Source organism: Mercenaria mercenaria, chromosome 3, assembly GCF_021730395.1.
Source record: "Mercenaria mercenaria strain notata chromosome 3, MADL_Memer_1, whole genome shotgun sequence".
Taxonomy (NCBI): domain Eukaryota; kingdom Metazoa; phylum Mollusca; class Bivalvia; order Venerida; family Veneridae; genus Mercenaria; species Mercenaria mercenaria.
In genome coordinates this window covers 90,959,688-91,096,384 of record NC_069363.1, presented here as the reverse complement: position 1 = coordinate 91,096,384, position 136,697 = coordinate 90,959,688, and the positions used below count along the sequence as shown (strand labels likewise).

At 35.1% G+C, this 136,697-nt stretch overlaps 4 protein-coding genes across 6 annotated transcripts; 2 read left to right on the top strand and 2 right to left on the bottom strand.

The window, feature by feature from the left end:
* Positions 1-44,882: 44,882 nt before the first annotated feature.
* Positions 44,883-53,624, bottom strand: LOC123524071 (solute carrier family 35 member E1 homolog). Its single transcript, XM_053539832.1, has 7 exons — positions 53,096-53,624; positions 52,495-52,565; positions 51,365-51,502; positions 50,154-50,279; positions 47,866-48,111; positions 46,912-47,101; positions 44,883-44,944 (listed from the first exon to the last, which is right to left on the bottom strand). The coding sequence occupies exons 1-7, from the start codon at positions 53,415-53,417 to the stop codon at positions 44,883-44,885; spliced, it is 1,155 nt and encodes a 384-aa protein (XP_053395807.1). The 5' UTR covers positions 53,418-53,624.
* A 95-nt stretch (positions 53,625-53,719) lies between these two features.
* LOC123525602 (ribitol-5-phosphate transferase FKTN-like) lies at positions 53,720-112,933 on the top strand. Of its 3 annotated transcripts, XM_053539258.1 has the most exons (8): positions 53,720-53,918; positions 64,620-64,652; positions 87,272-87,445; positions 89,334-89,587; positions 89,946-90,196; positions 94,046-94,179; positions 97,379-97,503; positions 112,088-112,933. In XM_053539258.1, exons 1-8 carry the CDS (start codon positions 53,823-53,825, stop codon positions 112,299-112,301), a joined length of 1,281 nt encoding a protein of 426 aa, XP_053395233.1. In that variant the 5' UTR covers positions 53,720-53,822; the 3' UTR covers positions 112,302-112,933. The 3 variants fall into 3 exon arrangements, with proteins under 3 accessions (XP_053395233.1, XP_053395234.1, XP_053395235.1); XM_053539259.1 differs by lacking the exon at positions 64,620-64,652; XM_053539260.1 differs by lacking the exons at positions 53,720-53,918; positions 64,620-64,652 and adding an exon at positions 82,898-83,108.
* On the bottom strand, positions 100,808-103,808 carry LOC123524070 (uncharacterized). The gene is made up of 2 exons (XM_045301964.2): positions 103,745-103,808; positions 100,808-103,139 (listed from the first exon to the last, which is right to left on the bottom strand). The coding sequence occupies exon 2, from the start codon at positions 103,136-103,138 to the stop codon at positions 101,021-101,023; it is 2,118 nt and encodes a 705-aa protein (XP_045157899.2). The 5' UTR covers position 103,139; positions 103,745-103,808; the 3' UTR covers positions 100,808-101,020.
* Positions 112,934-119,306: 6,373 nt separating the features above from the next.
* Positions 119,307-129,767, top strand: LOC123524072 (uncharacterized). The gene is made up of 3 exons (XM_045301968.2): positions 119,307-121,440; positions 122,210-122,377; positions 124,459-129,767. The coding sequence occupies exons 1-3, from the start codon at positions 120,748-120,750 to the stop codon at positions 125,428-125,430; spliced, it is 1,833 nt and encodes a 610-aa protein (XP_045157903.2). The 5' UTR covers positions 119,307-120,747; the 3' UTR covers positions 125,431-129,767.
* Positions 129,768-136,697: the final 6,930 nt, after the last annotated feature.

Below are 136,697 nucleotides of genomic sequence, written 5' to 3'. Positions count from 1 at the left end.
AGGCACTTCAGGAGAAAATGTTCTATGGTAAGTGTTTTCAATTCTCAGCTCTTTTCGCAGTCTAGCGGAACCATTTGAATAGCCATGACAGAAAACCATATAAAAATAGTAAAAGCGGAAACTCTACAGATCGCTCAACACAACAAAAGCGAAAATGTTGCTGGGTCGGTTTGATTGAGCCCCTTTACGTGGGCGTAAATTTATGTTATCGCCCTAGCCCTCTAACCCCGGGTTGAGCAGAACTCAACATTTACACATTTTACAAGTACCAGAAATAATTTAGAGACAACCGCAGATGTGTTCAAACGGCGGTGCCCAGGAAACTTCAATGATACACTAAAGTCTTTAGTGTGAAATAAAGTCTTTAGTGTGTAATTCCATAAATAGTGATGTATGGTTTCCAGTTAAAATAATGGGCTTGCCCTAAACGATAAAACAATGGACAAAACTTAACAAACCGGAATTTTAAAAGGGGATCTGAGGTTACGGAGCTTGCACACACAGAAACTGCCAAAAGACAAAATTAAAAAGCAGGCACTATATCCATTATGTGATTTTACAATACATAAAAGCTATGAAAGCGGGGGCCGAAATGTTCAAGCTGGAAAACTTAACAGTACCTATACTGCAGAACGAACTGAAGTCCCCACTTAGTGTAATTATATTGTATAAATGGTTTCAGATATGTCTTTTGAAGAAGTAAATGACGGACGAACGGATAAACGGAAGGAAGCACTTTAAAAGGTCAGAAAATGTTTGTTATTTTTTAAAAGAATATTTAAGGGTCGTATATTGGAACAAAGAGAATGATGGCATCAACTGATTTCATTTATTGTTATTACTTATTACATTTGGCTTAATTTTAAAAAGTACCTTTTGTCATTTTAAAGACGTTGGATAAATTATCAAGTATTCCATAAGAAAAATTAATAAGTATAATCATTCAACGTTTTGTTGTGTGAACTAGTAAAATGAATGGTAATGATTGTCTTTTCAAATGAATATTATAATTTATTCAATACCAAAATTTAAGTGATTACGGTTTCTGAATTCAAATTCGAAATAAATCTTAAACCTACAGAGATTTCATAAACCAGTTACCTGGTTTTCCTTCTATATAGCCGATCTGTTTTTGATCCTTATGACGTATGGTGTCCGTTTTGTCTTCTTTACTCTCTAGAAATTCACGCTGAAAAATAATGGCAACGTGGCAATATCTAGCCATACTCAAGTTTAGTAAAATGCAAACGTTTCTCTAATCACATTGTCGTCATGATCTTCAAAAATGAAGTTACCTATCCAGTTTATTATTATAATTTTACAAGTACTTGAAGTAAAAAGAGTTAACTATAATGTTTTACAACTAATTATGTGCATTTGCTCAGCATTTTCTGAATTCTTCATGAATATTGAAGACATATTAAAGGAGTTGAAATTGATCAGTGTAATAAATGTAGACGTACTTGTTGTTTAAATTCTTGCAGAAGTTGTTCTATAGCTGCTGTCGTCATATTTTGAATGTTTATTATACTTTCTTCATAGTTGTGAGCAATGTTAAAAAATGTCTTGTATGTCGTTTGTTTAAGTTCTTCTATTTCACTGGGAATGGAGATTTTGGCCTTTTTAAATTCTTCTTTCTCGCTGTGTGTGGTAATGATGAAGTCCTCGTTCTTCAAATGATAAAGTGTTTAAATGATCACTACTAATGGATAAAGAATTTGAAACATTGCAAATAATTTTCACAATAACAAAGTAGTGCTCCAAAACGGCCCTCTGACGCTCATCCCACATTCAAAACTTTAACTTATATAAAACATACGGATCACCTGATGTGCAATTTATGAATTCAGATTTTAAGCTGTACCTGGGAAGATTGTTAATTGTTTCAAAAGAGTAGTAGATCAATTATCCCACCCTCTCCACAGCACGTTTTCTTCGATAAATTGAGTTAATTTAAATTTCAATGAGACCCTTCGTTCCTGTGATACAAATATTGAAGTAAAACCACAAACATTGGCAGTTGATGTCATTATGACAAAAAGGTTCACATATCGGTTAAAATGAATACATCCTTTCATGTTCTTTCTGCTTATCGGAATAACTTGTACACTCTTGGTTGAGGGTAAATCAAGAACTATTTACTTATATTGTATGTGAAATTGCACATCATCGTCGGGTGCTCCCTTGAAGAAATGAGTCCGATACTTAATATACATTTTGTAATTTAAACATCTCCCAACAAATCCAACAGCTTTCTTCCTGGATAAAAATGTTTTATAGGGTTCTTCTTTAAATTATCATTGGCATTTAACAATCATTTATCAGAATCCTTTCAACAAATGCATGTGTAAGTTAGCACCGGTGTTTTGTAAAACTAATGAACAAATAATATCTTTGAAATAATATATTCTCCGACGACCCCTATATATTTAATTTAAGCAGATATATAAATCTTAATTTATCACTTCTGGTAGAATATGCGATAACAAATCACAAGTGTGCTATCTATAGATAACTACTTCCAATGACCGTAGCAAATGCCTCATATATCGAACTATACAGGCGGAATAAGAAAATATGCCGATCCTTGACCTGCAAACAACTTTCATCAGTCTATAAAGTTCACTAGCGAGGTTTCAAATGGCACAGTATCGAAAATTAAATATAACAAAATTTTGGTTGACCTGTATTTAGTCTGGTGGTTTTAGCCCCTGAAAAAAGTTTATGAGGGCCGGAATGTTAATGCTTGGAAACAAAGACTTTATTAAAGTTTAAACATCCCTGGTTCCTCTGGGTGCTGTCTCCAAAATATATAGGACCATTATATGCAAAAATGTAAATGTCAAAAGGTCATACGTTAAAACTGATATTTTTACATTATTTTCGGCACTGATGCAATGATTCATGTATAATTTCACATTATACAGGATTTGATTTACAATTATAGGTTTAAGTTATCCATACACTTGTAATCAATTAATAAATTATGACTCGCGCTCGAAAACGCATTGTATGCTCATATATAAAGGTTAAAAGTCATGGGGTATGTGTAGAGAACAAACCAGCTAACCGCATTTGATAATTTTCCAATATCTTTGCAAATTCTGTAAATACAATTTTGAAATTTAGCATACTTTTAGAACAAAGAGTTGTTAATAATATAATAGAATTTCAAAAATATTAAGTGACGTCAACATATAATTTTATTCAATTTACTAACTCACCCCATTTGTAAAAAAGGCACAAAAACACATAAAAGCTGTGTTTTAGTTAACGAGTGAATACCATTTGTAAGAATAAGAACTGTTCATACTAATATTTTTTTTTCTAGCGAATGGTTAAACATAACGCGAATTATGAATGCTGTTTTTAGAAAAAGCAAGTTAACGAAGTTATTTTATTATCTTCCTTAAAGGGAATTCCTATAATTTTTATGCGCATCTTTCTGCGCAGCCGACACTTTCTATGGAAAACTAAAATGTAGTCAAAATTTGTTGAAACATGTGACAGACAACCTTAAATATGAGGAATATTGAATGAAATAACATTTTTGATAAGTTTTATCAATAATCAATTGTTGACACTGGTTTATGTTGTATTGACAAGTATCATGCCTGCCAGGTATCTTGCCATTTTTGTGGTTGTGTTTTCACATCGCATTTTAGTACAAAGACAGTGTTGTTCATATAATGTAAGATAATTGACTTAGTACTGATAAGACAATATCACCTTTCAGATTATTTAATATTCAATTATAGAAAGAATTAAGAATTTTTAAAACTTTTTTTTAACTTCTAGCAGATATACATGTAATCAATTTGGTCAGGTTCGCGTCATTTTTCGTCCGAAAAGGTGTTGTATACAAGCGGTCTTTACATAAAATTTAGCCCGGTGACCCATACATTTTTAGCCATTTTTATTCTCACAATACAATTATTCATACACAAAAAAAAAAATAGGAAAATATTCTATGAAACAGTTTTTTTCTAAATTTAAAATAATATTCTTCACTATGAATATTTTTCATTGAAAAAAGTTCACAAAAATGAATAGGAAACAAGATTTATTTTTCATTTGTACCCATTATTGTAAGGATATAGTATTACAAATATGACTATGATATCTAATAAGTATATAATAAAATCTGTAAAAAGAATCCACCTTATTGTGTTGTCTTGATGTATATTTTGTTTGGTATTTATCAAAAAGCAGAAAATTATGAAAATGTTGAAAAATCGTTGGAAGTTTCAGCAACAGTGGGTGTGTTCAAAACAATTTTTCACAAACACAAGCCTGGTGACCCATTGTTTTTATTTGTTCATTGTTTTCAGCACAAACTTTCCTATAATATATGTGGATTTGAAAAAATTCTATGAAAGGAAAAAAACTATAGGAATTCTCTTTAAATACGTTTTCGTTTTTAGTATGTACATGCACATTGTAAACATTTTTGTTTATTTTTTGTGACCTGTCAAAAATTGGTTGAAATCGTAAAATGAATGAATATTCTATCTGAACACATGTTTTGGTTTTGTTGAAAGTTCGGCATTTTATCGATAACACATTGTTCTGAGTGTACATTACATTTCAAGAAGTATTGTATGTTATTTTTTGAAGATATTGGCAAACAAATATGGGGGGTGGGCACTTAGTTATTTTGTTCAGTATATATTAGTGATATACAATTTTAGAAATTTTATTTTACAGATTAAAAACGTCCCAGTAAATCTTTATGCAATACTTGCATACATATTATCATGAAATACTGATAAAGCTCACCTTCTGGCAGAACATGTTGTAAAGTTTTAAATGTTTCTTTTTGTTGCTTTATTAACTCGACTTTTCGAAGAAAAAGTAGAGCTATTGCACTCGCCCAAGCGTCGGAGTCGGCATTGCCGTTGGTTAAAGTTTTTGATAAAGTCAAATAGCTATGTTACTATCAAAGCTATTGATTTGAAACTTAAAATAGTTATTGACTATGGAAGTCTACACCAGAAGAAACAATCCCGATAACTCTGATTTGAACTTTGATAAAGTTATGCCCCTTTTTGACTACGAATTTTGGTCTTTTTGATAAAGTCAAATATCTCTGTTACTATCAATGCTATTGACTTGAAACTTTAAATAGCTATTTACTATCAAAGTCTACACAAGGAGAAACAACCTCCCCTACTCTGATTTTTAGAGTTATGCCCCTTGTTAACTTAGACTTTTTGGTTAAAGTTTTATAAAGTTTTTACTGGCAAAACTCTAATTCAGAGTCAAGCAATGAGAAAAGTAGAGCACGCTGTCTTACGGACATTTCTGACTTGTTTAATTCGGGGTGAGACTACCTAACAAAATAATTCTGATTTCTTATTAAGATAATATCCTTTATCTAACTAATGCAATCAGATTACTCATACAGATGCTTCTCAGTTTCAATGTCACAAATATATGTCAAAGGTCGTAGTAAGTGCTATGAAATATAAATAAACATGATCATATTGCCTACTGAAAAGATACATAACCTTGATATAAAAAGGTATTATTTATCAACTACAACAATGCTTAGTTTTATTGATAAACAATTGAATCACATTAATATTTGAAAGAACAGAAAAAAATTGCCAATGAATTATTCTTTTCTCTTTTCAGAAGGGTAAGGTATTTCATTATTATGTCTCCCACCACACAGTGGTGTGGGAGACATTGATTTACTCCAGTGTGTGTGTGTGTGTGTGTCTGTCTGTCTGTCACAAAGCTTGTTTCTAAATCGAATATTTCTCATCCGATCTTCACCAAACTTCAACAAAATGCGTCTGCCAATAGGTGCTCGGCCAAGTTCGATAACTTGCCAAATCGGCCTAGGCACTTCGGAATTATGGCCCTTGATTTACCAAAAACACTCAGATTTCTTGCGCAGTTTTACCCCTAAACCGGCGCCTATAGTGCTAGTAATATAGGCGTCCTTTTGGTGTCAAGAAAGCGCATGCACATGCGGATTAAGTAAACAGTATATAAAGACTGACTTACTATTTAGATGATTAGGCAGTTGTGGGAGACATGCGCTTTTCTCAAAAGCATCTCTAGTTTCATTCTATGATTAAAAATCGTCATGTATCCGAAATAAGGCTTTAACACAAATAAACGCATATTCTTTAGAAAGATTCAGGATATAGGCTTGTTTAATTATGTAAGCTATATAAACTTTTACCCCGCAGAATAGAAACGATCTCAATGTACAATTTGTTGTTTAACCTTCTATTGAATTTAACGAAAGATATTTCTTAAAGTGGCAAAAACGTTCACTGTTAAGAGATTTGTTGGCTTGATATAACAAAAAGGGTATAAACTGGTATAGACAGTTTCCTGCACATTGTATCTCCTCTCATTATGCGAAATCAAATATCCACTGGATAACTTGAATTATTTTTCACTTATGTTCAGGACAAGCATAATTTAATATGATAAAAGAATGTGGTTTGTTGGTGCACTTGTTCTCTTAAGAAACAATCCCTTAAACCATTTATTGGAAAATTTTAAAATGTATTAAAAGGGGGTAATTTAAAAGAAACTATGAGAACCAATCGTGATTTCATTTTTGAATTAGTTCTAAAACTGATGAAAAACACATTTATTATACTATATGATATAAAAAGGAAGTAATTTCATCTAAACTAGATGCCCACGGGCAACAGGTCGAGCCCGTCAGCTGTCAAAAGGACTGGGAGTTGTACATGACACTCCTTGTCTCATTGAGGCAAACATTTATGCCAAATAAAAAAGAGATTGCAAAAAGTTACAATATAAGTTATTTAAAGTAACAACAAAGGAACGTAAATCTTAAAAAAAGATCTAAGTCCACACACAAATCTGCACCAGTAGAGATAGGTCAAAATACACCTGAAAATTGGATATAACATGCATGTTGTACTACAGAAAAGTAGTCTTGATTTTTCCCTACGACTAGTAATAAAAAAGTTACAAATATAAGCTATTTATAGTAACAACAAAGGGAAGTAATTCTAGGATCTTGCGCATGACACTCCGTCACATGATGATGAACAATTGTGCCAAGTTACATCAAAATCCCCCTATGCATCAAAAAAGAAATGCTCCAGACAAAGTCATTCTTGTATCTAACATTTGACCTCTTAAGTGTGACCTTGACCTTAGACCTAGGAACCTGGTTCTTGCGCATGACACTCCGTCTCATGGAGGTGAACATTTGTGCCAAGTTACATTAAAATCCCTCCATGCATGAAGAAGAAATGCTCCGGACAAAGTTGTCATTCTTGTATCCTTTGACCTCTAAGTGTGACATTGACCTTAGACCTAGGGACCTGGTTCTTGCGCATGACACTCCGTCTCATAATGTGAACAATTGTGTCAAGTTACATCAAAATCCCTCCGTGCATGAAGAAGAAATGCTCCGGACAAAGTCATTTTTGAATTTGACCTTTGACCTGTAAGTGTGACCTTGACCTTTGAGGTAGGAACCTGGGGTTTGCGCATGACACTCCGTCTAACTGAGCTTAACATTCATACTAAATATAAACAAGATTGCTCCATGCATGTTAAAGTTATGGTCCGGACAAACAAATCCGGACGGACGCACGCACGCACGCACGGACGCATGCACATACACCGAACAGCCATTTGGACGACCATGTCTTCGCTTCCGCAAGCGGTCTTGACAAAACTGAAAGGAAAATTAATTTGGGTGCATGTGACCTTGACCTTTGCACATATTGTTTATAATGGTGAATATTTTTAAGTGGCGTCGGTAGAGTATACCAACAAAAATTGCAATCCAACATATGTGTTATGTGAGGATTATGTCGGTTGTATGTGGGAGTCGCTAAACATTTACATGTACTTGTAAACTCATGATTACCGAACAATATTCAGTATTGTTAAATAATTCGTTTACATGAAGTTAGCAGAATAAGAGCACAGGGCAATGAGTTCATATAAACTTTTGGAACTATTTAACTGCGTTCCTATATGAAAACTCACCTATGTTATCGGTATATAACACAACATTTACTTGTTTCGATTTAAAAGTTTTAAGAAAGGTAAAGTTTCTTGTTTTAAGTGGGTAGTGGACGAAAGTTCCCACCTGTAATGGTTGGAACAACTTTTTTCCAGCGGAGCCCATGACAGGTGTGATATTTACCTTCCCAGCATCCAATCTAGGCCGATAGTGCTGGAAACAGTAACAGTAATAAACACTAGTCGGGATATCAGCAGCGACCTTGAATCGAACCCGGACCGCTGGAGTTGTAGCCCAGCCTGCTAACCACTTCGCTCACTCTCGATCAATAGAGAGTTTTAATGAACAAAAGACATAATCTAATTAAGTAACGTATGTACCAATAAGCTGTATCTGGCTAAAATGCACTTTAAAGTAATTTACATAAAGAATTATTCAAAAGTCATTTAAAGATGCTTGTTAACTAAGCACTAAAACTTAATGCTCATTGTGTAACTTTGAAAAGTTTGTCAATCTTAAGTGTTATGATGTTACTTAGATTTTGGTGAAATGAATGGTACGCTAAACAAAGTATGATATACTAGTACTTAGTGGTAGACAATCATTGCTCAATGTTAAATTGTGGGAGGGGGCATTTTATTCATTATAATTATGTAAAAGCGACTTGTAATAAGAACTCACAAATATAAAAAAATCGAATTATACCTGTGTTAAGCAGTACATTTTTACAAAAGTAAATATAAGTATCGGTACATACGTTGCCATGAAAGCATGCTGAAAAAACACATCTGATTTTTTTGTCTCTGTATAGTAGAAATATTGTCATACCCATGATATTTTAAGCCCAAAAGGGGTCGTAATTCTTGCAAAAATGTAGAGTTACTGTACTTGCTGTGCAGAGTCAGCTTTAAATGGCAAATAACTGCTCCAGGTTTTAAAGCAAAAGCTTTGACCGTTAATGTGAAAAGTTGACCTAAACGCAAAATTTAAGCAAGAAATCTGATACTTTCTAAGTTCAAAAGGGATCATAATTCTTGCAAAAAGCAGGATAGAGTTATGTTTCTTTGGTTTACAGAGTCAGCTTTTGATGGTCAATAAATGTTGCAAGTTTTTAAGCAATAGCTTTGATAGCTTAGGAGAAAAGCTGACCTAAACACAAAATTTAACCAAGAAATCTGATATTTTCTAAGTCCAAGATTGGCCATAATTCTTGCAAAGAGCAGGATGGAATTATGTTTCTCGCTTTACAGAGTCAACTTTTGATGGTTAACAGGTGTTGCCAGTATTAAAGTAATAACTTTGATAGTGTATGAGAAAAACTGATCTAAACACAAATCTTGAACAAGAAATCTGATATTTTCTATGTTCAGAAGGGGCCATAATTCTTGCTGTGCAGTCAGCTATTGATGGTGAACATGTGTTGCAAGTTTTAAAGTAATAGCTTTAATAGTTTAGGAGAAAACTTGACCTAAACATAAAACTTAACCAGCAACGACAACGCAGACGACGACACCGATGACGATCAAGTGAGGACAATAATTTTCAAAAAATCAGATGAGCTAATAAAGGAACCCCATATTCTATAACAATTTTTAACCGATTTCTTTCATTAAAAGCTTATGTTGTGGGTTGTTGCTGTCACTCAATAACAATAACATGCATATTAGCTTATGTATAGCTGAAATATTTACGTTCAGATTTATAGGGGTCTATAATTGATGCCTTTATGTTTGGTGTTTAACATGAAAATTGCATATTTCAGACGTTCTTTCAATATAATACAAAAAAACACGCTAGATATTACATTTGTTTCTAAAAGTAAGACGTAAATTTGAATAATGATTTACGATGTAATGGAGAAGTTGAGAAACAAACGGAAAAATTAGGAGGCAGGGTAATGATATAATGTCTTCTATTTAAAGTGAAAACAACTGGGTTTCGATATCGGCATTTTTTGTAATTTAAACATTCCGCAACAAATCCGACAGTATTGTTTCTAGAGAAAAATGTTTTATAGCGTTCTTCTTTAAAATTATCATTGGCATTTAACAATCATTTATCAGAATCCTTTCAACAAATGCATGTGTAAGTTAGCACCGGTGTTTTGTAAAACTAATGAACAAATGATATCTTTGAATGATACATTCTCAGACGGCCCCTATATATTTCATTTTAAGCAGATATATCAATCTTGATTTATCACTTCAGGTAATTGGACATAGTTTCTTATCAATATGAAATCATACATTTTCTTTTCCTGCTGCTTCCTCAGGAAAAACACAGGGTAACCAATATTTATAAAACCGCTATTTTCTACTTTTAAATAATACCACATTTTGCTCTTCTGGAAGAATATGCGATATAATCAAAAGTGTACTATTTTTAGATAAATACTTCCAATGACCGTAGCAGATGCCTGACATCTGTTATCAATTAACCAGATCTTATGGAATTCTGTTGATCAATATGTTCATTTAGCATGCATATTTTATCGAACTATAAAGGCGGAATTTACGAGTTACATTATTTCGAAAAAAGTTGAATGTCGTACAAAAAATCAACATTGGACATACGACATTTGAACTTTGACAAACAAAAATTGAATGTCGTTCAGTGCACGGCAAACAACATTCGACATTCGAAAATATGTTGAATGTCGTGCAAAAAACGACATTGGACATACGACATTCTACTTTTTTTCGAATGTCGTATGTCGCGCATCGAACAACATTCAAATTTTGTGTGTCAGAGTTCTAATGTCGTATGTCCGATGTCGTTTTGTGCAAGACATTGAACTTTTTTCGAATGTCGTACATGTATGTCGCGCACTGAACGACATTCATATTTTGTGTGTCAAAGTTCGAATGTCGTATGTCCAATGTCGTGTTTTTCACGATTGTTTTTTGCACAACATTCAACTTATTTCGAATGTCGAAAGTCGTATGTCGCGCACTGAACGACATACAAATTTTGTGTGTCAAAGTTCGAATGGAGTATGTTCGATGTTGTTTTTGGGCGATATTCAAAATATTTTGAATATCGTATGTCATTTGTTTAGCTAACTTCACAGCATCTTATTTATCTTTTTTCTGCTATTGAATATCCATACTGCCAATCAATACATTTTGATGATCACCTGCTTTGAATCGCTTGGTGTGTAAAATTTATGCATTGTCTGACATAATGCACGGAGGGACACCTAATGTCTTCCTCCATCAACAAAAGCTGAAAAGTCACCATATGACCTATGAGTGTGCCAATGTTACGTTAAAACCAACTAAACAAAACAAACAAACGTTATTAATTCTTCTCCCTGGATTTAATTGTTGGTTGTCGATATGATCAGTCTTGCAAACGCACAAGATACAAGATACAAGAATTTTTATTCTACGTCGGATACAGTACAACAAAAAACAACACTAGCTCGCGAGCTATTTCAAGACAAACAAAGAATTTACCCAAAAAAAAGCGGCTTAAAAGAAATATAAGCGAAATTTTAGGCATATTAAAACAGAAAATACATTGCAGCGGTTAAGAATGACATGGTTATATGATTAAGAAGAAACTTACATACATAGTACATATACACACAAACCTGTAAAAAAGTAAGTACATAAATAAAAGGAAAATGACATACATATAATACGCTACATAGTGAGTTTATTGCATAGAAGGTGTAATTATGGCAGCCACTAAATATAAAAGAAAAAAAAAAGGTAAAGGAAATTTTAGCACCTTCCTCTAGATCATATAAAAGAAAGCACATAAAAGATTAAGTTTAAAGCACATAAAAGACTAAGTTTAAAACATCAACAAACTAAGTTTAAAACATCAACAAACAAACAGTACACTGTCTCTACTGCAAACCAGATTACTTGGCTCTAACTGACGTTTGAATATCTAATCAGCCCAGTCAGTGTACTCGTCCAGCTGAGAACAAATAGGCTTCTCTATGGATAATAGAAAATAAGCACAAAGGGCATCAGTGTCTTGCAACAGGGAAAGAAGTCTTCAAGCAGACATGTACATAAAAGCAACAATAAAAGAAAATGCGAATGAACATTGCAACGAAAAATATACACTGTGAACTAAATCTTTAAAGAAAGAACAAAACAAGCACATGCACAGCAGGACTACAGATGGAACGGTGTTTAACTACTCACACATGGGACATTTACATTTTGGGCCTGTCCAGGTGCGGATCAGTCGGGAAAAATCCTTATACTGATCGACTGTACGTAAGTCATTTGGCAGACTCTTCCACACCCGGGCAGCCTCAAACCGGAATTAATTCTTGACATACCTGTTTGTCCTTACTTGTGGTGTTTTCAGGATGTTTGAGTACCTGAAATTATAATCAGAAGATTTAAAAGTTAAGTATAAGTTAAGTAATATAAGTGGGCAGAAATTGAAGTTTGACATACGGTAATGAAATATTTGAAAATGACTAGTCTGGTGCTTTCATTTAAGAATTCATTAAGTCTTTGAAGGGCATTTAGTTGTTTGGCTGCTTTCTGGCACAAGTATATCAAATTTAATTGAAGTCAAGCTCCACTCCCAGTAGTTAAACCTCATTTTCATAGACAATTTCATTTTGACCTATAAAGAAGAATTTAAACCTCTTTGTTGGATTTGTAGCCTATGCAGATTGACTGGATCTTTTCAGGATTTGCATGCATTTGATTAATACTGAACCAGGGTATAATTTACTTTTCCTTAACAGTGTTTAGATTGTAATGGCTAAAGGAAAGGGTATTGTCATCCGCATAGTTATACAGAGTCGATTTATTTATAAAATAGAAAATATCATTAATGGATGATACACATGATACAATGCAGGAGAAGCAACTTTCCTTTAATTTATAAAATAAATTAACGGTTTAGTTTCATGATTAAAATTTAATTGTAACATGAAGTAATTTTCTTATTGAGGAAAACATCAGTAAAAGAAATAGAACTTCAGATTGATATTAAAGAACTTTGCCGAAAAAAAGGATTGAGTGAATTATTTTACAAAGACGAGGAAGCACATACAATAGATAATATTCCTTAATACCCCAGTCACACATACGGCGCGGATAGCTACGTCTAGCCACGGATAGAAACGTAGTAGTCCGTTTCAATCCGTATCGATCCGTACCTGAGCCGTACCTTAAAGTAGTAGTCCGTATCAGTCCGTACCAATCCGTACGGCTCAGGTACGGATCGATACGGATTACTACGTTTCTATCCGTAGCTGAACGTAGCTATCCGCGCCGTATGTGTGATTGGGGTATTAGTCAGAAATAAAACTAGATGGTATCTTCCTAAAAGCAAATACAAGGTATTAGAAGAAGTGATTCAATCGTTAAAAAATACCCTACAGATATCAATGCTTCAATTAAAAGTGATTTATTAAAGCACAACAAAACTGCATTAAAACACTGCTAGATAATAAATCAATAATTATCAAGCAACAGATAAAGATGGAGCCGTGGTGTGTACGGATAAGAAATATTATAGAGACAAGATTTTAGAAATGTTGAGCGACACTAGTTATTATGAGAGTATAGATGAATATGCAGATTCCAAAATGCAACGGTTAATAAATAATACTATAAATGAATATGTAAAAGGTCTAATAAAAGAAAAAAGTCTATCTATTAAATTTTGAATGTACAGCTAGTTATTTCTCCGAAAACATAAATGTCCCAATCCCAGATGATGTTTCTTTCGGACCAATAGTAGGTGGACCTAATAGTGTAACACAGAGACTCAGCCATTTTCTCGGTATTATACTTAAACCATTGTGTAAAGAGGGTCCCAGATTCAGAAAAGAGACAACTAAGACTTTCTTAATTATTTGCCTAACTGGTAGAAGAAAATTTAACATTTGTAACTTTTGATGTAATAAGCTTATACACAAATATCCCACATGATCTTGGATTGGAAGCAGTTCGCTTTTGCGTAGAAAAAAAATACTCCGGAAAAATAGAGTCACGCCTTAAAATAACCTTCATCCTTAAATCCCTTCAGACAATATTACAGAAAAATGTGTTTTAATAATTTTGATGGTACATGTATATTCTACGTCCATAAAAAAGGCACAGACATGGGTACTAAGGTCGGTCCAACTTACTCAACATTAGTATTTGGATACTTAGAAGAAACGCTTTACAACAATATTATACATAGACACATTCTACTGAATTTTCCAGTTACTTATGTCTTAAGGTAGTTCTGCACGTTTGGATCAAACATTTTTCTACAGTGTAGAATTTGATTAAACTCTGATTTTTCAAAACTTCAGAATGTACCTTGAAAATTCAGCAAATAAAAAAGGTGGGGTCGTGTGCTTGACTTTTTGCTAGACTGATTAAAAAAATTTGGACCTCATGCAATATTTCATAATGGGAGTCTATGGGAAAATCATGACTTTCATAACATTTTCGCGAATAGAAATTTTTTCTACAATGTAGATTTTGATGAAACTTCTCACAGTTGTAAATAAACATATGGCCTAGAATTTAGTGAAATAAAATGTATAGGTCCATGCGCTTATTTTTGAAATATTTGACTAAGATGAAAGTGAACCGGATATTTTACGCTAATTTTAAGACATTTTTGAATGTTTTAACGTGTCATATGTTTTAATATCATTTTTTGACTTAAGAAATATAGCAACAGTGCCATTGTAATAAATTTACTCACAGGTTTCGATTAAATCATAATTTTTTTTTATTTCCGTACGCCGAATCCAGGCTTTATTCTACGTTTTCCGGATAAATGTCGTTACGCCATCACTTCTTTTATCAAATGTGCAGAACTACCTTAACTGGAAGCGATTTCTAGATGATTGTTTCCTAATTCCGAACAAGAAGATCAACGCACTAGAAATCTTACATGAACTAAATAAGTTACATTAGTGCTACATTAGTGTGGGTTATAAGCCGAAACTTTGTAGAAGAGGTTTTGTTTTGCATAATTCTTGCGTATTATATCATAATATTACAATTCTGATGTAGATCCCATCGCTGCATAAAGTATGTAAAATATAGGCCGATTTTTATGAAACTTTACCAATGTACTTGTAATAACATTTTCATTTTTTATCTAATTCTAAAACTATTTTGTACAAATATTTGTCGTTCAAATGTCAATGCTATACATCTAATTGTCTGGTGGTTATTTTACAAAATTACTGGAGCGTGTCGAACTTAATTGATTTAAGCAATTCTGCATGTAAAACATGTACACATTGACCTATTTTGTAAAAATACATGTAAAGAACTAGGCTGAAGCCCTGCTATCTAGAATTGATACAGAAGTGGATAAAATATCAGTGTAGACATACGTAGACTTTTCTGAAACTTTTAGTTGAAAGTTTCATTGCATTTTCTCATACAATGTTCTGAAACTTATGGCAAAATCCTCTGGACCGTGACAAATTATATTCATTTCTAATGTGCACGTATTCATTTGTAAATATTTAAAAATACTTTTTAACAAGAGGGTCGATGGCCCTAGGTCGCTCACATGAGAAACATACTATAACAGTGTAAACATGTTTGACCTAGTGCTTTCATGGAAACAAATATTCTGGCCAATTTTCATTAAGATTGGACCAAAAATATGGTCTCTTGTATTTAAACAAGTATTTTCTTAGATATGACCTAGAGACCTACTTTTTGAACCAAGATGACCCATATTCAAACTTGAACTAGATTTTATTAAGGCAATCATTCTGATTAAATTTCATGAAGATCAATTGATAAAAACAGCCTCTATCGCATACACAAGAGTTTTCTTCGATTTGACCTAATGACCTACTTTTTGATTCCAAATAACCCATATTCAAACTCGACCTAGATTTTATCACGGCAATCATTCTGACCAAATTTCATAAAGACCAATTGAAAAATACAGTCTCTATCGCATACACAAGGTTTTTCTTTGCTTTGACCTAGTGGCCTAGTTTTTGACCTCAAATGACCCATATTCAAACTCGACCTCGCTTTTATCAAGGCAACCATTCTGACTTAATTTTATGAAGATCAATTGAAAAATACAGTCTCTGTCGTATACAAAATGTTTTTCTTTGATTTGACATAGTGACCTAGTTTTCTACCCAGATGGGCCATATTCAAACTCGACCTAGATTTTATAAAAGAAATCATTCCGACCAAATTTTATGAAGATCAATTGAAAAATACAGCCTTTATCGCATGAAAAGGTTTTTCTTTGATTTGACCTAGTGACCTACTTTTTTACCCATGATGACCCATAATCAAACTCGACCTAGTCTTTATCAAGGCAATCATTCTGATTAATTTCATGAAAATCAATTGTAAAATACAGTCACTATCGCATACATAAGATTTTTCTATAATTTGACCTAGTGACCTAGTTTTTGACCTCAGATGACCTATATTCAAATTCAATCTAGATTTCATCAAGGGAATCATTCTGACCAAATTTCATGAAGATCAATTGCAAAATACAGCCTCTATCGCATACACAAAATTTTACTTTCATTTGACCTAGTGATCTAATTTTGACCCCAGATGACCCATATTCAAACTCGACCTTGATTTTATCAAGGCAAACATTCTGACCAAAGTTCATGAAATTTAATTGAAAAATATAGTCTCTATCGCATACACAAGTTTTTTCTGTAATTTGACCTAATGACCTAGCTTTTGACCTCAGAGAATCATATTCAAACTCAACCTAGATTTTATTAAGGGATTCTTTCCCATCAAGATCAATTGAAAAATACAGCCTCTATCGCATACACAATGTTTTTTTTTGTTGTTTTTTTAATTTGACCTAGTGACCTAGATTTTGACCGAAGATGACCTATTTTCAAACTTGGCCTAGATTTCATCAAGGCAATCATTCTGACCAAATGTCATGAAGATCAGTTGAAAACTACAGCCTCTATCGCATACAAAATGTGTTTTCTTTGATTTGAAGCTAGTGACCTAGTTTTTGACCCCAGATAACCATTTTTGAATTAGGCCTTAATTTCATCAAGGTAATCATTCTGACAAAAATTCATGAAGATCAATTGAAAAATACAGCCTCTATCGCAAACACAATGTTTTTCTTTGATTTGACCTAGTGACCTAGTTTTTTGACTTCAGATGACCCATTTTCAAACCTGGCCTAGATTTTATCAAGGTTATTTTTTTGACAAAATTTCATGAAGATCACTTGAAAAATACAGCCTCTATCGCATACACAAGCTAATTGTTGACAGACAGACTGACGGCAGACGACAGACGGACGACGGACGCTGGACATCGAGCGATCACAAAAACTCACCTGAGCAGTTCTCGGGTGAGCTAAAAACATGCAGATGTTAGCTAGTAACACGTTCATATGAAATAAGGCATGACGTCAAAGCCAAAATGACAACTTTGTTACAACGAAACTATTAACTACTCAAACGAAAGTGAAGATTTATGCGAAAATGTTCAATTAAGGAGCAAGATTCGCTGATTATGCCCCTGTGGTCACACCGAAACTAGTTCATATCAGTATAGAGTGCTTTTTTCCGCCCAGTAAAGGTAATTTTCATACCATATATAAGCTGTATTGATACTTTATTGTAAAGAAGAATGTTTGTGGATTATTTAAAGCTATGTAACGTTACATTGTTCCAAGTTTGTGTAGAACTAGCTGGGTAGAATCGAAGTGAATGTAGATACATGTACCTGCTGATGTCTTCCTACGCAATATTATCGTTTTTATCATGTATCTCAGTCATGTGACCATATTTCGCATAATGGAAACCCCATTATTTTTGTTATTTATTGATTGTCCAAGACAAGGACTGTCTCGCAAGAAGTAAAAGGCTAGAATGCTGACACTAAGATGTTATGCATTGTCATTTTACATTGAAAATAGTAGAGACACTCCGTACTGATCAGAATTTTATTATGAACACCATTTTAAGAAAACCATGGTATGTCATTTCACATTCGAAGCAAAAATTGATACTTTTTTTCCGACAATAAGTCTTAGTCCTGATTTTAAGTTGTTCCCCGTACCTTGGGTTCGCATTAACAGGTTGTAAATAAAAAGTAAACATCAGTTGACATTTTTGCGGCAATTTTTTCTCATGTATTAATCATGTTTTATAAATAACGATAAAATGTGAAGAACATAAAAATGTGAATAAATGCAAGGGCCATAACGCCCCTCTAATCACCTGACAACTCGTTTTGTAGATTCTTATTGACACTTGTTTTTAAATTTAGCTCAATATATGTATGCATGGAGACAAAATGTGGAATAATGCTTCGCATGTTGAGACAAACAGACAAAATATGTCTCATTTTCAAATGAGGCATATACAAGTTGGTTGAAACAATATGAAAACAAAGTAAGGTAATACCATGAGAACTTAACAAAGGATATAGATTTCTTTATATAAAAATAATAATAGGTTAAATACTTGTAAAAAGGGAATAAGAATGCCAAAATGCAATTCTTCTCAGATGGCACTGGCCTTTATTCTGTCGGCAAAAAGAGACACTAACATTGTGTCCATCTACAAAATTTATAGAAAATAAAAAGAGTTGATATAGAATTATTATATATGTAAGTATCTAATCTGTCATTTTTTCAAAATTGGCGACATGACCACGTGGAAACAACAAAAATGGGATTACGACGGCTCTAAGTAACCATGAAATCAGAATTCAAACGTAACAACACGATTACATTGTACGCATGTAGATCGGCAGAGAAAAGGTTTGACATCTTCTTTTATAATAAGACATTTTAGACTTTGTGTTTGCTGATACTACAACTGGACTCCTGATTAACTTGAATTTGAAACGTCACGTGCATAATATTGTTTTCTTTTATTGTTAAATCGTATTTAACTCATGTCCTGCTATAATCTATTGCCTTTTCTTCACATTTAACACAGAGCTGAAGGTTTAAACCTGTTCTTGCCTCAAAATTGTTAAATATATCTGTAAAATGAAATGATACTCACACAAATTTAAACAAAGTTGAAATAATAGTGCGAAAGGCAAGAATCTGATAATTGTGTTAGGACATTGACAGGTATAGAGACAGACAGACTGAAATATTGAACAAGAGCGTGTAGAACACGAAATGACCCCCCCCACCCCCACCCCCGATGCATTCAGTAACTGCAAAAGGAACAGAAACTATTTGTGCATTGTGCACTTGACGTTGGACGTAATGCCCTCAAATCAATAACTATGGGTCGTTTACCAGTCATAAGTGATAGACAAATGCATTCTCTAGTTTTTTGGCAAAATATGTTTCACAGTTCTGGGTCAATGTGACCTTTGACCTACTGACCTCAAAATCAATAAGGGTCATTTGCTGGTGATGATCAACCTCTCTATCAAGTTTCGTGATCCTAAGCCCAATCATTCTCAATTCATCTTCCAGAAACGTTTTAACTGTTCCGGGTCACTGTGACCTTGACCCTTGACCTACTGATCTCAATATCAATAGGGGTCATTTGCTGATCATGATCAACCACCCTACCAAGTTTTATGATCCTAGGCCTAAGCTTTCTCATGTTATCGTCCTGAAACCGTTTAATTGTACTAGGTCACTGTGACCTTGGCCTTTGACAAACTGACCTCAAAATTGATATGGGTCATTTGCTGGTCATGACCAATTTCCTTATCAACTTTCTTGACCCTAGATCCTAGCATTCTTGAGTTTTCATCTGGAAACCGTAGACCTGTTCTTGATCAATGTGAACTTGACCTTTAACCTAATGACCTCAAAATGACATCAAAATCAATAGAACTTAACCTCCATATCAAATTTTGTGATCCTAGGCCCAGGCGTTCTCAAATTATTGTCCGGAAACCGTTTAACTGGGGTTACTGTGACCTTGACCTTTGACCTACTAATCTAAAAATCAATATGGGTCATAGTTTTGTCATGGCCAACCTCCCTATCAACTTTCAAGAACCTAGGCTTAAGCGTTCTCGAGTTATCAAATGGAAACCGATTGGTCAACTTACCGGCCGACCGACAGACAGACCCATCGGCATCTGCAAAACCTCATTCTTCGAAGAGGGCATAATAGGATTTCACAACACATAAGCACGTCCTATACAACTTATAACAGCGTCTAGTTCTATACCGTGAATTTTTGCTTGTTAAATTTAGTAATGATATATCCTGTGGCCACTGCCGGGAACTTGAGATTTTCGTAAAAGATCATTAAGGTACTCATATCAGATATCCGTCCATTCGTATGTTTCAACGACCATGAACGAGCATGAATTTAGGATTTATGTCTGTTATTTATAGGTAAAATCTCGCAACACCTAAGCAGCGAAAGAAATACATTCTTAGATCATTAACACATTACCAGTTTGTCGAGGCCATGCAAGATTTACGCTGAATTGCTACTTATTTTCACACAGGGTGTTTAATTGACACAAAAAATAGAAATAAGATAAATAATTCGGTCGAAAAATTCCAGTGTAAATAGATCCTAATTTTCCCATTCCTTTGCGTAAACGCACATTTTTCTATTACTGAGCACCCAGACTGATTAATAATTTCCTCCGACATACATTTCGCATAAAATGATGGGTCATTTGTATTACATAAATAAGTATATGGTGAGTTTTGTATCAATGCCTTTTATAAATGATTTCAAGGGGCATGACCCTTATAATTTACCATAAGAGGGTGGGTAGAGATGGGTTCTACATCTAAAATGCCTTGTTATAGATAATAGTAATGTATCAGATAAAGATCCAAACTCTTCTTAAAAGTTCATAATTTTTTTCAGTCTTATAGTCTCCACTACATCCAAGTATACAATTCAGATGCTATTATGCCGTTCTAGATATCCTTGCTAAAAATCTGGAATTTATATAACGACGGACTTCTACTGACACACATAACTAATTGAACTTTAATTCCTGTCACCCGAAGCACACTAAGGTCAATATACCGTTTAACTTAGCTTCAAGAATAGTTACCATAGTAAAAGATAAACATTTACAAGAAAGACGACTTCCAGAATTAAAATTACAATTATCGAAACAAAACTACCCTGAATAATTATCAAGCACAGTCTATCAATGGTGAAATCAAAAGGACCTATTGTAACGAAGGATCGCGAAAATCAAATATCATTCCATTTGTAACAACTTTAATCCACATAATAAGAATATGTCACCAGCAATACATGCATGTAATGCTACAGAACTGCGACAGAATAAAGTGTTTTACAACAGAAAAAAATAATAAATAGTAAAAGGCAACCTTAAACCTTGAAACGCATTTTATCCAAATCGAAATTTGATATGGTGGAAAATATCGCGATTGTAGCCAAGTGTAACAGAAGGACAGTCAATGATCAGCAAATAAGAGACCCTTCAACAAGACAATTGCCTGTTAGTGAACATTTAGATCAAATGACCAGGAAATTACGGAATGAATCTCATTGGAGACCCAATTAGTTGTTGAAGATAAATTTATAATTATATAGAGATCCCTTATAAAGTGTTAGAATTTTAGTATATTTACGCTATATATAAAATGTCAAGCTCCTTTAATCAAAGTAATCATATTATAATATCATGAGAAACATTTGATACAAAAATGAGTCATTTTGATAAGTGTTTAATTGATTAAAACTTATCTGCCAAGTCATATTTTATATAGTGTTCTCGTGCTGGCTGAGTGTAAGGGTGCCTCATTTCTGTCATGTCGTGCTGTCGTGCTGGCGCCCTGCCAATACGACATTTTGTCTTATGTCGTGTTGGTCCTCCAATCATCATGCTGGCAGAACAACACACCATCACAAGGACACGGTAAATGTAGAGCGACGACACGACAAAGAGTAGAACTAACCTGTTTTCTGTAGTGATCTCGACCTATAGCATCGTGTTCTCATGCTGGTGGAAGTACCCCGCGACAACACGAGGACAGAACAAAACCATTTTGTAATTGTTTTGCCTTCAGGTTGGCATGCGCAGGTGAATTTCGTTTTTGCAATATTTTTGCATCACCATTATTACCGGTAGAGATGTAAGTTTGGATAAATAACACAGCACGTTGCTGAATAAATATATTTTTGTTAAATAGTGGAATAATACTGATTGTTGGGTACCAACTCGCAAACACAACGACAGTAGTTTATCGTGCTGTTGTGTTGTCATTTTTGCAGATGCGCCAACACGACAGCACGACACTGCAGGAACAAATTGCCATATATTTACTGAAACGGCGTCAAAGCAAAATGTTGTTGCCGATGTGTACTTTACCAAATCGTGTTGTGCTTACGCATCAGGTTATCGTGCTGTCGTATATTTGTTATCGTGGTGTCTGTCGCAGTCGACTATGCGACATAAATATCGCTCAATAGCAACGGTTCGAGATCGACAGTACGTAGGTTCGACATTAATATCGTGTTATGGCCTTCCTTTTAGATATGCGCAGAAGGGAATGCAAAATGGCCAAATATTATTTTGCCGATGGTAATACATTAACAAAACGGCAACCTTAATGTTTTTCTTATATTTTATTTTAATATTGGAAAATAATTATACCTATGCAGTCATTTTGACCATTCAACAGATCGAGCAAAAATAATGGCTTCAAAAGTTCCAAAGACAAACTTGACTGAACCGTTAACCTAAATCTACTATATTATTATAACTGCTCAGTCTAACCTAACGCAATAATACGATATTAACGTCGTACTGTCGACCGCGACATGATAATAGGATAGCACAAGAACACGATGCGATAGAACGAAAACACGATGCAACAATACGACACTACGATACGGAAATATTAATGTCGTGTTGTCGTATCGTGTTGTCGTGCTATCATGTCATGTTATCGTACTCGTGATTCGTGTTGTCGTAGTTTCGCATTTACGTCAACAGTATGGCAGTACGATGACCCTATTGGAACAACGTAAACTATTACATGAATGATATTATTTTGTTTTAGTGTAAGATAGAGATATTTTTCACCGAATAATCACCAGAGGCAATATTTTCACGAATGGCGCAGCCACCAGAAGAAATGTAAAATATGGTGTTCGCGAGTGAAAAGTATTTCCATCCTACTTGTACGAAAAACGAATTTTATTTTTATTTTCTGTACTTTCAATTGTTTAACAAAATCATACATATTCTACTAAAAAATGTCACGTGCATAGCGTCATTGAACCACAATATCATGATGACACAGTATCTGTTAGAAAAATAAATGTAGTTTCTAATATTTGTTGTATCTGACGCTATTAATTTGACGTCTGTTTGGCGTCATCAGCCACGTGATAATTCGCGGCGTTCATTGACGTCAACGTGATAGTTGTTTATACTTCGTTTCCGCACAGACTTTGAAACGTTAACTGAACTGTACATTAACTGTGGTCATTAATTATTCTGAAGAGACTTAATGAGTAAGAGACCAATTCGGTAACTAAATACTGTTAATTTATTCAAAGCGTAAAATTATTGAACTCGAAGTTACGATATTGAATTTGTTAAATAACAATATAGACTTTAAGTTTAATTTTCTGAATAATTGGATAGTGCAACCTTTGTTGATGTGAAATATGTTTCAAAGTGAACCTGTTGTTTATATGTTTCTATGTATATTAAGTGAACATTGTATGAATGTTGTTTGTATTTTTGTATTTGCAGAGAATCGCTATGACCAGATATTAAAAAGGGTAAAGGCACATATCTCGTTTAGTCACTGAGTTGATTTAAGTCCCAGAACAGTATCTATGTTGAAAATTTTTTATTAGTAAGTACGTCCTATGAGATTTATGATGATAAAATTGTTATTAGTTAATGGTTCTATAACATTTCTACGTTGTTATATAATTATTGTCTTTAAGTGTGGTGGTTATGAGGATTTTTTACATACTCCTTTATAAATTCCGTTAAGTTACAGTGGAACACGAAACGTCAATATTTTTCCATATTAACCCTCAAATATTATATCGGGTGGGTGCCGTCATTTGTGACGTCAGTTTAAAAGTTCTTTAACGACGATATTTACCAATTTTACTCAGGCTAAAAAAGAAATAATATTATTAATATAATAATCATAAGCGTAGTATGTTTATGTGGTAAAAAGATAATTAGATTTGCATCAAGAAATATGCACTCGTTTTTTGGGGGGAATGATATTACGCTCGTATAGTCGGGCAACATTTTCGCTGCAAGACTCGTGTGTATTTCTCGATATCAATCTAATAAGGTATAATTACTGACCCGGGAAAAGAATGATCCTAATACTGACCGAACCTTTAAAGCAACAATTGCATTGTTATTAAATCTAACAATTCGAAGTTACTTCGTTGCACTTATTAGTACCTTTTCATTAGTTACAGTGTGTGACATCATATTTTATTACGCCACGACTTTATGACGTCACTCTCGTAGATCAATATGTGTTATTGGTTTCGCCCTCGAGTCAGTTTGACTTTTTATCACTAACCATGCGACTGTGTATAGACCAGTGGTAATGACTATAGAAAGTGATTCAATAATGAACATCTATGACTTAAGTATAGACCAATGGTGGTCACTACAGAAAGAGATTCAATAAAGAACATTTATGACTGAAGTAAAGACCAAAGGTAATGACTATAGAAAGAGATTCAATAATGAACATCTATGACTGAAGTATAGACCAGTTGTAATGACTACAGAAAGAGATTCAATAATGAACATCATTGGCTGAAGTAAAGACCAATGATAATGAATACAGAAACAGATTCAATAGTGTATATCTATGGCTGAAGTAAAGACCAATGGTAATGAATACAGAACGAGATTCAATAATGAACATCTATGACTGAAGTAAAGACCAATAGTAATGACTACAGAAAGAGATTCAATAATGAATATCTTTGGCTGAAGTAAAGACCAATGGTAATGAATACAGAAAGAGATTCAATAATGAACATCTATGACTGAAGTATAGACCAATGGTAATGACTACAAAAACAGATTCAATAATGAACACCTATAATTGAAGTATAGACCAATTGTAATGACTACAGAAAGAGATTCAATAATGAATATCTATGGCTGAAGGCTGAAGTAAAGACAAATGGTAATGAATACAGAAAGATATTCAATAATGAACATCTATGACTGAAGTAAAGATCAATGGAAATGACTACAGAAACAGATTCAATAATGAACACCTATGATTGAAGTACAGACCAATTGTAATGACTTACAGAAAGAGATTTAATAATGAATATCTTTGGCTGAAGTAAAGACCAATGGTAATAAATACAGAAAGAGATTCAATAATGAACATCTATGACTGAAGTATAGACCAATGGTAATGACTACAAAAACAGATTCAATAACGAACACCTATAATTGAAGTATAGACCAATTGTAATGACTACAGAAAGAGATTCAATAATGAATATCTATGGCTGAAGGCTGAAGTAAAGACAAATGGTAATGAATACAGAAAGAGATTCAATAATGAACATCTATGACTGAAGTAAAGATCAATGGAAATGACTACAGAAACAGATTCAATAATGAACACCTATGATTAAGTACAGACCAATTGAAATGACTACAGAAAGAGATTCAAAAATAAATATCTATGGCTGAAATAAAGAACAATGGTAATGAATACAGAAAGAGATTCAATAATGAACATCTATGACTGAAGTATAGACCAATGGTAATGACTATAGACAAGGATTCAATAATGAACATCTATCATAATGACTGAAGTATAGCCCAATAGTAATGACTACAGAAAGAGATTCAATAATGAACATCTATCACTGAAGTAAAGACCAGTGGTAATGACTACAGAAAGAGATTCAATAATGAACATCTATGACTAAAGTAAAGACCAATGGTAATGACTACATTCAATAATGAACATCTATGCCTGAAGTACAGACCAGTGGTAATGATTTTATAATAAGATTCAATAATGAACATCTATGTCTGATGTGCAGACCAATGGTAATGACTATAGAATAAGACTCAATAATGAACATCTGTGACTGAAGTATAGACCAATGGTAATGACTATAGAAAGAGATTCAATAATGAACTTCTATGACTGAAATATAGACCTATGATAATGACTATAGAAATATATTCAACTGTGAACATCTACATCTGTCCCTACGGAAGTATCTTTTCGAAAGAATTATTTTTATTCACATTATTTTTCATTTTAACGTAGTTCCATAGCAGTGAAAAATAAATTGACATTTTCACTGTTTTAAATGACAAAGCCCTCTGCTGATTATTCAAAATGATGTTTAATTTTTAAATCATGTCGTTACTCGTAATCAAGACAAATGCGACTTGTACAAGATAACTATTAAATAACTGAATTTAAAATCAGAAAGCATCCGAATGTAGAAGTACTGAAAAGTACTAATAAAGAAATACTTAGAAGTAGATGTAATTAGAAGTACCAAGTATATGATTGTATATTCGATACCACAACAAAAAATACAAACTGATACCTTCGGTTTCACAGACATTAGAGATTCCAGTGCATATATTTTCTTTTTGAGATCCTCACATTCATCCTTAGTAGCCAGACCTTCTGTTGATTTCCTTACATTCCCAATTTCTTCTCTGATATCTCCAAGAACATTCTCCATATTTACGGTGCTTATAACACTTTCTTCTTTTTTCAGCTGTAAATGCATACATGTATGTAATTATATATCATTTGGAACTGTTTAAGATATTTATGAGAAAGAAACTTCTGCCAACGATGGGTTGTGTTTTTGATCGCACTTTCATTCACAACACTAAATAGCCAAATTGATAATCATAGCTCATCTCATTTACTGTTTTTTGCTACTCACGGTAGAATGGCAGGATACACAATTAGTTTTTACCTTTAAATCATCTCAAGCACTAAACATCAAATGTAAAAAGCTCGAGATTTGATGTCGTGTGTTTGACATAAGAATTCGTGCGCCCAAGATAAGATACCGATAAACGTCACACTAACACAATTATATGTCATGTGGTGGTGTTTTTAGCTTTTTGATTGAATCTGCTTCCGGAATAAAAGAGGATCTTCCGGTCTGTCCCTCTTTTTTGCCGCTATATGGAGTTTTTACCCGTGAAAATCACAGCAAAAATTGAAGAAATCGCAGACCACAGCAACAGAAAATCAGAATTCGTTCGTACGAACAAAATTCCAAATAAACTTTATTTACAAATTCTTGTTCATTTCTTACATTTTTAAATGCAATTTGGAATTCTGTTCATACGTACGAACAATAATCCATATTCCGTATTATTTTTCAGTCCTGACATTCTGTTCAAACAGCTCAGATTTGTTCGTACATCCGAACAAAATTCCAAATTGCTTTAAAAATTCTTTTTCATTTCTCACTATCATTTGTTCAAACGTACGAACAGCTTGGATTTGTTCGTACGTACGAACAAATGAGAGAACTGAAAAAGAATTAATTTTTAAATAAAATGCAATTTGGAATTTTGTTCGTACGTACGAACAAATCCTGGTTGTTCCTACGTACAAACAATAATCCGTATTCCGTATCATTTTTCAGCTCTGACATTCTGTTCGAACAGCACAGATTTGTTCGTACGTACGAACACATTTCCAAACTGCTTTAAAAATTCTTTTTCATTTCTCACAATCATTTGTTCGTACGTATGAACAGCCTGAATTTACGAACAAATGAGAGAACTGAAAAATAATTGATTTAAAAAAAATTCAATTTGGAATTTTGTTCATACGTACGAACAAATCCAGCGTCTGTATGCAAAAGATTTATTTTCAGTTCTGACATTTTGTTTTAACAGCTCAGATTTGTTCGTACGTACGAACAAATTTCCATATTGCATTTAAAATTCTTTTTCATTTCTCATAATCATTTGTTCGTACGTAAGAACAACATGAATTTGTTCGTATGTACGAACAAATGAGAGAACAGAAAAAGAATTAATTAAAAAAAATGCAATTTGGAATTTTCGTACGTCAGAACAAATCCAGGGTCTGTATGCAAGAGATAAATTTTCAGTTCTGACATTTTGTTTGAACAGCCCAAATTTGTTTGTACGTACGAACAAATTTCCAAATTGCATTTAAAGATTCTTTTTCATTTCTCACAATCATTTGTTCGTACGTACGAACAAATGAGAGAATAGAAAAAATAATTAATTAAAAAATTGCAATTTGGAATTTTGTTCATACGTACAAACAAATCCAGGGTCTGTATGCAAGATATTAATTTTCAGTTCTAACATTTTGTTTAAACAGCCCAGATTTGTTTGTACGTACGAACAAATTTCCAAATTGTAACAAATTCTTTTTCATTTCTCAAAATCATTTGTTCGTATGTATAAACAGTCTGGATTTGTTCGTACGTACGAACAAATGAGAGAACAGAAGAAGAATTTGAAAAAATGCTATTTGGAATCTGTGGACTGTATGCATTTGAAAAATACCCAAATATGAACAAATGTGAGAACTGATAAGAATCTGTATACATTTGGAATAAGAATCTGTATACATTAGGAATATTGTTCATACATACAAACAAACGCCACTTAATACCATTTTGAAAAAAAAAATACAACAATCACTGAAAATTTCAACACATATTTTAATCTATTTATTTAAAAAAATATCAAACAAATACTTATGAATATAATAAATATAACACAAAGTCTAACATAAATAAAACAAGAGTTGTTGGTGACAAATGCCCCGTCCCGCCCCGCCCCCACCCCAAGTATGCTAAAGTCGTATGCACAAAAATAAGAAAACGAAAGCTCCGCCAAGAGGGGCAATATACTCCTAAACGGTTCTCTCAGAGGAGGACGGGAGCAAAATTTAAAGAACTTAACTGCTGAAGCCAAAAGGACAAGAAGAACAAAGGGAAGAAATTAAAAATAATTTAAATGAGCAGAAAAAAATTTCTAAGGCCACAAAAAAATCCTTAACAGGTAGATATACAAAAATGTATGTGAAAATACACCTAAAAATTTGAAGTACCATCCATGTTGTACCACAGGAAAGTGGTCTTGTGTTTTCCCTACGATCAATCATAAAGAAGTTACAAAATAAGCTATTTATAGTAACATAAAAGGGAAGTAATTCAATTAAAAAGTTATTGTTGATGTACTAAGAGGAAAAAAGGATCTGCCAAAGAAAAACCAGAGCACCGCAATGCAGGGCAATATACATAGAAAACAAAGTCACATGACCTTTGACCCCAAAGTGTGACCTTGTGACCTTGACCTTAAAGCAAGCCATCCGAAACATGTGCTCTGTAACATCATCTCAATGTGGTGAACATTTGTGCAAAGTTTCTTTAAAATCCTTCGAGCAGTTCAAGAGTTACAGAGCAGAAACGAAACAAAGTCATCAATGACAGAGTAATGGACCAGATAAGAAACAGAGCATGTTAACATTTAACTTCTAATTGTAACTAGGAGTCTGGATCTTACGCATGACATATCGTCTCATTATGAGGAACATTCTTGCCAGGTATTTTTGGGGGGGGGGGGGGTGTGTGGGGGGGGGGGGGGGGGGGGGTCAGGATAGTGAAAGTGGGGACATTTGAGGAAACTGGAGCTGTCACTGGATTGTTTAATGATTCCAAGTGTGGAGGAAGATATTGCACAATAGCTTTAGACTGTGTCAAAAATATTAAGAAATACTCAATATATAGGGAACATGATAATTTGTTGTGACAATATTATGAAATTTACACATGAAATAAGTTAAAGATTAGAAAATTACATGAAACCATTACATACAAACAGAAATGTTTAAAACCTGTAAAAACCATCTTTAGTTAATTAAAGTAATTAAATTGAGTGACAACTTAGATAGTCTGAAAGTGCAACAAAACAGCTAAATCCCCCGCCACTGTTATGGATAGTGAAAGGGTAAACCTTTGACCTTTAGCTGTGACCTTGACCTTAAACTGATATGGCTGACTCATAAATTCTGCACATCTTTTTGATGAGGTGATTATTTGACCCAAGTTTCATGAAAATCCTTCAAGGGGTTTAAGAAATACAGAGCTCAAACCTTTGACCTTGAGTTGTGACATTGACCTTTAGTTGACATGGCTGACACATGAGCTCTTGATGAGGTGATCATTTGACCTAAGTTTGATGAAAATCCTTCAACGGTTTTAGGAGATACAGACTGGACACAAAATAGAAGGCTCAAACATTTGACGCTAAACTGTAACCTTGACCTTGAGCCAGCATGGCTGACTCGTAAGTTCTGCACATCGTTTTGATAAGGTGATCATTTGACCTATGTTTTATAAATTTCTTGAAGGGGTTTAGGAGATATAGAACGGACACGAAATGGAAAGCTTAAACCTTTGACCTTGAGTTGTGACCTTGGCCTTGACCTGGCATGGCTGACTCATGAGTTCTGCACTTCGCCTTGATGAAGTGATCATTTGACCCAAATTGATGAAAACCATTCAAGGGGTTTAGGAGATATAAAGCAAATACAAAATGGAAGGCTCAAACCTTTGACTCTTAGCTGTGACATTGACCTTGAGCCGGCATGGCTGACTTATGAGTTCTGCACATCGTCTTGATGAGGTGATCATTTGATCGTTTGATGAAAATCCTTCAAGGGGTTTAGGAGATATAGAGCGGACACAAAATGGAAGGCTCAAACATTTGACCTTCAGTTGTGACCTTGACCTTGAGCCGGCGTGGCTGACTCATTGGTTCTGCACATTGTCTTGATGAGGTGATCAATTGACCCAAATTCTATAAAATTCCTTCAAGGGGTTTAGGAGATACAGAGCGGACACATCATGGAAGGCTCAAACATTTGACCTTGAGATGTGACCTTGACCTTCAGCCGGCATGGCTGATTCATGAGTTATGCACATTGTCTTGGTAAGGTGATCATATGACCCAAGTTTAATGAAAATCCTTCAAGGCGTTTAGGAGATATGGAGCGGGCACGAAAGTGTTACGGACAGACGGACTGAAGGACGGACGGAGACCATTCCTATAACCCCACCACTTGTTGCGGGGGATTAAAAATGTGCCAGAGTTATGCAACTTATGTCATATGATATAGGGGATGAATGCTGAAAAATTACTTAAAGTTTGAATCAAATCCATTCTGTAATAACAGAGATGATGTGAATTTGCATCAGAACTCTCACCTGAAATTCAAAGTAGAAAGGGGGTATAATTCATGAAAAATTTGTGCTAGAGTTATGCACTTTGTGTCATATGATGGGAGTGGTGATTTTGAACAATTAGTTCAAGTTTGAATCAAATCCATTCATAAATACCAGATATAGTGTGAAAGTGCACCAAAACTTTAAACTGAAAATCTAAGTGGAAAGGGGGGATAAATCATAAAATATTGGTGCCAAAGTTATGACCCTTATGTCAGACGACAGGGTTTTTTCTAGCTAAATTGGGAACATAGCCTATACCCCCAAAATTGGGAATTTTGACGCATAAATCTTCCAAACTGGGAAATATTTAGTCCTATAGGATATAGTAAGGATGTGTTTAAGCACTTTCTCATACACTTGTTTCACGTTGTACAACCTCTTTAACATACTTCCATTACAAAATTGTCCATAATTTGGTCAATATTTGTGCTTTTTGGCATATGGAATATGGCCGAATAACGGCTATAAAAACGGCCGAAAAAAACCCTGGACGATGTGGGTGATGTTGAGAAAATAGCCATACAAATTAGTATGAATCAATCCATGAAGTAAATAAAGACTTAAGGTGAGTCGATCCCTTATTCGTCAAATATGACATTCCTTCCGATTTTGATGAAACTTGGTCCAACTATAGCGCTATGGTTCCTTTTTTTATTTTTCAGTCGTCTTGGCAACAATAAGTTATCAGTGATGACGTCACGAACGTCGCAACGTAGGGCGCTAAAATGCCCAAACTCCGCCGTAATAGGTCTTCTAAAATATCTAATTAAGATTTAAAATAAGCGAAACTTCACAAAATGATACTTTATCTAATTCACATATGGACTAGTGTGTTTTTAAGTGGTATCGCACCACATTACAACGGACATTTATAATTTTATTGAGCAACCCACTTCCTTCTGATATAAAATCTTGACAAAAAATCTGCAAATATACGTTAAAATGACATCTTTAAAAACCTACAAGCCCACTAAAAGTCTGATTTTCAGCACAAGTGATCAATTTGCAAATGAGATGTCAAATAAAAAAGGGAACTTTAAGTTTTCAGTTTTTCACAATATTGTGTTGAAGACAAACTGTCCTTTCGATTTTTGGACTTAAAACGCAACGTTTTATCGACATTGCTTATTGTTTGCATCGTTGCGCTTTGGACGCTTGCATTATATCTTAGGTCCATTTCAACTGTATTCATGAACCAACAACTTTGGGAAAGTATTATGCATCAGTCTTTCTAATATTGACGCACTACCAGTTATCTGGATTTCACGCAAGGACACATCCCTTCCTTTTCAACTACAAGTCGCTACTTAACTGACCGCGATACACGGAACGTACTTTTGACATCACCGATCTAAGAAATATGATCTTTCCTTTTATTTCTGTTCATTTAATATTTCGTTTTTTGTCTCGTTCCCGCTGAATTTGCAGTCAGTGTCCTTAATCGCCGAAAGTATGTCAATCAACATTCCCTGACGTAATAGAATCGTGTCACCGATTATGTACTACATCTCGCACTTGTGTTGCTGTCAATAAAGTCCGTGAAGACCGGTTGATACATTTTTCCCGCCCTTCATTCGCACGTGTATTCTGTTTGGCACGTTGCGCGTATGAATATTTTAGTAATGGCTGTTTCGCATACGCACCAAAAACTGAACCGGGGGAAAAGAAATAGAATGTAGCTAAATGACATCGAGGCAGGCCGAAACGAAAACATGCGTGAATTGAGTAATTTTTTTCTTGCATGTAGATCACTTTTCCCTAATATTAGTCGAATTTTTCCATGCTGCACGACTACTTAAAACAGGTGTACAGATTCATCGTGCAATTCCACACAAAAACGTATGTTGATAAATCAATGCTACCGATTTCATTATCCAATGCCGTCGGAATTGTTATGTCGTCATCATCGATATTAAGAACATATCTGCCTCAGGTATTTTGATATATTTGTGAAGCCGATTCGGAAACCTTTTCATTTCACAACAAAATGTGAAAATCTCTAAAAAAAACAACAGTATAATATTCCAAGCAGTCATTCTCGTTTATTATGTGAAGTCACTAATGTTGCATACAATTATATTTACAGCAGTATTACGCAAATGTTTTCTCTTCTAATACGTGGCTTAACATGTATTTGAACTATATTTTTCAGTTAAATCGCTAATGCATCACTGCAAAGTTACACTGTAAAAAATCGCGAACATCGGTTTCTTTAAAATACCTGCATGTTTATCTGATTTGCAATGTGAACTTATCTTCTGTTAGTTTCCAGTCATATTTTGTAAATAATAGACATACCTATTATAAATAAGTGCATTTTTGCAGTTAGAAGTATTAATGACAAATCGTAAAAAAGAAAACTTTTTAAAAACTTATATTACACTGAAGTAAAAAACAAAAATGTGACATGCAAAATATTTCACACCTTTTCCTAAATATAACCAGTCTTAAATTATTTCCATTATAGGTTAAACAGTATTTATAGACAAAAAAACACAAGTTACTTTCACGTTTAGCCATAAAGGCACTGGCCTCCAGATTTTCGCTTGAAGTTCAGTCATGTTTTGACCATTAGAACACGATTTTTTGTTTCTAATCTGTCTTAACCTACCAAATCAAGAGAGTAGTTTTAAAACCTTAAGAAATATAGCAATAATTTTTTATATCTATTTTTTCTTTTTTGTTGTTGTACGATCTAGAGGTCAATGCCTTTAAAAGAAGTTTACTAAAACATGTACTGCGTGAAATCATTATTTTAAAACGGATGACTAAATTTCCATAAATCATGTTCAAATAAATCACAAGTCTTGTCGGCGTCAGGATATGAAGGCATGATACATGTATGTTTTAATGACTCAACATGATTCTTCCGATACATGTACAATATTTCAGTAGAAACTGTGCTAGATTACTATATACATTTTCGGACACTGTTCGGAAGATTTTCCTAATGTTTGGATGAACACACCTACAGATGTAAACGTCAAGATGGAAACGTAATGAAAATTCGGCTTGAATATGCGTAAATATCGGGTCTTCTTGACAGATAGGGAAGCAGACGTTTCTTCTTTGTATTTTGGCGGGAAAACAGCATGTGCCTTCCATGTTGTTCCTTCGGTAATGACAGAATGCTTATAGAAAATTACGTATTTGCGTTATATTTCTGCGTCAACAGAAACCTTACTGTGTTGAAGCATTCATGTTATTGTAAACAAAATACTCTACAACCGCATGAAAATGCATGCTTAAAGAGCTTGAATTTATATCGTGTCTGTTCGTCCGTCACAGACTCTTATGATGTTTTTTTTTTTTTTTTTTTTTTCGAGTATTTAATATTATATTCATGGTTTCAAAAATAAGAAAAGATGTTAACTTTTAAACACTAACAGGTATGTAATGACGATTGTTTCATTTGTTCTGGTAACTCACGTCTTGAAGTGTTGGGTTGGAAGCTGTAAACGAACATGTTTTACGATTGAGCTTATAACAAATCAGGTGGGTGTGGTTTAGACATTTTTCCATTCTAACGGCAAATTTTGGAAGCGGAATGAAGCAATCTAGTGACTCTTACACGTGTTTGAGATGTAAAAAAAAATTATTACTTTTTTTTCAAAAAAGTGCCTTCCGACCCTCCCATACAATTAATTCCGGAATTGTCCTTATAACATTCACTTACTTTTATCAACTACGCACGATACGATATCAAAGTTTACAATTAATTTACCCTTAGTTATATTTGCTTATTATGTAATCTCCTCGTAGAACGAAGAACAAACACGTGTATAGATATCAAATTGCTATGACGCTTTACGTACATGGCATCTAACGTCAAAACGGTGAGTTGTACGTCCAAAAATCGGAAGGACAGTTTGTCTTCAACTAAATATTGTGAAAAATTGAAAACGTAAAGTTCCCTTTTTTATTTGACATCTCATTTGCAAATTTGATCACTTGTGCTGAAATTCAGACTTTTAATGGGCCTGTAGTTTTTTAAAGATGTCATTTTAACGTATATTTGCCAATTTTATGTCACAATTTTATATTAGAAGGAACATGGTTTACTTTATCAAATGATAAATGTCCGTTGTAATATGGTGCGACACCACTCCCAAACACGCTAGTCCTAATTAAATCAAATAAAGTTTCAAAATGTAAAATTTCGCTGATTTTAAATCATACTTAGGCATTTTAGAGGACTCAAAACGGCAGTATTTCGGCATTTTGACACCATTAGTTGTGACGTTCGTCACGTTATCGCTGATAACGTATTGTTGCCAAGACGACGGAAAAATAAAAATGAACGATAGCGCTATAGTTGGACCAAGTTTCATCAAAATCGGAAGGAATGTCTGAAATTGACGAATAAGGTATCGACCCACCTTATTCTTTGTATAGTTGAGCTAAAAATGATATACAATATATGCCCACCATGTAAATGTTACAGTAAAACATTTTCTGTTTTGTAGACAGTAATATCAAACAATGACATATACTATTCCAAAAATGGAAATGAATTCTTTAAACAATTTTTGTAGGGGGCCATCTAAGGATAATTCCTGTTACGTTTGGTGTAAATATGCCCTGTGATTTTGAAGTATTGTTTTACAAATTGTTGACCGATGGATAACCCATGAAGGAAATAGAGCAGTTACAAAAGCTCACCATGAAGTGGCTACAAGAATTTATTAAAATGTTGCAAAATTTCAGCAATTCAGCTACAATTTGGCAGTTTCTCTATGAATGACCTATTGACCTAAAGATCATCAAGATTAACATTCTGACCAAGTTTCATTAAGATAAGGTCACAAATGTGACCACTAGAGTGTTAACTAGCTTTTCCTTTGATTTGATCTGGTGACCTATTTTTTACCCCACATGACACAGATTCAAACTTGACCTAAAGATAATCAAGGTTAACATTCTGACAAAGTTTCAAGAAGATACAGTCATAAATGTGGCCTCTAGAGTGTTAACAAGCTTTTCCATTGATTTGACCTGGTGACCTAGTTTTTGACCCCACCTGACCTAGTTTTTGACCCCACCTGACCCAGATTTAAACTTGACTTAAAGATCATCAAGAATAACATTCTGACTAAGTTTCATTAAGATACGGTCATAAATGTGGCTTAAACAGTGTTAATAAGCTTTTCCTTTGATTTGACCTGGTAACCTCGTTTTTGCCCTATCTGACCCAAATTTCAAGCTGATCTAAAGAGCATCAAGATTAACATTTTTAACATTTTATTGTGATGCGCATAGCATATACATAAAAAGTATATGGCCCGGAAAAATGAATAGTTTTCATAACATGTTTGTTGAGGCTATACCTATGTATTAGACAAATGTACCAGTGTTTGAGCATTAGTGTAGTTGATCTTCAAAATGAATTGTTGGTAAAGTTGTTTACATTTGCTTGGGATCCCAGGTGAGCGACCCAAGGCAATTTTATCTGTTAACCTGCCTTATTGTTTTGTGCTAGGTATAAATGTGTTCTCGATGTGCATAATCATATACTGTATTTTACCAAATATGTCTTTATAAGACTTGCCGTTACAAGTATGTACATGGAATATCAAGTCTTGTCAATAAATATTGAAATAGTTAGTATTATGTCTTATCTGTTTAACAGAACCCTGTATGTACTGCTTTGCAATGTACTCCTGAGCAACCAAGTCTTCAGTTTTCAAGCAATGCAAATAGCTTAATTTTGTGTATGATACGGTCTATTCTAATATGGCTAACAATGCTTTAATCATCACAACGATGTTATGTTGAAGTCACGTAAACGTGATATTTATCGCCATGTACGCATCAAGAAATAGCCCTTTCAAATTTCATGAAATATTTTACTTAATAACATGTTTTAAACGAAATGTCACATTGCATAAACGTTTTGATTAATTTATACACATACTGAATTAGGTATTCGCATTGCTGAATAATTCGCAATAATTTTCGTTCGAATTGAATTCTGCCGCAAGACGTATTGCCGTTTCCGGTCCCGGCGTGTTTTAACAAATACCTACTATTTGCGCCATGCTTGTGCGAAGAAACAGTTCCATCATATTTGATTTAAATTTATAATAAAGAACATATTAGAATCGAAATAATTTATAGCAAAACAGTGCTTTATCACTATTTATACACTCGGGCGGCTATACGTCGTCCGAAATAATTTCACTCGGGCTGCGCCCTCGTGAAATTATTACGCTCGACGTATAACCACCCATCGTGTATAAATAGTGATAAAGCACTGTTTTGCTATAAATTATTTCTTAAGTAGAAGTACATGTAAATATCAGGTCCTGAAAAGTGCACTCACAAGTTGGTGTTTACAAAATGGTATGTTCTTTCAATACTTTATGCAACATTGCGGAAGTTAGATCGGGGTGCATACAGTTATACCAGAAAGTACCGCATTTTCACAATAGCTGGAAGTAAATGATACCAGGCCAGCAGGGCATATAGATTTAAGAAAGTGTGGATATAAAACAGATTACAGAAAAGAAGTGAACAGTGTTAGGCACAGAAAGTGATACTAATTTTATTGTTGCTCTATGGACTCTACTCTTGGCTAATTTCGGCATGACATTTATTTCTTTAAGACAAGGACCGAGAACTCGTAGGGGACCAAGTGGAGGATATGGCTCTCATATTCAAATGCATAATAGATAATTGGGATAAGGAATGCAAACTGTATACACTTTAACTGTCTCCAGTGTCACATTTTAATACATCGAGCTCATTGCCTACACAAAATTAAGTAGGGATCAAGAACAAGTTAAGGGGATCAGCTATAGTCTTGTCTTATAGTATGTATACAACAACACAGACATTAAGGTGGCCGTGGACTAATTAAAAGGGATCAAGTAGATGGCCTATCACCTGTATCTCTAGCCAGGTGCTCGCTCGTGATGAAATAAAGCTCGGAGGAGCACCTGGGGTATCGGACCTTTTGTCGTATATATTAGTCGAGTGGGAACCCGTTATAGGGTCTTACTATCGTATGTGTTTAACGAGTCGGTCTGAAATATCCTGTGTTAATTGAACCGACTTCTGCCGACCGGTATTTAACATCATTAAAGTGAATTGTATTAGGCAGAGGCAGAATAGTAACACTAGTTACTACCTTGGTGTTACACTCTAAATATTTAAGAGGGAATCAGGAATTCGTTACAGGGGATCAAGTTGAGGGCCTGGTTAATAAGTATTCGACGACAGACAAGGTCTTAAAGAGTAGAGACTCCTATCCATTCAAATTCGTCCAGTCTATCTTCAGCTGCTACCTGTTCATCCAGACCAATAGCTGTTTATAAGAAGGACCTTATAAGAATTCAGTGGCGATCAGGAACGGGTATAAAGGACTAGCTGTCCAGATGACCTAAGGCACATCACTTCATACCTTTCTGGTCAATCGCCGGTGTAACACTCTATTTCCAAGCTCACTTCAGTGTGGCATTTTAAAACAACATTTAGGGGTGGGGGTGGGTGGTCAGGGCTACGTTATATTGGGATCACGGTAATGAGTGTTGTAACGCTTTCACAAGTATTTAACAGCATATTTATAAATGACCGATTGCAATCGATACCTGTCTCCTACTCTGCTATTCCATCTATGAATGTGTTGTGCCTACATCAAATCGAGAGCGGAACAACACAATTAGAGGCTGCTTGTCGTGTATATTCAGGGTTAATATAAGTTAATTTACCAGGGACCAGGCTAGTCCAAGGCGGTACTATGCTGTTTATTACTTTTATAGTGTGTCCTCAAACCATGCCTTTTGCATTGTCTCCCTCAATGCCTTTTGTGTCTGCATGTGTATGTTTAAGTAACTTTCAGTAGAGGTTATTAGGTGTTAATAGTCTAAATGGGTTTCACCGCATCCCCCACTCGTCCGCAAACCATTTTGAACAATATGTCGCCCATTCTAATTACAGGCTATGTGTGTAGCAATATCATTTTATATTAGACGCTGGGCAAAATTTGGTTGAGGGGATCGGAAACTCGTAACTGGAAACAATAGTGGATGAACTAAGCGGCAAACTATGAACTGCAACTGATATATATTTGCTATCCCTCTATAAACTGTGTCATGCTGCAAACATTTAGTACTTAACAGATTTATAGATCAAGTTGAGGGTCTTCCGTTTCCGTTTATGTATATGTATATGTCCCAACATTTTTATCAACATTTGTATAGGCGGTACTTGACACTGCAGGTAATACCTATTTCCCTGCGTAACACACTGAATTAACCTCATTAAGGTGGGCTTTACAAATTCTGAAATGTGGGGATCCTTCAGAAGCACCGAAAACAATGCCAAACTTAGAAAAATAAAATAAAATGCAGACTCGGTTTAACTGAGTCTGTTCATTGGCAGTACAGGAACATGCAATAATGCCCACACCCTCTAACAACGGCTTAAGCAGTATACGGTTTTCAAAACTAAATAGGTTAAGAAAAAAATATACCTTACAATTGCAGATTTTTAATAACATGGCAAAAGAATCTATAGCAGAACCCCGGACCTCCACCTTCTTGCAACACATTGTGCCTAGCTGTGTGTATATTTTGAAAATCTTTGGCTAGGCCAGCCTATAGATACATGCCACCCATATGCCAAGGAATGACCGGGCAACAATATTTATACCATATTTATACCAATATTTCGATTTCAACTTCGGTTGTTTTATAGCTGTTTTTTTTTCTGAAGTCGTATCTCTCACTCCCCCGACAGCTCTCACCCATCCCAACCCCACCCATTTCATATCAATCAAAAAGTATTTTTCAAACATCTAAAATGGTCCTAACTACTACGATACCGATACTGTAGTATTAGCCGTAAGCGATGACGTCACAGTAGGCAGGACAAAAAAGCCAATGAATATTGACTTGTACGTCAAACTGATCCCCTTTTCCGCTTACCCTAATACCCGATCGACTGGTATCCGTTTTCACTCTTCGAATCATAAACGCAAGTCTAATAAGCCGGAAACCAGTCATGTGTAATTGACGCGTCCATTTCATAATACGCTAAGATTAGGGATGTCAGCTTGGTTAATGCATCATTTTTTAATTAAGTTCTAATCAGCGATTGTTGGCGTTTATAATAACAAACATTTCGTAAGCTTTATACAAATATTAAAAAGTTTTATTAATCCATTCATTTCAATAGTCGGTAGATTCTACAATATTTAAGAATGTAGGACTGATCACCCGCCACCCCGTGTACAAATAATGAAAGCATCCAATTCTAAACGCGAGGTTTTTGTGTAGTATGTATTCGGCTGCAGAATATACAGAGTCTCTGGGGTTGATGGAAAGGATTGTTTACCTAGAGGCAGCTTGGTAAGAAAAAGCATTTATCATAAAATATATAAAATTGCAGTGTACACGTTCAAATTCACTTACTGTAGAGTATAGTAAACTTTTGAAGTTCCAACTTCATTTTTGAAAATGGGGAAAAATCAAAAAAAAGCTATATTCATTTCTTCTACGGGTTACTCCTCAAGTTGCAACAATCAACGAAGATTATGACAGGGACGTGCTAGTCAGGAAAACAATGTTAGTCTAAAATAAAATAGCTAAGTGCATTAGTTAAAAGATAATAGGGTATCGTAGGAGGACCTGTTTCAGTGACTGACCAGTTTCAATGACCGGAAAATTTGCTGCCATTTACAAGTGCAATATTTTAGGCAACTAAATACAGTAGGTTTCTTAATAATGACATTACAACTTTCAATACGCTCAAAGAAAATATTGTTCTGACAATGACAGTTTGGTAGTATTATCATTTCCATCATGGTAACACCAATAATGAGACATGTTTCTTACGCAGTGAGAATTTTATTTCTATGCATAATTCTGCCGAAAATTCCGGTTCCCTAGCCTATGCATGGTACTTTGGCTAGAGAACCGGTTCCGGACAAATAAGTTCGCTGTCTAGGGAATCGATTCTGGTTATCTAGCTGCTGCCTTTTTCTTATTACTTCTTTATGCTCTCAAATTCTGATCTAGTTCTTTGGATATAAGGAACAGTTTGATTTTTTTTGATGCAAATATCATCTTGTTTTCTGTCTGATTTTTATGCAGATACAGCAGTCCAACAATTAATTTTAGGCAATATACAGCTGTGTTCGAGACTAGGGTATGAAGAAATAGTTTCTAGTATGGGTCACTAGGTCAAATCAAAGAAAAACGTTCGTGCAATACAGGCTGTAGTTTTCAATTGGTCACAATGTCAGATGAAAGAAAAGGCTTGTTTACACATGGGCCACATTTTTGGTCCAAAAATTGGTCAGAATATTTGTTTCCATGAAGTTTCGGACAGGTTAAAAATTAGGTCCGGTTGGGTAAAAAAATGGTTGTTCCTAATCCCCGTACCGTACATCCATATTTGGGAACACTCGGTTTTATACGGAGAATGGCGGAATCCGCTGTCTATTTTTAGAAATATATTTAGAAGTTACTAAAAAGTGTCTCTAGTATAATAAATAATAATATATGCACATAATAAGCTTATTACAACAGAGAACTTTCATATCGAAGTGAGAATTTTATGTATTGATTTAATTATATAGATGCAAAAGGTAGCCTTTGAATACCTATTTTGTTTAACATGAGTTGCTTCGTTGATAGAAGTGTGCATGTGGCAGAAGGGCCTAAGGTTAGCAGTGATTTAGATATCATATTACATGAAAGTTCATGATAATTTAAAATTAATTAGAAAAATTCTGAAAATAAACGAGAAATTTTAAAAAAAGCATCTTCGATATGACCATTTTGTGTCGATTCGCCGTAAAACCCAACTCACTCACTCTTTCTGAGGATCGCCATGAAAACAAAAATCCCAAGTAAAAATCTTTGTTTTTAGCTTTTTATGTTTACTCTACTGAACAGCAAAAGAAACTATCCAGATGTATATTTGGTATGTCTGGAGATAAAAAAAATATTTTTTTTCAAATTTGAATTGTTTCTTCATACCAAAATTACACTTTTAAAAATCAATCAACCATGAAGTCAGTAGTCCAACAATTGTCGTTTGAAAGGCTATATCTTCTGCGCATAAGATGCATTGTAGCATCCCAATTGGGCGCTAGCGCTTGATTTGATTAGTTTATACATAATTTATTTTAGGTCGATTGTGAGGGAAGTTCTGCACCTTATATGAATCACTCTCGACACCTCATTCCTGATGGAATCCATCGCCACGATGGTATGAGAGAATAAGCCAGTTTCTGCCCTTTTAATGCTGAGCGTCAAGTGTAATGTGATATGAAAAACACATGTGATTTATAAATTAAAGATTTTAAATAAAAATACCCCAGTTATAAAACTGGATAGTTTCTTTTGCTGTTAGTATATATGCTTTATTTCTTTCAGGTCTCGGTGTTTAGGTGAATCTGAGGAAAGTCTAAAACATTGCAACTGTTCCTGTTGTAAGCAAAGACGCATGCAGGCTTAAACACATCAACAAGACAACAAAACACTCATTTCATATGCTGGCTCCAGTGATGTTAATTCAGCTGCAGATACTTCTGTTCTCAAATATGTATCGACAGTACCTGTGTCAGATGTACTGTTAAACATGTTATATCTTCATTTTTGTCGAGCCCGCTTGCGGAAGCAAAGATAGATGTCCAAATGGCTGTTCTGTGTATGTACGTGCGCCCGTCCGGATTTGTTTGTCCAGACCATAACTTTGACATGCGTGGAGCAATCTCGTTTATATTTGGCATGAATGTTAATCTCAGTGAGACGGAGTGTCATGCGCAACCTGCAGGTTCTTATCTTAAAGGTCAAGGTCACACTTGGAGGTCAAATGTTAAATGCAATAATGTCTTTGTCCGGAGCATTAATTTTCTTCTTCATGCATGGAGGGATTTTGATGTAAATTTGGCACATTCACAACCATGTGACAGAGTGTCATGCGCAAGAACCAGGACCCTAGGTTTAATTCTAAGGTCAAGGTCAAACTTAGAGGTCAAAGTTCCGGAGCATTTTTTTTAATGCAAAGATGGATTTTGATGATCTTGCCTCATTAACATACATATATATATAGACAAACAGTCTTTCCCACATACACCAAGAACAGGAGTATGCTGCAAACCTGCTTTGTAAACGAAGTAACATAAGACACTGGATTCCTTTCCCTTATCCAGACTGTCCTTTGATCTTTACTGGACATTCATTTCTTTTGTGGTTTTGCAACTTGACATTTTAGTTGTTTCTTAGATTTAATGCTTTTAAATATGAAAACAACATTATTTTAATGTGATTTTAGCATATTATGTATGTTTGTTTGATGAAATGTTTATCTTTGAAATTCATTTGTAAGTGAAAAAAATGTTCATATATATTTGAATCCACTCGCTTAGCTCAGTAGGGAAAGGACAGATCTACAGATGACGGGGTTGCGAGTTTGATCCCCAGGTGGGCCATATGTTCTCCGTGACTTTGATAAAAGGCATTGTGTCTGTAATCATTCCTCCTCCAATCATGTGGAGTGTGCAGTTACTTGTGGAGAACAGGTTTGTACTGGTACAGCTAGAATCCAAGAGCACTGGTTAAGTTTATTGCGTACCGTTACATAACTGAAATATTGTTGAAAAATGGAATTAAACCTAAAAACTAAAAAAAAAAAAAAAAAAAAAAAAACATATTGGAATACTGCGAAATTCGTGGTTTTAACCAGAAGGTTTATTTCATAGGGATTTAATGAATGACAACTGGAATTTTATTTGTTCACAGGAATTACGTTTTGTGCTTTTAATCAACCACAAATCCACTAAAATTAGTCCTGCACAAAAATTAATGATTTCACGGAATTTATCATAATTATGCTAACCCACAATCTTTACACGTAGTGTGTTGATGTTGTGTATTTAGTAATTTCTGTCGCCCTCCTCATCATTTTTGAATATACAATTTATATTTTGTTCTTTAATTTATGAAATAGTTTTTAGCTTTTTCATAAATATGGGAAGTATGAACATTGGTTTTTTTTTCAGGGTGAGCTATTAGTTTAGGGTGGATGGCCATGTGTCGTCCATCGTCCATCATCCACATTTTTACTGAAACATCTATGAAACTACGTGTCAGACTAATACCAAATTTGATCTGTAGCATCTTATCCTGGTGAGGTCCTCTATCAAGTTTGTTCAAATGGGGGCATTTGGCCCCTTTTAGAGGTGGCAAGAGCTAAAAATACCTTTAAACAACAACTCATGAACTGCCAAATGGATCTTCATCAAAAGAGAAATACATTTAAATGATTTCTTATCATGAACTGCTGGATAGATCTTCATCAAACTTAGTCTTTAGCATCATTATATGGTCCTCTATCAAGTTTGTTCAAATGGGGGGCACTTGGCCACTTTAATGGTCCACTAGAGCTAAAAATAGAAATACCTTTAAACGACTTCCTCTCAAGAACCGCTTAATAGATTTTTCATCAAACTTGGTCTGTAGCAGCATTATAGGGTCCTCTCACATATTAGTTCAAATGGGGGCACTTGGCACCTTTTAGGGGCTGCTAGAGCTAAATATTGAAATATGTTTAAATGACTTCTTATCACAAACTGCTTGATTGATTTTCATCAAACCTGATCTGGGGCATTTGACCTCTTTTAGTGGCTGCTAGAGCTAAACATAGGAGTAGCTTTAAACAACTTCTCATCAACTGTTTGATTGATTTTTATCAAACTTAATCTGGAGCATCACTATTAGGTCCTTTCTCAAGTTTGTTCACTTGGTTCCTTTTAGGGGCTGAAAATAGAATTACTTTGAAACGACTTTTTCTCTTCAGATGGCTCGCTTTAAGGTCAAGGGCACACTTAGAGGTCAAAGGTCATATGACTTTGTTTCTTGTGTATATTGCCCTGCAGTGTTGTGCTCTTGTTTATCTTTGGCGGATCCTTTTTTCACTTACAATTATTTTTATACACCTCTACAAGTTCAAATCATGAACCCCGGGGACAAATTGATCCCGTCCCGTGGGGTAACTTGACTGTACATGGAAAAATCTTCAAAGTTTTCTAAAATAAACCAAAAGGCCTAGAGCTAGCTTAGATATTTGACATGTAGCATTTCCTAGTGGACCTCTACAAAATTTATTCAATTCACGACCCAAGGGTCAAAATTGACCCCGCCCAGGGGTCACTTGATTTTACATAGAAAAATTTAAAAAAATCTTCTTCTCAAAAACCAGAAGCCCTAGAGCTTAGATATTTGACATGTAGCATTGCCTAGTAGACCTTTACAAAATTTGTTCAAATTATGACCCCCGGAGTCAAAATTTACCAGGGGTCACTTTATTTTACATAGGAAAATTTTCCAAAATTTGCTAAAATTAAACCAAACGGCCTAGAGCTTAGATATTTGACATGTAGCATTGCCTAGTAGACTTCTACAAAAAAATTTCAAATCGTGACTCCCGGGGGGTCAAATTGACCCCGCTCCATGGGGTAACTTGACTGTACATAGAAAAGATTTCAAAATTTTCTCAAAATAAACCAGAGGGTCTAGAGCTTAGATATTTGACATGTAGCATTTCCGAGTGGACATCTACAAAATTTGTTCATTTCATGACCCCCAGGGTCAAATTGACCCCGTCCGAGGGATCACTTGATTCTACATAGGAAAATCTTCAAACATTTTCTTAAAATAAACCAGAAGGCTTAGAGCTTAGATATTTCACATGTATCATTGCCTAGTAAACCTCTATAAAATTTGTTCAAACCATGACCCACGGGGTCAAAATTGACCACGCCCCAGGAGTCACTTGATTTTACATAGGAAAATCTTCAAAAGTTTCTTAAAATAAACCAGAAGACCTAGATCTTAGATATTTGATATGCAGCATTGCCTAGTAGACTTCTACAAAATGTGTTCGAATCATGACCCCCAGGGTCAAATTGACCCCGCCCCATGGGATTACTTGACTGTACATAGAAAGATTTTTCACCCCCGCCCCCCCCCCCTCCCCACCCTGGATCAAATTGTCCCAGCCCCAGGGGTTACTTGATTGTACATAGGGAAATCTTCATAAATTTGCTAAAAATAAACCAGAGGGCCTATATCTTAGATATTTGATGTGTAACATTGCTTATTAGACTTCTAAAAACTTCTAATCATGACCCCCGGGGTAAAATTGGTTACTTGATTGTACATCGGAAAATTTTCCAAAAAAATCTCAAAATCATCAGTTTGACATTTGAAACATGTAGCTCATATTACTCAGGTGAGCGATTCAGGGTCATCATGACCCTCTTGTTAGATGTATTTAGACATACCTTAACCTTGTATGGATTATTTTGTGGACTTTCACCCCGCCCCCCCCCCCCACCCTGGATCAAATTGTCCCAGCCCCAGGGGTTACTTGATTGTACATAGGGAAATCTTCATAAATTTGCTGAAAATAAACCAGAGGGCCTATATCTTAGATATTTGATGTGTAACATTGCTTATTAGACTTCTAAAAACTTCTAATCATGACCCCCGGGGTAAAATTGGTTACTTGATTGTACATCGGAAAATTTTCCAAAAAAATCTCAAAATCATCAGTTTGACATTTGAAACATGTAGCTCATATTACTCAGGTGAGCGATTCAGGGTCATCATGACCCTCTTGTTAGATGTATTTAGACATACCTTAACCTTGTATGGATTATTTTGTGGACTTAGATTTTTTTTGGAATTTCTTCCCTTTGTTGTTCTTGTCATTCGGGCTTCACTGTGGTAATTGTTGTTCACATTTTCAAAGAGAAAATTATCATGCACAAAACCATTTTTTTGGAGATTCATTTCTGTAACGGAATGGACTAATGTCTCGTGTTTATGTACAAAGTTTGTCAAGTCACTATCACTGTGTATGTATGGTAAAACACGTTCCCTTTCCGCAGCTAGCCTCTGGTAATATTTAGCCTGAAAGACAAACAAAAGATTTATTTTTCAACTCAAATAAAATATTCAGTCTAACATCAAATTTAATAAACAAGAGACGCCAGCTGACAATGAACTGAAAAGCGGCTTATTTCTGAGTAACAAAATTGTATTCAATGCATACAAAAGACACAGAAGCATGAAATCTGATTTTGTACTTTAAAAAAAAATAGTGTAAGTAATACTTAAAATATAAAAAGGGTCATAATTTCATAAAACAAACAGCAAGCATTATGGAACCTATGTAATTGAATTGGCATTATAATAGCAAAGATGTGTGTGAATTTGTGATGAGTACCTGCTGAGATATTTAATTACAATCACAAACAGATAATTGTTGAAGTAAAAAAGGCTAAGTACAAAAAGGGGCATAATGTCATCAAAATGAAAGCAAGAGTTAATGGACTTATGCCGTACAGCTAATATTATCATGGGAAAATGTATGAAGTTAATAGCTGGGATGTGTAGTTACTGAGGTACTAACTTCAACAATTGCAAACAAACATTCATTGATAAAAATATGCCAATCTACATTCATTTCAGTGAAAATGAGCTTGGTGTCATGTGACATCATCAGATGTCATAGGGCTCTGTCTCTCAACACTTTGTACACAAAACCCATTGTTTATTGCAGAATATAAAACATCTGATTTTGTGTTTTGTATAACTGACAACAAAGCGAGAATACAAATCAACTAAAAAATTATATCTGATCATGAAAATTATAATTCAGAAAAAAATCATACCCAGTTATATAGTAAAACACCAAACACTGCTATCAACATTCCAACCACATTCATTGCAGTAACAGGATTGTGTAGTAATGCGAGGGAAGCACCGATTATAACGACTCTTTTTGTAGCGTTGGCCACTGCGTAGCTGAGCGGATTCACCATGGCCAGCACAGTGAAAGCAAAAAGATTTTGAAGCATGTTGAACACACCATCCAGTAAAATGAGACCAACAGCAAATAACTTATTATCGTGTTCCAACTGTAAAAATATTAAAAACAAGAGGACCATGATGGTCCTGAATCGCTCACCTGTCCCAACATGACCCAGTTTTGAACTGAGTATGACGTCGTTTTTTTTCTATTATTTGACATAGTGACCTAGTTTTTGAGCTCATGTGACCCAGTTTTGAATCTGACCTAGATATCATCAAGATGAACATTCAGACCAACTTTCATACAGATCCCATGAAAAATATGGCCTCTAGAGAGGTCACAAGGTCTTTTCATTATTTGACCTACTGACCTAGTTATTGATGGCACGTGACCCAGTTTCAAACTTGACCTAGATATCATCAAGATGAACATTCTGACCAATTTTCATGAAGATCCATTCAAAAGTATGGCCTCTAGAGAGGTCAAAAGATTTTTCTATTTTTAGACCTAATGACCTAGTTTTTGACCGCAGCTGACCCAGTTTCGAAATTGATCTAGATATCATCAAGATGAACATTCACACCAACTTTCATACAGATCCCATGAAAAATATGGCCTCTAGAGAGGTCACAATGTTTTTTTCATTATTTGACCTACTGACATAGTTATTGATGGCACATGACCCAGTTTTGAACCTGACCTACAAATCATCAAGATGAACATTCTGACCAATTTTCATGAAGATCCATTCAAAAGTATGGCCTCTAGAGAGGTCACAAGGTTTTTCTATTATTTGACCTACTGACCTAGTTATTGAAGGCACGTGACCCAGTTTCGAACTTGACCTAGATATCATCAAGATGAACATTCTGACCAATTTTCATGAAGATCATGTGAAAAATATGGACTCTAGAGAGGTCACAAGGTTTTTCTATTTTTAGACCTACTGACCTAGTTTTTGACCGCACGTGACCCAGTTTCGAACTTGACCTAGATATCATCAAGATGAACATTCTGACCAACTTTCATAAAGATCCCATGAAAAATATGGCTTCTAGAGAGGTCACAAGGTTTTTTTATTATTTGACCTACTGACCTAGTTATTGATGGCATGTGACCCAGTTTCAAACTTGACCTAGATATCATCAAGTTGAACATTCTGACCAATTTTCATGAAAATCCATTCAAAAGTATGACCTCTACAGAGGTCACAAGGTTTTTCTATTTTTAGACCTAATGACCTAGTTTTTGCCCGCAGCTGACCCAGTTTCGAACTTGACCTAGATATCATCAAGATGAATACTCAGACCAACTTTCATACAGATCCCATGAAAAATATGGTCTCTAGAGAGGTCACAAGGTTTTTCTATTATTTGACCTACTGACCTAGTTTTTGAAGGCACGTGACCCAGTTTCGAACTTGACCTAGATATCATCAAGATGAACATTCTGACCAATTTTCATGAAGATCATGTGAAAAATATGGCCTCTAGAGAGGTCACAAGGTTTTTCTATTTTTAGACCTACTGACCTAGTTTTTGACCGCACGTGACCCAGTTTCAAACTTGACCTAGATATCATCAAGATGAACATTCTGACCAACTTTCATAAAGATCCCATGAAAAATGTGACCTCTAGAGAGGTCACAAGCAAAAGTTTACGCACGGACGGACGCACGGACGCACGGACGGACGACGGACGCTGCGCGATCACAAAAGCTCACACTGTCACTTTGTGACATGTGAGCTAAAAAAACAACAAGAATCAATTAATGCTAATCAAATGACCTACAAGTGTAGAGTAACAGTATTACACAAATTTAAGCTTTACATCTATTTTTGAATTCTAAGGCGATGGTCAAAACCCTGTAAAACTATGTTCTTAAAATTCTTATCATTACAAAAATTTATTTATTAATATTTAAACATACAAATGTAAAATGGCAGTGTTAAGGTAAACATACCCTAAATACATACAGTTCAGCTATGGAAAAAACAGTTATCTTTAATACTAAATTAGTTTAGTAAGTAAGTTATTAATTTATTTAATTAAAACAACCAGTATGCACAGCTGATCATCTCTGAGCCCTTTGAATAGTTAATTAGAGCTCTGTTTTTAAACAATTGAACCAACATTCATTGTACTTACCACTGCTCTGTCTTGAACAATCCTGGTCACATCAAACATCAACCAAAATGGTAGAAAACATACGGTGGAATATCTACTTAATATCAACAATAAATTCATATGGTGTAACCCTGTGTCTTTTAAAGTCTGAAAAAATAAACAGGTCTCAAATTACAAACAAATCTTGGCTGATCCAGTGTCTAACTCAAGCTTTCAATTTTAGCTTCCTATTAGCATAAATTTCATTTTAATTCATAAGTTTAAGGTAATGGACCAGTAACGCCATTCAGCAATTTCTGTGCGACTATGTTTTCTCTGTACCCTACTTCGGCATTCTTCCGTGATTGCATGCACATGGATTTCTATACCTGTCTGGAAATGCTGCAATGGCTAATAAGGAACACATAATTAACCCTTATCATGCTGGACACGATTGATTCTGCCTTTGCGAACAGTGTAGATCATGATCAGCCTGCACATCCGTGCAGTCTGATCATGATCTGCACTGTTCGCCATTCAGTCAGTATATTTTTGGTAAACACCCCTTTTAACAGTTAATGGTACTGTCCAAATTGAAAGATGGACAAGTTCATTATAGAAATTTAGCAGGGTAAGGGTTAAACAAAAATTGCCGGATGTCACTACGGTCCACTATCTTGAGTTAATGTGTTTGGATAAATTAGAAAAACTTGAATCTGTCTGAGTAACTCAGAAATAATGTTAACCTGACATGAGCAGAGATATTTCTGAGGAAGCTAATTAAATGTATCATAGGGAGGTCACTCTCGTCAAAGAAAGAACACTGTAGGTGTCTGAAAGCAGCACGTTTCCAAATGTAATGTCAAACTTTTCGTAATTTAAAACAGATTTTCTTCAGTTAGTAGTTGTAACAGAAATTCTGTGTGTTTAAGGATTTTTTTTAAAGCAATCATATTCTTTTAGTCAATAAAATACGTAGAAACTCTCATGATAAGCATAGTCATGCTATTTAAATTTTATGTGAAAAATATGTAGAAGGAATTTATTTTGTATCATATACACTATCATATCTATTCAGAAGAAACTGATTTATCTTTTTCTATATCTAATAGAAGTTGCTATTTGTTTTAAATTTTGTGAAATTATAATATAATGCTGATTTGCAGCATTTCTGTTAAAAAGGTAACATCATTGTGTAAGATTGCTGAATTACACACATGCAACAATGTAAATTGAAAATTTCTGGAACTTACTTTTTTTGAAAATATAGTTTGAAGAGAAAAACCAAGTGTAGCAAAAAGAGCACTACATAAACCAACAACATCAAAAGCGATTTCTGTCACTGTGGCAATACAAACACCTCCGATAATGGGAACCAGTGACAAATAAACCTGAAAATTTAAAGAAAAAAATCCATAATCATAACTATAGCATTCACAGCAATATAAACTGGTACTGTTTTAAGTTGTTACAAAAATATAAAAACATCACATACAAATAATTTATGTATAAAATCATTTTCATCCATTATAAACATACAGTCTGGCTACACCATCTATGTTTCTCGATTAGCATTTTTTTTTTATCTACATGTACCAACAGAAATTTGTTTAAAGTTAGCACAACCAGCCATATTTCTAAAATAAAAAAAAAATTTAGAAAAAAATCTTGATTTTCAATGTCCAACTTTTGAAGTCTAATTTCTAACAAATAAACTTCGGTACACAAGATCCAGGATTTATGCCTTCAATGTTTTAACGAATGAGCCGCGCCGTGAGAAAACCAACATAGTGGCTTTGCGACCAGCATGGATCCAGACCAGCCTGCGCAGTCAGTAACCATGCTGTTCGCTTTCAAAGCCTATTGCAATCAGAGAAACCATTGCTTAATCATCATTTGAGCTGTGCCATGAGAAAATCAACATAGTGGCTTTGCGACCAGCATGGATCCAGACCAGCCTGCGCATCCACGCAGTCTTGTCAGGAACCATGCTGTTTGCTTTCAAAGCCTATTGCAATCAGAGAAACCATTAGCGAACAGCATGGATTCTGACCAGATTGTGCGAATGCGCAAGCTGGTCTGGATACATGCTGGTCGCAAAGCCACTGGTTTTCTCATGGCATGGTTCAAATGATGATTAATCAAAATCTTGTATGGCTAATGAAGAATTAATGCCACTGCTTCCAAGCTGCATACATGAAAATTCATTAATGTATCATTATAAAAATTATATCAGGACCTATGCTAATTCAATTTTAATTTTCACCATACATACTGTGATGCTTCCAGAGGCATTACTTTTTGATCAACCTTCCTATATACTATATAGTAGCATTTTTATTAGAACCACAAAATATGCATTAAGAATTGAAAAGGAACTTACAGGAAATGTTTGTTTTTCTTTAAAGCAAAGTCTCATCAGAATGACTGTAAATAAAGGCAGTGTAGCTTTCACTGAAAATAAGGAAATATTTCAGATACAATTAATGTTAAACTCACTCATATATATACATTTAATGTAAAGCTCACTCTCATGTACATTCAACATGTTCAATATAATTTATTATTTATTTTTGTTTGGTTTAATGCCGCACCGACACAATTATATGTCATATGGCGACTTTCCAGCTTTGATGGTGGAGGAAGACCCCAGGTGCCCCTCCGTGCATTATTTCATCACGAGCAGGCACCTGGGTAGAACAACCGACCTTCCATAAGCCAGTCTTAAACAGTAAAGTATTGACTATTGTTTTGAAAACTTCATTGGAAATTGCTTCCATTATTTTGGTCTTTCGAGTGTTTGACGCGGGCGGGGATATTGCCCATATGAAAAAATCTCAATATTTCCTAGGATCGCATCAAATTTGTTGGACTCAGGGTCAACGGTTGTCTAAAATAAAATACCTTATGACATAAGTTATGTTCACAACTGTGTAAATTGGTCATTCGAATTATATCCTTGAAAATTAAAAAAAAATACATACCTGTGTGAGCATAAGAGACCGAAACTTTCCAAATACTAATATGTGAAGACACTGATGACACAAATTTTCCAAATGCAAGTGGGATGATCATGGTTAAGAAGTATCGTCGGCTTATTTCTCCAGTCTTTGGTACACCAAGTAAGGACAAGATTGGTCCCAAGTAAAGAGCTGCTGACAATAGTTGTACCATTGACATAGTCATTGGATAAGGAAATTCATTCAACACCAATTTACCAATTACATTTCCCCCTGCACTGGAAATGTACCACATAACACACACTATTATCAGCTTCAAAACATGTAAAAAATCGTGATCAGTCATCTTGAATTTAATTTAGTTAAGATTTCATTCATCTATATAAGCATTTTCAACAAATAACTGTAACAGCTGTCAAAACAAACTGTCAACTTTGGTGTACACGTTTCCACACAGAATCGAAGTGAATAAAACAGTGTCTGCGATTGATCAAATTTAAATATCTTTTTCTGATCTTTTTTTGTTATAGAATATCTTTTAATGAATAATATTTGTCGATGAAATATTTCTTATTTCATTGGGTAAATTGATGTAAAAATATTTTTTATATGAAGCAAAATATTAATTCACTGCAGAATCTTCAATATGGCTGCGCCCATGTCTCAGTCGGTTTCGATGTAATTTAGGGGTCCGTAATTTAGATGAGATTAACCTAGTACTGTTTGAATTCAGAATTGTTATACATATGACATGAAGAAAACATTTGCATTAAAAACAATATTCTTAATGAGTGTTGGTTATTTGGGTTTTCAGTTTCTAGTATTACCTGCCTATTTGGAAAGACAGGTAAGACGGTGTAAAGGTAGTAATATACACGCGAAACACATCCTAACACTTTGGGCACACAGGTACTTAAGTAAAATATTTGATTATGTGTCTGGCACCTGTGATAGGGTAGTCCAAATAATAGAATGTTTTGGGACAGCATGATAACTTCTGACTGTTGCTGTTCCGCCACGTCCAAACTTATTTGGAAGTGGCTATTCCTACGGTCCCATAAGAATAGCCTCACAGGCTATTCCTACGGCCCTCCCGTAAGAATAGTGAAATAGTCCGCAGGTGGCTATTCCTACGGCTCCAAAGACAGTTCTGTATGCCCATTTTGTATTGCATTGTACTGAATTAAGACGTACAAAAAATAGAGAAGAGAAATGAAAATGACAATATTGATTATTGAGATCCTTGGCTGTGATGTGTAATCATATTTGTTAATATGAACTTAGGTGCTACCTAGAAGGCAGAGCTCCCTTGAAAAATCACCAGTGCCCCTTGAAAATTAAAGGAGTGCTGCTGGAATTATCTGGAACTATGGATCCGTTTTAAGAAGTTTATGTTTAAGATCTATTAAAATTTTAAGAATTGATGCTAATTCATGATTTCTGAATGAATGTCTTAGAATGCATTAAGATTAAATCTTGACATGCGAAAACTCTACAAATATGCTATATACGAACTAAAAGAAAGTTACAGTTCTTTTTAGAAGGAAGAATGCGTCCAACTTTAAGGCAAAAATACTGCTATATGATAGACGTCTGGGAATGAAAATCATTTACATGTACAAAGCTTGTTTAAATCCCAAAAGACTAGCCATCTTTAAAAGTTAGTGATGAGAATTTTACCCAGAGAAAATCACTGTTTGCCGAAATTCTCGAAAACTCCTGTTTTATTTACTGAACTGCTCAGTTGACAGTCTATGACATTTTTATGGTTAATCTTTTAGCTCTACTGGTATAGAATAGGAATGGTAGTAGGAGCCTTTTTGATGTTTATTGATAATTCATAGCCAATAGTTTTTTCCTAGTAATAAACTCTGGTCAGTGATTTTTAAGCTTGTGGATGAAATACATGTGAACGGAGAGAAGAGCATTATGTGCTTTTCACAGTTCAATGCCTGTATATTTTGTTCCCAAAACCTTTTTAAAAATAAGTTTTATCTACAGACAGTACATTGGAACCTGACATCTCTAACAAAACACTTGTTAAATTTCACATAAATGTCTTTATTTTTTACAATGCTTTCAAAACTCATAAAAAAAAACAAACACTGAAATAAAAAAGAAATTTAAAAAAAAATGGCATCTGGTGAGGATCGAACTCCCGACCTTTGGTTTTCAATGCGAACTCGGTAACCACTGCACCAATGTGGAAGTATGACGTCATCATTACAAATATAAATATACATAATAAATTTCAGTTATGGCAGCGTGACGAAAATCGTTTCCCATTGAAAATATTGTAGATTCTATTTTATCTTTTTTTTCTTCGTAGAAAATGTATTTAGCACTAAATTGTTATTATCAGACACTCATTTACATTTTTATTCAACGTACAAAGCAGTAAGCGAAACGCTTTTGTCAACCGTAAACAGCAAGCGTCTCTAATGGGAAGGGCTGTATGCTGATGTTGAAATAACACGTAGCCCAACCCATTTGTTTTTTGTTGTGTGTTAAAAATGTATGTAATATTGTGTGTAATATTGAAACAGAGAGCAATAAAATATGATTAAACCAAGCAAGCTTCTACTGACGTCTTACTGATTAATTACTATGAGCATTGTGTACTGGAAGAAACCCGAACAACACCGATTCCAAAAAAGTACCACAAATTTTCAACTCGATAGTAATTCTATACACAGTTTTATTTATTTTCTTTTTCACAGGTTTAACCGTAATGCTACGCTGTCGGCGCTGCTTTGCGGCGCCGGTAGCTCTGCTACAAATAAAGTGTCAGGCCTGAAATGACACAAATATGGGAAAATGATGTGTGACAAACTAACTTAATAAGACTACTTTAATATTAAGGCTAAATGAGTTTTTTTTTTTCAGTTTGCTTTGTTCTAACCTTTGTATAAAAAGATGCATTCTGCTAAAAAGATAAATAAATCAAAATATATATATATAAAGCAGAGCACACTTATTACATGTTTGTATCGTATCAGTCCTATTTTATGTATATTTTACTCATAATTCATACGAGAGAGCTGTATTTATATTCTATATTTCACATACAAAACATGCATTCTGCAAAAAAAGAAAAAACGAAGAAAAAAAACGAAAAAAAACGCAGAGCACATTTATGACATGTATTAAAAGATGCATTCTGCAAAAAGAAAAAGGAACAAAAGAAAAAAAGCAGAGCAAATTTAAGGCATTTATTACAATTTACATGCTTGTATTTATCTTATGTACTATCTTTCATTCTAACATGGCTCGATTTGATTTCCAGTTAAACAAAGAAGAAAACCAAGCTCTGTATATTCTGCGATAAACAACGGTTATGACGTCAAATTGCCGCATGACGTCTGATACATTACTCCTCACGTAAACGGAGCCCAGCATAATATTTATTAAAATATATCAATGACCATGTCAGAATGAAAACAATCAATGCCTTCTTGTGATTTATCGTCTAATTTACCACGGTTCATCGTTCAGATGCTTCAGTATTTTACCACTCGGGCTAATGCCCTCGTGGTTCAATTCCTACGCATCTGAACTCTGAACCGTGGTAAATCAGACGATAAACCACTCGAAGGCCTTGATTATTTGTTAGTTAAAGCATATCTCTATGTTATATATTATATTATTTCATATTTCATACTTATATTACATGTTTGTAGTCACATATCCTTCCGTATCTTATATACTATCTTTCATTAACGCATATCTTTATCTTATGTATTCTATTATTTCATATTTCATACTTATATTTTATGGGCCAGGACTGAAAGCGCCTCCAGGTATGGCCTGGATGTAGTTGAATACAGCTATTCAACTGGATAGAGTTGTAAACTGTTATTCAACTATAACGAAACGCTTTCTGTAACTAAAACACTCTATGTGATGTAAACAATATTGCCCATTAGACATAAATGAGCCGTTTCCTATATACGAAATGACTTCCTTTTTGTGGTCTTCTCTGGATGTGAGAAGGAAAAGTAAAGAATTTGTCAATATACCAGTTGAATTAATTTAGTACAATGCAATACAAAATGGACATACAAAACTGTCTTTGGAGCCGTAGGAATAGCCACCTGCGGGCTATTTCACTATTCTTACGAGAGGGCTGTAGGAATAGCCACTTCCAACTTATTTTGCATAAAATAAGTCGTCCCGCTAAGCCAAATGTGTAAGGCTAGTGATAGGACGTATTGATGCAATTAAAGGGCACATGTTCACTAGATGTTACTTTGATTTTAGTCGTAACCATTGCATTTACCCCTGTAAGGAATGAATATGTGTATATCCAACTTGTCCCCACCTCTACACTGTAATGGTCACTTAAAATTCTGTAACTTATGATTTAGTCCAACGAATTTGACGCGATCCTAGGAAATATTGGGTTATTTCTCTAAGATTGCCTGTTACAAAAATAAAACAGTCTGAACGTGGAATTATTTTGACTAACTTCTGATTTATAACATTCAGCTTCAATGATAAATTTATATATTTAATATGAAATTAGGTGCTACCTAAAAGGCAGAGCTCCCTTGAAAAATCACCAGTGCCCCATAAAAAATTAAAGAAGTGGTGTTATTGCAATGGCTGCAAATATCAATAATTATGGATCCGTTTTAGGAAGTTTATGTTCTATTATTACAATTAAGTAACTGTAATGATAATTTTTTTAGGCCTAATAAGGCTATTAAATCCACAATTTCTGAATGTAATACATGATCTGGAACAACTGAAACATGGACTGAATTATACGGCATTTATCTTAGTATATCTTGTCATCCAATCGAAGCGTATGCCGTAGGTTATTCCGCCATTATCCACAGGCTTACACCATACAGTTTAAATCTTCTTTTCAGTAAAAGTCTTGAAAACCATTTGTTGTATTTTTTGTTGGAAACAAAAGTTCTAGCTACCATGAAATTATTGCCCGCATCTGTTTTTGAATGGAAAATATCTACATTAAGGCTTGTTTTACCCAGAGAGAAAGATGTCGTTTTTTATATGCTAAATGCCTTGTTAATTCAGGGTATTTAGATCAAAGATTTTATCAGGGGTGTAAAATTCCACTCGCCCGCTCGCATTGGCGAGTTAAAGTCTGGATAGGACGAGTGGATCTCGCTGTATACTCGACCGATCGGGCGAGTGGTTTTTACGTCGTAGCTTTAATGAAATTCAGAAATTACATCTTGAAAAACCTCAACAAACTTTGAGATAGTTCAGTTGCTACTTTGATTGACTGGAATTTACCCGCGAATCGTAAAGATATCAGAACGTCATGCGGGTATTTTTCCATTCCGAGAGCACGTGCGACCTATCGTAATATCAAATTTACATCTCTGTTACTTTTGTTTATCGACACGTACACAAAAAACGTGTGTAGTGCATTCATTTTTTAACATTATCGCTTCAGTTTTTCATCATCGCTTGAGAAGTAATACAATTTGAATTCTACTAAGATTTCAATAAAATATCGACGGAAATGTAAGCAAATTTGTATGAAAACGGTCGAATTTTCATATAATCATTTGTTAAATTTCAAACAGTGCGATCTTAATTACTGATTTCTTTCTAAGAGAAAATAAGTGATACATACTATGGGCATAAAATTCGGACTTTTGACCAGAAGGAACAAAAAACAGAATTAAAAAATCTTAAATAATGAAAAAGCGGCAGTAATTTAAATACATTGAGTAAACGATTTGTTTGGTAAAAAGTTTTCTGTTAGTGCGGCGGAATAGGGTACGTGACCTCGTGGACATAAATAGAAATGTGGTTTAAAAAAAAAATGATGTTGTTGCGGTTTTTAATAGTTTTAAATGAATCTTTATACATGTATTTTTTTATAAAATATTCTTCTCAAACGATAATGTAAAATTCCTTGAGGGCAAATAGGTCACAATAGGGCGCGAAAACTGTAATATGACGTAATGCCATGACAATCTCGTGCAGCAATACCGCTTTGATCTACACTTCAGATGTCATGATACCGACACACTTCTTTTAGCTCTTTGAGAGGATGTTAATTGATGATGAAAACAGGCCTTTTACTTAGTTTATCAACAGAATAATTACCGATGATCGTCAACCTTTTTTTTTCGCTTTCAAGACGGGTAGGTGGATGATGATTATTGTGTCCATTTTTTAGGACACTTTTCAAAATCATTATTTTTCGGGAAATAAGTCTTGAGAAAATGAAAATAACTGATGTTTAATACTTTCCTGACACTTTGGGAAACTACAGTAGGGGGTTAGACTGTGATTATAATATTTTTACTATCGATGCAGTTATTATGGAAAGCAACTTGATGGTGGAAATGACAAAATTAGTGAAAGAAAAATGTCTGGTGTGAAAAGGAAATTTAAGAGTAACAAAACTGAATAATCAAAAAGGAAAGGTAGTGTACGAGCTATGTATTATGTTTGAAATTTGCTTGTACATAATACTCCTTCCATAAAACGTGACAGTATTAAAAATGTCAATTATTAGGGCGAGTGACTGTCCACTAAGGGCGAGTAGATTTTACCAGCTACTAGTCCTGCAAGGCGAGTGGTGTGAAAAAGAATTTTACACTCCTGAATTTTATGACATATTTTGATAAATTTAGGACAGGATAACACAGATAAATATATTGACTGATATGGAGTGTTTACTCCCTGTATTAGACCTTCCTGACAGAATATGTATAAGCTTGTTATGTCTTAGACTGCATTAAAATTAAATCTCGACATGTGAACACTTGACAATATTCTAAACAAAAGAAAGTACGGTATAGATATACATCTCATTCTGCACCAAGATGAAGAGAAAAATGTATTTGAATAATTTCTTTATTCATATTGAAACATACTGTATTAACAAATTTACATAGATTATTATCATAGTTCTAAACCAGTCACTAATTAATGATAAATGCTTCAAATTTAAAAGCTTGGCCTGTGATTTTTTTAACCTAATAGAATACATTAGGCCTATAGCCTCATTAAAGAAATTGCATCTCTTTTTCGGATGGATGTTTTTTTCAACTCGATAGTAGCATTACGGTAAGACATGTGAAAAATAAAACAGATATTTATAATGTATACTATCGAGTTGAAAATTAGTGGTATTTATTGGAATCGGTGCTATTTGGTTTTCTTCCAGTGGACTAGTATGCACATAGCAATTAACGGGGTCAGTAGACGCTTGCTGTTTATGGATTACAAAAGTGTCCCGCTTACTGCTATGAACATTGAATAACAATGTAAACGGGTGTTTGATGATAAGAAATTAGCGCCGAATAAATTTTCTACGTACACAAAAAGCTGTAATACATAAATTTCAATGTGAAACGATTTTCATCCCCGCTGCCTTAAGGTAGTTCTGCACGTTTGGATCGAAATTATTTCTACAATGTAGAATTTGATTAAAGTCTGATTTTTCAAAACTTCAGAATATACCTAGAAAATTAAGCAAATAAAAAAGATAGGGTCGTGTGCTTGATTTTTTGCTAGACTGATTTGAAAAAAGAGGGACCTTACGCAATATTTCATAATGGGAGTCTATGGGAAAATCATAATTTTTATAACATTTTCACGAATAGAAAATGTTCTACAATGTAGATTTTGATGAAACTTCTCACAGTTGTAAATAAAGGCATGGCCTATAATTTGATGAGATAAAATGTATAGGTCAGTGTGCTTATTTTTGATATATTTGACCATGATTAAAGTAAACCGGACATTTCGCGCTAATTTTAAGACATTATTTAGAATTCTTTAACATGTGATATGTTTTAATATCATATTTTGACTTAAGAAATATAGCAACAGTGCGATTGTAATAAATTTACTCGCAGATTGCGATTAATACATAAAATGATTTTCATTTCCGTATGCCGAATCCAGTATTATTCTACGTTTTCCGGAAAAATGACGTTACGGCATCACTTCCGGTTTATCAAACGTGCAGAACTACCTTAACTGAAATTTTTTATACATAAAATTGTCAAGTATAATGTCACAGAATCACTTTGGTGCAACGGTAGCATGTCCGCCTTAAACTCGAAGGTCGGGAGTTTGATCCCTATCAGCACCAGAATTTTTTTTTTCTTTTTTATTTCACTAGTTTGTTTTTTTTATTGTATTTATCATGATTTTTTTCAAATATCCCGGCACAACCAGTTTCCGACCGCTTAACAAGGTGTCTGTCCAGTTTTGCTAAAATGCAAGTCCAACTGTGATTTATTGCCCCACACTTTCTATCAGCATAAATACTTTAAAAGCATACCATTTAAGTTTCAAGTTTCTTACTGAATCCCTTGCATGATTTATAATTTTGACAGTCGTCAGTAGGAAGTCATGCTGAAAATTTACAATCTTAAAATCCGACCATGTGTGTTATTTTCGCTCCAACAAAAAGAAACGGCACTAAACTTTTACTGTAGTTTCATTTCACCATGGCAAACATAGAACACTCACAAATCAAGTCTGGTGACAAACATCATTAACCACGGCAGATCAATATACTGTAGGCGCACTTGCCTGAATTGGCAGCTAGATTACAGGGGGTATTATTACTAAGCTTTTGACACTCCGAATATTTCAAAATGCTTAGAAAATGAAATAAACAGTTGCAAGGACAGGCATCAGGATTGCATTGTCAAAATAATTTAATAATAGTATGCTTCACAATTTTGGCAGGACACATGGGTGAAGGAATATACATTTAGTGCAAAGGATATATAAATATGGATATTGGTTTAAGTAAAAATAGGTAGTAGCCAAGGAAACATGCTGGTTTTTTTAGTAAATAAGAAAAACCTCATGAAAACATGGTACTGCTACATAAAAGGAATTTATATAACCTTCCAAGTATCAAAACTGAAGGAGAATAGGTTACTAACATGTTCTGTCTCTGCTGTAAACAGTGAAACAATCGCAACTGATAAATTTGGCTTGTAAAGATTTTTATCATACAGGTGGTTGAAATTAGGTTGTGGTCGGAAATAGGTTGCTTGTGGATATTGTAACAAAAAATCATTCGTGTGAAATTTTAACAAATGTTTTGTTTTGATGTCAGGCTCCAATGTACTGCCTGTTCATTTCCAAACATTCACCGGAAAAGAGACACAATTTCTTTAATTAGGCCATAGGTCTAATGAGATTCTATTAGGTTAAAAAAAATTCACAGGCCAATTAGCTTTTAAATTTGAAGCATTTTTTATTAGTGATTGGTTTAGAACTATGATAATAATTTATGTAAAAATGTTGATACAGTATGTTTCAATATGCATAAGGCGTAAAAAAAAAATGGTTTGTTTTCGGTATCCCGACCTTAGTGACCCTAAATTTTTGGCCCGACCCGAAATGTTTTTATGGCCTTGGAGATCTGCACTTTTTATAAATGCTTTAAAGGTGGTCAATCAGATTTTGGTCAACTTTCAGATTTTTTTTAAACTTTACCAACTGATAATTTACACTTATTTGTGTTTATCAAGTTCTTAATACACATCAGATTTTCACTGGAAGAATTTTTAAACTATGATTTTCCTATCCTGGTTGCCCAACCAAGATAGCCTTATTTTAGCATAAGTATAAATTTAATAAACATACATTGCCTAAGGAATGTTATGAATATAAGCACTACTGTATTAGAGTTGTAAAAGATTTGCATTGACAAGAACATATTTTGCCAAATTCATTAGAAATGTAAGTTTATAAAATTATTATTACCTCCCTTTGTCTATCTTGGTTGCACAACCCAGATAGATTTAAAATAAATCAATTCCAAAGCTACACTTTGTTTCAAAACTTGCCTTTTGTTTCAGGTAGTTGTAATATTCCAATATATATCAAATTCAAATGTAAAACTAGAAATTATATTGAAATTAAAAGAAATAATCCACTTTTTAAACACTTTTGTATTAAAGGGAGATAATTACAAAATTTCTTAAGAAGTAATAAATCATACATTTCCAATAGGTATCTAACTTTATGTAATGGGTCTTTTTGTTCCTTAAATAAATCTCTAACAGAATATATAAATACTGAAAAATGTCAGAAAATGTGATTGACCACCTTTAACATGGTCAGTGATGTTAGAAATCAACCTACTGATGCTCTAAAGCATAACTCCCTTATTTGTATTCATTTTTTGACACAAAAATTATTTCCAAAAAATCTCACTTCAGATAAAAAAAAAAATTCCTTTTTTTTTGAGCATGTTACTGGAAACAAAGATTTTTTTTTACGCCTAACAGACATTATTCAAATACGCTTTTTCTTCATCTTGGTGTAGATGTATATCTATACCGTACTCAGTAATCCTTTTGTTTAGAATATTTGTCAAGTGTTCACAATCATGTCAAGATTTAATTATAATGCAGTCTAAGACATAACAAGCATATACATCATGCATTGCATTCAGAAATTATGGATTATAATTAATACAGTTAATTGTAATAATAGAACATAAACTTCCTAAAACGGATCCATAATTCGAGATATTTGCAGCCATTGCAATAACACCACTTCTTTAATTTTTTATGGGGCACTGGTGATTTTTCAAGGGATCTCTGCCTTTTAGGTAGCACCTAATTTCATATTATACACTTTTTCACACGTCTATCAGTAATGCGTCGCGGCGCCGGTAGCTCTGATAATTAAGTCTTTTTATATATTTTCATTCATTAGGGGACAATGCCAGGATTATGCCTTAATTTGATTAATGATATGAAAGTAGGCACTGCCTGTTTGACGGGAAAACCCAATTATGTACATTGTTCTTCCAAATAAATTGCACTTTCCAATATTTTCAGTATTTACATTTGACGTCTTTTGCCCTTGTTAAGAACATTAGGAACAAAGGCAAATCTTTCAAAATATATTTTAATTAAATGCACATATCGGTAATCATTTCGTTTCAACTGTGTTCTTGTAGAACCAGAATAAAAGCGATATCTGGGTGCCCAAAATTTAAACCCAGAAATGTACAAACAGGCTACTATTTACGTACCTAACAAAGAAAAAATGTTTGGGGGGAGACCCCTCACCACTCGCATGCACAAACCCCTGCCCTTTCATATGATTAGAGGAATACCCTGTTCTGTAGATACTTATATCCCACTTGTATGCCACTTGTCATACATACCTCATTGATTTGCTGTCAACTTTTGTTCCCAGAAATCAAATTCTTGGCCTAGGCCTGAGAAATTCCTGTCTTTTGAATGGTTTTAGCAACAATTCTAACACAATCTGATTTATTTTCCTGTCAAGCTAAGAAGACTGAAACTGTGTGTTAATATGCAATAAAATCACTGTTAGTATGTCACAGTGTCAAACATCATAACAGTATGCTGGAAAAGAAAACCACTCAAAATAGGTATTTTGTGGGTGTCATCGCGGATGTAGATAATAATCCCTGATACCTTGTTAGAATCAAAATAATACAGCTCAAACAGTGATAAATATTTCTCTTGAAGAACATTTTTGTTTTCAGATACATATTATTATATCACAAAAAATGTTATGATCATAATTATTTCCATTTCAGAAAAAAGATTCTCAAAAAGACGGGGTTGTGCAGGTTAGTTTATTTAGCGTGGGTAATTTTGTGTTGTGACCAATCACTGTCCATCATCCATCTATCTGTATAAATTGTCTTCAGATAATATCTTCCCTGAAACTATTTAGTGTAATTTGATATAACTTGGGATACTGTGAGCTCATTTTATTCCATGGGCATGAAATTTCATAGTTTGGGCAGAAACAGCTATTTCATGCTGCTATGTATTTCAAATTTTGAATATGAAATGAATTGTTATTTAACTTTTTTTCATGGATTTACTCAACCACAAATTAATACCCCCAACCCCACCCATAAATATCAAGGACTGTGCAGTTTCTTGAATGGTCCTTTTTCAAAGATGTTCAAATGGTTCTAGTTGGAAGCATATAGGAGCAGCTAAAGTGAAAAATAGAAACATTTCAACAAAGACATCCACTTCCTTACTAGCCCCTCACCATTTTGGGTTCAAAAACTTGATGTGTAGAATTCTTTTATGGGAGAAGCTGTCCAGCAGGTTTTTAAAAGTTGGTAGTTCTACACAGGTGTCTATCTATACCCAAAAGAATGCAAGGAGGGTCTTCCTCAACAGAAAATCTGGAAAGACACCATATGACATGTAAAAGTGTTCTCAACAAAAAAATAATCGAAACAACACTTCAACTGCTGGTACGATTTTGATTTTAGAAACCTTACTTAGAAATCACTTGCCCAATTTCAAAAGAAATTTGCAGAAATGTTCTTTGGTTGTCCCTGTATAAAAATTCTCAAGCCATCACAATTTGTCTGAAGCAAATCCCAAAACATGGCTGCTGTTAACAGGCCTTATTTTCTCTTTGCGTATACATATAGTGGACACTGAAAATTTTCTTGTCTGAAACCCTCGACCATGGAGTTCAAAGTAAATTGATACAGGTATTATTATTTAGGTAACCCTTTATTATGGGGGGAGACATTTTGTTTTTGCCCTGTCCGTCCATCCATTTCTGATCAATAACTGGAGAACCACTTGACCCAGAATGTTGAAACTTCATAGGATGATTGGACATGCAGAGTAGATGACCCCCTATTGATTTTGGGGTCACTCTGTTACAGGGCAAGGTCACAGGGGCCTGAACATGGAAACCATTTCGGGTCAGTAACTTGAGAACCACTCGACCCAGAATGTTGAAACTTCATAGGATGATTGGACATGCAGAGTAGATGACCCCTATTGATTTTGGGGTCACTCTATTAAAGGTCAAAGTCGCTTTGGACAGTACATGGAAATCCATTTCCAGTCAATAACTTGAGAACCATTTGACCTAGAACCTTCAAACTTCATAGGGTGATAGGACTTAAAGTGTAGATGACCCTTTTCATTTTTGGGGTCACTTGAGCTAAGGTCAAGGTCACAGGGGCCTGAACATAGAAAACTCTTTCCAATCAATAACTTGAGAACCATTTGACCCAGAGTGTTGAAACTTAATAGGATGATTGGACATGCAGAGTAGATGACCCCTACTGATTTTGGGGTCACTCAATCAAAGGTCAAGGACACAGGGGCATGGAAAACCGTTTCCAATTCATAAATTGAGAACCACTAGGCCCAGAATGTTGAAAATTAGTGGGATGATTGGACATGCCAAGTAGATGACCCCTATTGCAGCCAACCATCAGTGTCTTTTTGACTTTCGCTCCTGTCCCCTGTTGACTTCTTGCCTATACGAGATGGCTATGCATTGGGGGAGACATGCGCTTTTCTGCAAAAGCATCTTCTAGTTGTGTTATGAAACATGGCTGCCAATTTTCTCTACATGGTTTTTGTCACAGTTTTATTTCTTCACCAAGTATTCTAATTATGATATTTGTCTCTTGAACAATATCTCCTTTTTAACTACTAGCCCAATTTTAAAATTATTTCATAAAACTACATCGTGAAGCCCATCCACATAGCTGAATAGGGAGAGCACAGATCCACAGATCGCGGGATGGTGTGTTCGGTCCCTGGGGAGGGCATATGTTCTCCTTGACAATTTGATGAAAGGCATTGTGTCTGAAATTTTCGTCTGCCACCTCGGATTCATGTGGGGAAGTTGGCAGTTACTTGCTGATAACAGGTTTGTACAGGTACAGAATCCAGGAACACTTGTTCAATTAACTGCCTACTGTTACATAATTGAAATACTGTTGAAAAATGGTGTTGATCACAAAACAAACAAACAAACAAGTAAAAATACATTGTATTCCTTTGCTAATCCCACATTTTCATCAGGACTCAGTTGTTCAAACTTTTAACTGGTAATTAAGCCAACAGTTGATTAACTTTTCAGGTTATATTACGACACTTAAGAACACTTAGTAAAACATATGTACCAGTTAAGGATTATAAACACTAAAAAGTCTTTTAGTAAAATCAAAACATCATACTATTGTTTCACATCCCTATCAAGACTAAGATTTTGAATCAAAATTTAACCGGCAGTAAACTTTAACAGCCAGTTAAAGTTTCGAACAACTGGGCCCATAATTATCTTCGTGAAATTTGGTCAGAATTATGAATCAGTTCTTGAATTACTTTGAATATCGACCATTTAATCAAGACATATGTTCAGCTGATATTTTAGATGTATGTTTAAAATATTTGATTTATTCTACTTCATCAAAACATGAAAATAGATAGATAGAGAATTTTAGGAAATTTTTTATTCTACAGGAAGACATTGCATTGGTGTATTTATGTATGCTCGATGTTGGTATGTGATTACAATGTGTGTGTGTATAATACATATATATATATATATATGTATATGCAATGAAAAATGATTAAACTAAAAGAAACTAATTAATAGTCAGTAATTGAAGGATAACATGTCTAACACCAGTATAGTTTATCAATTTTTATTATAGATCTACTAGTTTCGCTGTTTACACAGCTTCATCAGGATAAATAATACACAGATTTTTGAACTAAAGTATAAAATTGTACTAAAAGAAACTAAATAAACTAAATTGTTTTAAGATGATGCTGATCCGTAGGTCAACCTTTGAATTGAGTGTTACTCTGGTATAGTGAACTTTGCATCAAAGGCTTCCTTCTGAAAATTGTTGAAAAATGTTTCTTTCTCAATGAAAGTTTCAGTATTGAACAAGTTCAAGAATAGAAGTGCACACATTTTCCCAGCTTGTTTTAAGTTGGTAACCATCTCCCTTGTTCTCCCACAAGATACGAGCATTCTTTCTAAATATATGACGGAGACTGGGAACCATTTCGTCCTCCATAACTTCCTCTTTGAGCATTAGAATGATTGGTTTATCCATTCTTAGAGCATGGTCAAATTCAATACGACAGAATTCACTTGCGCAGAAATTATGTGAAAGAATCATGATCATAACTGACGACTGTTCCAAACATCGTACCATTTCATCATTGATTGACTGTCCAGGTCGGAACTGTTTGTCTCCATATGCAACTAAATCCCTGTTAGTTCCGATGAAATTTTGAAGGTATTGATTCAACTGCTGATACACGTAAGTACTCACAAAATCTTCATCGTTGTTACTGAAGCACAAAAATACAACAAAATTTACATCCATGGCATCTTCTTGAATAAGTTGAACCTTTTCTGCCATATCTGTTATATATCGTTTGTGGCGGCGAAACTTCATTATGATGCATGTAGTTGCAATAAGTAAGGTAATCAATACAACAGGTACAAATGTTCCCAACAGAATAATGTTTCTAATATGTTTTGGTCTGTCACATAGATTTTGAACAGAAATTACTGCCTTTTTATCAACAGGGACAAAAGTGTCCTCATTGTTCACACAAACAAAGTCTTGTTTGGAGCGAATAATAAAATTGCTTGTAGCAAACCACTGTATAGACAGTAGTGTGTCACATTTTGAACATGAGATGGGATTGTATCTAAAGTCTAAAACCCCAGAAATGTTTGGTTGGAATGATTTTAAGTTGTTTAAGGAAGTGATATCCAGCATGGAAATTTGGTTGTACTGAAGGTTTAAAAGCTTCAGATTTTTCAGTTGCTGCAAATGGAATCTTACTTGTTCCAGTTTATTATGAGATAAGTCTAGAATTTCCAGCTGGATATTTTCTTTGAACAGTGCCTCTGGAATTCTTGTAAATTCATTCGAAATCAGGTAAAGTTCCTTGAGACTTGGAAAAAAATTGAACAATTGAGAGAACAGTGAATAGTTAAATTTTGACATTTCATCAAGTTTGTTGTCAGAGAGATGTAGTTTCTTTAAATTGAAGCAGCAAGGACAGAAATTAGGTCACAGAAATTTGATTCCATTCTCAGAAAGGTCGATCATCTCAAATGAAGAATTAATGCATGGAATGGTCACGTCCAGATACTTCAGGTTATTTTTCCTCAGTATTAAATTTTTTGTGTGCCAGTTTTCATGCTTGGTGTTTAGAAGAAAAACTGTAACATTATACAATTCTATTGGCTTCACTGAATGATAAATGTCTGAAAAGTCCAACGATTGAAAGTTTGTTAGTATGGTTGTGTTTTTCAGATCCAGCGGAAATGCTAAGTTTGACAGTGGCAGAAATTTTACGAAACGAAACATATCCATAGGTAATGTAACTGAACTAACGTCAAGTAATCGTGGCTGTTTAAAAATGAAAGACTCCATTCCATCTGTATCAATTGCGTTGAGTGTAATGCCAGATATATTTATATACCTAAATGAATTCACTGTGATGGTCCCACCTCGTAAATACCTCATTTGTATATTTCTAACCAGTATTTTATGCAAATCAATGAGTTGTAAGGGCTTTGTAGAAAGAGCTGTGAAGAATTCTTTGCCAATTTCAACACCTTTCAATGGGACTACATTAATATAAGTCGTAGACAGTGTTTGAAGATTTAGTAATGTTTCGGAACCATTAATAGCTTTGATAACATCTCCCAGCTTTAAATGCTCACACATTTTGAAACTTAAAACTTTAAGTTTATCAAGTCCGGCAAAAGATCCGTAGTCTAGCCCTTCGAAAGAGTTAGACTCTATGTAAAATTCCTTGAGGCTTTTTAGGTTTTCCATTGCATACGGTTCAATGGATTTTATATATTTATCCGTAAGGTGTCCACGTTTGTATGCCTGTGTAAATTTGTTGTCAGATCTTCCTGGCGCCGTTGTTGTAATCCAGTTTTTGTCGTTCATTTCGTTGTGAGGATGAAATACATCCTTGAATATAAACTCTGTGAGTCACGATCTGGTCGCCTTTTCATTGTTGTTCTTTGTGGAGTCTTAGAAATCAACAGGTATGTTACTTTATCCCAGTTTTTCCCATCAAATGTTCCTTTCTTAATATTTTCCACATTGTGGACATCTTGTAAAACAACCCTTGTCACGTTGTCTGGCAGATCATGCGGTATATAGTTGAATTTTAAACACTCATTGGTCACTTTACATTCAGTTTCATTTAATATTTCAAAACTGTCAGTACAAGTGTCATTGCATAAAAATGCAAATATAAAGAAGCATAACCAAAATGTTTTCATTTTCATTGTATAAACTTAATCCTAGAGTATAAGGATGGGAGCGGAGAACGTTATTTTATTTAATGTAACTACCGGTTTCGGTATTTAGAATACATTCATCAGATTAATCTTTTATCTTGTATGTAATTTCTGGTGTCAAGTTTATTTATTCATTATGTTTTTGTCATTGTGTAAAAGTAGTGTATATTTTACTAGACTATTCATCCTGGGTTAAACCTGATACATGTAACAATATTTTTTTTTGCTAAAAATCTCTGAATTAAGCCTAAGTTTAAAACATGCCGAAACCAAAAAGAAAAAAAAACAATAAATTTTAAAAAATAGAACAGAATATCTTAAAGCTTCTTTTCTTCTTTTTGGAACTGATTCATGCCTTCAGTTTTGACTTTGAGGTTCTTCATAATAAAAAATTAACATTTGAAAACAATTTTAAATGACCTGAAACTGTTAGGTGGGAGTTGATGAAACTTGGCATGTATGTTCCTTGTAGGTTTTGAGAATAGTCAAACTTGTTATTGCAGCTGCTTATAGGAGCATCCAGAGCTAAAAATAGAAAATCTTCTATCGATATCTGATGCCTATTTAAGAAATAATATATCCCAAACAGTGATTTGTCATTGAATAAAATCATTGTTTGGAATTTAGATGCAAAGGAGTTATATCACAAGGGTGCAACCCGAGTGATATAATAATGAGCATCTATTAAATGACAGACAATATTTTTATTCACGAGCAAATTACTGTTGAGATATATTATTTCAATTCTAACATGGTATAAAGGATTAGATCTATTATGTACGTCCTTGACGATATCCATCAAATATTTGCCTGATTTCTGTTGATTTCTTAAAATTTTCCAACTCGCCGCTATACCATCTAACGCTATGATGAAATAATTGTGATGTCAGAAAAATGGATTGTTGAATAATAACACAAAGTTTTCAGCCTTCTTTGTTTAATAGAATCGGGTCGTGTTAGAATTCAAAATAATTTCACAGGAATTTTCCTTGGATGACCCTCCAGCTAAAAATAAAAAAAATCTGTATTGATTTGTCAAAAGAAAACTGTCAAAAGGAAACTTTTAAAGTCTTACCCTTTTGCAGGCCAGTTTTTAATGTAATTTTTAGCTCGACTATTTGAAGAATGCAGATTCTGGATTGAAACTCTATAGAAATTTTAACATTTAGGGTAACATTTTCCTGCTTCTGGGACAATAATTTGAATAGTCAAGCATTGGCTGTCTTATGGACAGCTCTTGTTATGAAATGTTCTTGGCAAATCTATTAAATTGTTACCTGTTTCAACAGTGAAACTCATGTGCATGATCTAGGTCCATCATGGCCCATTCAGTTTAACTTCTTATTTTTAGCTCACCTGTCACATAGTGACAAGGTGAGCTTTTGTGATCACCCTTCGTCCGTCGTCAGTCCGTGCATGCGTGCGTCAACAATTTCTTGTCTGCATGATAGTGGTTTCATTTATGATTTTATTTTAACCAAACTTGCACACAGCTTGTATCACCATAAAATCACGGTTCCTTTCTTGAACTAGCCAGATCCCTTTATGGGTTCCAGAGTTATGGCCCCTGAAAGGGCCAAAATTAGCTATTTTGACCTTGTCTGCACAATAGCGGCTTTATTTATGATTTGATTTTTACCAAACTGGCACACAACTTGTATCACCATAAGATCTTGGTTCCTTTCTTGAACTGGCCAGATTCCATTATGGGTCCCAGAGTTATGGCCCCTAAAGGGGCAGAATTAGCTATTTTGACCTTGTCTGCACAATAGCAGCTTCGTTTATGATTTTATTTTAACCAAACTTGCACACAACTTGTATCACCATAAGATCTCGGTTCCTTTCTTGAACTGGCGAGATTCCTTTATGGGTTCCAGAGTGATGGCCCCTGAAAGGGCCAGAATTAGCTATTTTGACCTTGTCTGCACAATAGCAGCTTCATTTATGATTTGAATTTAATCAAACTTGTAGAGATAGACCCTAACATTTTCATTGATAGAAATACATTAAATAATGTCTAGAAATTGATTTCCAAGTCCTTGAAATTAACAAAAATGATTTCACAAATGTGCAATGTATGATAGTTTTGCTAATATCAATAACAGAAATTTTAATATTTAATTCAAGAGATATTTATTAGTTTACTTCCCTTGCAATTACACAATAGAGTAGAAAACGAAAACGGTTTAAGACACAATATTATACATTTTTGCACAACAAAATCGTTTAGGATTTATTAATATGTGTTTGATTTACCCCTGAACAACTGGTTCCTATGATTTTGTCAACTTACTTATGGTAAAAATTAACTTTTAACAAGCCGATAATAAAATGAAATACCAGTAAGTATTTTATAGTGCAGATAATACAGTTTTGCTTGTATCAAAATGTCACAATAGAAACACTTTTGTAATACAGAACACCTGGTAGGATTAGTAAAGGTGCAATTATCTTGATCTCTTTTTCCTATGCCTAAAACTTGCACAAAACTTGTGTCACCATAAGATCTCAGTTCCTGTCTTGAACCGGCCAGATCCCATAATGGGTTCCAGAGTTATGGCCCCTGAAAGGTCCAAAATTAGCTATTTTGACCTTGTCTGCACTATAGCAGCTTCATTTATGATTTGATTTTAACCAAACTTGCACACAACTTGTATCACCACAAGATCTTGCTTCCTTTCTTCAACTGGCCAGATTCCTTCATGGGTTCCAGAGTTATGGCCCCTTAAAGGTCCAAAATCGGCTATTTTGGCTTTTGCAGCCATATAGAGACTTCGTTTATGGTTTTATTTGACACAAACTTCCAAAATATCTTCAACAACAATAAATCTTAGATTCCATGACAAATCAGATCCAATCATAGGTTCCAGAGTTATTTTATATTTGATTACCTCCACTGATTGTAAACCCGCCCGCTTAGCTCAGTAGGTAAGAGCGTTGGTCTACGGATCGCGGGGTCGTGAGTTCGATCCTCGGGCGGGGCGTATGTTCTCCGTGACTATTTGATAAACGACATTGTGTCTGAAATCATTAGTCCTCCACCTCTGATTCATGTGGGGAAGTTGGCAGTTACTTGCGGAGGACAGGTTTGTACTGGTACAGAATCCAGGAACACTGGTTAGGTTAACTGCCCGCCGTTACATGACTGAAATACTGTTGAAAAACGGCGTTAAACCCAAAACAAACAAAAAAAAATCCACTGATTGTAATCAAAATGGACTTATATCAGTAAGTACTTACAGGACTTATTTGTAATTTTATTATTGTTATTTGTTGGACTGAGACAATCAGGGTAGATAACTATGGACTGATTTTATGTCAAATTACCTCCCTTTATTTCAAATTAAAATTGTTATATCTCCATAACTAATGAAGATACTGATCTGAAATTTCATTTATGTCAACAGATTTATTTGGCAGATCCTTTCTTTGTCCACTTACAATATTTATTTTTATACGCCCGTTTGAAAAACGGGACGTATTATGGGAACGCCCCTGGCGGGTGGGCGGGCGGGCGGGCGGCGTCCACAGACCTTGTCCGGAGCATATCTTCTACATGCATGAAGGGATTTTGATGAAACTTGGCACAGTTGTTCACCATCATGAGACGGAGTGTCATGCGCAAGAACCAGGTCCCTAGGTCTAAGGTCAAGGTCACACTTAGAGGTCAAAGGTCAAATTCAAGAATGACTTTGTCCGGAGCATATCTTCTTCATGCATAGAGGGATTTTGATGAAAGTTGGCATAATTGTTCATCATCATGAGAAGGAGTGTCATGCGCAAGAACCAGGTCCCTAGGTCTAAGGTCAAGGTCACACTTAGAGGTCAAAGGATACAAGAATGAAAACTTTGTCCGGAGCATTTCTTCTTCATGCATAGTGGGATTTTGATATAACTTGGCACAAATGTTCACCACCATGAGGCGGAGTGTCATGCACAAGAACCAGGTCTCTAGGTCTAAGGTCAAGGTCACACTTAGAGGTCAAAGGATACAAGTATGAAAACCTTGTCTGGAGCATGTCTTCCTTATGCATAGAGGGATTTTGATATAACTTGGCACAAATGTTCACCACCACGAGACGTAGTGTCATGCGCAAGAACCAGGTCCCTAGGTCTAAGGTCAAGGTCACACTTAGAGGCCAAAGGTCAGATACAAGAATGACTTTGTCCGAAGCATTTCTTCTTCATGCATGGAGGGATTTTGATGTAACTTGACACAATTATACACCATCATGAGACGACGTGTCATGCGCAGTTCCCTTCTTTCGAATTACTTCCCTTTGTTGTTACTATAAATAGCTTATATTGTAACTTTTTCATTACTAGTCATAGGGAAAAATCGAGACCACTTTTCTGTAGTACAATATGCATGCTACATCCAATTTTGAGGTGTATTTTGACCGGTCTCTACCTGGTAAAGATTTTTGTGAGGACTTACAATTTTTTTTTTTGATTTTTTTTTTTTTTTTTTTTTTTTTTTTTTTTTTAAGACTAACTTCCCTTAGTTGTTGCTATAAATAACTTATATTGTAACTTTTTTATAATTGACCGTAGGGAAAAACCAAGACCACTTTTCTGTGGTACAACATAGATGTTACTTTCCAATTTTAGGTGTATTTTAAGGTATCTCTACCTGGTAAGAAGTTTTTTTGTGGACTTAGAAAAACAAAACACTTAGTTATTACTAAACAACCATAAAGTTAAAATTCCATTTGCAAATACAGGTGCTAGAGTAAAGAAATTTGCTGTGACGGGCGTATATTGTGACATTCTTGCACTCTTGTTTTTTAATTACTTCCCTTTAACATTACTATAAATAGCTTATTTTTAGTAACTTTTTTATTATTGGCCATAGGGAAAACACGAGACCAGTTTTCTGTGGTACAACATGGATGGTACCTCCAATTTTTAGGTGTATTTTAACATATCTATACCTTGTAAGATTTTTCTTTTCTTTTTGGTTAAATTTCTTCCCTTTGTTGTTCCTGTCCTATGGACTTAGATATTTTTTCTGAGGACCTTCTTGTCCTCAAGTGCATTGATAACAGGTGAGCGATATAGGGCCATCATGGCCCTCTTGTTTTTTGCTTTTGAAATAATTGTATTTTTTCCCTGAATGTCCTGGCTGTTTTAGAAAGTAATGCCCTATGCTATAAATAATGATACAAAATATTAAATCAAATCAATTTCACATCTTTTAAAGATACACAGACTTTAGAAATGGTAGAATAGTACCTTCCACACTTGGAGCACAGCATTAAGAAGATAATTCTAGGACTTGTCAGTCCAATGTCAGTGTGTCTGGATAGAGTTATCATGTCACATCTGTGGCATGATATTACAGTGAGGCAGCACTATAACGTTGGGCATTACACTCTCGACTACAAGTAGAAAGTAGAAAAATGCTAAACCCAACACAAACACATGCACGCATGCACAGCTTGATCACCTGAGGAAAACTACATGCTTGGACTTTACCAGTCTTTCAACAGACAGGTACTGTTACTAAACTTGGCATTTAGGAAGCTTGCATGGAGGCCATGGTTTTAGTTACATTATGTGTTGCTTGGGTCAAGGTCATTGATACTAAAAAAATATTATGTGATTGAGAGTATTTAAACAAAACATGTTAACAAGGTGCTGTGATCAAACTTAGAATTTAGAAAGCTTGCATGGAGCCCAAGGTAAATTTTTACTGTTTTATATATATATATATATATATATATATATAATAGAGAGAATTAATTAATACGAACTAAATCACCACCACAATATACCAGACCAATTACGGCAAAGCGCCTAGCAGTACAAACGAACACGCACATGCCACAGCAAGTCCACTAACCCAATAAGATTAGTTTCGATACTGCTTTATACACGAGCCCGAATGTACTACACATTCGTACTGGTTCAACATTTGCATATATATATTCAAATCTCTGTTTCATGTCTCACAAATCAGTAGTGACTTTTTAGTCTTTATAACTGATTGGGACCAGAGAAGCTATATTTTCTCTCTCTGAAAGTTAACTGGATCTCGAGGATACATTGAATATATATAGATAATTTGTGTTAAGGGATATAATTATATTCAGAACAGTTGACTTTCCTATACGTGAGATCTGCTAGGATACAAGTTCGCATTATAAATTATTATATAGTAGAGAGAATTAATTAATACGAACTAAATCACCACCACAATATACCAGACCAATTACGGCAAAGCGCCTAGCAGTACAAACAAACACGCACATGCCACAGCAAGTCCACTAACCCAATAAGATTAGTTTTGATACTGCTTTATATACGAGCCCGAATTGTACTACACATTCGTACTGGTTCAACATTTGCATATATATACTCAAATCTCTGTTTTCATGTCTCACAATATATATATATATATATTTTGTTTGGGTCAAGGTCAAGATCATTGATAATAAAAAATAGAAAAATGGTTTTCTCACAATAACTTCAATTAGTAATGAAGTAAGCAGACCAAAGATACTTTTTGTGGTATCACGATAAGTGTCAGCTTATCAAAATTGGACTTCATGGTCAAAAACTTAATGTATTTTAAGGATATCCGTGGTGGCGGCTATCTTTTTTTTGTTACTGTTAAACAATTAACTGCACATATATTATGAACTAGAGCATTTTAACTGACTTAGTGTTTAAAGTAAACTTGATACAAAAGATAAAACTAAAAGGTAAAAAAATCTTTAAAAATCAACAAAAATTATCACCAAAAGGTTAACTGAAATCAGTATTTTACAGGTTTTATAAAGGATACAATATTGCATAAAAGTTTTATTTTGTACAATTAGTAATTGCCATTTTTAGTAAAAAAAGTAACAACTACTCTACTTGAACAGAGTCCTATACTTTTAACCTTTAGCCTGCTAGATAAATTGTCGTCTGCTGGAAATGTCGTCTGCTAAAATTGTAAAGTTCATTCAATTTGCTCCAAAATTGGAAGAAATATTGTCAGAGTAGCAAACAGCTTGGAACCTGATCAGACGCCGATTGAATCGGCGTCTGATCTGGTTCCAAGCTGTTTGCAAAGGCTGTTAAATTCGCCTGCAGCAGGCTAAGGGTTAAGTAGAATTAATTGTTACGGAAAGAAACAGTGACTTAACATATATTGTTTTTTTGTTTATATATCTGTTTTAAAATATCTACGCTACAGAAATCACGTACATCAAAGTCCATCGGTTACAAAATACAGTGTATGTATTGAATGAGTCACATGATTTGTTACACTGTCTTGCAAACGTAAAGGTAACACAGGACAATTAGGTAACACCAGTTATTTCTGTTAACCATAAAGGTTACAGTTTTGCCAACGCTGAAAGTAACAAGTTCTCTGTTTTACATGTCCCCATATTTTGGGTAAGTGGTCAATGTTTCGCACCAAAAGGGCAACATGAGTTTCATTGTATAAGAAAAAATATCTGTTTATGCATGCCACAAATTCAGTGGAAGATAAAGGACAGTTTCATACCATGGTTTTGGTTGATCTCATCACAAATGCTTTCTGCTCATTGCATGTGCTTTTATGATCTTTGGATGTCTGTATTTGTCAGTTGTCCAAAGTTATTTTGTTTACAATACATTTCTGTAGCAGTCTTAATCAAACAATATACAATGTAATGGAATTATTGGGCAAATCTCACCAGTAGCTCAAGATTCATGGCCTATGCCAAATCAACTCTTGAGCACCTTTTTTCTTTATAAATCCTTATAATATTTAGTCAGAATATGTTAGCTGTTACCAAGGCATGTATACCTCAAGATGTGTATAAGATTTTTTTGATGACTGGCCATAGCAGAATAGTAGATCCAAAATTACATTCCCTTGACTGATCAAAATGTTCTACCTTCATTTCTGCACCAAATTACTAGTCCATGAATTCACATAAAACTTTTGTAAGGGTTGTGTTATGGGCCAGATAGGACAAGTTTAATGAGAAAATTGTGCCCCTGATTTAGCAAAAAATATTCTGTTTCATTGCCAGGCCACTTGCTAGACATCATTTCTTCACCATTGTTGACCATGTTCGACTTGTGGTAAGGGCAGACTACTTCAGCTGAGTCTATGTCCTAACTGCCCTAAGAACAATGGTTCTCAGTTGCATGATGCGTAATACTACTATGATCGTTCACATTATTATGTCTGCCACACCACTATGGTGGGAGACATATTGATTTACTCCTGTCTGCGTGTGTGTCCATCTGTCTGTCTGTCTGTCACAAATCTTGTCCACACTAGTCGAACATCTCTCATCCGATCTTCACCAAACTTGAACAAAATGTTTTTGCCAATAAGTCCTCGGCCAAGTTTGATAACTAGCCAAATCAGCCCAGGCACTTCAGAATTATGGCCCTTGAATTACCGAAAATACTGATGCTAGTGATACAGGTCTTGGTGCATGGTTAACTAAGATACATAATGGAGAAGAAATGCCAATCTAGATGATTAGGCAGTTGTGGGAGACATGTGCTTTTCTCAAAAGCTGCTCTAGTTTGATTTGTTAAAAGCATTGCTGAAAGGAGGCGGGGCTTATTTCATTAGACGCTAAGTGTATGTATATCTATAAACTGACGGGCGAGCGATCAAGGCCCATCATGGTCATGTTCTTCTTAAACTACTTCGTATCAAGTGTGTAAATGTACAGTGTGTTCACAAGTGTTTTGAATATGAAAGTACATGTATATGATAAAACTTCCTTAAACTTTCTTATTGTTTTATCTGAGTACATCTCTAATTTAAATGTACAGTTGTATATCTGTAATTCAGTTGTACAGTCGTACTGGCCATTATAAGAGGGCAGGTTTTAACTGAAAATATGTTGCTAGTTCTATGATTTACTGAAGACTGTGAGCGAGAAAAATCTTGTATAGAAAATCAGGTGTACATAGTAATTATTTATTGAAATATATCATAAATTCTTTAATAATTATTGCTTTTTAGCTTGACAATTGAAATTTTTCAACTAGTAAAGTTTATTGTCACCATTTGTGAGTATCTCAGTTTCTCAAAAACTGCTACACCTGATGCTTTCAAACTTCACACATGTCTTCAGCTGATCTCAGAGGACATCTGACATAATGGTTGAATTATTGCTAAGAATATCTCCTTACCCAGATCCCATTTTATAATAGTTCAACAGGCTCTTCTGCAGAATATATAAGTAATTTTAATTGTATCAGCACTTTTTGTTTGTTGCAGTAAATCAAATTTAAGTCCCATTCTTTCTAAGAATATAATAAGATAATGGAAGGTTTAAGACAATTTATTTTGTCTAGGGTTTAACATCGCACCGACACAATTATGGCGACTTTCCAGCTTTGATGGTGGAGGAAGACCCCAGGTGCCCCTCTGTGCATTATTTCACCACGAACACCTGGGTAGAACCACCGACCTTCCATAAGCCAGCTAGATGGCTACCTCACATGAAGAAATCAACATAACGAGTGAGGCTCGAACGCACATCGATGAGGGGCAAGTGATTTAAAATCGGCGACCTTAACCACTCAGCCACGGAGGCCCCAGTTTAAGACAAGGAGAACTGACACGAAGCACTATGGTACTACCATATTGGATTCAAGAAGGACGATTGAATGGCATTTAGACAGATAATACATTCCTTACTGTGACGTATATATTCACAGCTGTTACTGGCTGGGTTAGGCAGTAGTGCAGAATGTAAAGAGTATTTACTGACGCAGAAAATTTGTTAGTCTTAGACTGTGTACATACATGTGATCAAGTATTGTTCATAGCTGTTATTGAAGACCCACTACAACATATGTCACTGTCAATATGTAAATAGATACTTGTATTTTGAGCTCAACTGTCACGTAGTGACAAGGTGAGCTTTTGTGCTCGTCCTTCGTCTGTCTGTCTTCCGTCCATCGTCCATCCATCCATTCACAATTTCTTGTGAACAGGATAGAGGCACTGAATAAATGTATTTTCACAACTTCCTCTGCAAACTTATTCAGTCAATAGGTAAGGCTTAATCTATGTACTTCACTAAAAAAAGATTGACTGAAATGATATTTATAAATTTATGTACACCTAAGAGATAGCCAGTGTCCCCAAAAACATTATTTTAATCCAACCCTGATAAGCTGTTACTAATAGTGATACCACAACAAGTTTTGATTCTGTGTTTGTTTTAGTACCTTTTTTCAACAGTATTTTATTATTATTTTTATTATACCAGAATTATATATATATATAGCACCCTTTTCATGACAAGCATGTTCAAAGGTGATTTACATACAAAGGCAGCCACTCAGGGCACAAAATTCATCCTCTACCAGTACATACACGATCTGACTAGAGGGCAAGTGAGAAGCCCCTAGAACAGAGAGAGAAATCCTTTTAAATACAGACATTTCTGGCTAACTCAGCCTAGCTCTTCATGAATAGACAGTCTGCTTCTTTAGCATGCCAGGTGTGTAGCTCCCAATACTTGTGAAAGGATCTTTCATGGAAATAACCAGTACTGGCATTTTTGTCAGGTGGGACTACAATGGACCAGGATTTGAACCACAGACCTCTGGATCGACAGTAAAGTGTGTTACCACTGGACCACCAGGCCAACTATAGCTGGCAGTTTATCTAACCAGTGTTCCTGGATTCCTTAAGGATTCTAGCCTATTCTTCACAAGAAATTGCCAACTTCCCATGATCAATCTTGAAGGACAAATGATGGCAGACCAGACGTAATGTTTTTTATCAGTTGTCAAGGAGAACATACCTCTTGCCCAGGGATCGAACATGTAACCCTGTGATCTGTATATCTGCTCTCTCCCTACAGAGTTATGCGGGCTGACCACTACACTTTCCCTTATTTTTGATAGCTTAGCCACGTAAAATAAAGACAGACTGTAACCTATGCTTACAGTTTATTCAAGCGGAAAATGAAGATATTTACCTGTTATATAATTAGATGACATTATGAGATGTTAATGCTTTAAAACTCATTAAAGGTATAAACAAGGCAAAATTTAATTTAAGTTTAATACTGTTTTACAGACAGTTAACTACAGGCTTACCTGCATTAACAGTCACCTATATAATGTCACCTTTAATTCCAATTCCAATCATTTGAATTCTCTACAGAATAGCATTGTACTGCATGACCCTTCCAAACAGAGTCATAATCAACTCAAATGCATTGTTTCATACAGCACATCTGAGGTGTTGAAATTGAAATACCAGTACTTTTCAAGAACTTCTTACATACTTCTTTAATTAACTTTTTAAGGACTAAGTTTCTCGAAAACATATCTTGAAAACTTAGTCCAAATAACTCTACTCTAAAAATATGTATTAGAAGGAATTGCTCTATGAATGAATTACAATAAAATTAGGTCAAATACCACTATTTATCACCCCTACTGGTTGCATACCAGGATCTTTAAGTGATTTCCTTTCAAGTTAATTATCTTCATTTTCTATAAATTCATTCTTTTTTAAAAGCAAGTTGCTAAAAGAATGTTTTCTGAGTTTTGGTTGAAATTCGAGCTTTCTTTTCAGAATTCAGAAGTACTTTTTCATGTTTTAAGGTTAAATCAGTTTCAAGGGTTTTTTCAAGGACTGCATGGACTTCTATATAATAAATTATGAGGTCTGTGCAAACTTTGTAATATAACAGAATACTGTGTTCTTTGTACTGTACAGATGTTATCTGTCTGAGACACCATAAAAGATGTTAAATAATTATGATTTAACATTTTTTTTGTACAGTTATTCTTCACGTTGGGCATTATTTACTATAACAGTTAGCCAGAACATCTGAAAAAATTATGTGTAGCGATTTCTAAAGTAAAATAGTAAAATGTTAAACTATCACCAACATGAGTTGCGCAGTCCAAACAGTAACAATGTTGGTAGAGTCTCCAAGAAACATTTCATCCAAATTGCATTGAAAATTGGCCTGCAAAAGGATAAGATTTTGAAAGTTTTCTTTTGACAAATCAAGATGGTTTTTATATTTTTAGCTGGAGGGTCACTGAAGGAACATTACTGTGAAATTATTTTGAAATAGGTATCAGGTATCGATTGAAGAGTTTCTATTTTTAGCTCTGGAGGTACCTATAAGCAGCTGCTTTTCACAAGGAACATACATGCCAAATTTCATCAACTCCCACTTAATAGTTCTAGGTTTTCAAATGTTACTTATCATTATAAAGAACCTCAAAATCAAAACTGAAGGTAAGAAACAGTTCCCATTCCAGAAGAAAAGAAGCTATCAAATATTCTGTTTCCATTTTGATTTTCTTGCAGCTTTGGCATGATTTAAACTTAGTGAGCTTGACATGTTAATGTGTTATTAATAAACTGCTGAATAGAATAGAATAGAATAATAGAATAGAATAAACTTTGATATATACGAGATATCACTCTAAAAAGGTTTAACTGTAGATTAATACTCAACAACATAAACTACTTGAACACAATGACAAAAACATAATGAATAAACCAACTTGACATACTGGATATAAGTTTAAATGATGAAAATGAAAACATTTTGGATATGCTTCTTTATATTTGCATTTTTATGCAATGACACGTGTACCGACGGTTTTGAAATATTAAATGGAACTGAATGTAAAGCGACCAAAGAGTGTTTAAAATTCAACTATATACCGCATGATCTGCCAGACAACGTGACAAGGGTTGTTTTACAAGATGTCCACAATGTGGAAAATATTAAGACAGGAACATTTGATGGGAAAAACTGGGACAAAGTAACATACCTGATGATTTCTAAGACTCCACAAAGAACAACAATGAAAAGGCGACCAGATCGTGACCCACAAAGTTTATATTCAAGGATGGTATTTCATCCTCACAGCAAAATGAATGACAAAAACTGGATTACAACAACGGCGCCAGGAAGATCTGACAACAAATTTACACAGGCATACAAAGGTGGACAGCTTACGGATAAATATATAAAATCCATTGAACCGTATGCAATGGAAAACTTAAAAAGCCTCAAGGAATTTTACATAGAGTCTAACTCTTTCGAAGGGCTAGACTACGGATCTTTTGCCGGACTTGATAAACTTAAAGTTTTAAGTTTCAAAATGTGTGAGCATTTAAAGCTGGAAAATGTTATCAAAGCCATTAATGGTTCGGAAACAGTACCAAATCTTCAAACACTGTCTATGACTTATATTAATGTAGTCCCATTGAAAGGTGTTGAAATTGGCAAAGAATTCTTCACAGCTATTTCTACAAAGCCCTTACAACTCATTGATTTGCATAAAATGTTGGTTAGAAATATACAAATGAGGTATTTACTAGGTGGGACCATCATGAATTCATTGAGGTATATAAATATATCTGGCATTACACTCAACGCAATTGATACAGATGGAATGGAGTCCTTCATTTTTAAACAGCCACGATTACTTGACGTTAGTTCAGTTACATTACCTATGGATATGTTTCGTTTCGTAAAATTTCTGCCACTGTCAAACTTAGCATTTCCGCTGGATCTGAAAAACACAACCATACTAACAAACTTTCAATCGTTGGACTTTTCGGACATTTATCATTCAGTGAAGCCAATAGAACTGTATAATGTTACAGTTTTTCTTCTAAACACCAAGCATGAAAACTGGCACACAAAAAATTTAATACTGAGGAAAAATAACCTGAAGTATCTGGACGTGACCATTCCATGCATTAATTCTTCTTTTGAGATGATCGACCTTTCTGAGAATGGAATCAAATTCCTGCGACCTAATTTCTGTCCTTGCTGCTTCAATTTAAAGAAACTACATCTCTCCGACAACAAACTTGATGAAATGTCAAAATTTAACTATTCACTGTTCTCTCAATTGTTCAATTTTTTTCCAAGTCTCAAGGAACTTTACCTGATTTCGAATGAATTAACAAGAATTCCAGAGGCAATGTTCAAAGAAAACATCCAGCTAGAAATTCTAGACTTATCTCATAATAAACTGGAACAAGTGAGATTCCAACTGCTGCAACTGAAAAATCTGAAGCTTTTAAACCTTCAGTACAACCAAATTTCCATGCTGGATATCACTTCCTTAAACAACCTAAAATCATTCCAACCAAACATTTCTGGGGTTTTAGACTTTAGACACAATCCCATCTCATGTTCAAAATGTGATACATTACAGTCTATACAGTGGTTTGCTACGAGCAATTTTATTTTTCGCTCCAAACAAGACTTTGTTTGTGCGAACAATGAGGACACCTTTGTCCCTGTTGATAAAAAGGCAGTAATTTCTGTTCAAAATCTATGTGACAGACCAAAACATATTAGAAACATTATTCTGTTGGGAACATTTGTACCTGTTGTATTGATTACCTTACTTATTGCAACTACATGCATCATAATGAAGTTTCGCCGCCACAAACGATATATAACAGATATGGCAGAAAAGATTCGACTTATTCAAGAAGATGCCATGGATATAAAATTTGTTGTATTTTTGTGCTTCAGTAACAACGATGAAGATTTTGTGAGTACTTACGTGTATCAGCAGTTGAATCAATACCTTCAAAATTTCATCGGAACTAACAGGGATTTAGTTGCGTATGGAGACAAACAGTTCCGACCTGGACAACCAATCAATGATGAAATGGTACGATGTTTAGAACAGTCGTCAGTTATGATCATGATTCTATCACATAGCTTCTGTGCAAGTGAATTCTGTCGTATTGAATTTGACCATGCTCTAAGAATGGATAAACCAATCATTCTAATGCTCAAAGAGGAAGTCAGTGAGGACGAAATGGTTCCCAGTCTCCGTCATATATTTAGAAAAAATGCTCGTATCTTGTGGGATAACCAGGGAGATGGTTACCAACTTAAAACAAGCTGGGAAAATGTGTGTACTTCTATTCTTGAACTTGTTCAATTCTAGAAAGAAAAACGTCTTTACAAAGAAACATTTTTCAACAATTTTCAGAAGGGAGACTTTCATGCAAAGTCCACTATACCAGAGTAACATTCAGTTCAAAGGCTTAAATCAATTTCTTTCTTAGTTCTTAGTTTTAAATAAGTTTTTTTTAGTTTAGTCATTTTTATTGCATATAATTATTACATTGTAATCATATACATACATCGAGCATACATAAATACACTAATGCAATGTCTTCGTTTTCAAAAAAAAATCCTAAAATTCTCAATCTATTTATTTTCAGGTTTTAAGGTAGCAGAATCGCTTTAATATTTGTATCATACATCTAAATTATCAGCTGAGAGCAGTCTGTCTTGACTAAATGGTTCATATTCAAAGTAATTCAGGATTTGATTAATCATTTTGACCAAATTTCATGAAGATATGGTCCCAGTTCATGTACCATAGTGCCTGTTGAGGCAACTGAGGCACTTGCCTCGATAAATTTTTCTGCCTCATTTGACTCGGTCAGTTGTTCTGCCTCAGTTGCCTCGGTTGATTTTTTGCCTGGCCATAATTTTTCGTCTCCGGGGTTTATGAATGAATTACCAGCCGTTCTTAAAGAATCTGATTTCGGTTTAGGAAGTATTTTTCGAATAGATTTATTATGAAAAAATATGGAACAAACTATAGCATATATCAATGACGTCACAACTGTGTGATGTATGTGAGATATGTCAGTATCGTACTTCTGTTTGAGCGCGCATTTCAGATTAGTGTTTTCAGTATTCCCCAGCAGCATGATCTGAAAATACTAGCCAGTAATGTAGAGGTCAAGCCCAGGAGTGTAGCATGGAATACACAGTTACTCTGCTGATTGCTGAGTAACATTTGCAATCGGAGCCTAAAAATAAAATGGGCAAAAAATCGAAAGAAGCAATGAAACAGATCAGGCGAGGGTATGAGGCTAGTGTCAATGTTTTTCGCAAATATTAGAATACTGTCTTTTGTAGGTTTGTAAATTTCAGAAGAAAATACAGTACCGTAGCTTTTCTGATTTGGTATGATGTCGATATTTGCAAATTGTGAAGAATGTTGATATGTATTGCCAAAAACTTAATATTTGCAATTGTTAGGAAAACTGTGTTATTTGTCACAGCGAGTTGTATTTTCTATACATGTACTTAAACTCTTTAAGTATATTTCCGCTATCGACAATACTTTTCAGAATGTGTATTAATTGTCAAGTTTTGATTATGGGTCATGTTGACCTACATCAAATATATTATGTGATGTGTATAATTGTGAATGTATATTGAATAAATTATATATTAGACATTATGTTTTGATCTTAAACACCACATACCTCCACCACTCAATAAAAACTGTTACCAGTCATTGCGCAACTTATTTAGATTGCATCTGTTTCAGACTCCTACTTACGAGGACCATCTACAAATATTGTTCAAATTTTTTTTATTTCTTAAAAAACATGGTCGCCAGAGGGCGTGGTCACTTTTCATCAACAATTTCTTTAAACAACATCTCCAAAACCACTGAATTGATTTTGATGAAACTTTACACAAATGATCTCTGTGTAGCCCTCTTTCAAAGTTGTTCAAATAGTTCCGGTTCATTGAATATATAGGTCTTTTTTTTTTTTGGTTAGAAATAGGTTTTCAGCTATCAGACTTTAAAAATCTTGTTCTCTAGAGCTTTGATATTTGGCATGTGATATAAGGGTGTGACTCTCTACCATAATTGTCCAAATTATTGTCCTAAGGTCAAAAATGACCATTCCCCTGTGTGTGACATGTACTTGCTATAGGCTTATATATAAGAAACTTTGAAAATCTTCTTCTCTTAATCAATAGTAGCTAGAGCCTTGATATTTGGCATGTGATATCAGAGTTATGCTGTCTACCATAATGTTCAAATTATTGCCCTAAGTTCAAAAATGTTACATGCATATAATATAGGCTAACATAGAAGAAACCTAACTCTGTACTTGTACCATTATGTTACACAAACACACTTGAAGCCTTGTACACAGGTGAGCACTTTAGGGTCAATGACCCTCTTGTTTTCCAGTCATTTTTAGGGCCAAAAATTGGCACAGACACTTGGGGTTATGGTAGTCTGAGTTACATCCCTTTGTTTCTGATATGCAGCTTGTGTCTCAATGTAAAAATCCATTTTCTATATTTTCAGATCACTTTTAACCTGTTCCAGAATTTGTACACATCTCTGAGGATCCCATTGTTCATTCTTGATATACCAGCATTGAATTCTTCTTTACCACCACACCAGATTGTTGAAGGGTTGAGTAGGCAGAACATCATACATTATGGTTTGATAAAAGATGTAGGATTTACTTCAACATTGGTGAGTCTTTCAGAAAAATTAAGAACTTGTAGTAACATTCAGTAACATTTTAAAAATTGAAAAATTTAAATTTCAGTATCCGCTGCCAAGAAATCAGACCTAAGTTTGAAGGATTTCTTGGTTGCCACAACCTGTGAAATTAGTCCTTACAAATAGTTAAATTTTCAAAGCATTTGATCATCAAAAGTTGAAATGGACTACTTTATATCGCGACAGATTTGCAATTTTGGTCAAAACCACAGACCTTAGATAGTGTCCTTGAAAATAAACAGTTAAAAAAACAACTGATGAAAGTAGGAACAAAAACATTGACTGGTGGAAAATGTAAGCTGTTACACCACTAATCCTTTGCTAAATCCTACATAGATTTTGAGAAACACGTGGTACTAGTTGAGTAGTTTTTAGCTCACCTGTCAGATAGTGACAAGGTGAGCTTTTGTGATCACGCAGTGTCCGTCGTCCGTGCGTGCGTGCATGCGTAAACTTTGCTTGTGACCACTCTAGAAGTCACATTTTTTGTGGGATCTTTATGAAAGTTTGTCAAAATGTTCATCTTGATGATATCTAGGTCAAGTTCGAAACTGGGTCACATGCCCTCAAAAACTAGGTCAGTAGGTCTAAAAATAGAAAAACCTTGTGACCTCTCTAAAGGCCATACTTGTGAATGGATCTTCATAAAAATTGGTCAGAATGTTCATCTTGATGATATCTAGGTCAAGTTTGAAACTGGGTCACGTGCCTTAAAAAACTAGGTCAGTAGGTCAAATAATAAAAAAAACCTTGTGACTTCTGTAGAGGCCATACTTTCCATGGGATCTGTATGCAAGTTGGTCTGAATGTTCATCTTGATGATATCTAGGTCAGTTTTGAAACTGGGTCAACTGCGGTCAAAAACTAGGTCAGTAGGTCTAAAATTATTAAAATCTTTTGACCTCTCTAGAGGCCATATTTTTCAATGGATCTTCATGAAAATTGATCTGAATGTTCACCTTGATGATATCTAGGTCAGTTTCGAAACTGGGTGACATGCGGTCAAAAACTAGGCCAGTAGGTATAAAAATAGAAAAACCTTGTGACCTCTCTGGAGGCCATATTTTTCATGAGATCTTCATGAAAATTATTGAGAATGTTCACCTCGATGATAACTAGGTAAAATTCAAAATAGGGTCACGTACCTTCGAAAACTAGGTCAATAGGTCAAATAATAGAAAAACCTTGTGACCTCTCTAGAGACCATATTTTTCAATGGATCTTCATGAAAATTGGTCAGCATTTTTATCTTGATAATGTCTAGGTCAAGTTTAAAACTGGGTCACATGAGCTCAAAAACTAGGTCACTATGTCAAATAATAGAAAAAACGATGTCAAACTCAAAACTGGGTCATGTGGGAAGAGGTGAGCGATTCAGGACCATCATGGTCCTCTTGTTGTGAAAGTTTCTGTAATATCCTTAACCCTTACGCTTGACATGACTGGTTCTGCCTTTGCGACCAGTGTAGATCATGATCAGCCTGCACACCCATGCAGTGTGATCATGATCTGTACAGTTCGCTATTCAGTCAGTATCTTTTTGTAAACACCCCTTTTAACAGCTAATGGTACTATCCAAATTGAAAGATGGACAAGTTCATTATAGAAATTTAGTAGGGTGAGATTAAAATACTGCAGAAAATAGATAAATTGAAAAACATACTGTAATTCACTTCACCGGAAAATGTATTTGCACTAAATTTAACCTGCATTAACAAGAAAATGTTTGCAGCATTCAGATAAATTAGGATATTGTAAGATGAACACATATTGTTATAAGAAGCAAATATAAATGAAATAGCAAGTATTATTAAATGGAAGAAATTTGTCATTACCACATTGCATTTCATATTTACAGGATAAATACAGACTTCATTTTGAAACTATTGGCCTGAAATTTTACACTACAAGGTCTTTCAACAGAGAGATAAAGAGCTTGGTGACAAGTCACTATTTCCTGTGCAGCCCTGATCTCACAGTGCACGTGGTGGTGTTCTACAATAAAACAAAGTCTACACTATGGCACGGAGGTGTACACTGGAGGAAGGAGTTGAATGACAGCTGTGTTGCAGATAAAGAAAATTTCTTTAAACATGCTGGGTTGTATGACAGGTTTGTGTCAAGATAGAAAGTATTTGTAACTTCAGTAGTCCTGAATCTGTTATATTCTCTCATTTTATAAAGAAATTTGAAATTGACAGTTCCTTTCATCACTTGTTCTTCAGGGTAATGTTGAAATATTAATCAGATCTTTCATTTTCAAGCTGAAAATTATTTCCAACCCATTGTGACATTAAAATGTGTCTGGATATAAATTTAAGAAGGTGCATTTTAATTTGATTTCATTTGACTAAAATCCTAAATTAACTTCTGAACTTTGGTGAAAATGCACAATAAAAGAATTATGTTATCAGATTGCCACCATGTAAGGATAGATCATTAACACTGTAAACTGTATTTATTTGTACAGGTTTGGTATTGTAAAGAAAGGGAATCTATTGTTCCCCGAAAATGTAGCACAGTTTTTGGATGCCGCAAAGAATTCACTGTTTCTGGAATGTAATTATACAAGGGCTCAACAGTTTTTTGCCCAACACCCACCTGACAATGCTGAGGAATCGCTGAAATTTCAGAGGAAAGCTCGACAGATTATTGCACGTGCAAAGCAATATCTCGATGACCTTGGAATACCATTCTGGCTGAGCAGTGGCACTTGTTTGGGTAAATTTATATTCCCCAGATGCTCAAATTAATGGCAGAAACACACTTTGTAGCTAGCCTTCTTCATTCTAAAATCTTTGCTAAGATCCTTTCAAAGCATAGAACACAACCAAGCAAAGTAAAAACTGACTGGGTTTGATTTAGTCTGGCCATGAGAGGTAATGAAATGTGTAACATTCTCATATCGCCTTGCACCAGCTTAAGTGGAAACCTGTTATAGTAAAACTGTAACTATATACTCTGTGATTACAAAGGATAAAAAACAATCAGAATAACAACAGTGAGTCCAATACTAGCAAACTTCAAAGAGCTGAAGTATATACTGAGATACTTTTTGAATGTCTATAGCCTACATTTTAGTGACAAAATTTAATTTTAGTGCTAAATAATATGAAAAATTCTGTCAATCAGTTGATATGTTCTTGCACTTTTTGAGAGATGACTTCACTCCTAAATATAATTATTTTAACAATTGTTTATAATACTTTTAGATGTATAAAAAGGGTTCTATCATAAATGTTTCCTCGCTTTTTTCTTGTTGAAAAGGTTTGAAAATTACCAGTCAGAAAAGTATAATTTTGCCCTGCAATTTGAAATTGACATAAGCTGCTTTTGTAACACTTAATAGAAAGTTTAAAGGAAAAGGAATGCCTAATAAGAAGTTGATTTTTCACAAAACTCGTTATCAGATCTTACGTAATGCTGAAAAAGTTTCTACATCGGACCACTGTTGAAAAAGATTTACCGTTTGAAATTTAAGAAAATGGCTAATGATGAATGTAGGCATTTTAGTGTGTTTATGACACCGTTGACACCCCACTTGATTATATAATAAGCAAATACCCTTGGTTAGTTGGAAAAACTATAGATTGAAATTGTTTAACAGTAAAAAGAAAATACAGTTCAAATACTTACCTGAAAATAAATAAATGTTTGCCATTTTGTTTTATGTTGCCACGAAAACAAAGTGGCTGTCTTTTTAGCTCACCTGAGCAATGAGTTTTTCTGATCACTCGATGTCCGTCGTCTGTCGACATTTAGCTTGTGTATGCTATAGAGGCTGTATTTTTCAGCTGATCTTAATGAAATTTGGTCAGAATGATTACCTTGATGAAATCTAGGCCGAGTTCGAAAATGGGTTATCTGGGGTCAAAAACTAGGTCAAATCAAAGAAAAACCTTGTGTTTGCGATAGAGGCTGTATTTTTCAATTAATCTTCATGAAATTTGGTCAGAATGATAACCTTGATGAAATCTAGGCTAATTTCAAAAAGGGGTCATCTGGGGTCAAAAACTAGGTCACTAGGTCAAATCAAAGAAAAACCTTGAGTATGCGATAGAGGCTGTATTTATCAATTAATCTTCATGAATTTTTGTCAGAATGATTGCCTTGATGAAGTCTAGGTCAAGTTCAAATATGGGTCATCTGGGGTCTAAAAGTAGGTCACTAGGTCAAATCAAAGGAAAAGCTTGTATATGCGATAGAGGCTATATTTTTCATTTGATCTTCCTGAAATTAAGTCAAAATGATAACCTTAATGAAATCTATGCCGAGTTTGAAAATGGGTCATCTGAGGTCAAAAAGTAGGTCACTAGGTCAAATCAAAGAAAAACCTTGTGAAAGCAATAGAGGCTGTATTTTTCAATTGATCTTTATGAAATTTGGTCAGAATAATTGCATTGATGAAATCTAGGTCAAGTTTAAATATGGGTCATCTTGGATCAAAAATTAAGTCACTAGGTCAAATCGAATAAAAAGTTTGTGTATGTGAAAGAGGCTATATTTTTCAATTGATCTTCCTGAAATTAAGTCAGAATGATTGCCTTGATGAAATCTAGTTCAAGTTTGAATATTGGTCATCTTGGGTCAAAAAGTAGGTCACTAGGTCAAATCAAAGAAAAACCTTGTGTATGCGATAGAGGCTGTATTTTTCAATTGATCTTCATGAAATTTAGTCAGAATGATTGCCTTGATAAAATCTACGTTGAATTTGATTATGGGTCATCTGGGGTCAAAAAGTAGGTCACTAGGTCAAATCAAAGAAAACCCTTCTGTATGCGATAGAGGCTGTATTTTTCAATTAATCTTCATGAAATTTGGTCAGAATGATTGCCTTGATGAAATCTAGGTCAAATTTGAATATGGGTCATCTGGGTTTAAAAACTAGGTCACTAGGTCAAATCAAGGAAAAACCTTGTGTATGCAATAGGGGCTGCATTTTACACTGGATTTTCATAAAATTTGGTCTGAATGGTTGCCTTGACGAAATCTAGGTTAAGTTCGATATGGTAGTCTGGAGTCAAAAACTAGGTCACTAGGTCAAATCAAAGAAAAACCTTGTGTATGCGATAGAGGCTGTATTTTTCAATTGAACTTCATGAAATTTGGTCAGAATGATAGCCTTGATAAAATCTAGGTCAAGTTCGAATATGGGTCATCTGTAGTCAAAAAGTAGGTCACTAGGTCAAATCAAAGAAAATACTTGTTTATACTCAAGATTATTTGCTCCAATTTTAAGGATAATTGGTCAGAATATTTTTTTGCAAGAAGTAACTTAATCACTAGGTCAAACATGTTTACACTGTGTGTTATGGTGTGTTTCTCAGGTGAGCGACCTAGGGCCATCTTGGCCCTCTTGTTTTAATCAAGTATATATATATTTACGCATGCTTGGGAATATTTATTTTTGCTTATGTCGATGAGCTGTTTTATACTTTAGACTAATAAAATTTATGTTATTGAAATATTGATAACTTTAACAGTTTTAAGGTGGTTTTGAAAATTATTTCACTTATTATAATAAATGAAATAAGGCGTTGTATCAGACAGAATTAACAGTAAAGCAGTGTTGAATTTTCATTTGATTACATCAGTCTGGATCCCTTTTTTTCACAACAGTTGTCCGAAGAATTTTTTTCTGTTCTTTGAGATAAGATGTTTGACAGCCTGTAATGCAGCATTCAATTACTTTTTATGCCCCTGAAGGTGGGCATATTAAAATCGTACTGTCCCTCCGTCCAGTAAATTCTTTTTCGGGCTGTAACTCTGCCATCCATAAAGAGATTTTGAAATAACTTGGCATATTAAATGTTCACCATAATGAGACGACTTGTCATGCACAAGACCCAGACCCCTAACTCCAAGGTGAAGGTCACACTAAGAGGTCAAAGGTTAACATGATCTGTTTCATGTCCGGTCTATAACTCTGCCATCCATGAAGGGATTTTGAAATAACTTGGCATAAATGTTCACTATAATGAGACTGTCATGCGCAAGACCTAGACCCTTAGCTCCAAGATCAAGGTCATACTTCGAAGTCAAATGTTAGCAGGGTATGTTTTGTGTCCGGTCCATAACTCTGCCATTTATCAAGGTATTAAATGTTAAGCAGAATGAGACGATGCGTCATCCACAAGATCCAGACTCCTAGCTCTAAGGTCAAGGTCAGACATAGAGGTTTTTGGTTAACATGATCTGTTTCTTGTCCAGTCCATTACTCTGCCATTGATGAAGGGATTTTGAAATTACTTTGCATAAGTGTTCCCTTTAATGAGATGAGATGTCATGCTTAAGACCCAGACCCCTAGCTCCAAGGTCAAGGTCGCACTTAGAAGTCAAAGGTGTTTCTCGTCTGGTCCATAACTCTGCCATTTATCAAGGGATTTGAAAATAATTTGACACAAATGTTAACCATATTGAGATCAAGGTCAAGGTCACAAAATGATGTGTGATGTTTTTTGCATACAGCTGTAGCATTCTTGGGCACACTTCAGGGCATTTGTCACCAATAGTGACAGCTCTTGTTATGGTTCTGAAATCCAAAGTACTGAGAACTCTGTGTTATTACAGGATGGTTTCGTCAGTGTGACATTATACCATATAGTCACGATGTAGATTTTGGTATCTGGATCAAGGACTATAAACCAGAATTGGTGACAGCTTTTGAAAGAGGTGGATTCTTTCTGAAACATGTATTTGGAAAGGTAAGTTTATTGAGAAACAATATACCATCCTTGATTTTAAGCTTGACTATTCGAAGAATAAGTAGAGCTATCCTACTCACCACGGTGTCGGCGTCACACCTTGGTTAAGTTTTTCGTACCAGTCCACTTTTTGACAAAGTCTTTTGAGATAAAGCTTTGAAACTTTCAACACTTGTTTACCATCACCATGGCCAGTTATAGGCAAGAGCACATAACTCCATCAAAGAGTTTGGCTGAATTATGGCCCCTTTTGACTTAGAAATCATGGTTAAGATTTTTCGTACCAGTTCATATTTTGCCAAAGTCTTTTGAGATAAAGCTTTGAAACTTTCAACACTTGTTTACCATCATCATGTCCAGTTATAGTCAAGAATACATAACTCCATCAAGGATTTTGGCTGAATTATGGCCCCTTTCCACTTAGAAATCTTGGTTAAGTTTTTCATACCAGTTCATATTTTGACAAAGTCTTTTGAGATAAAACTTTGAAACTTTTAACACTTGTTTACCATCACCATGTCCAGCTATATGCAAGAGCACATAACTCCATCAAGGATTTTGGCTGAATTATGGCCCTTTTTGACTTAGAAATCTTGGTTAAGTTTTTCGTACTTGTTCATATTTTGTGTAAAGTGTTTGACATATGGCTTTGAAACTTTTTTCACTTGTTCATTATAATAGTCTCTATCTGTAGGAAAGAGTACATAACTCTGTCATCTATTCTGGCTGAACTATGTCCCTTTTTGGACTTAGAAATTTGTTCTGTTTTCATATAAGTCCACGTTTTGTCAAAACTATTTGACATATGGCTTTTAAACTTTGAACACTTGTTTATCATCATAGTTTCCATCTGTAGACAAGAGTACAGAACTCTGACAACTATTTTGGCTGAATTATGGCCCTTTTTAGCTCGACTTTTCGAAGAAAATGTAGAGCTATTGCACTCGCCCGGCGTCGGTGTCGGCATCGCCGTTGGTTAAAGTTTTTGATAAAGTCAAATATCTCTGTTACTATCAAAGCTATTGACTTGAAACTTAAAATTCTTATTTACCATCAAAGTCTACACCAGGAGAAACAATCCACATAACCCTGGTTTGAATTTTGACAGAATTATGCCTCTTTTTAACATAGAATTTTTTGTTAAAATTTTTGAAAAAGTCAAATATCTCTGTTACTATTAAAGCTTTTGACTTGAAACTCAACATAGTTGTATACTATCAAAGTCTGCACCAGGAGACACAATTCCCATAATTCTGATTTGAATTTTGACAGAGTTATGTCCCTTTTTAACTTGGAATTTTTTTACTGGCAAAGCTCTAATTTGAGTCAAGCACTGAGAAAAGTTGAGCACGCTGTCTTACGGACAGCTCTTGTTGGACTTTGAAATTGGTTCCCACATTGTCATTTAGTGCAAGACTTATCGAAATCCACAACTACAGGAACATTGTTTGTCTAATCTGATTTTTTCTTTTGTCTGAATATCTGTGTTAATATTTTGACTCCATTCTTCAATCAGTTCTTCGAATAGTCGAGCCTGCTGTCATCAGACAGCTCTTGTTGTTGATACTTGTATACTTACAATAGTGGACCCTTAATAACACCCGGCAATTTCCGAGTGATTACGTACTCTTGTTAAGCATTCATAGGATGTAAATATAGCTCCATGCCGATACGGCTTTCTATAAAAGAACCTGCAAATGCAGAAATCAGATACAAAAAATACATTTTTATGTGTTGATTACCTAAAGCTTTTTTAGTCCCCTGTCGATGGAATGCCCTCTGTCTGTCCGCAAATCTAGATCATGTGATAACTCAAAAAGTATTCAAGCTAGGTTCATAAAACTTGGTATGTGAATAGAGGGCAATATATAGATTATGCACGCACATGACATAAGCTTGTAGGTCAAAGGTCAAGGTCACTATTGAAGGTCAAGTAAAATTGTTTCTGCTCAATAACTTTAATATGCATTGATGAATTATCTTAGTGCTACACACAAACGTTCCCCATGATGAGACAATATGTTAACCTATGATCTATGTTTGTCGGTTAAAGGTCAAGGTCACTGTTCAAGGTCAAGAAAATATTTGTTTCTGCTCCTTCACTTTTAATTGCATTGAAGGATTTTTAGTACTACACAGAAATTTTCCCCATGATTAGACTGTGTGTCACGCACATGACCCTTGGTTGTCTGTCAAAGATCAAGGTCACCATTGAAGGTCAAGTAAAATGGCTTTTTCACTGGTAGGGGACTTTTGTATTGCCACTGCAATACACAGTCTCTTGTTGTTTTAGTTATTTTTGGCACCTGGTTTATTTTAAGCTATAAACTATAGTTGAATACAACTTTATTATGATTTTCAGTGAATAACATATACAAGGCCATAGGAACGAGGGTGTGGGGGGGGGGGAGGGGGGGCTCCCCCCAATAATTTGACCAATTATGGTAATTATCGTAGCAATATTTTGAGAGCAAGTCAATTTTAGCTGTGACCTGTCACCAGACATGCAGTTTTATAATTGTTTTAGATGGGCTATTAGCATGCACCCTTAACATGCAGCTTAGCACAGTGCTTAGCCCATCTAAAACTATTTATAAATATGATCAAAGCCTTAGCTCACTTAAGTTAACCCTTCTGTCATAATACGTAACTCGCTGGAATTTAAAAAATGTATGAAAATTAAGAAAGCCCAAAAAATATTTTTTAAAAATCATAAAACTAAACATGCCTGAGAAAAGTGTTTCTTTGCCAGTCCCATGCCCGAGAAAAAGGTGAGGGGTTTTATACTATACTGTATTCATTTGATCTGGGTCTGTTATAGGTCGGCTGATTTTCTAAAATGCTTCCTATGGGCCTGATATATATAACAAATGAATATCATCTGATGAACATACTGTTTCAAACAATGAGCAACTAGAAGCTGAAAAGTTCACACACATTTAGTAACATTAAAGTTAGTTGGTATTTAGACCTTAGCCTGCTAAGTGGCAAGTGATTTTGCCTTTGCGACCAGTGCAGACTAAGATCAACCTGCACATCCCTGCAGGCCGATCGTGGTCTGCACTGTTCACCATTCTGTGAGTCAGTATCTGTTTTGGTATGCCCCCCTTTTAACAGTTAATGGTACTATCCGAATTGAAGTATGGACAAGTTCATTATAGAAATGTAGTAGTTTAGGGTTGTCTCTTTTTTTCCCCAGGTAAATGATAGTTATGAACTGTCATTTCAAGCAGGTGACATCAAGTTAGATCTGTTCTTCTTTTATGAAGAGGTGGATTATATGTGGAATGGTGGGACACATCATGAAACAGGACAGAAGTACAAGTAAGTAGAAACATATGCAGGATATAATTTTGTGTTCTGTATAACATGGCTAAAAGAAATATCAACCCTTTTTTCTGAGTGTTTTTTTAGACACTTAGTAACAAAGAATGTTTGTTGTAAAATGGCTACAGAACTCAAGCGGTTAGCTAAAAATAGAAATAAAAAATAGATTTTTGTGCTGTGGAATGGAAGGGTGTCAGTTCAAATCTCACTGAGATCAAGTTTTGGTGACAAAAAGGTCATTTTAATGCCACTGGGTAACTAAAAATAGAAAAATTTGGTCATAGTTATTATGAAAGATATAATTATGTGAGCTATTATAACCGGTCATTGTCTGGTGTGTGTCGGCATGCATCGTCCATCGTCTGTCTACATTTGCCTTGTTAACACTCTAAGAGGCCACAGTTGTGACTCAATCTTTATGAAACTTGGTCAGAATGTTTGTCTTGATAATCTCTAGGTCAAGATGGAAACTTGGTCATGTGGGCTCAGTAGGCCAGATCAAAGGAAAATCTTGTGAACACTAGAGGCCACAGTTGTGACTCAATCTTTATGAAACTTGCTCGGAATGTTTGTCTTGATGATCCCTAGGTCAAGTTTGAATCTGAGTCATGTGTGTAAAAAACTAGGTCACCCAATCAAATCAAAGAAAAAGCTTGTGAACATTCTAGATATCACAGTTGTGACTCAATCTTTATAAAACTTGGTCAGAATGTTTGTCTTGATGATCTCTAGATCAAGTTGAAAAATTGGGTTATCTGGGGTCAAAAACCAAGTCACTAGGAGAGATCAAAGGAAAATCTTGTTAAGTTTAAAACTCATGAGAATTGATGAGAATATTTGTCTTGATGACCTCTTGGTCGGGTTCGAATCTGGGTCATGTGTGGTCAAAAACTAGGTCACCCAGTTAAATCGGGAAAAAAGCTTGTGAACACTCTTAAGAGGCCACAGTTGTGACTCAATCTTTACGAAACTTGGTCAGAATGTTTATCTCGATGATCTCAAGGTCAAGTTTGAAACTGGGTCATCTTGGATCAAAAACTAAGTCACTAGGCCAAATCAAAGGAAAATTTTGTTAACACTCTAGAGTCCACAGTTTAAGTTTGAAACTTATGAGAATTGGTCAGAACATTTGTCTTGATGACCTCTAGGTCAAGTTTAAATGTGGGTCATGTGGGGTCAAAAACTAGGTCATCTGGTCAAATCAACGGAAAAGCTTAGTAACACTGTAGAGGCCATGTTTATGTCCCTATTTTCACGAAGCTTGGTCAAAAAATGTTTATCTTGATGATCTTTAGCCCAATTTTAAATCTGGGTCAACTTTGGTCAAAAACAAGGTCACCTGTTAAAATTAAGAAAAACTTTGTGTATGCAATAGGGGCTGCATTTTCCATTTGATGTACATTAAACTTTGTCAGAATGTTTGTCTGCATGGATTTTCAGATGAATTTTTATCTGGGCCACATAGGGTCAAAAACTAAGTCACCAGGTCAAATCAAAGAACAAACTTTTTTACAATCTAGGGACCACATTCTTATACGCCCGTTTGAAAAAATGGGACGTATTATGGGAACGCCCCTGGCGGACGGGCGGGCGTCGTCAACAGACTTTGTCCGGAGCATATCTTCTTCATGCATGGAGGGATTTTGATGAAACTTGGCATCATAAGAGTGTCATGCGCAAGAACCAGGTCCCTAGATCTAAGGTCAAGGTCACACTTAGAGGTCAAAGGTCAAATTCAAGAATGACTTTGTCCGGAGCATATCTTCTTCATGCATAGAGGGATTTTGATGTAACTTGGTACAATTGTTCACCATCATGAGACGGAGTGTCATGCACAAGAACCAGGTCCCTGGATCTAAGGTCAAGGTCACACTTAGCGGTCAAAGGATACAAGAATGAAAACTTTGTCCGGAGCATTTCTTCGTCATGCATGGAGGGATTTTGATACAACTTGGCACAAATGTTCACCACTATGAGATGGAGTGTTATGCATAAGAACCAGGTCCCTAGGTCTAAGGTCAAGGTCATGCTTAGAAGCCAAAGGTCAAATACAAGAATGACTTTGTCTGGAGCATTTCTTATTCATGCATGGAGGGAATTTGATGTAACTTACCACAATTGTACACTATCATGAGTTGGAGTGTCATGCACAGGTCCCTTCTTTAGAATTACTTCCCTTTGTTGTAACTATAAATAGCTTATATTGTAACTTTTTCATTACTAGTTGTAGCATGCATGTTACATCCAATTTTGAAGTGTATTTTGATCATTCTCTACCTGGTAAGGATTTTTGTGTGGACTTAGAATTTTTTTTATTTTTTATAATTGACCGTAGGGAAAAACCAAGACCACTTTTCTGTGGTTCAACATAGATGTTACTTTCAAATTTTAGGTGTATTTTAAGGTATCTCTACCTAATAAGGAGTGTTTTTATGTGGATTTAGAAAAACAAAAGGATTACAGTAATCACTACACAACCACAGAATTAAAGTTTGCAAATACTGATGTGTAGCTAGTGTAAAGAAATTTGCTATGACGGGCGTATATTGTGACATTCTGGCACTCTTGTTGATTCTACCTTCATAAAACTTGGTGAGAATATTTGTTATCATAAAGTCTTGAATAATTCTGAATCTAGGTCACATGTGGTCAAAAACTAGGTCACTAGGTCAAATCAAAGTAAAAGTTTGTTTACACACTAGAGGCCACTTTTTGCTCCAATCTTCCCGAAACTTTGTCAGAATATTTGTTTTTATGAAATCTTGGACAAGTACGAATCTGGGTCATGTCATGTGGGATCAGAAACTAGGTCACTAGGTCAAAATCAAATAAAATTCTTGTTTACACTCAAGAGGCCACATTTTTTATCTAATGTTAATGAAAATTGGTCAGAATATTTGTTTCCATGAAATAACTAGGTCAAACATGTTTACACTGTTATGGTGTGTTGCTCAGGTGAGTGACCTAGGGCCATCTTTGCCATCTTGTCAGTACTGTTCCCCTGAAAATAAGCTGCTGTTTAAGGGTATTCATCACCATTAGTGATAGATTTTGTTTGAATATCACATTGTTCTAACGAGCTAATAAACATTTAGGAAGTCAAATAAACAATATTTAGTGCTGTGTAATATTGACCAGCAATGGAAAATTGATATTAATTGAGCACTATTCATGAAACTTGCACTTTTTGGTTAAAAAGAGGGAAAGAAAATTTAATTGTCAAGTTTGAAATTATTAAATTTTTAAGAAGGGTTGATAATGACTATAAAACATAAATTTCCAAATTATTTGAAAAGTTTTAATCAAACCAAATATGTATATATTGTATTTTATGCTATTTTATATACCTGTTGCAAATCACTTTTTCACAAAATAGTTGACATAATTATTTTACTAAAATACACCCCCAGGATTCTGGCCATAGAAAATCAGATAAATACAACAAGAATAATTACTGTCATGTGTTTGAAGTTTGGTCAATCAGATATCAAATTTGCACAAGTTTGCTGTGTATTTATGAAACTATATTGGCCAAACACCTGCAAATATGAAATCTAGCAACATTGTTTCTCTCTCTGAGGCGTAAAGATAACATGTAACACTGTATAGCATCAGCAGGTCTGTTCTCCTGTTCCATGCACTGTCCTAGTAAATTCAGTGCTGTTTCTCTGTGTGCTAGGTTCTCTTCTGTTCCAATGGCCCACATAAGTTTGTTCAGTGATTGTTGCTGTTCCTCGGGTCGCCGTAGGTTGCTGTATGTCTTGTATTGTAGAAAATAAAGATATGGAAGTGAGTCTGCTACAGCACAGTCCATCCAGACATCACATCTACCGCTATGTTGAAGGTCCTCTTGTGTTGATCTAAACATTTCATACTGAAGTTCATTTGGTACACAGTTTATTTCAGCTGGGAAAAATCTTACACAAAGGGCAACTATGTACTTAACTTCTGCTTCATCATATTGACAGCAGAGTTGACCTAATCCTCTCTTTATGTAATGCTTAAGGGAGTTGTAGCAACCACATACAGGCTCAGTAACTTCAGTGTTGTATTGTTCTTCTATATTATTAAGAATGAAAACAGCTCTTTCCATATCTCCAGTACAATACATTATAGATGCTAACTTTAGTCTGCTTGAAGCACCATCTGAGTCCAGTCCTGCTTCAAGCCAGGCAAATGCTTGAGGAGAAATTGTTCTGTTAATTTGAATGTTCTGAGAGGCTATCAGAGATCCTATTGAGGTACAACACAGAGGTGCTAGAAGTTTGCATGCTGTCTTTTCTAACATTGCACCATCTCTGTAGTATTTTGTCAAATGTAGCAATAGCTGTAACAGAATTTTCAATTTCATTTCTAAACTTTCATCTTTTGTACTATCAATAAGAAAATTATAGCAATTTGAAATATGCCCAATTGTGTATTGTAATAAACCAGTTAATATGCTCAGAGTGTACTCCTCTGTCTGTAATATGTCATGATGTACTTCATTTATCATATTAAGCTTAATCTGAAGTCTTTCACCAAGTTTATCAATCTGAATTCCAAAAAGTGAAGTTTCATCACATGGTATCAAATTTGACATTCTTTCAAGTAACTGATGTTTGACTACAGTGGAAATTTTTCCTGCCATTAAATTATTTTCATGATCAAAGAAATGTGGACAATTTCCTGCTAATATACATCTGTTCAGTGTTTGTATACAGACATTTAAACAGTTTAAAATGTTACACTCCTTCCATATTTTTGAAGGTTTACTTGCTGCACAGTAAAACAAAACAGTTTTACACATGAAACTTGAAATGTAACTTTCACTATTAAGATTTTCAACATTAATGTATGTTTTAAGAATCATTTTCATTAAGATATATATTTTTATTTGAGTAATATTTAAATTGAACATCAGGCACCGTTCAGCTAATGAGGTAGAAATTCTCCATTCAAAGTCTGCTTTTTCACTGACTTTGCTTCCAACACCAACAACAAAACATCTTGTAGTTTTTGCATATCTCTTCATTTCTGCTGTTGGCCATGAATTTGTTTCTTGCCTGTCCAGGCAAGCTCTTGATGACTGGGGCCATGTTTTACAAGGATGTGCTACTACCAAGTCACTAGCAAGAAAACCTGGTTTTGCTGCAGATGCTACTGACGGTCCTTGCCGCTGATTTCCTTCTGGCAAGACAGTATCAATTATTGTATTCTTGTACAATATCCGTCCTTGTGTATCCTTTACAAAGATATTATCCATTTCATGTGTATCAGGAAGTGGAGCATCATCTCTTAGCATCTGTAGAAGACAATAACCAGGTGATGTTGTTTCATTCTGAATCATCAGTTGGTTACATTTACCTGGAGTCCATTCAGACCAGTCCTGTATAACAATGAAACTATCTAGACAGAAAAGTGTGTCAACATCTGTTTGCAGTCCTGGTGTTGTGGTGCCTTCTGATTGACTGCCTAATATATAACTAGTAGCTTGTGTTCCATTTGCTCTGTGTGTGATTCTTTCAATTGTTTCTTGCAGTAAAAATGACCTCCTCCTCTTCATCACCATATTTTCAGTTACACCAATATTGTCCAGGACCTCAGAAAGTCTCATGGATATGTTGTGATAGTAATCTGGTGTATGAAACATCCTGAAATATAATTTTGAGCATGAACCATCACATGTTTCTTCATTTGTATCATTTTCTACTTCAATTTGCTAGAAATTATTATAAAAGATAAAAAAAATACATGTAATAGCTTAAAATGACTATAATAGCATATTTACTGAAAATTACACTTGGTACAATTACATATTGCTTAAAAAGGGCACAATATGACACAAGACTATTCTTTTTGTATTCACAGAAAAATACTCAGTCTGTCTGATAAATGTTTTAGAGATATGGTAGGTCTAAAAATCATTTCAATAGTAAAAGTTGTCACATGATTTTTTTCTCTTCTCCTTGTCTCTTAGACAAACATTAGCTTTTGAATATCCTGCACAGCATAATTTTCTTTATATGGAAAACACCTCATCTGAATTTGCTGGTCAAAGTAATTAAAAGAAATGTTTCTTGGATGACTCTACCAAAGTTGTTATCTGCTTGAGTTGTGAAAGTCAGGAGAGCAATCTACCATGGCCCTCTTATTTAATAAAAAGTAAGTTTGTTAAATGAAGAAAGGACTGAACTATAAAAATGAATGTCAGACACTAAATGAAAATAAAAAAAAAAAGGAAATGGAAATAACTAACCTGTTTTAATTACAGAAAACTGAAGTTTAATTTCCTACATGAATTTTCCAATTTTCCAAATAACTTAACTTCCCCTAATATTTCAAGGGAAATGACTGTTCTGCGTCATTGTGTATGATAGCCATTTGCATTAAGTCCCTTATATTTTGTGAAATACTGAAATTTATCAGTGAAATAATTAAAATTGATATTTTCACTGTTTCAGACAGAGAAAATATCATTTTTAGCTCACCTGTCACATAGTGACAAGGTGAGCTTTTGTGATCACGCAGCGTCCGTCGTCCGTGCGTCCGTCCATCAGTCCGTCCGTAAACTTTTGCTTGTGACCACTCTAGAGGTCACATTTTTTGTGGGATCTTTATGAAAGTTGGTCAGAATGTTCATCTTGATGATATCTAGGTCAAGTTCGAAACTGGGTCACGTGCCATCAAAAACTAGGTTAGTAGGTCTAAAAATAGAAAAACCTTGTGACCTCTCTAGAGGCCATATATTTCAAAAGATCTTCATGAAAATTGGTCAGAATGTTCACCTTGATGATATCTAGGTCCAGTTTGAAACTGGGTCACGTGCCATCAAAAACTAGGTCAGTAGGTCTAAAAATAGAAAAACCTTGTGACCTCTCTAGAGGCCATATATTTCAATGGATCTTCATGAAAATTGGTCAGAACGTTCATCTTGATGATATCTAGGTCAAGTTCGAAACTGGGTCACGTGCCATTAAAAACTAGGTCAGTAGGTCAAATAATAGAAAAACCTTGTGACCTCTCTAAAGGCCATATTTTTCATGGGATCTGTATGAAAATTGGTCTGAATGTTCATCTTGATGATATCTAGATCAAGTTCGAAACTGGGTCACATGCGGTCAAAAACTAGGTCAGTAAGTCTAAAAATAGAAAAACCTTGTGACCTCTCTAGAGGCCATATATTTCATGAGATCTTCATGACAATTGGTCAGAATGCTCACCTTGATGATATCTAGGTCAAGTTCGAAAGTTGGTCACGTGCCCTCAAAAACAATGTCAGTAGGTCAAATAATAGAAAAACCTTGTGACCTCTCTAGAGGCCATATTTTTCATGGGATCTGTATGAAAGTTGGTCTGAATGTTTATCTTGATGATATTTAGGTCAAGTTCGAAAGTTGGTCACGTGCCATCCAAAACTAGGTCAGTAGGTCAAATAATAAAAAACCTTGTGACCTCTATAAAGGCCATATTTTTCATGGGATCTGTATGAAAGTTTGTCTGAATGTTCATCTTGATGATATCTAGGTCAAGTTCGAAACAGGGTCATGTGCGGTCAAAAACTAGGTCAGTAGGTCTAAAAATAGAAAAACCTTGTGACCTCTCTAGAGGCCATACTTGTGAATGGATCTCCATAAAATTTGGTCAGAATGTTCATCTTGATGATATCTAGGCCAAGTTCGAAAGTGGGTCACGTGCCATCAGAAATTAGGTCAGTAGGTCAAATAATGAAAAAACATTGTGACCTCTCTAGAGGCCATATTTTTCATGGGATCTGTATGAAAGTTGGTCTGAATGTTTATCTATATCTTGATGATATATAGGTCAAGTTTGAAACTGGGTCAACTGCGATCAAAAACTAGGTCAGTAGGTCTTGAAATAGAAAAACCTTGTGACCTCTCTAGAGGCCATATATTTCAATGGATCTTCATGAAAATTGGTCAGAACGTTCATCTTGATGATATCTAGGTCAAGTTCGAAACTGGGTCACGTGCCATTAAAAACTAGGTCAGTAGGTCTAAAAATAGAAAAACCTTGTGACCTCTCTAAAGGCCATATTTTTCATGGGATCTGTATGAAAATTGGTCTGAATGTTCATCTTGATGATATCTAGATCAAGTTCGAAACTGGGTCAAATTCGGTCAAAAACAAGGTCAGTAAGTCTAAAAATAGAAAAACCTTGTGACCTCTCTAGAGGCCATATATTTCATGAGATCTTCATGACAATTGGTCAGAATGCTCACCTTGATGATATCTAGGTCAAGTTCGAAAGTTGGTCACGTGCCCTCAAAAACAATGTCAGTAGGTCAAATAATAGAAAAACCTTGTGACCTCTCTAGAGGCCATATTTTTCATGGGATCTGTATGAAAGTTGGTCTGAATGTTTATCTTGATGATATTTAGGTCAAGTTTGAAAGTTGGTCACGTGCCATCCAAAACTAGGTCAGTAGGTCAAATAATAAAAAACCTTGTGACCTCTCTAAAGGCCATATTTTTCATGGGATCTGTATGAAAGTTTGTCTGAATGTTCATCTTGATGATATCTAGGTCAAGTTCGAAACAGGGTCATCTGCGGTCAAAAACTAGGTCAGTAGGTCTAAAAATAGAAAAACCTTTTGACCTCTCTAGAGGCCATACTTGTGAATGGATCTCCATAAAATTTGGTCAGAATGTTCATCTTGATGATATCTAGGTCAAGTTCGAAAGTGGTCACGTGCCATCAAAAATTAGGTCAGTAGGTCAAAAAATGAAAAAACATTGTGACCTCTCTAGAGGCCATATTTTTCATGGGACTGTATAAAAATTGGTCTGAATTTTTATCATATCTTGATGAACTGGGTAAATTTTGAAACTGGTCACATGCCAAAAAAAAAGTCAGTAAAAAAATAATAAAAAAAACCCTTGTGACCTCTCAAAGGGGCCCATACTTTTCAGGGGACGGGAAAAGTTGGTTGAATGTTCATTTTGGGTGAATCAAGGTCAAGTTTGAAACTGGGTCAACTGGGGTCAAAAACTAGGCAGTAGGTCTAAAATTAGAAAAATCTTTTACCTTTCTAGGGGCCAATTTTTTCAAGGATCTTCATAAAAATTGATCTGAATTTTCACCTTAAAGAATCTAGGTCATTTTGAAACGGGGTCACTGCAGCAAAACTAGGCCATGGTATAAAATAGAAAAACCTTGTGCCTTCTAGAGGCCATATTTTTCATGGATTTCTGAAAATTGTGAGATTCCCCTTTTTGATGCTAGGTCAATTTAAAAAACGGGTCACCCCTTTGAAATAGTCAATGGGTCAAATAATAGAAAAACCTTTGTACCTCTCTAAACCATTTTTTTTTCAATGGATCTTCATGAAAATTGGTCAAAATTTTATCTTGAAATATCTGGGTCAAGTTCAAAACTGGTCACATGAGCTAAAAAACGGGGCCCACATGTCAAATAATAAAAAAAAAAACGACGTCATACTCAAACTGGGTCATGTGGGAAAGGGGCGTTCAGGACCATCATGGCCTCTTGTTTTTTTTCACGGTACGGGAACTACACTTGAATGTGAAAGAATTGAATTATAAACAATAAAATTTCCATCAAAATAAAATTCTAAAATATAGAAGATGTATAAATTACTAACAGGATTAAAATTATATATACATTTTCAAATAAAATGTAAAAGAAATCAGGGAAAAATAAAGAACTATTTACAGTTTTTTCACAAAAATACCCGACTCTTTACGTGACGTTTCGTGGGGCAAAAAAATATTAATTTGGTTAAAACCCTTTTAAAAACATAAAGAAATAGAAAAAAATGTTTGTTTCAGTGTAAGATCGAAATATATATCACTCGGGAACACCATAATTTACATTTTTAATCCCCACCACAAGTGTTGGGGGGGATAGGAATGGTTCCCATCCGCCTTCCCCTCCTTCTTAACTTTTTGTCTCTTTTATCTCCTAAACCCCTGGAAAGGGTTTTTTATTAAATTGGGTCAAATGAAAAACCCCATCAAGACAATGGCAAACCCTGGTCAGCCGTCGGCAAGGGACAACTCAAGGGCAAAAAGGTTTTTTAACCTTCCCTTTTTTGGGCCCCTCTGTACTCCAAACCCCCCTTTAAGGAAATTATGAAACTTGGATTAAATACACCTCATCAAGATGATTGGGAGAACTCATGAGTCGCCATGTTTGGCTCAAGGTCAAGGTCACAACTCAAGGTCAAAGGTTTGAGCCTTCCATTTTGTGTCTGCTCTGTTCTCCTAAACCCCTTGAAGGATTTTCATCAAACTTGGGTCAAATGATCACCTCATCAAGACAATGTGCAGAATTGAAGAGTCAGCCATGCTGGCTCAAGGTCAAGGTCACAACTTAGAGTCAAAGGTTTGAACCTTCCATTTTGTGTTCATTCTGTATCTCCTTAATCCCTTGTAGGATTTACATTAAACTTGGGTCAAATGATTACCTCATCAAGAACTCATGAGTCAGCCATGTCAACTCAAGGTCAAGGTCACAACCCAAGGTCAAAGGTTTGAGCTCTGTATCTCCTAAATCCCTTTTAGGATTTTCATGAAACTTGGGTCAAATGATCACCTCGTGGCTGCTCCACTCGTGAAAATATTGCACTATAGTATTCCCTCGGTGAAATATATTTCGATCTTACACTGAAATAAACAAATATCCTCTATATAATTTATTATGGCTACTATTTCAAATATGTAAGATTTTGCAATGCTTAGAGATTTTTAGCTTGACTATATGAACTATAATTATGGATGCAAAAATTGGCATATAATTCCAGTTTGGTTAAGTTTTGATGTATTTTGGGTGCTGTTGTACTATTTATTCACTATTTTTAGCTCGACTTTTCGAAGAAAATGTAGAGCTATTGCACTCGCCCCGGCGTCAGCGTCCCTGTTGGTGGAAGTTTTTGTGCCCCCCATGAGTGGTGGGGGCATAGATTTGGTCTTATCCGTACGTCCATCCGTCTGTCCGTCCGTCCGTCCGTCCATCCGTCCGTCCGTCCGAAGTTCGTGACGCGCATAGCGCGAAAAGTATTTGATATAAATTGATGAAACCTTGCATGAGTCTTTATCATGATATGAACTTGCGCACCTCCTATTTTTCGTCTGGCTCCACCCCCTATTTTCAGAGTTATGGCCCCTGAAATAGTCAAAAATGTACATTTTGACCTTGTGACATGCCTAGCTCAAAAAGTATTTGATATAGATTCATGAAACCTTGCATGAGTCTTAATCATGATATGAATTTGCGCACCTCCTATTTTTCATCTGGCTCCGCCCTCTATTTTTAGAGTTATTGCCCCTGAAATAGTCAAAAATGCACATTTTCACCTTGTGACATGCCTAGCTCAAAAAGTATTTGATTTAGATTCATGAAACCTTGCATGAGTCTTAATCATGATATGAACTTGCGCACCTCCTATTTTTTATCTGGCTCCAGCCCCTATTTTCAGAGTTATGGCCCCTGAAATAGTCTAAAATACACATTTTCACCTTGTGACACGCCTAGCTCAAAAAGTATTTGATATAGATTCATGAAACCTTGCAGGAGTCTTAATCATGATATGAACTTGTGCACCTCCTATTAGCTCATCTGATTTTTTGAAAAAAAATGATGAGTTATTGTCATCACTTGAGCGGTTGTCGGCGTCGGCGTCGGCGTTGCCTGGTTAAGTTTTATGTTTAGGTCAGCTTTTCTCCTAAACTATCAAAGCTATTGCTTTGAAACTTGGAATACTTGTTCACCATCATAAGCTGACCCTGTATAGCAAGAAACATAACTCCATCTTGCTTTTTGCAAGATTTATGGCCCCTTTTGTACTTAGAAAATATCAGATTTCTTGGTTAAGTTTTATGTTTAGGTCAACTTTTCTCCTAAACTATCAAAGCTATTGCTTTGAAACTTGGAATACTTGTTTACCATCATAAGCAGACCATGGACATCAAGAAACATAACTCCATCTTGCTTTTTGCAAGAATTATTGCCCCTTTTGGACTTAGAAAATCAGTTTTCTTGGTTAAGTTTTATGTTTAGGTCAGCTTTTATCCTAAACTATCAAAGCTATTGCTTTAAAACTTGCAACACTTGTTCACCATCATAAGCTGACCCTGTACATCAAGAAACATAACTCCAACCTGCTTTTAACAAGATTTATGGCCCCTTTTGGACTTAGAAAATATCAGATTTCTTGGTTAAGTTTTATGTTTTAGGTGAACTTTTTTCTTAAACTATCAAAGCTATTGCTTTGAAACTTGCAACACTTGTTCACCATCATAAGCTGACCCTGTACAGCAAGCAACATAACTCCATCCTGCTTTTTGCAATAATTATTGCCCCTTTTGGACTTAGAAAATCATTTTCTTGGTTGAGTATTATGTTTAAGTATACTTTCTCATAAACTATCAAGCTATTGCTTTAAAACTTGCAACAGTTTTTCACCATCATAAGTGGACACTGTACATCAAGAAACATAACTCTATCCTGCTTTTTGCAAGAATGATGGCCCTTTTTAGACTTAGAAAATCATGGGTAGGACAATATTTCTATTATACAAAAAAAATCAGATGAGCGTCAGCACCCGCAAGGCGGTGCTCTTGTTTTTTATTTGGGTCCGCCCCCTATTTTTAGAGTTATGGCCCCTGAAATAGTCAAAAATATACATTTTCACCTTGTGACACAACTAGCTCAAAAAGTATTTAATATAAATGGTTTAAAACTCGCATAAGTCTTTATCATGATATAAACTTGCACACCTCTAATTTTTTGGCTGGCTCCACCCCTTATTTTTAAAATTATGGCCCCTGAAATAGTAAAAAAATGCACTTTTTCACCTAATTATATACCTAGCTCAAAAAGTATTTGGTGTAAATTCAGGAAACCTTGCTGGAGTCTTTATTGTGATGTGACCTTGCACACTTGACATTCTTCTTGAGAATCTTAGCTCTTTATTTCAGAGTTATGGCCCTTGAAATAGCCAAAATAGTGGATTTTTTGTTTGTGATGCTCATAGCTCAAAAAGAATAGCGCCTAGAATAATGAATCCTTTTCATAAAATGTTTGTTGAGGCTATACCCCATTGAGACTGCAAACATTTGAATTATTGCCACTTATTTGTGACAAATGTACCAGTGGGGGGCACACCCTGTGTCCTACAGACACATTCTAGTTGATAAAGTCAAATAACTCTGTTACTATCAGAGCTATTGACTTGAAACTTAAAATAGTTATTTACTATCAGAGTCTACACCAGGAGAAACAATCCCCATAACTCGGATTTGAATTTTGACAGGTTTATGCCCCTTTTTAACTTAAAATTTTGGTTAAAGTTTTATATAACGTCCAATATCTCTATTACTACCAAAGTTATTGACTTGAGACTTAAAATAGTTATTTACTATCAAAATTTACACCATAAGCAACAATCCCCATAACTCTGATTAGAGTTTTGACAGATTTACGCCCCTTTACTGGCAAAGCTCTAATTCAGAGTCAAAGCTCTAATTCAGAGTCAAGCACTGAGAAAAGTCAAGCATGCTGTCTTACGGGCAGCTCTTGTTAACCAGGTTTTCAACTATTGGTTTCTATTCAGTAACTTCAGTTGGGCGGGGGTCTTCAACTTTTGGTTTCCTTCCAATAACTTCAGTAAGGCATGACTGATTCAAATGAAACTTGGTATATAGGTAGCTTGCATAGAGACTGAGTTTGGGATTGCATATTGGGTCACTAGGTTCAAGGTCAAAATCACTGTTGCTTAAAATATAAAAACGGTTTCCGCTCAATTACTTTAGTTTGCATTTTTTTTTGTATTGAAAATAAACTTGGCCTATAGGTAGCTTAAAGAAAAACCAAGGGTGGGATTGTATATAGGGTCATTTGTGTCAAGTTCAAGGTTAACATAACTTAATTAATCTTCAAAATTCCACGATGGTGCAGTGGTCTAGAGTGTTGGGCCAAAAGCAACTTTTTGCTCTGTGGAACGGAGTCAGTTTAAATCTCACTGAAATCCCAAATTTTTATTTTTTTTTTATTTTTTTTTTTTTTTGTGATGAAAAGGTCATTTTAATGCCATTGGGTCAAGATCAAAGTCATTGTTACTAAAAATAGATTTTTTTCTCAATGTTATCATTAAAAAGGTGGTTTCTGGTTTATAATTTTAGTATAACTTGAGTTAGGTGTGACCGATTCAGATTAGACTTGGTATAGGCCTATAGGTTTCATAGAGACAGAGTTTAGGATAGCATACGAGGTCACTAGGTTCTAGGTCAAGGTCACTGATGCTAAAAATTTGCATTGATGTATTGAAATTAAACTTGGTCTATAGGTACCTTATAGAAAATCCAAGATTGAGATTATATATGGGGTCATTGGGGTCAAGTTCAAGGTCAGTATGTTAGTTAAGAAAAGTAGAACAGAGTTGTCCTGAAACAAAATAAAAATAAAATCAAAACTTTTAAGTAAAGTTTTAATGCATTGGTAATGTTGAAATAGGGTCAGCAGGAAATGTTTAGATGTGATTGCAAAATCCTGTTACGACAACATAAAATACAGTTCATGTTTCGTTTACATTTGATTAAGCTTCAAAATTGTTTTCAGGTACATATTTCCAAAGTTTACCATGTGTTGGACAATTTTTCTGGAACTGAAAGTGAGAGTTCCCTGTCCTCCAAGACCATACATCGAGGCTAACTACGGTAAAAACTGGTCGGAACCAGTCAAAGATTGGGAATGGAACAAAAGTCCTCCAAATGTCAGAGAAAATGGTGTCTGGCCAAAAGAGGAATGGAATGAAGTTATACAAGTGTATTGACGGAGAGATGAGAGTGTTTTATACTGCTTTGGGATATCATTTAGAGGGAATCATACCAGCTTAGGTATTAGATTAGAAGAAATGGGTGATGGAAACCAGTCCTAGAGGACAAGTTGGAGTGTAATTGTAAGAGGAAACATGTCTCAGAAAACCAGTCTGGTTAAGCCAGTCAGTGGGTATTTGTTAGAGGATATTGGGTCTCAGAAAACCAGTCTGTTGAAACCAGTCAGAGGATATTTGTTAGAGAAAACTGGTCTCAGAGAACCAGTCTGGTGAAACCATACAGAGGGTATATTTTTGAGGAAAACAGTCTGGAATACCAGTTAGGGGAATAAATAGAAGGAAAGCAGTCAGAGGGTATTGACTAGAGGAAACCATTGAAATACTCATCGGTCAGACATTATTAACTAGTCATTCAAAGAGACTTGTCACAGTCTATTTGTGCCTTTGTGATAAGATGGGATCTGTAACATGAACTGTTACAACATGTCTGCAGTTTGAGAATTTTAGCTTGTGAAGGAACTTGTAGAGTAGTGTTAAAGTTATAGGAGGAAAAGTGACATTTGACATACATGATGTTAGATATAAAGATGAAAATTGATAGTAATTAGATTAAACAGGTTTAGAATGTGTTTGAACATTATGTTTTTTACCGGTACATGTATAGTGCTCTAGGTTAGAAGAAAATTTTGCATCTTTGATGCAGTTATTCTTTTCTCGTTCTGATTTTAGGTATATGAATAGTCCAAACTTAAACTAATAACAAGCTTAAACTAATAACTTAGGGTAGCCTACCCTTGTATAGCTGGTAGGGAGAGCACATATCTATGGATCGCAGGGTCAGGAGTTTAACACTCAGGCAAGGCTCGAGTTCTTTATGATGATTTGTTAATAGACCTTGTGTCTGAAATCATTCATCCTCCACCTCTGATCCATGTGGACAAGTTGGCGTCTTCTTGTGGATAACAAGTTATTACTGTTACAGAATCCACAAGCACTGGATAGGTTAACTACCCACCATTATAAAACTGAAATACCCAAAGTAAACTAATAATTATGGTGTGTCCAGGATCTAGCTGGTGATTTCGGTGAAGTATGTGTGTACCATCTCTTTTTGTTAAAATGGAGGACTAGTAAAGTAGCCCTCTACAAAGCTAAGAATTTATTGTGATAGAGATGTTTTTTCTCAGTCAAGGGTAATAAAACTTTGAGCAAGAAAAGATTGGAGTGGACTCTAAATGTGTCGAAACAAATCAAACTCCATCTGTTTTGGAGTTGATGGGATAATGGTCAGTGTCACATGACTGGCTTTCATCTGAAGATAACCTCTGTTGTTTTTGAGGGAGAAACTCAAGGTCACATCATCCATAGGAATAAGGTTTTCCAGTCCATAAATGGGGAACATGCGGGCCAAGAGATGTAAAATTTCATTGAAAGATTGTTTGTGGTCACCAGATCAGAAGGTAATGTTGAACTGTCCAGAGGATTGTATCTGATTTCATGTAAGTACAAATGTATTTGGAGAATTGGTTGTTCTGAAAGGTTACAGTTTGATAATTTTGTGGTAAGCAGGTAAGGATATTGGTCAAGGTCACTTTTGACTAATTTGAGAGCGAAATTGGTCTTCATAGTATTGAACTAGTCTAGAGTTATGTCTTACAGGCACCAGACATCATAGCTGATATTTTTGTTGCCAGCAGGTGACATGTTGGTTTAGAAATAAGTATGTTAAAGGTCAAGGTAACGGTGGCAATTTAAATTTACTAACTTCTGATAAATACGGCACTGCTAGCATCGGACTAAAGGTTGACTAATTGTGATTGAATAATTAAACGTTTTTGCCATTATGCGAAGAGATTGATTTAACTTAGCAAGGTCAACGTTAACACTTAGGTTGAAATGAATTTTGACATGGTTTCAGATAGCATGGAAAGGATGAAAGCATATGGATTGTTTACTACCCGCAGTTGGTTGTAATTAGTTAAGGAAATGTGTTGCTTTTATGATTAGTAAAGGAATAAATTCACAGTGACTTCAAGACTGAGTGTACTGGCTTGCTGGTTTTTGTTGATTGCTTGTCGTCGGTAGAAGCAGGTAGGTTGGGTATAACATGACTTCAATGCAGTTTTTGAATATTTTAAATTAATCATTTTCAATGAGGTTCAAATGAACCTGCAGGGTGAGAAGCATGCTAGTTTAGTTAAGTCATTTTCATATCATCTGAAGGTCACAGTATTTAAATCGTTCTGCAGTTTGACTTCAGTTAAACCTCTACATTTCAGATACTGCTGTTTTGTAGCTGATACAAAATGAACTGGACTAAATTTCAGACTTACTTTATAAATCTATAATTAAATAATGTTAAGTTATAACACAGGATATGGATACACTTACTGAATGGCTTGCCAGGTAATAGTCAGAACCATTGCCCGAGGCCTAAAGGAACAAGAGCAAATAGTTTTGATTATTAACTTCTAAACCTGTCAGTGTTTTATTGCATGACATTTATAGAAATAAATTTCCACAATTTTCTTTGTGTTGACTTTAGTCTAACAGAATTTAGTGTTTAACTATAAACCAGTTAATAACACAGACTTTTGACCTGTTATTCATGTAATAATACTTAATAATGATTATCAACTTGCAAGTGTACATGTGTTGATGTCGATTGTAACAAGACCTGCAGAATGAATTATTTAAAGTACGGGTTCCCTATAATACAAAATTAAAACTAGCAGCATTTGTGGCTAAGGTGCCTTGGCTGAATTCATTACCACTGTGGGTTTGAAACATTGTCCTCTTAATTGTGAGAAAGCCATCCAGTAGACTTATGGAAAGTTGGTGGTTTGGCAAAGGTACCTACGAATTCCTGAAATATGCTCGAGCTCCATGGTTGTCCACCATTATTTAAAATGAACAGTTTTCATAAGAGCTAAATACATGGAAGGACTTTAAGAATGTTTTATCCATATATGACAATTATTATGCCTCGCTTCGAAGAAGATGGGGTTTATTGTTTTGCAGATGTCGGTCGGTCGATCCGTAGACCAGTCGGTTTCCAGATGATAACTCAAGATTGCTTGGGCCTAGGATCATAAAAGTTAAGAGGGAAGTTGGTCATGACCAGCAGATGACCCCTATTGATTTTGAGGTCAGTTGATCAAAGGTCAAGGTCACAGAGACCTGGAACAGTTAAACAGTTTCCGGATGATAGCTCAAGCATGCTTGGGCCTAGGATCATGAAAGTTGATAGGGAAGATGGTCATGACCAGTAGATGACCCCTATTGATTTTAGGTCAGTAGGTCTAAGGTTAAGGTCACAGTGGCCCAGAACAGTTAAACAGTTTCCGGATGATAACTCAAGCATGATTGGGCCTAGGATCATGAAAGTTGATAGGGAAGATGGTCATGACCAGTAGATGACCCCTATTGATTTTAGGTCAGTAGGTCTAAGATTAAGGTCAAAGTGGCCCGGAACAGTTAATAGGTTTCCGGATAATATCCCAAGAATGCTTTGGCCTAGGATCTTAAAAGTTGATAGGGAGGTTGGCCATGACCAGCAGATGACCCCTTTTGATTTTAAAGTCAGTAGGTCATAGGTCAAGGTCACAGTGACTTGGAACAGTTAAACAGTTTCCAGATGATAACTTGAGAACGCTTGGGCCTAGGATTATGAAAGTTGATAGGGAATATGGACATGACTAGCAGATGATCCTATTGATTTTGAGGTCAGTAGGGCAAAGGTCAAGGTCACAGTGACCCGAAACAGTTAAACAGTTTCAGGACTATAACTTGAGAACACTTGGGCCTAGGATCACGAAACTTAATAGGGATGTTGATCATGACCAGATGATCCCTATTGATTTTGAGGTCAGTAGGTCAAAGGTCAAGGTCACAGTGAACCAGAACAGTTAAACGGTTTCTGGATGATAACTCAAGAACGCTTTGGCCTAGGATCATAAAAGTTTACAGGGAAGTTGGTCATGACCAGCAGATGACCCCTATTGATTTTGATGTCAGTAGGTCAAAGGTCAAGGTCACATTGACCCATAACAGCAGAACTTTTTTGCCAAATAACTAGAGAATGCTTTGGTCTAAGATCACATTTGATACAGAGTTTACTTATCACTGGTAAATCACCCATAATTACTTATTTGAGGTTAGTACGTCAAACATCCAGTGTATAGTGACCACATAATTTCTTTTCCTAATGCAATCACTGAATACATCAAGGGGGGCATTTCGTGTTCTACAAGCTCTTGTTTCATTCATGCCACTTGTTTTCAAATTTTTTGATGTACATTTATTTTTATTGTTCAGAAAATCTTATCCATATTGCATAAATATAATTATGTGTTACAAAAGTCTTTTTAGATACAAATTTTCTAAATGCATAGATGGGGTATGTTTAAAGTCCTGGAGTGTAGCATTGATTATGATTTAAAACCAGACTAAAAAACATGTAAAATTGATAGAGATTGTTGATACAGGACTTAAAATGCCATCTTTATACCACTGGTTTAGTTATGACCAGCCTGGCTATATTTATAGTTTGCTAGAATTATGGTTTGTGCAATAAATATATTAAACTGTGCAATATTGTTAACACTATATTAGTGGTAGAGTTAATTTAGAAAACATACTTAAGAAATTTATATGAATACATGGAAAAATAAAATATTTATCAACTATACAATTTTTTCATTATTTATCTCTAGAGCTTTCAAATCAGTTAAGGGTAAATGGGACAGTTGCCTATATGTATAATTATATGGAAAAATTTTCTACAGGCAGAATTTCTTTAAACTTTGTGTACTGACTGAGAATCAAGTTTAAAACGGAAATATGTATTAAAAATCATAGGTACCCTGGCTTGATCATGAATTATCTGCCCTTGAAAGTTGGAAAATACTGAAAAAAAATGACTTTCAAGGGCAGATAATTCATGATCAAGCCCTATATACATATAGGCAACTGTCCCATTTACCCTTAATGGTGATCATTGAGGTTTTTGACATATTCCAGGTTAGTTAATTTTTTGTCAGTTTTATTTCATTGTTTGATAGACAGTAGACTAACATCTGTCATTATGAATTGGTAATTGCTTATACATTTGCAATATCAAAAAATGTTTGACTGCAAATATTAGTGAAATTAAAACCTTTATGAATATTACTTGATCTATAGAATCACAAATTTGTTTGAAATTCTTACTGTAATTCTGATATTGATAATTCTGTCAGATAGTATGCCCCCTTTGAAGAAAAGAAAATACATGATTGTTATGCTCATGTCTTTTCGTCTGTCAGTTGGTGGGTAAACCATTTGGTTTCGTATAAATAGTTTAAGGGAAGGCTTGGTCGCACAACAGCCATCGCGTTTCATATGATTGTATTCTTGAGTCAGACCAAAATTGTTTCTGATCAAATAATTGAAAATGCTTAGGTCTACAACTGACATTTTCCAAATATTTTAGGATGATTGCCTGTAGAAGTAGATGAAGACTAACCTTTTTGGGGCCAAAGGTCAAGGTCACAGTGACCTTTTGGGTTGAAAACAGCTTATCTAGAGAATGCATTGGCCTACAGCTGTCAAACTACATAAGATTGTTTCATATGTTCTAGAAATGTCCCTGTTGTTTTTGAGTTAAGTCATTGTAGGTCGCATTGACCTGAGAAGGAAAACGTTTTCCTATAAAAAAAAAAAACTTTCGAAGACTCATCTACAACATCCAAACTTCCTAGGATAATTGCCTGTGGTCAGTTGATGATGTGTATTTTCCATGTCATTAGGATAAAAATCAAGGTCCTAATCAGAAAATTAAGAGTGCTTGCAGCTGTGAAATTCATAAAATGGTATCCTGAGGTTAATAGATTACTGGTTCTTCTGTTGAATTTTCTGGTCGTTAATTTGGTTGAAGGTTAAAGTCAATGCATACTTGAGAATAAAAGTTATGTACATACTTTCCTCATACAGACCATCATGCTTAAAAACGTGTTAAACGTTTGGTAGATATGACAGTTGTGCTTGTTTTATCTTAAGACATTATTGTAAAATGGAACATATCTTCCATACACTATAACATATTTTCTTGCCACTGTTCAGAAGAATTTTTTTGAATTACCTTCCCAATCTTGGATACATTGCTTTGATAGATTGAAAAAAGGGTTTATATTGCTATTTTCTAAGGTGATTATTTTGTCAATCTAAAGGGTCAAATAGAAACTTTTAATACTCATCATTCTGTAAATCATTTTCACTTATATTTATATTCTCTGAGCACTTGATACATGTTTTACGTTTACAGGAGTATATTCAGAGACGTTTGCTTTGATAGATTAAGTGTTAAAAGTGCTATATTTCTATCTTAAAGGATTTAAATGCATGCATTTACAGTTATTCATGTTGACATATTCACTGAGCATTTGATACCTGTTTGAAATTCACTGCTTGTCCTACTAAAGTAGAGATTTTTTTACGTCTGAGTAAATTTTGTAAACTTACTTTGAATGAGGAAGAACATGAATATTAATTGCCATTGATTTGCATAGGAAATTATTTGTGCAGCAGCAATTTATTAAAAATACAAGTTTCTAAAATTATGATTACCTCCCTTTTGTCTGTTTTGTTTGTACAACCAAAACAGAATGGAAATTCGGAAGCTTCTTGCTGTTTTAAAATTTATTGATTCGGATTGTTAAAATACTCGCCTAGCTATCAAATTAAAATTCTATCACCATTTAAAGAAATATGCATTTAAATAGTTTCAGCCTAAGGAGAGATTTAATAGAGATGTTTATAAAATGCAGTAAAATATATATTTCCGATTGAGAGCTAGCTCTGTTCCATTAATAAATCTCTTCAGGACATCATATCAAGTGAAAATTGTCATAAACTGTTGCTTTTATACATTTGACCACTGTAAATTTGACCACATTTAAAAAGAGTTAAGATTATATGAAACAAGTTGAAGTCTGAATATCTATCACCAGGTTGAAACATCTTTTTATGATGTGCCTAACCATCTGTTTCATTTGTTAAATAAGTCTGAAAAGAATGTTTCTAAATTTGCTCTAAAATTGAATTGCAGGCTTTGTCTCCACTGTACTATACCTGGACTACGGATCAACTGTAGTGATATCTTCATTCCCAACATACCTACATTTGAAATTCAAATATATTCTGCTGGACTAACACAGGAAATTTAGGTGTTGTTCACAACTTATACCATTTTTACTAGGCATACTTGTTCCAAACCATTGGTCAAAAGTTTGAGTTTCAGTCAGGTCATAGCAAAGATTCCTTTAAAGTCAATTAAAGACCAATTTAGAGTGTGTAAAAATTAATCTAAATTACATTAGTATTTTAATTTATCCAACTAAAGAGAATTTTTATTCAGGCCATTTTGAAGTTGATAAGAAAAGTGGTAAACTAAGCACTTTCTCTTTAGAAATTGATTTATCATTTGATTATTTGACAGGTATATATATTTCATGTTATGTCAAAAGCCCATTGATGAACCTATCAGCAAATGACATTAGTACAAAATCAATAAAATTTAATATCCTTATCAATAGATTGACTTTGATAGAGTATTGTAAAATCCTTCGGCAAATACAAATATTTCATTGCATTATTCAACAATAGCGTATCAATAGCTATTTATATCTATGTATTTACACAAAAGGTGGCTGTTTCTGTATATCTATTCAGGCCAGATTGAATTTTTTTATAGATCGAGGCAATGAAACAAAAATATTGATTTGCGAATTTTAAAAAAAATCTTGGTGCTGAGTTTAGATCTCGATAAAACTCGGGTTGATCAGATAATCTTTTGTTAATATCTCAATACTGTATGAATTATTGTATGTGTTATTGTGCGTTATCAATTCTTATTATTCATATGGGTTAGATAATAGAGTTTATATATTGCTCAAGCTATCGGCAGGTCAGACTTTGACAAAATGATCTTTATGCTTGCTGAACTTAATCTTTTAATTCTATTTTGGCATTAGATTTGATACAGGGTTCTATGATTAAACACTCTAATTATTTTGTGTTTGTGAAATGGAATAAAAATATTTTTGTATTGGAGATTAAATTTTTTTTCTGAAAGAAATTTTTTTAAAATCTCAGCTTTTTACATTGTATATGAAGCATTAAAATAAGCTTTCATAGAGGTTTTAGAACAGTTGATGAAAACAAATGGTCTTTAAATGTACGTGTCAAAGTAACTCAAGCGAATATGTAAAGAAAATTCATTCTGCTTCAAAAGTTGTCTTATGAGAAATGTTGGAAGTAGAATTTATATGTCATAAAGCATAATGTAACATAATTCTGGTATTGTAGAAGACAAAGTTTCATTATCTTGGATAATAGTTACAAGAAACACAAAGAATCTGTGGAAATATTTTTATTGATGTAAAGAGACTTCAAACATAAGATCATGGCATCTTTAGTTTCTACGATTGGAGATTTGCTCCTGTGTCCAGTGTGTAAGGAAATTTTACGGCAACCTCGTACGTTACCATGTCAACATAGTCTTTGTCACGACTGCCTGAAGAATCTCATTGCAAATATTGACCGTCTGGAACAAAGTCATGGCGACTTTCCATGCCCCGTATGCCGAAGTGTCACAAAACTGCCAAAGGCAAGCAGTATCGAGATTCAGGTTGTCGCGTTCCCGATTAATCGTTTGGTGCTATCTATGATGGACGCAATTACACAACACAATGATGACTGGCCAAAATGCAAACTGCATCCAGATAAGTCAGCGGACCTTGTCTGCGTCACACATGATATTCTTGTCTGCAGCAAATGTATTCTCACCAACCACAGGCACTGCCGCGTCCTCGATATGAACGATTACGTTAAAAGTACATACTACACAGCTAAATGTGGCGACATTAATGAAAACTTAAAGCGCTACAAAAATCATCTTGGAGTCGTTATAGATGAAATTTCAAGCAAAATTGAAAGTGTCTCTAAAGACGAAGAATCTCTAATGGATGAAATAAGAAGCTTAAGAGATACCTTTAACGCTGCTTTTGATTCATTGGAAGAAAGGATTTTAAGTAAAGGGGCTGCTTACAAGAAACAAGGAATTTCCTGTCTGCAGAAACAAAGGACCATGCTTGAAGTAAGTTCAAAATACCACTGGCTGTCCAGTTTGGCCTATTTCTGAAAAGTAATTAAGGAAAAAGTATAAAAGATGAAAATTTGTTTTGTACGCATGTGTCGCTTGTTTTCCTTAAAATGATTACCTCCATACATATTATAAATCAACATGACTTCTTTACTTAAACCCAAATAAAATTCGGAATTTAAAACATTGGGCACATGCATTCTGTCATCACTGTCTGGGCGCTACCTCGATAGTCTTTCCAATGCTTGTGTAACAAAATCATACAAAGTAATTTATCTGAAGAATAATTCATAAAATATCATGTGATAATTACATTTTCTGTACTGTGCCATAATCTGAAGCACTACTTCTGTAAAATCATTCATTTTTGTGGGGGACTTAAATTTTCATGGACTCATGGTTGTGTCAATTCACAAAATGAAGTCTCGGTGAACAAAGAAAATTCTTAAGTGATTTTTAAACATTAAAATCTATGAATTTACACCCCAATGAAATAACCATTTGGTCAAAACCACAGAATTTTATTCCAACAAAATTAACCCTTACCATGCTGGGCATGATTGATTCTGCCTTTGCGACCAGTGCAGATCATGATCAGTCTGCACTGTTCGCCATTCATCAGTATCTTTTTGGTGTGCACCCCTTTTAACAGTTAATGGTACTGTCCAAATTGAAAGATGGACAAGTTCATTACAGAAATTTAGCAGGGTAAGGGTTAAATGATTTAACAGTGTGACATATAATTATAAAACTTGCTTTTCAGGAACTGATAGCTGATGTACAGACATCATTAGCTGAGATAGACGATGCTAGAACTTCGGATATACCATCTAAACGTCTCTTAGCACTGCGTACAGCTGAAGCCAATCTGAAGATGGTTGATATGGAAATGGGAAATATTTCACTGCCAGTTACAAACTTCAAACTACAGGTATTAATTATGTGTGGTGTGGGAGACATATTGATTTACTCCTGTCTGTCTGTGTATGTCCATCAGTCAGTCTGTCTGTCACAAATCTTGTCAGCACTTTAAATAGAACATTTCTCATCTAATCTTCACCAAACTTGAACAAAATGTGTTTGCCAATAAGTCCTCAGCCAAGTTCGCTAACTAGCCAAATCGGCCCATGCACTTAGAAATTATGGCCCTTGAATTATCGAAAATACTGATGCCAGTGATACAGGTTTTGGTGCATGGTTAACTCAGATACATAATGGAGAAGAAATGCCAATCTAGATGATTAGGCAGTTGTGGGAGACATGAGTTTTTCTCAAAAGCAGCTCTAGTTACTTTTCAGCTCCGCTATTGGAAATTTTTCAAATGTTTTCAAACTTTACACATTATGAGATAACTTCACAGGACAAGTTTTATAATTCTAGCTTTTATTTTTCAAAATTACACCCCTTTTAAACATAGATGTCATGTGAAACTTTTTACATAAACAGGTTTCCCAGAAATTTTGACTGAATGGTTTCCAACAGGTCATACATCTTTAACAACATGAGATGATCTTTCGTGCTGTTGGTGTTTTGTGCCCCTTTTTAACATTGAAATCTTTGTTAAAATTTTGAATGTAAGCAGGTTTCTCCAAAACTAGGTGAACTTACACATCTTTAGAATCATGAAATAACCTTACATGGCAGGTTTCATAACTTTGCATATAGTTTGGCAAAGTTATGCCCCTTTTTAACCATCAGAAGTAATTTCTCTGAAACTTGTACTGAATACTTTCAAATTCGTCGGAAGTATTCAGCATCATAGAAAGACTGCTAAGAGCCAATTCCATAACTCTAACAGTGTTTTGTATTAATTTTATAATCTGCTTTTCTTCATTACTTGTCACAAGATGATGAATCACAGGGTACCTAGTTCAATCCCTTGGCAAGGCAAAAGTCCTCCATGATGATTTGACAAAGACAGTATGTCAGATGTCATTTGTTTTCTCTACCTTGTATTGATGTGGAGAAGTTATCAGTTACTTGTAGAGGACATGTCAGTACTTGTACAGGAGCATTGGTTAATTGGTCCCTGTTATATGACTGAAAAGTTGTTACAGCAGTAATAATATTCTTACTATCCTTACTGGAACAAACAAACAAACAAACTATTCCTTTATGTCACACTGATGGCAAAAAATAAAACTGACAGGATTATTTAAGAAGTAATATATCCCAAACAGTGATTTGTCATTGAATAAAATCATTGGTTAGAGTTTAGATGCGAAGGAATGATATCACAAGGGCACAGCCCAAGTGATATATTAATACGCATCTAAATAACAATGATTTTATTCATGAGCAAATCACTGAGATATATTATATCGATTCTAACATGTTATCGAGAAATATATTATGTACGTCCTTGACGCCACTGTTATATCTATCAAATATATGCCTGATTTCTGTTGATTTCTTTTCCAGCATGCCGCTATACGATCTAACGCTATGACATAATAATTGTGGTATCAGAAAAATGAATTGAATAATAACACAGTTTTCAACCTTCTTTATTTAATAGGAAAACAAACTGGGTCGTGTTAGAATATACAATATACAGGAAAATGTGTACATCTCCAGTTCAAAAATTTGATGACGCCAACTGTTTTAGGGGTCAGTAGGGCAAAGGTCAAAGTCACATAGTTATTGTGTGGAAACTGTTTGCAATCACTATGAACTTTAGACTGAAAACAGATTCTGTGGCCTACAGTAATCAGATTTCATAGGTTGATTGTGTGTTGTCAGTAGGTGATCTCTATAGTATTGTAGATCAGTAGTCACTATGGCCTTGACGCTCAATAACTGAAGAATGCTTTGACCTATTGTCCTAAAACTTCATTGGATGATGGCCTGTGATCACAGCGACCATAAGATTAAAAATTGTTCCTGCTTAGTAACCTGTGATTTAATGCCTTGAAAGTTCACATTTGTAGTACGAGTGCCTGTGATCAATAAAATGATCTTTATGGTTTTGTGGGTCAGAGGTGATCAATTATTTTAACTGTCTGTCTTCAGGTCAGTGCTAAGATGGAGGCATGTGTGGTCATGCTCAAAGATGCTGTTGACGTTGTGTCGGAGGAGAACAGTTTTGATATCCCACCACTTCCTCCACCAATTGTAACAATCCCTTCCACACCCAAAAAGGGAGGTAAGCCACCAAAACGGACTCCGACTGAGATGTGTGCTGTCAAGGTTAGCTCATTTGGTGTTAGAATGCACAACGACAAAAGTCCCTGTGATATAACTGGTTCAACGATAATGCCTGATGGGAGGTTGGTTCTTGTTGATTATAACAATAAGAAACTCAAGGTTCTCGATAGAGATTTCAAACTGATGTCCGATTTCAAAACAGATGGTGCATCATTTGACACAGCTACGTTATCACAAAACCAAGTTGCTGTAACTGTACCAAAGGAAAAGAAAATTCATTTCCTAAGCCTTCAAGATGGTATGAAAATGGCAGACAGCATACAGACAAGGCTTGAATGCTGGGGACTGGATTATGTGGATGATAAACTGGTTACGGTTACTAATAGCGATGATCATATGATCCTGTTCTATAACAAGAAAGGGACAGAACTCATTTCTTGTAGCTTAGGCTCTCAAGATCCCAACATGAAATGGCCTATATCTGTTTGTGTTGACACAAAGGACAAAATTTACGTCTGCTGCCAAGGTGAAGGTGAATCGGATGATATAAATGGTTGCCTGGTGATTATCGATTCTGCTGCTCAGGTACGAAGTATGTACATGGATCCCGGCTTAAGAAAACCTACCAGCTGCACAAGAGATGAGGAAGGCAACATTTTCTTGTGTGGTCTAACTTCAGCAAATGTTCATCAGATTCAGCGATCTGGTGACCGGCTCGGGCAGGTAATTTCTGGTCTAAGTAAACCAATACATGTCAAGTTCTGCTGGGATACAGGCAGTTTACTGGTGATGGAGAGATTCTGTAATGATGTCAGTGTGTACCAGATGCAAGAGTAACAGAAAGCATTTTAAAAATCATCTGAAAATTTATCATTGAATCTCTGAATGGTGCTTGTAGTGGAGCGGAGCTTACTGTAAGTGTATTAATATTAGCGGAGTACTAATTTTCACGCTATTAGCGGGATCAGACATTCGCTAATTCATGTCTAGCGCTAATATTAGACTGAAATGAAAGGCTTTCCTAATAAAAAAGTAACATTTATCGTATTGAAAATACCGTAATTACAATGCAACAGAACACAGATAAATACATATTTATTGTGTAAATATGACAATAACTGCATTCCTAACTAATATTCTGCAGAAAGTTTTGAATAGAATAATTAAACCTGTTTGAACATTAGTGCAAAAGTCATCTATTTTTGTAAATTTAGTTTAATTTTTTTTATCCTTGCCATTGTCCGTAAACATCATGTATAACACCTTCCGAGTAGATCGCCAGTTTGTATGGTCTTGCTAATTACGAGTGTCACCATAACATTTTACTGCTTTGAAGACCAAGAATGAATTTGAAAACAAACAATTATCACCATTCTGCACTGTATACATGTACAAATTTACAGTATACAGATTAACACTGATCTAAACGAATGTAGATTTTATGTCATACTGTAGACCTATGCATGTTTATTCCCGTGCCTGGTTGATTTCATTACGAATACCAGTCAGCACTCAAAACTTGAAATAATCGTTTGAGATATTTATCTGTCAGGCAAAATCCTGTAAGATATTGTTCATGTATAGAAATTAGCTCAATATTTCCAAATATCGCGTCAAATAAAGAGTAAAGAAAATAAAATGGAGATAATAATATCTATTTAATACGAGATATTTCCACAGTAAGAGATGAAGGAAAAAGAAAACAGATCAACATGCATAATATATATATATTGCTTTTTAGCTCACCTGAGCACGAAGTGCTCAAGGTGAGCTTTTGTCATCGCCCTGTGTCCGTCATCCGTCCGTCGTCAACAATTTGACTGTTAACACTTTAGAGGTCACAAATTTGGCCCAATCTTTATGAAACTTGGTCAGAATGTTACCCTCAATAAAATCTTGGACGAGTTCGATATTGGGTCATCTGGGCTCAAAAACTAGATCACCAGGTCAAATCAAAGGAAAAGCTTGGTCAGAATGTTAATCTTGATGATCTTTAGGTCAAGTTAAAATCTGGGTCAGGTGGGGTCAAAAACTAGACCACCAGGTCAAATCAAAGAAAAAGGTAGTTAACACTAGAGGCCACATTCATGACCATATCTTAATGAAACTTGCTCAGAGTGTTAACTTTGATAAGTTTAAATCTGGGTCAGGTTGGGTCAAAAACTAGGTCACCAGGTCAAATCAAATGTAAAGCTTTTTAAAACTCTAGAGGCCACATTTATGATTATATCTCTATGAAACTTGGTCAGAATGTTAATCTTGATGATCTTTAGGTCAAGTTCAAATTTAGGTCAAGTGGAGTCAGAAACTAGGTCACCAGGTCAAATCAAAGGAAAAGTTAGTTAACACTCTAGAGGCCACATTTATGATAATATCTCTATGAAACTTGGTCAGAATGTTTATCTTGATGATCTTTAAGTCAAGTTCAAATCTAGGTCAAGTGGATTCAGAAACTAGATCACCAGGTCAAATCAAAGGAAAAGCTTGTTAACACTCTGGAGGCCACATTTATGACCATACCTTAACGAAACTTGGTCAGAATGTTAATCTTGATGATCTTAAGGTCAAGTTCAAATCTCGGTCAGGTGGGGTCAAAAACTAGGTCACCAGGTCAGATCAAAGGAAAAGCTTGTTAACACTCTATAGGCCACATTTATGACTGTATCTTCATGAAACTTAGTCAGAATGTTAATCTTTATGATCTTTAGGTCAGTTTGAATCTGGGTCATGTGGAATGTGACCTACTGACCTACTTTTTTGTTTTTTAAGATACAGCCTTGAAATTTGGATGACATGTACAGTTTTGCATGCTGATCTTAAAACTGACTTTGGTGACCATGAATGTGACCTACTGACCTACTTTCTTCAGGTGAGTGATACAGGGCCTTCAGGGCTCTCTTGTTATTTTTAAAAAAGACTTAATACATATGCAAACTTTATTAAGTAATATTTTTAAAGAAAAAACATGTATATATAGTCCCGGGCAGAACTGTTTGATACAACGGTCATGTTCAGGCCTTTCCGTATTTCATCAGAAATTGGTGTTTCAGATACTGCCAATTGGTTATTTTAGTGCTGCTGATACTGCGCTAATACAAGTTTGCGCTAATAAGTCGAAACTACTCAATTTAAGGCGTTTGCGCTAAAATTTAGCTGTGCTAATATAAGTACACTTACAGTATCAAAACATTGTTTTCACTGTTGAAGCAAGAAGTGAAGCCATGAAATTATCAATGTCATAAAGGTATCAAAGGGAAATGTTATGGATGCAGTCATGCAGACTTGGTTGTTTCTATGCAGAAAGCAAACTTGTAAACCAGGACCTGGAAATTGTAATGAGAAAGCTTTGAATTTTCAATGCAGAGAAATAAGTTGAAGCATGTATGTCAGAATCGGTCAAACTTTTTTATCAGGTAAAATCCATCTTCTTAGGATACGGGATGCCCTACTTGCTTGTCATTGTATAGCCATTTGTTACTTGTTGAAAATACAGGACTAAACAAACTGAAATTCATTCCTGGAAAAATCAGAATTTAAAAAGTTACATCGAGAGGATGAGGCAACTAGTTAAAGTGCTCTTTTCTTATTACAAAAATGTATTAGGACTTAAATTCTTATCTTAAAAAAAGGTACAACAGAACCACCACTTTAACTATTTTTTTCACAGTAAAATTTTCATATTGGTGGGCAAGCAGGGAAAATAGATCACAAAATTTAGTGATCATGCCATTAACCCTCCTGGTCCCATGTGCAATTCAAACCTTCAATTCCTGATAAGTGTATTGACACAATTAAATGTCTAGTGACTAGACTGAATAGAATACCTTCACTTAAACTTTAGGAACTTAAGAATTTTATTTTTGTTTTTCATTATTTCAATATGTATCGTGTTATTTCATCATTAATTTTTATTTGCACATCTCTGTACCAAAAAAAAGAAAGTAACCATCTACTGTCGTTTCACCACTGCATTTTTATGTCTCCCCCGCCTCTGGGGGAGACATATGGTTTTTGCCCTGTCTGTCCGTCCATCCGTACGTCACACTTCATTTCCGATCAATAACTGGAGAACCATTTGATCTAGAACCTTCAAACTTCATAGGGTTGTAGGGCTGCTGGAGTAGATGACCCCTATTGTTTTTGGGGTCACTCCGTCAAAGGTCAAGGTCACAGGGGCCTGAACATTGAGAACCATTTCCGATCAATAACTCGAGAACCACTTGACCTAGAATGTTGAAACTAAATAGGATGATTGGACATGCAGAGTAGATGACCCCTATTTATTTTGGGGTCACTTGATCAAAGGTCAAGGTCACAGGAGTCTGAACAGTGACTTGAGAACCACAAGGCCAAGAGTGTTGTAACTTAGTGGGATGACTGGACATGCCAAGTAGATGATCCCTATTGCAGCCAACCATCAGTGTCTCTTTGACTTTCCCTCCTGACCCCTATTGACTTCTTGCCTATAGGACTTTGCATTGGGGGAGACATGCGCTTTTTTACAAAAGCAATTTCTAGTCTTATTTCACGTTCAAATTCTTCGTATACTTCACCAATCATTATTTGTTAAGATTTACTTCTGCACTTCTAATAAACTGGTAATCTTTTATAGGCAGCATATTTATATTCTTTGTTAATGCATGTAGGCAGGTATATTGAGTGTGAAAATAAAAAACAAAGTCAAGTAACTTTTTTTTTGTTATATTTTGTATAGCAGAGTGCAAAACAATTCAAATGCACAAAATAAAAATGAGAATTGTATACAAATATCAACATTTTAAAGCATTTATTTAAAAAAACAAGAGGGCCAAAATGGCCCTAGGTCGCTCACCAGAGTAACACACCATAACAGTGTAAACATGTTTGACCTAGTGACCCAGTTTTTGACACCACATGACCCAGTTTCAAATTCATCCGAGTTTTCAAGGAGATAAACATTCTGACCAAGTTTCATGAAGATTGGAGCAAAAATGTGGCCTCTAGAGTGTAAACAAGATTTTTCTTCGATTTGGCCTAGTGACCTAGTTTTTTACCCAACCAGACCCAATTTTCAATCCTTCCGAGATTTCATGGAGACAAATATTCTGACCAATTTTCATTAAGATTGGACCAAAAATGAGGCCTGGGTGTAAACAAGCATTTTCTTTCATTTGATCTAGTGACCTAGTTTTTGACCCCACATGACCCAGATTAGAACCTGTCCATGATTTTATGAAAACAAACATTCTGACAAAGTTTCGTGAAGATTGGAGCAAAAAAGTGGCCTGGGTGTCAACAATCTTTTCCTTTGATTTAACCAAGTGACCTATTTTTTGACCCTACATGACCCAGATTCAAAATTATACAAGACTTCATGATACCAAACATTCTGACCAAGCTTTATGAAGTTTGAATAAACAAGAGGACCATGATGGTCCTGAATCGCTCACCTATCCCCACATGACCCAGTGTTGAACTGAGTATGATGTCGTTATTTCTATTATTTCACACAGTGACCTAGTTTTTGAGCACATGTGACCTAGATATCATCAAGATAAAAAATTCTGACCAATTTTCATGAAGATCCATTGAAAAATATGGCCTCTAGAGAGGTCACAAGGTTTTTCTATTATTTGACCTAATGACCTAGTTTTTAAAGGCACGTGACCCGCTTTTAAACTTGACCTAGATATCATCAAGGTGAACATTCTCACTAATTTTCATGAAGATCTCGTGAAAAATATGACCTCTAGAGAGGTCACAAGGTTTTCCTATTTTTCGACCTACTGACCTAGTTTTTGACCGCAATTGACCCAGTTACGAACCTGATCTAGATATCATCAAGCTGAACATTCTCACCATTTTTCATGAAGATCCATTGAGAAATATGGCCTCTAGAGCGGTCACAAGGTTTTTCTATTTTTAGACCTACTGACCTAGTTTTTGACCCCACGTGACCCAGTTTTGAACTTGACCTAGATATCATCAAGGTGAACATTCTGACCAATACTCATGAAGATCTCATGAAAAATATGGCCTCTAGAGAGGTCACAAGGTTTTTCTATTTTTAGATCTACTGACCTAGTTTTTAAACCCACGTGACCCAGTTTTGAACTTGACCTAGATATCATCAAGGTTAACATTCTGACCAATTTTCATGAAGATTCATTGAAAAATATGGCCTCTAGAGAGGTCACAAGGTTTTTCTATTTTTATACCTACTGACCTAGTTTTTGACCGCACGTGACCCAGTTTCAAACCTGGCCTAGATATCAACAAGGTGAACATTCTGACCAATTTTCATGAAGATCCGTTGAGAAATATGGCCTCTAGAGAGGTCACAAGGCTTTTCTATTTTTAGACCTACTGACCTAGTTTTTGACCCCACATGACCCAGTTTCAAACTTGACCTAGATATCATCAAGGTGAACATTCTGACCAATATTCATGAAGATCTCATGAAAAATATGGCCTCTAGAGAGGTCACAAGGTTTTTCTATTTTTAGATCTACTGACCTAGTTTTTAACCCCACGTGACCCAGTTTCGAACTTGACCTAGATATCATCAAGGTGAACATTCTGACCAATTTTCATGAAGATCCATTGAGAAATATGGCCTCTAGAGAGGTCACAAGGTTTTTCTATTTTTAGACCTACTGACCTAGTTTTTGACCCCACGTGACCCAGTTTCGAACTTGACCTAGATATCATCAAGGTGAACATTCTGACCAAAATTCATGAAGATCTCATGAAAAATATGGCCTCTAGAGAGGTCACAAGGTTTTTCTATTTTTAGACCTACTGACCTAGTTTTTGAAGGCACGTGACCCAGTTTCGAACTTGACCTAGATATCATCAAGGTGAACGTTCTGACCAATTTTCATGAAGATCTTGTGAAATATATGGCCTCTAGAGAGGTCACAAGGTTTTTCTATTTTTAGACCTACTGACCTAGTTTTTGAAGGCACGTGACCCAGTTTCGAACTTGACCTAGATATCATCAAGATGAACATTCTGACTAATTTTCATAAAGATCCCATGAAAAGTGTGACCTCTAGAGTGGTCACAAGCAAAAGTTTACGGACGAACGCACGAACGGACGACGGACGCTGCGTGATCACAAAAGCTCACCTTGTCACTATGAGAGGTGAGCTAAAAATGTGGCCCCTAGTGTGTAAACAAGCTTTTTCTTTGATTTGACCTGGTGACCTAGTTTTTTACCCCCACGTGACCCAGATAAACAAGAGGACCATGATGGTCCTGAATCGCTCACCTATCCCCACATGACCCAGTGTTGAACTGAGTATGACGTCGTTATTTCTATTATTTGACAAAGTGACCTAATTTTTGAGCATATGTGACCTAGATATCATCAAGATAAAAAATTCTGACCAATTTTCATGAAGATCCATTGAAAAATATGACCTCTAGAGAGGTCACAAGGTTTTTCTATTATCTGACCTAATGACCTAGTTTTTGAAGGCACGTGACCCACTTTTAAACTTGACCTAGATATCATCAAGGTGAACATTCTCACTAATTTTCATGAAGATCTCGTGAAAAATATGGCCTCTAGAGAGGTCACAAGGTTTTTCTATTTTTCGACCTACTGACCTAGTTTTTGACCGCACATGTCCCAGTTATGAACTTGACCTAGATATCATCAAGCTGAACATTCGCACCAACTTTCATGAAGATCTAGTGAGAAATATGGCCTCTAGAGACATCACAAGAATTTTCTATTTTTAGACCTACTGACCTAGTTTTTGACCGCACGTGACCCAGTTTTGAATTTGATCTAGATATCATAAAGATGAACATTCTGACCAATCTTCATCAAGATCTCTTGAAAAATATGGCCTCTAGAGAGGTCACAAGGTTTTTCTATTTTTAGCTCACCTGTCACAAAGTGACAAGGTGAGCTTTTGTGATCGCGCGGTGTCCGTCGTCCGTCGTCCGTGCGTCAGTGCGTCCGTGCGTCCGTAAACTTTTGCTTGTGACCACTCTAGAGGTCACATTTTTCATGGGATCTTTATGAAAGTTGGTCAGAATGTTCATCTTGATGATATCTAGGTCAAGTTCGAAACTGGGTCACGTGCCATCAAAAACTAGGTCAGTAGGTCTAAAAATAGAAAAACCTTGTGACCTCTCTAGAGGCCATATATTTCACAAGATCTTCATGAAAATTGGTCAGAACGTTCACCTTGATGATATCTAGGTCAAGTTTGAAACTGGGTCACGTGCCATCAAAAACTAGGTCAGTAGGTCTAAAAATAGAAAAACCCTGTGACCTCTCTAGAGGCCATATATTTCACAAGATCTTCATGAAAATTGGTCAGAACGTTCACCTTGATGATATCTAGGTCAAGTTCGAAACTGGATCACGTGCCTTCAAAAACTAGGTCAGTAGGTCTAAAAATAGAAAAACCTTGTGACCTCTCTAGAGGCCATATATTTCACAAGATCTTCATGAAAATTGGTCAGAACGTTCACCTTGATGATATTTAGGTCAAGTTCGAAACTGGGTCACGTGCCTTAAAAAACTAGGTCAGTAGGTCAAATAATAGAAAAACCTTGTGACCTCTCTAAAGGCCATGTTTTTCATGGGATCTGTATGAAAGTTGGTCTGAATGTTCGTCTTGATGATATCTAGGTCAAGTTCGAAACTGGGTCACGTGCGGTCAAAAACTAGGTCAGTAGGTCTAAAAATAGAAAAACCTTGTGACCTCTCTAGAGGCCATATATTTCATGAGATCTTCATGAAAATTGGTCAGAATGTTCATCTTGATGATATCTAGGTCAAGTTCGAAAGTTGGTCACGTGCCATCAAAAACTAGGTCAGTAGGTCAAATAATAGAAAAACCTTGTGACCTCTCTAAAGGCCATATTTTTCATGGGATCTGTATGAAAGTTGGTCTGAATGTTCATCTTGATGATATCTAGGTCAAGTTTGAAACAGGGTCATGTGCGGTCAAAAACTAGGTCAGTAGGTCTAAAAATAGAAAAACCTTGTGACCTCTCTAGAGGCCATACTTTTGAATGGATCTCCATAAAAATTGGTCAGAATGTTCACCTTGATGATATCTAGGTCAAATTTGAAACTGGGTCACATGCCATAAAAAACTAGGTCAGTAGGTCAAATAATAAAAAAACCTTGTGACCTCTCTAGAGGCCATACTTTTCATGGGATCTGTATGAAAATTGGTCTGAATGTTCATCTTGATGATATCTAGGTCAGATTTGAAACTGGGTCAACTGCGGTCAAAAACTAGGTCAGTAGGTCTAAAATTATTAAAATCTTTTGACCTCTCTAGAGGCCATATTTTTCAATGGATCTTCATGAAAATTGATCTGAATGTTCACCTTGATGATATCTAGGTCAATTTCGAAACTGGGTCACGTGCGATCAAAAGCTAGGCCAGTAGGTATAAAAATAGAAAAACCTTGTGACCTCTCTAGAGGCCATATTTTTCATGAGATTTTCATGAAAATTAGTGAGAATGTTCACCTTGAAGTTCAAAACAGGGTCACGTACCTTCGAAAACTAGATCAATAGGTCAAATAATAGAAAAACCTTGTGACCTCTCTAGAGACCATATTTTTCAATGGATCTTCATGAAAATTGGTCAGAATTTTTATCTTGATAATATCTAGGTAAAGTTCAAAACTGGGTCACATGAGCTCAAAAACTAGGTCACTATGTCAGATAATAGAAAAAACGACGTCATACTCAAAACTGGGTCATGTGGGAAGAGGTGAGCGATTCAGGACCATCATGGTCCTCTTGTTAGATCTACTGACCTAGTTATTGACCGCACGTGACCAAGTTTCGAACCTGAACTAGATATCATCAAGGTGAACATTCTGACCAATTTTCATAAAGATCCTATGAAAAATATGGCCTCTAGAGAGGTCACAAAGTTTTTCTATTTTCAGACCTACTGACCTAGTTTTTGACCGCACGTGACCCAGTTTCAAACTTGACCTAGATATCATCAAGGTGAACATTCTGACCAATTTTCATGAAGATCCATTGAAAAATATGGCCTCTAGAGAGGTCACAAGGTTTTCTATTTTTGAGACCTACTGACCTAGTTTTTGACCCCACGTGACCCAGTTTCGAACTGACCTAGATATCATCAAGGTAAACATTCTGACCAATTTTCATGAAGATCTCATGAAAAATATGGCCTCTAGAGAGGTCACAAGGTTTTTCTATTTTTAGATCTACTGACCTAGTTTTTGACCCCACGTGACCCAGTTTCGAACTTGACCTAGATATCATCAAGGTGAACATTCTGACCAATTTTCATGAAGATCCATTGAGAAATATGGCCTCTAGAGAGGTCACAAGGTTTTTCTATTTTTAGACCTACTGACCTAGTTTTTTACCCCACGTGACTAAGTTTCGAACTTGACCTAGATATCATCAAGTTGAACATTCTGACCAATTTTCATGAAGATCTTATAAAAAATATGGCCCCTAGAGACGTCACAAGGTTTTTCTATTTTTAGATCTACTGACCTAGTTTTTGACCCCACGTGACCCAGTTTCGAACTTGACCTAGATATCATCAAGGTGAACGTTCTGACCAATTTTCATGAAGATCCATTGAGAAATATGGCCTCTAGAGAGGTCACAAGGTTTTTCTATTTTTAGACCTACTGACCTAGTTTTTGACCCCACGTGATCCAGTTTCGAACTTGACCTAGATATCATCAAGGTGAACATTCTGACAAATTTTCATGAAGATCTCATGAAAAATATGGCCTCTAGAGAGGTCACAAGGTTTTTCTATTTTTAGATCTACTGACCTAGTTTTTGATCGCACGTGACCCAGTTTCGAACTTGACCTAGATATCATCAAGATGAACATTCTGACCAACTTTCATAAAGATCCCGTGAAAAATGTGACCTCTAGAGTGGTCACAAGCAAAAGTTTACGCACGCACGCACTGACGCACGGACGACGGACGCCACGCGATCACAAAAGCTCACCTTGTCACTTTGTGACAGGTGAGCTAAAAAACCATCGGGGATTTCATGGAGACAAACATTCTGACCAAGTTTCATGCACATCAGATGAAAAATGCAGCCCCTATTGCATACACACAGTTTATCTTTGATTTCACCAGGTGACCTAGTTTTTGACCAAAGATGACCCATATTCGAACTTGACCTAGATTTTATCAATATTATTCTCATCAAATTTCACGAATATCCATTGAAGAATGCAGCCCCTATTGCACACAGTTTTTCTCCGATTTGACCGGGTGACCTAGTTTTTGACCCCAGATGACCCATATTCGAACTTGACCTGGATTTCATCAAGACAAACATTCTGACCAATGATCTGACCTAGTGAACTAGTTTTTGATCCCACGTGACCCAGATTCAAACTTGGCCTAAAGATCATCAAGATAAACATTCTGACCAAGTTTCATGAGAATTGGTCAGAATGTTTGTCTTGATTAGACCAATTCTCACGAGTTTCTGGATCTTTGATCTGGACTACTGACCTAGTTTTTGACCCCACACAACCCAGTTTCGAACCTGACCTAGCGATCATCAAGACAAACATTCTGACCAAGTTTCATAAAGATTGGGTCACAACTAAGGCCTCTATAGTGTTAACAAGGCAAATGTTGACGCATGTTGGATAACAACGGACAATGACCGGTCACAATTAGCTCACCTTGAGCACTTCATACTGTGAGCTAAAAAACTCTTGGAATTCATGTTCATGTCTCAACAAAACAACAGCAAACAATGTTTTCATAGTATCTTGTGCAGCCAACCTTAGTCTGATCAAGTAAACGTTTCTACATGGTCGGATTTGTCTAAACTGACCCCGCGTTGCACTTTATGACCTTTGGTGTGTCAAAGTATCGTAAAATCTAATTCATTCTTTACATAAAGACCAAGCATGGGTGAGCCTAAAGATGCCTGAATTTGAAGGTTGTCTTCATAGAGGCGTAAAAGCATGCAAATGTTATAATAGGACTTGGAATGAGTGTTTTTTTTATAGCTAGATTGTTTCTGTTCACAGCTGGTTTTTAGGACCGGTTTGACTGTATTACCACATCCCTTATCTCCAAGTAGTAAGTGCTTATTGCTTGGAAAG

Excerpts from the sequence above, each read along its gene's own strand:
- LOC123524071 (XM_053539832.1), bottom strand. The coding sequence starts at position 53,417 with ATGACTGATCACGATTTTTTACATGTTTTGAAGCTGATAATAGTGTGT. Across the intron at positions 51,503-52,494 it reads AAGAAAAACAAACATTTCCT|GTTTATTTGTCACTGGTTCC; the intron begins GTAAGTTCCTTT and ends TTAAATTTTCAG. Across the intron at positions 48,112-50,153 it reads TTGTTCAAGACAGAGCAGTG|TTGGAACACGATAATAAGTT; the intron begins GTAAGTACAATG and ends ATATTTTTACAG.
- LOC123525602 (XM_053539258.1), top strand. The coding sequence starts at position 53,823 with ATGAAGAAAACATTTGCATTAAAAACAATATTCTTAATGAGTGTTGGT. Across the intron at positions 89,588-89,945 it reads CATGCTGGGTTGTATGACAG|GTTTGGTATTGTAAAGAAAG; the intron begins GTTTGTGTCAAG and ends TTATTTGTACAG. Across the intron at positions 94,180-97,378 it reads TGAAACATGTATTTGGAAAG|GTAAATGATAGTTATGAACT; the intron begins GTAAGTTTATTG and ends TTTTTTCCCCAG.
- LOC123524070 (XM_045301964.2), bottom strand. The coding sequence starts at position 103,138 with ATGTTTCATACACCAGATTACTATCACAACATATCCATGAGACTTTCT.
- LOC123524072 (XM_045301968.2), top strand. The coding sequence starts at position 120,748 with ATGGCATCTTTAGTTTCTACGATTGGAGATTTGCTCCTGTGTCCAGTG. Across the intron at positions 121,441-122,209 it reads AACAAAGGACCATGCTTGAA|GAACTGATAGCTGATGTACA; the intron begins GTAAGTTCAAAA and ends CTTGCTTTTCAG. Across the intron at positions 122,378-124,458 it reads TTACAAACTTCAAACTACAG|GTCAGTGCTAAGATGGAGGC; the intron begins GTATTAATTATG and ends GTCTGTCTTCAG.